Source organism: Mesoplodon bidens (genome assembly GCF_964165515.1).
Source record: "Mesoplodon bidens genome assembly, contig: HAP1_SCAFFOLD_486, whole genome shotgun sequence".
Taxonomy (NCBI): Eukaryota; Metazoa; Chordata; class Mammalia; order Artiodactyla; family Ziphiidae; genus Mesoplodon; species Mesoplodon bidens.
In genome coordinates this window covers 145,732-289,910 of record NW_027671453.1, presented here as the reverse complement: position 1 = coordinate 289,910, position 144,179 = coordinate 145,732, and the positions used below count along the sequence as shown (strand labels likewise).

The following is a 144,179-nucleotide window of genomic DNA, read 5'->3' as shown; positions in this document are numbered from 1 at the left end:
GTTGCCGTGTTTCCTTAGGCTCCTCTTGGGTTTGATAGCTTCTCAGATTTTCCTTGGATGACCTTGACAATTTTGAGTAGTTAGGCTTTTGTAGGATGCCTACTACTAGAATTTGTTTGATGCATTTTTCATGATAATATTGGGATTATGTGTTTTGGGGAGGAAGACCACAGAGTAGAAGGGTTATTTTGTCAGATCACATCAAGTGTACAAAGTATCAATATGCATTATGAATGCTGAGGTGGACCTTGATCACCAGGCTGAGGTAGTGTTTTTCAGGTTTCTCCATTGTAAGATTACTGTTTTCCCTTTTTCATACTGTACTTTTTTGGAAGGAAGTCAATATGCTCAGCTCACAACTAAGGAATAGGGAGTTATGCTTAAGATGGAGTACTACATAAACTATTTGGAATTCCTTTGCACTGGAGATTTATCTATTCTCCTGCGTTTATGTATCCAATTATTTATTTATATCAGAAGAACTCATGGATTTTTATTTTATACTTTGAGTTATAATCGAATTCTACTTTAGTTACTTTGTTCCTCAAATTGCTCTAGTCCTGACCCTTGTGAACTCTTTTCAGTTGGCTCTTGTGCCACTCTGAGGTATCCCCATCCTATATATTTTTTTTTGGAACTTCCTTACTTTCTGACACTATAAGATGGTCTTGTATATAAACCTTTTATATTTACTGCCCCAGTCCTAGAATCAGCTATTTCTTCAAGGATAACTAGGTCTTTTTAGTGGAGAACGGTATTAGACAGCAGGATCTGGGTGTGGGGTGTGCTAATTGCTGCTAGGATGTCATTGCTTCTAGATCTTCTCAGCTGACAGAGCAAAGAGATAATATGTGTGTACATTACCCATGTATATGCACATATCTCTAAGTATCTCTCTACATGACCATGTGTATTAAGGTAATATGAAGCAATATTAAGCTAAACATGAATGTATATTGATGTTTCCAACTTTAATCTGTTACCACATAGATCATCTTAGCCTCATCTCTTGCTTATCTTTAAATTTCAACTCCAGCAAAACACTTGGCTTTTAGAAGTATGAAAATCAAATTGTAGCAACTTTGGGAAGCCACATCATCTAGCAAAATAATTCTTAAAGGGCAAGGTGTATATCATCAAATTTTAATTTACAGTCAGCAGTACTTTTTAACATCAAAAGGCCTCCAGACCTCTGCTTCCAAGAAGATGAAGTAGCCCATTTCTCCCAGGTTCTCCCACTTAAAACTAAAACCCTGAACATAACAACAAACAAACATAGGAAGACTCTGAAAGGTGGAAATGAGAAGGCAGACTTAACTAAGGACTTTGGGACTTGAGGAATGACATGGTGATGAGTCCCCTGTGTTTCCTGTTGCTTCCCATACATCCTGGAGAGGGTATTACAGGACCCCCAATCAATAACCACCAACAGAACAACAGACAAAAAAGCTTCAAAAAAAAACCCTACAAAACCCTGTTCCCCCTAGCCAAAGTATGAGGAAAGGGGTTGCTAAAGACAGAAGACCATTTGGGCAATAATATACACACCACTCGAGCCAAGTGCCAGTGGAATATACACACTACTCGAGCCAAGTGCCAGTGGAATATTGCACCCATCCCCTATGTCCTGTTGTTTCAGTTGGGCCAAGGTAGGATTTGATCTTCCACACCACCCCACTCCTGCCCTCCAGAAGAGCCAGCGCTCTGATTCCCCACCAGGGTTGTTTCAGTGTGGTCCAGTGGTGAGCTGAGCCTCCAACCCTTTCCATGAGCAAACAGACTTTAAAAGGTGGTGCCTGACAGGCTAGTTAACACTGGGCTGCCCTCACACAGTCGTGGGGTCCACTGGTGGGACTTAGCCTCCATCTCTCCCTGACATCAATAAGAATAGGGTGTTACAGATTGGAGGGAGTAGGCACCCCACTAACCCCCAACACATGATGTCAGTGAGACCCACTGGGGTGCTGAATCCCCATAACCATCCTGAGGCAGTAAGACAGAATGAGATGGCACAAGCAGGGCTAATTGGCACTTCTCTTCCTCTTACCCTGGTGTCAGTGGGGCCAGCAGGTACCTGACCCTCTACCCACACCCGGCATCAACAAGAAGGAATGAAGTGGGAGGAAGGACAGCAAACACTTCACTTCTCCCCTCCCCTGGTGTCAAGAAAACTACTGGGGAGATGAACTTCCACTCCTACTAAAAGGCAACACAATGATATTAATGTTCCCACTTTTGGGGGGAAGGTGTCAGAAGGGCCATAGGCTAGCTGAACTTCTACTTGATCTGTCTGCAGTGAGACAATGTAAGTGCCCACTTTTGCTGGGGTATTGTCAGTAGGGCCCAATGGAAATCTGTACGTCACCCCCCAGTCCTCATACTACGCCTCAAATAGGATGACTTCCTTCTAAAAAGTAATAATAAAATTAAATGGGATACAGAGTCATATAATAACTCCCAATGTTTAGAATACAATGGAAAAATACTCATGACACCAAGAACCAGGAAATCACAGAATAAATGAGAAAAGACAATAAACATACACCAACACTGAGATAAAACATCTATTGAAATGATCAGACCAGGATTTTAATAAGCTGTCACTTAAATGCTTCAATTAGCAATTATGCGTTCCTTGACAGAAATGGGAAAAATAGAAAATGTAAACAAAAAACTAGAAGTTAGGGCCTCCCTGGTGGCGCAGTGGTTGAGAGTCCGCCTGCCGATGCAGGGGACACGGGTTCGTGCCCCGGTCCGGGAGGATCCCGCGTGCCGCGGAGCGGCTGGGCCCGTGAGCCATGGCCGCTGAGCCTGCGCGTCCGGAGCCTGTGCTCCGCAACGGGAGAGGCCACAACGGTGAGAGGCCCGCATACCACAAAAAAAAAAAAAAAAAAAAAAAAAAAAAAAAAAACTAGAAGTTATAACAATAAAAACAAATGAGAACAGTAGAACTGAAAAATAAAACCATGAAAAAACTTTGCTCAAGAGTAGAGTGGAGATTACAAAGCATAGAATCATGAACTTAGAAGAGATCAGTACAATGTACCATATGTACAGAGAAAAATAGACTGAGGGGTAGAGATGGGAGAAAGAACAGGATCTCAAGAACGTGTAAACAGTAACAAAAGCACTAACATTCATATCATCAAAGTTCCAGAATGAAAAAAGAGAGCAAGTAGGACTGACAAAGTATTCAAAGAAATCATGACTAAAAAGTTCCCAGTTTTTTAGAAGACATAAACACAAATTCAAGAATCTGAACAAACCCAAAGAGGAAAAACGCAAAGATATCCTTGCCAAGACGCATCATAATTAAACTTCTGAAAAGTGGAGACAAAAAAAATCTCGCAAGTGGACAGGCAGAAACAATGCATCACTTATTGAGAAACACCAATTCCAACGACAGCATATTTCTTGTCTAAAACTCTGGAGTCAGAAGCATTGACATAACATTTTTCAAGTGCTCACAGAAAAGAACGCTCAGCCACAAATTCACACTTTTATCTCCACTTTCCTGTTTGACTTACATTAATGGATTACTAACTCATCTTTCTATATCCGGGACTGCCGTCACCCTTCTCCAAAAATCTAGTCACAGTATTTCCAGAGTGATCGTTCTGAAAATGAAACAAATGTTTCTTATAAAAATACCTGATTGTGTTATGAAACTTGTCTCCCTTCTAAGTTACCAGTTAAAATCCTTCAGTGGATTCCCATCTTTCTGGGAGTAAAATCTCACATCCAAACTCTCTTTGTCCTTTTGGGCTGCTGTAAGATTATACTGCAGGTTGGGTGGCTCATAAACAACAGGCATTTTTTTCTCACAGTTCTGGAGGCTGCAAGTGCAAGAATAGGGTGGCAGTACGGTCAGATGAGGGCCCTCTTGAGTTCCAGACTTCTCACTGCAACCTCACACGGCAGAAGAGCTTCAGGAGCTCTGTGGGGTCTCCTGTGTAAGAGCACTAATACCGTAATCATTTCCCAAAGGCCCCACCTGCTAATACTATCACCTCCGGAAATTAAGATTGCAACGTATACATTTGGAGGGGAACACAAAGACTAGACCGTAGCACTTAGTGTACATGCAGGGACCATTCATGGTCTGGCTTCTACCACCCTCTCCATTGTCTTCTTTTCTTACACTCCAGTGAGCATTTCTTTTTTTTTTTTTTTTTGCGGTACGCGGGCCTCTCACTGTTGGGGCCTCTCCCATTGCGGAGCACAGGCTCCGGACACGCAGGCTCAGCGGCCGTGGCTCACGGGCCCAGCCACTCTGTGGCATGTGGGATCTTCCCAGACCGGGGCACGAACCCGTGTCCCCTGCATCGGCAGGTGGACTCTCAACCACTGCGCCACCAGGGAAGCCCCAGTGAGCATTTCTTATACTGATTATGAATGGAACTCCTTTCTGGACTGATCCTTAACCATTCATTTTCTGGCAAACATGAATTTATCTTCTCTTTTCCTCAAAAATTCACCCTTCTTTCGTGTTACATATCCATTTCAATTGCCTTCTACAGGAAGCCCTACTGATATCCCCCATATACTACTCTCCACAGCGTGCATTAAGGTCTTACCGTGTCCTCCTATAGCACTCTATAATAATTTTTACGGTAACTATGGATTTTCTTATTTGAGTGTCACAATACATTGACTTCTAGGTGGCACGATAATGATTTTAGTAACAGTAACACTGGTGCCTAGTTTAACCCATGGCATACTTTAGGTGTTCAATAAATGTTGGTTGAATTAGTGAATGAATGAATGAATGAATGGTCAGTTTGAAATCTTAATCATGTTACTTTTCAAAAATCTGTTAAAAAGATACCCACATTTTTCCAGACGATTAGGGACTTAGGATCTTCAACTTGATTTAATAGAGGAAATTTTTACTCATACATCATGCTTAAATACCTCAAAGTAAAACCATTAACCCAGGAATTTAAGGTTATCCAGTTGGACTTGCAAGCCAGTAATTAATATCTCCTGCCCCGACTGTATTAGATGGTTTCACTGTTCCACTCATATCTCCCCAGCACTCATCATTCCACTATATGCTGATAGACTCATGCTACCACCTGCAATTATCCACCTTAAGGCAGGCCAGAAATGTACAGGAGTTAATGTATCTGGGTGTAGCTTTCAACCAAGGACAGAGGGGACTGGAAGATAAGTACTTCAAGTTTCTCACCGGTTCTTGGGATAACTCTGAGACATGTTCTGTAGAGTTTCACAGAACTCCCCTGAACTACTGGCAGCAGTTCCCTGCAGGAGTAATTTATTCAGCAATGCACCTCTGTTGTCTTCCTTCCATGCCTCCATTCTCAATTCCCACTCCACTTGTGAGTTTTCTGGAAGCACCACCCAGATGAACAGTTTGCATTCAAATTATTGCCTCAGGTTCTGCTTCTAGGGGAATTCAATTTATAGCCTCCTAACAATCCGGTGCTCCTTACAGAGCCATCACTGGTACAAGTACCAAGGCATGGCACATTATGTATCACTCCTCCTAAATCCTAATATTTTTAAACAGATAGGAAAGAGCATGACCTTGAAGAGAAAAATCGTTTATGAGAATGGCCAATGGATAAAGGGAAGGAGAGACAGTGCCATTTGTTTTCCATTAATGATAGTGTGAAATTTATGGGCAGATGGTCTAACAGGTGTGACTATAATTTGAGGAGCCTGCTCCCTTGGTTACAGAAGACTGCTATTGTTATTATTATGGAGGCACAACCTCATGACTTTATTGCTTCGCTTGATGTAGCCTTTTCCTTTACCCTTAAATCTTTCTACATCACTGAATTGCAGCCAATAGCTTTATTTTCTCCCTATGGCTCCATCACAAAAAAAGACGCACATGTGCACACACACACACACACACACACACAGAGTTTTGTGTATGCCAGTGCTTGAAAAGACAGGCTCATGGTGCATGTATGCAATGGATATTGTACATTACAGGTCTCTGTGAAATAGTCTTCTGCAGGTTCCTATGTTTATTTTATGAATAATTAACTTTAGTAAAGTTAATTTCCTGAAGATCTTGATGAAGACTGAAGAAAGGAAGTAAATTTTAAAGAAAAAGACTTAGAAACTTGCCCTTTTTGCCCTCTCTTTGTATCTTAATGAACAAAGGATAACTGGGCCTTTTTTGAAGTCTTTGCTTGAGTTGAAGACACAAAATGCAACCTGTACTCTTATCATAATATGTACAGTTTATGAGTACACAAACTTATAAACCGTGAATTTCCCTAAAGTTATTATACCATTTAGAAGATGTTTGCTTGGACGTTTACTTAAAACCAAACAATTGAGGTCTATATGTCCAAATAATTTCCTTCTCTCTTGCTGTCTCCATTTCAGTTTCCTGAGTTTCTGGGAAGGCCTGGTTTCCCCAAAGGAACGATTTCTGGTAGAAGTCTGAAGGTCTGACCCAAGAAAAATAATCCAGTATAGCCAATGAACTGAGGACAAGAAGGTTTCCAATCAGGTAGGAACATTTAATCTCTTACATTACAATCACCTTAAGTAAGGTGTGCTGATAGCTGGATATGATTTAACTGCTTGGAAAAAGATGCATATATAACCTACCCCACAAGGAAGCTGGTCTCAATTCCCTTAGTGGTTGTGGTGTTTATCGGAGAGTGCCTTGGGGGAAGATGAATACAATAACAGTATGATGCTTTTTTTTTCATTTTTAGCTCATTGTTGCCAAGTACACATGGTGATCTTGGTGCCTGTGGTTTAATCCCAGGAGGTTAGATATGTGGAACAGCACATTAACCCTTTTTAGTGTTTTCTCCCAAGACAAATCATTTTTATAGGTTGTCTCCATGGTCTTCTAGTTCCTTATCAAAATTAAGCGTCAAGTCTTCTAAGTGAGCAATAGCCCCAGTCAGTGTGCGGAAATCAGCTTGGTTCTTACTGGGGCACATCTTCTTGGTCTTGGCACAAAGTGAGTTCACATAGGGAGTTAGAAGGAGGAGAATGGGGCATGCGAAAGGGGAGTTCTCTGTTCTCATTTACCTATGCATGTTGAACCTCCACTAACAGTTTTATTTTCATTAGCAATTTGTGCTAAAAACCTAGGGTAGGGCTTCCCTGGTGGCGCAGTGGTTGAGAGTCCGCCTGCCGATGCAGGGGACACGGGTTCGTGCCCCGGTCTGGGAAGATCCCATATGCCGTGGAGCAGCTGGGCCCGTGAGCCATGGCCGCTGAGCCTGCGTGTCCGGAGCCTGTGCTCCGCAACAGGAGAGGCCATAACTGTGAGAGGCCCGCGTACCGCAAAAAAAAAAAAAAAAAAAAAAACTTAAGGTAAAGGGAATAATGAAGCTGTCCCATTATATGGCAGGACAAAAGATAGTAGTGACATCAAAATCAGGGCCTATCCATCTCATTTGCAGCTATATACTCAGTGTTTAGCATGGCATTTGACCCCTCATCAGTATTCAATAAGAAGATGCGTGTTGAATGACTTAAGGATGAATTAATGAATGAAAAAAGTTAATATGGTAGAAAATGTGTTTTATCCTTGTATTTTCGTGTGTTGACTTCTGTATTTCAAGACCCAGCACTGTAACTGACACATAGAATATAAGCAATAAAATTTGTTGAAAGAATGAATGAGTCCCCACAATTCTAAGAATAATTTTAAGACCAACACAGACCCCATATCTGCCAAGGTCTATGACAGAAGTATCCAGAGAAGAAAGCCTGATCTCAGCTAGTGGTAGAGCTGACAGAATTTATCTAGTTTTAATAATTTACAGCTCATCCCATTACATTTAGGCATAGTACCTACATGAGCCATACAATTAAATGTTGACTGAAAAAAATGCACAACCTAAAAGTTGAGAATTGTTTTATTTAAAAAAAAAAGAATTATGTTTTATTTGGAGGACATACTGAGGACTTAAGTCAGGAGACAGCCTCTCAGATAGCTCTGAGGGACCGTTCTGAAAAGGTAAGGGAGGGCACAGGATATTTAGGGGGTTTTGCAAAAAAACCCAAAAAAACAGGTAGTTGGAACATCAACATCTAGCTCCCCCAAGGTAGACTGCAGTGTGTTACCCTTTCCTCGGCCTACCTTGGGGCACCCTGAAGGGCCTACGGGTCTGAGTGTGGCCCAGCAAGCCCAGGGGAGCCGGCGGGTCCTCAGAGTTCTTGTCCTGAAACTGGCGCTGACGCGACGGGGCCACGAATCTCTAGACGCTTACTGCCGTTAAACGAATGCAGAACTGCGACTAAGGCCTCAGGGAACCTGCTTCACGCCTGCCCTTCTGGATGGCAAATCAAGACCTTACGTCGAGGCTAGGGCCCACGTTGAGATTCCCCTTAGCTCTAGAGCAGGGCAGGAAGAGCTCCCACCCAGGACCTGGAAGCACCCTCTTTCTTTCGAGAAAACTCTTTTTCTTCTCAGAGCCATGCCTACACGGATGAGCATCCGGGCCACATCAGTGTTTTTCACGTAGCTTCAAGGCCGCATAAATGCAGCTTTCAAGGTGGGAAAACAAGGCCTGTCTCAAACGGCCGACATTTCCAGGTTGACATGGGGCAGAATCTTCAGTGGCTTGTACCAAGCCAAAAAGACCAAGCTTCTCACTGAGTCCTTCCACAATCAACTTTTCTAGGCAGCGTGTTCTTCCTGAGGTGAACTGCCTAAACGAAAGAATGCGCTAGGGCTCCTAGGGTCCTGCGAATCTTCCAAAAGCCTGCAGCGTTACAGTAGACACTGTGCTCTAGATGCACTTGGACCGCAAGCCGACTTTCTCCTTGAGGCAGGTTGACTTCAGGTATGAAGTACTGGGAGGAATTGTAAGCAAAGTGTTTTTCTCAGTATAGCTCCGACTGTGGCAACGGGGCCAGCGATGACAATGAGGCAGACTTCCATGGCCTGCTGCAGCTGCTACAGTCATCTTCCTGAGGCTGCTGGTGAGCTGAGGAAATCTAGCTCCCCCGAGGACGTGTGCAACATGCTGCCGTTCACTCGGCGCACACACGGGTGCTCCGAAGTGTCTCCGTGTCTGAATGTCGCTCCTCAACTGAGGAGAGCCTGGGGGTACTCAGGGCCCTGGCACGGAAACGGGTGCTTTCACGAGGAGTCTAGGAGTCCTGAAAATCTTACTACAGTTCGACTAAAGCAGAACGGCGACTACTGCCTAATGGAAACTGCTGCACGCCTTTCATTCAGCATGCAGTTCAGGGCCTTATTTCGGGGCTGCTGCTCAGTTGAATTTCCCTTTAGCTATAGAGCAGGGAGGATGAGCTCCCAACCAGGAACAGGAAGCACTGTGTTTCTTTCTTTAAAACTCTTTTTTTTCTCAGAGCCATGCCTGCAGGGACTAGAAACACGGCAACAACAGTGTTTTTCAGTTTCTTTCTGGCCGCAAGAATGGAACTTTCAAAATGGGAAAACCAGGCTTTTCGCTATAGACGCCATGTCTAGATTGACACACAGCCTAAATACGTGTGTTTTCTAACAAGTAAAAGAGACACAAGCTACCCACTGTGCCCTAAACTGAATCAACTTTTTAAAGCAGGGTGTTCTGCGGCTAGCGAACTGCCTCAATGAAGGGATGCCTTCGGTCGGCCGAGGGGCCTGTGTATCTTCCAATATCCGGCAGTGTTACACGAAGAACTGTTGTTTAGTTGAAGTTGCAGTGCAAGCTGAATTTCCCCTTGAGGTATGGTGACTTCATGTATGAGGTCCGAGGAAGAATTGCCTTCCTCCCCTTTGAAGTCCCAAACCACTACACCCAACATCTTTGTCTTTAGTTGAAAGTGGTATTTAAGGTGAGGATTTCAGCCATTTGGGAGATTTACTGAGTTCTCCTGGGTCTCTTCCATGTATACATATTATTAAATTTTGTTTGATTTTCTCCTGTTCATCTTAATCTGTCTCATATCAATTTAATTCCTAGACTAACCAGAAAAACCTAGAAGGGTACAGGAAACTTTCTTCCTGCCCAACAGGCATTATAGTGCAGGGCACATTGCCTGCCTTTGAAAGCATCTGAACTTATACACATTGAGAACCCTCTCCTTTCCATGCCCCTTTACCATAGGCATAAAGATTTCTGTGCACATCGAGGCTGAGCAGAACTCCTGAGTCCATCATTGTTTCTCAAGGCAGTCATGAAGACTGTCAGAGAGGAAGAACTTTTCCTCTGCCCTTCTGTAGGCAAAGGGAGTAGGGGGTCCCCAAAGAAAAAGAATCAAATATAACTTTTTGACATAAGAGAAGCCATTTTAAGCCTAAATCATTTGTGATCTCAGCCTGGTCATGATGCTTGCTCTTGAACAGGTCTCAGTAATTAATGATCTTGTGAAATAAAATTGTCCCTTACCATCTGGTTCTATAAGAATGAAGTCACTAGCCACTGTAGTCTCTGACTTTGACAAAAAGTAATCACTTGATCTAAAAGAGAACTGGAAATTTTTCTTTGAGCCAAATTTGAGGATTATAACCTGGGAAGAGCATCTCAGAAAACTCTGAAAACTGTTCTGCCCATTAGAAATCCAGGGAGGTGTATAAGTTTTTTTTTGAGACAGAGGGCTGTACATCAAATGACATTTTATTGAACGTTTACATAATTCAGATCTAAGTGCCATCCTGCTGGTCATGTAACCCCTTACAAGGTCAAGAAGAAATGTTATCTCTTAAGGAGGGAGTTGTCTTGTTGATGTTAGGAGAATGTTGCTCTTTATGGTTGAGCAAGTGTTCCTGCCTATGGGGGAGTTTTGGTCAATGTATAATGCAGATGCACAATGCACAGTGTGGGGAGAGAGGAGACCAAAGGGCAGAGAAGAATTTATGTTTAAATTTCTCTTGTCTTGCCATAAAATATAAATTTTGTTTCACAACCTTCAACACACCCTGAATGGAATTCAGGACAGAGATCAGGAATGAGGCAGTCTATGCTCTGGGAAAACCCGGCAGAACAGGCCTTCAGATAGTTAGATATTTTCAGAAGATTTTTTTTTTTTTTTTGTGGTACGAGGGCCTCTCACTGTTGTGGCCCCTCCCATTGCGGAGCACAGGCTCCGGACGCGCAGGCCCAGCGGCCATGGCTCACGGGCCCAGCTGCTCCACAGCATGTGGGATCTTCCCAGACCGGGGCACGAACCCGTGTCCCCTGCATCGGCAGGCAGACTCTCAACCACTGCGCCACCAGGGAAGCCCCACAGAGAGGATTTTGATCAAATGGGCTTTTCAATGTTCCTCCTGTTCTACCACACCTAGTATTATACTACATTTATCTCTAGTGATAGCTTCTTCCTGGGACAGGCCTCCTGTCTTAAATTATTTTAGGGAATAAGGGGGAAGTTCAAAGGCTCTTCCTGTGTCTTTTGGGCCTTGATTGTTTTCAGCTCAAAATAATCCACATGCCATAGTGGCACATCTTGTGGTGGCCTGCACTTAGACCCATTGGCTCCCACGTGCAAATGAGAACCATGCAATGACTCAGGGAGAGCCCTGAGCACATTATTCAGATAGACACCAACATGATGCAATTTTTCTTCGGTGTGTTCAGTGAGAGAAAGCAATACAATAGGCACTGCCCTTTTACTTTGGGGGAGGTTGAAAGTCCCTTCTTGGAAAGGAAAAATAAGTCCTTTTAGAGCATTTAGAAAACCTAAAACCTGTGACTCAATTTTTTTAAGTGCAGAGTTAATTTTACCCAAATGTGTTTTCTTAAAAATTGCAACCAGTCAAGATCAGTATCTTCAAGGGGTGCACCAGTTGTGATATTTGCTGACTTTACACTGTTCTGAAATTGAGGATACCTTCCCTCTACTCAGTTAATGTTTATTTTTATTAAGTTTTAAAACTGTTTTAAGTAGGAGATCTTTTACTGGAGCCTGCGGTTTGATAATGTTAACCACTGTGACACTGCTCTGTTACCTCACATCAACCAATCAAAGAATGGTGCAGGAGCTGATCACATACCCTGTGATTCCCCTCTCTCACCTGGTATTTAAAAATGCTTTCATGAAACCCATCAGGAAAGGGAGTTCAGGGGTTTTGAGCACTAGCTGACCTGAACTCCCTGCCTGGCACCTGCAGTAAATGCTGCACTTTCCTTTGCCATAACCTGGTGTCAGTAGATTTGCTTTACTGCACATGGGAGAGCAGACCCACGTTTTCTTCATCAGCATATTTATATATATATTATTATATATTGTAGGCAATGGAGATATTTTACTTCTTTCCTATTGTGCTGTTTTATTTTCTAACTGAGTTAACCATGAAAGTCAATTTTTGTTGATAGGAAAGAAAAGGTACAAATTAATTAGCTATAGTTAAAAATTTAAACCTTTCAAAATGCTTGTTATTTATAATGAGATTTATATAACGAGAATTAGGAAATAATTCTGTATTTAAATGGTTAGATTGTGATTGTGGAACATGAAATTGGTAGTCCACAGGACATATACTAAATTTTCACGCTTAGTGATACTATACTTGTACTGCCCATGTCAAGCTAAAATGTTGTTTTTCAACAATCTTTAGCAAACATATCTTAGTTTTATTATTCAGAGGGAATATAGGAGCTCAATTTGTTATAGGGAACTTGAGCATTCCATCAACAGGAATTTGAAGAATACACTAAGAATATCTTCTACATTACATTGGAGTAGTGAATTACTGATAATTATTTAGGGAATTCTTTTGAAAAATATAGTCATCAGGGGCCGATAATTGAATTCTATTGAAATATAGAGATAGATATTAATAAGAATGGAAAATCATATTTTCATTTTATATTGCCCATATCTTCATTTTATTTGTAGTTTTTGAAAGTTTGCAAGAGAAAGATATCAGAATTTATACTTCATTCAGCAGAATCCCTTGGACCAAATGATCACACACTCAGAATACATAAGTGGAGACATTACTGACTGTGGCCCAGGAGACAAGGACAAGACCTAGAAAAGACACAGTAAATAATGGAGGGAAAAAAAGATTGGAATAGACAGGCATTTCTCTTAATGAAAAATGTTAACAGTAGAATCCTTGAGGGAGAATCTTTGAAAACATTGGATTTCTATAACAATAAAAAATTGAGTCCCAAAGTACAATGAGAAATAACAATAATGAATAAATAGGATAAAGAAATTATATGTTAACTGGCATACATTCCAGGAGATTATCAGACTCCTGCAGAAACCAGGGCGTTCTGGCCTTTAATTCCCCTTGGGCAGAACTGCAGCGCCCCTGTCCCCAGCCTTCAGCCATCAACTCCAGGACTACACAGGCAGAGTCCTGGCCCTCAAGTCAGGCTGCCTCACTGACTTGAATGCCCATGGAAAAGGGAACTTTGATCCTGACCTGAGACACAGCCCTCAGATGTTTGTAAGCTGGAAAGTCTGCGTCAGACTTCCTCCTTGCATCTCTCTAGGGTGAACTAGGGAAAACAAGACATCACAAAACCCTTTCCCACAGAAGAAGTCTGGGAAAAAACACATGACGATGTTGGCCTTGGTGCCAGGTGAGGCTGATATAACTAGAGCACACCTTCTCCTGGGTTTGGTACCAGAATCCAGGGCCCTGGTGGGAGGACCTGGGCTCTGCCCTGGGTTGCATGGACACAGACAAGCAAGTATGATCTCAGCAACCTTCAAGGACCCAGATGTAAGAAAGAGGCAATGAAGACACGATGGCTGCTTCAGGGTGGCTTGGTGTCAGCCTAGAACAGCTGGACTTCATAAGGAGTAACACACTGTGGAGGGAAATAATAAAGAATTTATAATAGGAACAGAAAACAGTTTTATTTGAGCCAAGCTGAGGGCTATAATCTAGGAGGCAGCCCCTCAAAAGGCTCTAAGGAACTTCTCCACTGAAGCATGGTAGTCTTATACTTTATCAGAGCAAAGAACATACATCAAACATGACAGGGGTCTATTCCTTAAAGATTTAAAAAGAGACAGATTGAGGACATATCTAGTGAGACAGTAGGATCCTGGTACCTGGGAAAGGAAGCTCGTCTTCGAGAGGGTGTTAACATGGACATCGTAAGAAGGGAGTCATTTCCCCTTATTTTTGAATCAGACATTTCTTTTCCTTAATGGTTAAAGCAGATGTGCTGTGTGTGTTTGACAGGCTCTTTCAGTTCACACAAAGTTTAGACTGAACCATGTATAAGCCTAAATGACTTCCCCATACCTCACTACGTGAAAAATTTCTCCCTCAACACTCTAATTTGGGGCTTGACTAATCTTGGCGATAAACCAGACACATAATACCCTCAGCTCTCTAGGCCTCTCCACCTGCAGATCCTGCTGTCTCCTCCCTCCAGGGCCCAGCACCACAAGAGGCTGTCAGGTGAGGGGTTTGGGACTCAGAGAATTGACTCCCGAAAGTGTTTCTGTTTTCCAAGATAAATAACAATACAGTTTGGATTCTAAAAATCATCCAAATAAGTGAAAAAAAAATGCTAGACCAACAGTGAATCACAGCGTTTTTCATAAGATAAATGAATGTTATATAACGAAAGAGTAAATAGAGCCCAGAGGCTTTAATATGTAGAATTAAAATGGAGTTCAGTAGTGTTTAAAACACATCCAAAGGTCATATTTATGAGCTGCAAGTCCAACTGTATTCCACAAGAATTTAGGCAAATGCATGAAAGATGAGTTATGAGTAAAGCACTATCCCCAAACTGTGGGTGTGGGGAAACTCATCCTAGCACTTTGTGCAGAACTAATACATTGCAACCATATCTGGTTTCAAAATTGATATTTTCTGCAACTAAAAAGGCAGAAATAAGCTAAATAAGCTACCTATCCCCCTCTGTCCTTCAGTTATTAATTAAGACTCCTATTTCTTCCTCTCTTATCTATTTTTTAAATTCCAATTTCAAATGCCAAAATATTCAGCTATTATATATGTTATTGTTCTCTTAATTTAGTCTCTACACAGCCTGAAATTTCTTTTTAATTTCCCTATTATATAATTAGTGTTATATTCATCAATTATGTGATATTTCCAGCAGGTCCTGAGCTTTTATGCTCCAAATGTATGCCCTTCCATACTTTAATGCACATAAATATACTTTATACTTTTACATCAATTTAAAAAGTAATCTGTTGAGTGCAAATTCTGTCTTCAGCATTTTGTTGGGGTCAGCAGTGGGGAGAGAAAATGTAGAAGAAGGAAAAGACATGGCTTATTGTTCTCAAAAGAAGTTACAGAGAAACCTCTGACTTCCTTATCAAAAGGAGGCCCATTTCTTTTTCAATGTCTTTTCTATTGACTTCAAGTCTATCGGGCTTTAAAATTATTTGTGTGTGTGTGCTCATATTCTGACTGTCTCTCCCAGCAGATTGTGAGTTTTGTGAAAGTGAAGCAGGAGATAGATGGGCCCCAGGGTAAGCAGCAGGAGTTCATTCCCTCTAGACAGAAACTCCAAAATATCAATAACAGGACAATCGAGAAAGGAGGCTGTGCCCTGCCCAGATAAGAGATAAAAGACTAGATATTCCTCATTCTCAAGTCAAGGAGACCTTCCCAGCTACACATGTGCAGAAGGGTTCCTTGGAGGTCAAAAAGGGAGAGGGCACCACCCCATAGTAAGTGATGTCAACTACCCATAGGCTTCTTCGCTAGAATCCATCTTGGCTAAGAGATGCACATGAACATGGGAGGACCCTGAGGTATACCAAATATGAACTCAGAACCAGGCAAAGCAAGATGATTGGTCAAAGGAAACCTGGAAGAAATTCCCCATAAAAATGATTCAAACTACCATGCGAGCGCAACTCTCTCTCTGAGCCCGCCCATGTGTCTATCCACATGTATTCTTTGTCCTCCTAATAAACACTTTACTTGTTTCACTACTTTCCATCTCTGTGGAAATTCATTTCTACACAGCAGACAGGCCAGGACCTTGTCACTGGCCACTAGTTCCTAGTGGTCTAGTGGCTAGGATTTAGTGCTTTCACTGCCCCGGCCTGACTTCAATCTCTGGTCAGGAACCAAAATCCTGCTTCAAGCAGCTGCAGGCTGAGGCCACCTGAGATGAAAACAGGGGCAATGTTTGTCTTGTTTTAGGTCATGTCTTGTTAAAAAACAAAATTCAACTGAGTCAATTTGAAAATCTGATTGGCCTTATTTGATGCTTTATGAATTGGGCAGCATCCCATCTAGTAAATAGAAGGGCACTTTGAGAAGTTATACAGAATGGAAGGTTTTTATAGAAAGGAGGGTGGGCGAGAAAGTCATTAGCAAAAGAAAAAAGGTTATTTGGGACCAGTACTATCTTCTCTTTGGAGGGAAGGGAAGCCTTGAGTTTTATCATGCAGATTGCCTCTTCTTCTTGGGTTGGGGGAGATGGAGAGGGCCCCTGTGACAGATTACCACATTGGTGCTGACCAGAAAATTCCAGATTTCAGAATTAAGATAACATTTCTGGTGAAGGTCGAAATTGCAAGTAGGTTAAGTATTAAATATATGCGTGGTGTCGTGGGCTTTAGCACAAATGAAACCATTTTGTGTCAGTGGTTTTCCTCCTTAATAGTCCCTAATGTAGAACTAGCAGAAGCACAACAAAGATTTGTGGAAAAGTAAATGAGTGCCTAACTCAATTGATCAACTGGTGTAAAGAATGTGGCATAAGAATAAAAAGATCTAGAGAGCAGATGAAAGAAGCTTTTGTGTATATTTTTAAAAGGAATGTCTTCTGTGTTTTCAAATTACTGCAAACCTAATCAGCAATGTTGATGTGACTATTAAAAATGATGCTTTTTGAAAGGTTAGGGAAAGGAAAAACAAGAAAAAAATAAGGGTGTTTGGCATTCTGGATGTTGGCTAAATGGCAATTTAATCACTAAGAACATATTTTATTCTATTGTCATGATATATATGTAATATATGTAAACATTTATTTATATGTCATACATAATATATATTTCTTTTTAATCACCCCTATTGGGGTACAATTTACATACAACTAATAGTACTCATGTTAAGTGTATAGCACAGTTAGATGAATTTTGACAAATATATACAGTTGTGTAATCACTACCACAGTCATGCTACAGAAAATTTCCATTACCCAGAAAGTTTCCTTAGGCTCCTTTGTGGTCAATCCTCACCTTCCTACAAAAGTGATATGATGATTTGCTTCCAGTGACTGTAGTTTTCCCATTCTCAAATTTACATAAATAGAATCTAACAGTATGTATTTGGTTCCTGTTTTCTTTCACTCAGCATGTTTTGAGATTCATCCATGTTATGTATATTAATATTTCATTGCCCTTTACTGCGGATGTGAATTACTCATTCACTTGATGATGAACATTTGAGCTGTTTACAGTTTGCAGCCTTAACCTTTATGAAACCACTGGGATTTCCATTAGAATTCTTTAATTTCTTACCCAATTCAACAGTATGATTTGAAAGTTATCAGAAACCTGCACTTGTCAGAAAGTCTTTAGTATGAATCTTCCTGAAGATGAAGCATTTTTGCAAAAGCATCTATGAATGATAAAAAGATTTAAAAAGACACAGTTAAAGATCTGGTTAAAATGCAATTGACAAAAAAAAATTTGTTTACTGCTGTAACATACAAATTTGACATATTCAAATTTTAGAAATTTTATTTAATTTCATATAACTTATAAGAATATCTATATTAATGATATTTAGTATAATCTAAGTGTATAACCTAAGAAGGTTGGAGATACATTTATCTCTAATCAATTGACAGTGCCTCCTATAACATACCAAATAATCCTAATTAGTTTAATATCTCTCTTTGAGATGACTTAGGGGTCCTCTGAAACATCCCAAAGCTATCTAGAGGTCAAACTAACTTTAATTAGGATTCTATCCTTGAGAAGTTTATCCAAAATGTTAAAAAGTTTCAAAACACTTGGTCAAATAGGATTACAGATCACTGTGAAACAATGCTTATCCATTTAACCAAAGTGACAATGAAAGATGTTAAAAGCAAATACAGAAAGTTATAACAGATTATTTAAAAGGTAAAGAAAATTTACAATCTGTAATCAAAAGCAAATCAGTACTCCAAGAAAACTTTTTTCTCTTAACAGAGAGAGAAAAAAATTTCAAGTTTTTGTACCACTTTACTTTTAATCTTAAAATTCATTTACTCAATTAAATTCATTCTAATCTTAGTGAGTCCTGACAACACATAGAATTTCTTTCTAAAGATTACTTTTTCCCCAGAAATCTACAACTTTCTATATTCATATTAACTTGCCCTTTATTTTATTTCCTATTTAGAAATAACCAGCATTAAGACAAAATTACTTCCTTTTTCTTTAACAAAATAAATTTCTATTCTTCATACCTTCTTTTAATGAAAACACACATCCTAATACCCTGTATACTAAAATGTTCTCTTTATTTCTAGTAGCTTTAATTACATATTTAATTAGAATTCTCAAGTCTTAAAAACCTAAATTCCTAGTGAAAATTAAGAAGTAAGCAATTATGAGCTGTTCTTTACATTAGCATTCTGTAGATGGGCAAATTTATAAATAAATGCTATTTATAATTTCTAAAAATATGTGCTTTCTTATGGAAAATGTCTCAGTGTGACAGCAAACATATTTATTAATAGTCTTAAATATCTTTACTTCCTCTGTAAAAGGAAGCCAATGTTTAGTAATTAATATTTCAGTATATTATTTTATTTGGAAATGACCTCGATATTCAATGAATTCTCGTCATTTAGCTTAATTTAGTTAAACTCTAAAATTTCAAGTTACTAAAACTTCCAGAAAAGCTATTTTTAAGTAGACATTCCTAAAACATAATTATTCCCAGAGTTCACCTAAAAACTCTTGTCTCATTTACCTCTGTTTTATTCACTTGTTCTCAAAAATTATGTTTAGATTACCCAAGAAAACTTTATGAGACATTAGACCAAGTCAGCCATTATCCCACATTTAATATTGAATATTTTTCAGATCACATGAATCTGAAATTCATTCAAGTTAGTTTCTTTTATATTTCTGAGAATTTCTATAAGTGCTTAATTTCCTTTAAGTCAATTAAATAGAGCTCATTTACAAACTAACTTTGATAATACCATCCAAAGGAAAAGAGACATATTTGTAATGTACACATGGACATACATACATCCAGACAAACAGAGATCTCACAGTTTTCCTGCCTGAGTTTAAAAAGGACTCTTCTCCCCTTTCTTCCCCCCTCAGTCTCAGGAATTGGCGATGGTATAGACAAGAGTGAGTGAGAGTACATTAGAGCCCAGGGTAGAACATTTACATTTCAAAGGCACAGGGAGAAAAATGTAAGTTCCTCCTAGTAAGATTCGTTTCCTTCTGGTCAGAATAGTGAAGAGATACTTTTAACAAGCCAGCTTTTTCATATGCAAAAACAAGTTTTAGAATGTCAAAAAGTGCCCCATCTGGGTCATTATTCTCCAGAGCCTAAAGAATACTGTGACCACATGATTTTAGAAAAATATCACCTTCTCCTTTTCATGGGTATGAGCCCATGAAACGAAGAGCTAAGAATTTCCCAATTCTGCAAAATACACTGTAGGGAGTATAAGATGAAACAGAGCTCTGATTACCCATTCTCAGTTGCTTATGGCTGGTAATCTTAAAATCTCAAACAAACAAACAAATGTAGTCTCTCAGTGTTGCAAACTCCTCAGCCCAAAAGGGAAAATCCCAAAAATGTTTAGCCACTGACAGACCCAAATGGCTAAGAGAATGAATACCCTGGTATTATCACACACAAGTTCCACTACTTACTAGAGAAATCTCAACCAGCAAAGCATGTGTCTTTTTCCCTTTACCACAGAAATGAAAAGTGCCATGGGCCAATGATGCCTGGTCAGTGGCAAGTGTTCAGGGCCATCTCTGAGACAAAGGTGCTCAAGCAGCTGCTGAGTAGTATCCATGAGCTGCCACTGGTCAGGGGCCAGTGTGCTATGGTTGAGATGCCCACTAGGGATGGTGGCCCCTTCATGGTTGCCAAAATTATTGCCAAACCAAACACAGATTCACTCACCCAATACAGAGCAAAGCCAATCTACTGATACCAGTTGTGGTGAAGGGTTTTATTTGCAGGATGCCAAGCAAGGATAACAAGCAGCTAATGCTCAAAAGACCCAAACTCCCTGAAGACTTTTGGGCAAGTGTTTCTAAAGGCAACATTAGGAGTGAGGGTCTCAGGGTGAATTATCAGTTCATGGACATTCTTTTGATTAGTTGGTGGAGAGGTGACAGGGTGATGTTTTGGGAACCTTAACCATCAGCCTTCTTGTTCCAACCAGTCTGGGACCTACATGATCAGCATGTAGTCAAATCCTCCATCAGGTGGAGAGCCTTAGTGTCTACAAAAAACGCTCAAGTGTCGTGGTCCAAACGTGGGTTGGAAAAGAATTTCCAGACACAAGGCAGAATGTAAAGAAGATAGAATTTATTAGAGGAAAGGGTCTCTGCCAGAACAGCAGGCTGACTTCCTAGTAGTCTGGGGGAGTCGACCCCAAACATGTGCTATTGATCAGTTTTTATAGCCAGAAAACAAAGGAATGGTCCAAGGGGAAAATTTCGTTTACTAATTGGTGGAGGCACATATACTTTCCTTCTGTAGGGTGGCAGTGGGACAGGGAAGATGCCTTTTCTTATTTGGGACAGGTCTCATGGCCCAGCTGGGCTCAGGAATTTCATAACCATCACAACATGGTGGGGAGGGCAATTAAGGGTCTGATAAGGGGTGTAACGCTGACACTTTTTCAGAGAGGGTTGTCCTTTGTCCTTGAAGCACCATTGTCCTTGGAGCACCACATCAAGGATATGTGTCAGACTGTTATCTATATCCCTTGAGGAGAAAGGGATATAAATAACACTGTTTTTCAATCTATTGTTACTTTTCTTGCTTGACTGCTTTTCCTTTGTTTCTGAGTTTTGTCAGTTCTATAATCATTAACTGCTCTTTGGAAATCAAGGGAGGCCTAGGAGACTAAAGCTTTTTTCTACAAACAAGAAGCAGGGAACACTGGGAAGGCCCCACAGGATTCTACTCAGTTTCACAATCATGAATAAAGTTGTTTCTATGAACGTTCATGTACAAATTTTGTGTGGACATATTTTTCTCATTTAAATTCCTAGGGGGTGAAATTAGGGGGTTGTATTAATGCTAAACTGTTTTCGAAAATAGTACATTATTTCACGTTTTCTTCAGGAACGTATGGGACTTCTGGTTGTTCTCCATCCTTACTAACATTTGATGCTATCAATCTTTTTAATTTTAGTCATTCTAGTAGATGTGAAGTTATTTGCATTGTGGTTTTAATTTTTCTTTGATGACTAATAATGCTGAACATTTAAAAAAGTTGCTTATTTACCATTCATGTATCTTCTTTGGTTAAGTGTCTTATTAAATTTTTTGCCCAATTTAAATTGAATTGTTTGTCTACTAAGTAGTGTTTTAGTAAAAGCTGGAGAAGAAGCAAGTTTGGCTGGATTACAGAAAACAAGGGGGAGAGTGGTAGGAATGAGGCCAAGAGAGACATGGGAGAAGGGGAGAACAGATCAAAAAGGACTTTGAGGCCTTGGTGCGAACTTTGGATTTATTGTAATTAAATTGAATTCACTGGATGATTTTGAGTATAGAGTGGCACAATCAGGCTTAAATTTTAAGGGACCACTTTGGCAGCTCTGTGAACAGGCCAGAGGAATGGGAGTAAACACAGGATAGACTAGGAGGTTATTGCAGCAGTCAGAAAGAGAGAAACTGGTTAGTTGCAGTTCTGAATGACCTTTCCCCTCACTCTTGTTCCTGACATTCCAAACTGTATAATTTCAGATGTGGAAGACTGAGAAATTTCCTGGATTTTCTCAACAGAATATTGACTTACTCAAGGCCTTTAAGTGGAACACACTCTACTGAGGGTTGAGAGAAAGCTGACAATAGTGGCTTGCTTAGCTTAACTCAGTGGTTATGGTTGTTAGTTGTGGTTGCAATATTATGGTTGTGTGACTCTTTGGTTAGTATTCACTTTCTCCATCTTGGAATATAAGTTTGATGAGGATGGAAAAATTATCTCTTTTTTTAACTCACCACTGTAGCCTCAGTTTGAGCACAGTGCCTGCCAATTAGCATTTAGTCAATGGGTTTTTTTGTAGGGGAGTGAATGTGTGTATGTGTGAGGGAGAGAGAGAAGAGGGGCAGAAACAGAGAGGGGAAGAGACAGACATAGGGACAGGGGAACAAGTCCATATTGCAAAAGAACAGGACAATATTTTCTGTGAGTAGAATGCTCAGAGCCTGTGTACTGTGTTCTTTTCTACTTTCTCAGGTTAGATTTATCACTTCATAAATTTTCTTTATCTTATCCAAAATGAATCTACATTTTTTTTTCTTATAAGTATAAAGAAAAAGATTTTTTGGGGGGAAATTTTTAATGTCTCACTACAATTCAAGTACCATAGATGTCTCTTTCTATTATTTGTATATCCTGAAAATATACCAGCATTATTGTCTAACACAAAGGAAGCACTAAATAAAACTTTTTCTTTGAAACATTGGTACTATAAATTGTAAGAGACAGGAGCTATGTTTTCACAGCTCTGTTTCTTGAGCACCCAGCCCAATGGTATTGTGGAGATGGAATAACAATCACCATGAGCACAGGTCACTGCTGACATAGGGACTTGCTTTCTCTCTAAACCATTTGACTTTGTTGGTGCCCAGGGCAGGATGCTCCAAAGTATGCCTCAGTGGAATATTACTTTGAATTAAAGTTACTGAAGAAATGACTGATGCAAGAGAGACACACTGACCTTCCTATCTGTCTCCATGAAAGCAGGAAATTAATATCTCATGTGAATGGTGCCCTCCCTGTACCAGGAGGTAGAAAGACATCATTAGCACCAGAGATAGGGAATGCAGGGTCAAGAAGACTGTATAAACCTTGTTACTTCTTTAACTCAAGAAGGTTGGCAGGGACATTTCTTCCTCCTCAACAGCTGACAAGACAACCAGAAGGCTGGCTAAACCCTGCTTCCCACCACAAGACTGCTGCAGCTGAGAGATCCTAGGACACATGACAAAGGCCAGCAGAAGGTAAAATTTCTTATCTCCTCAACTTCCCAGGCCTTTAAGGTCTGGTGGGAGGGAAAGTGCTTAAGAGTCTCCTTTTCTCTATCTCTAAATTTAGATTAGCAGAAGAAAATACTTATGGAGCAAGATCCTTGTGACATAGAAAATCTGGTATTTGGAAATGAGTAATCTCATCTCAGTTTTTCTTAATCCTTTCCTCCCAGAGACAGTCACTGTTTTTCTTTGTCTCTGTCTCCTGAGTCATGTTTCATAAGAAGAAAGAACCATAGGGCAGAAGACAGGCATAGGCCCTATAAGCCTGCTGTTTGAGACAGCCTCACAGACTGGTGAGTTAACAGTTCTCTCCAGTCCAGTGCCTATTAAGACAAACTTTGCTGTCAGTCCTCTGTATAAAAACTGGATGAGATTTTTCCTTCTGTATTTTTCTATGTCCTGAGAGTTTGGCTTTTTGTCCAGTGAGAATATTATCTCTGGTCTCCACCATCTGGATGGTGTATTTACTGGGGTGCATCTGGTAACCCATTGAATTGACTGGGGTTCTGAGACACAAAGTCATAAACAGCACACTCTAGTCTTGTTGTGCCAGCTGTCAGAGGAGTTTGTCCTAAGGGGACCCAGTCCATAAGGGGCCTTTGTTGTTTCAACCTTCATTGCCTTGTTAGTGTTGGAAAAGTCCCATTCCAGTAGCATATGCCTGATGTCACAGATTAGTAGGTTTGGGATCAGAGGTGCCTCAAATTCCCAGGAGAGACCAGGGACACAGTTTGCATTATACCACCCTTACTGCCTGTGCAATGAAGGCCTTTGCTTTCTTAGATTATCCTTGGAAATGAATTTTCACATTATAGGGGCTATATCATCTGTGCCCTCTCCATCTGAAAGTCTGCTTATTTTATCCATGGTAAGGATTTATTCTAAGCCTGAAAAGTTACCTCTGGGTCGTTCCATAAAAAGGCTTACTGATTTGAGTCACTATTTGAAATTAATGTAAGGTCTTACTCCTCAATGGCCAGATGATGGATCCTTTAAATTTGCTGTATTTAAATGATTGCCTTTTTGAGAGCTCTCATCATAAACAGCTGTCATATTGATATTTATGGAAGGATCAAATTGAAAGGAAAAATAATGTATAACAGCTAGCCTTAGGGAATCGTTATTAAGATGAAATAACAGAAATTAGACTTAAAGATCCAACATGAATTCCTCTTTTTAAGAAAAATTTTAAAAATTGCCCCATCTCCTCAGCAATTCCTTAGGCCCTCCTACAAATAATTAGGAAAAGATCAGTTGGAAGCCAATATTCAAGAGCTAATAGAAACAATTATCTTTGTCTTCCAAATCTCTACAAAACCAGAAATGCAACTTAGGAACGAGTCAAGGCCCATTTATCTTCACCAACCCTGAAACCTCTTCCTCTCAAATTCTTGTAGATATTATAAAAGTTGAGGATAATTGGAACAAAATTGTCCTGTACTTAAGAAGAAAAAGTATTTTAAATAATAATTACCCTGAGACTTATGATAATAGAAAAATACACTCCAAAACTCATAGAAGAAAATTTACATTTTTTTCCTCTGTCGCTTAAAGTTATAAATCTTACCATGTCTTTGAAATGTAAACACAGCCACATTGCTTGAGACTGAGCCCAGATTAGCTCAATTGTTAGAACCTGAAACTAAAATTTAAAGAAAAAAAGAAAGAGGTTTTTTTTTTAAACAAAAACCCTCTCTTGCTCAAACTCTAAATGACAGTCTCCTTAAAATTGTTTATCAAGGGCAAGTACACTTAAAGGGCAAGAAGACTTAAAAGTCTTCTCCATAAATAATAAAAGACTGTAGCTATCTGAGTGAGTAAACTTAATTTATTCCAACAAGCAATATAAAAATTCTCAAAAATATAACAAAAACAAATACAAATATTTTTCAAATTCACATGATCTAGGATAATTTTTGGTAAGTAAAATCTAGTTCAGGTTTAGGTTTAATTAATATAGACATATCTTAAGAGTTATCAGCATTAAGTATAATAGCTTTATTCTATGTAGTTTTACTAAAAGTCAAATAAGCTCATGTTATCTCTTTTACAAAATTTCTCAGAAAAAAGTAATAATAATAATAATTTAAGATGATGGCTAACACTATTTTAACATCTTATGAAATTGTCATGAGTAATCTGAGTGATTGTTAAGAACAAATTAATTAAATAGACATAAGATAAGAATTCTTTTAGGTAAACTTTTTTTAGCAATAATTGTTTTTGCTATGTCAACTTAAATAGTTTTCTAAATGTCTTTGATAAATTGTACCCTTAGAGTTTTGCTAAGTTAAATTAAATGAATTGAATGTCTAGATCATTTCCAACTAAGACAAAATACTGAAATATTAATTGCTGAACGAGTCTAAGTTTACCTACTTTTGACCTCTTATTACACACTAAATATGTTTGGTTCTATTAGTAAACATGTCTTGTGCTTCATTAAAAGCTTGTACTATGAAGTAGAATATGTTTCTAGAAATTATGAAATGTATTTATAAGTTTGCCAAGCCACAAAATACTTACACAGTTAATAATTTTAACTTTATCTTTACAAAAAAATTAAAGCTTCAAAGGATTAAGAATTGTAAATAATATATGTGGTTCAAGCTGCTAGGAATTATAAGGAAATTAGAATGTGTTTTGGGGTAAGAAAAAGTGTAAGGTATGGAGATGTTTTTGTTAATGTAAAAACTTTGTTAAGTGATTTTTGTCCTAAAGCCGGTTACTTCTAAATGGGAAAGAGAACAAGGGACAAACCAAAATGGACATAGAAAGTTGTAAGAGGTTTGTTAAAAAGGAATCTTTAGAAAGGAATTTTATGTGTAGTCAGGTCTAAGATTGGAATGAATTTAATAAAGTGATTGATTGAGTTTTAATATCCAATGTAAGCTGGTAGAAAATTAAAATTTGTTTTTTCTCTCTTTTTGCAAAATTTTCTTAATTATTAGTCTGCTCTTAATGAGAAATTGTAAACAAAGACTTTTTTTTTACATTTAATGTAATCTGTCTAGCAAAACAAATATTGTTCATTTTGTCTTTATGAGTCTTTGATAATTTTGAAGAAAAACTGAGTGCTTTCAATATTAAAAGAGCTAAGTCTTTGTACAACTATTTAACTATCTGTATTTACATGTGAATCTTTGTCACTTTGATTAAATTGATAACTAAATATTAATTCACAGTGACATATGATCGTATTTGACAAAGTGTTTTAAAACATTTTTATTTTTGAAAAAGTAGATTTTCCCCCAAACCAAATTCTAAATGAAATCTTATTGACCTGGAAATAACGTTCAGGTTTTCCAGAGGCCCCCTGGAACACCTTAAAAGATTTGTTTTGGGCTTCCCTGGTGGCGCAGTGGTTGAGAGTCCGCCTGCCGATGCAGGGGACACGGGTTCGTGCCCCTGTCCCGGAGGATCCCACATGCCGCGTAGCGGCTGGGCCCGCGAGCCATGGCCGCGGAGCCTGTGTGTCCGGAGCCTGTGCTCCGCAACGGGAGAGGCCACAGCAGTGAGAGGCCCGTGTACAGCAAAAAAAAAAAAAAAAAAAAAAAAAAAAAGATTTGTTTTATCTTATTAGAAAAGAGAGCTATGAAACTCATTAGGCTTATTTGGTATGTTACTTACATGGGAAGCATTGCTAAATAAATGATCATAAACTCTAGGTTATATCATAAGGGTGAATGTTATTAATATAAATGTTCTAGAAAGTATATGAAATTCCTAAAATTGGATATGTCCTAGTATAATGTTATCAGTCATAATTCTAGTTATTATCTTAAATGTTTTGTGTCACAGATAAATTTTCTTGTCAATTCCATTAGAATGAATCAAATTTTTAGTAATGGATATTTGTCTTTTATTACTTAGACGATGGTTTCACTCAGATGCTTTTACAAAAGCTTCCTGAAAATGTGTTTCATGTTCAGAGAAATTCTTGGAAAAGGATCTAACAAGTATTCTAGAGCACAAGTTTCTGATGAATTTCAAATCATTACACTGAACTGAGTAAGAATTTACAAAACCCTAACGGAGAAATTGATGGTTTCATAAAACTTCTAACAAAAGATCAAACAAAACAAGAATTAATTACATGGGACTAAGTAAACTGAAGAAGATGGTTATAATGTTTTATGATTTTAAAAATAAATTTATTTATTTTATTTATCTTTGGTTGCGTTGGGTCTTTGTTGCTGTGTGTGGGCTTTCTCTAGTTGTGGCGAACGGCAGCTACTCTTCGTTGTGGTGCGTGGCCTTCTCATGTTGTGGAGCATGGGCTCTACGTGCATGGGCTTCAGTAGTTGTGGCTCGTGGACTTCAGTAGTTGTGGCTCATGGGCTCTAGAACACAGGCTCAGTAGTTGTGGCGTGTGGGCTTAGTTGCTCTGGGGCTTGTGGGATCTTCCTGGACCATGGCTCGAACCCATGTCCCCTGCACTGGCAGGCAGATTCTTAACCACTGTGCCACCAGGAAAGCCCCATTTTATGATTTCTTTTTCGTAGTACACGGGCCTCTCACTGTTGTGGCCTCTCCTGTTGCGGAGCATAGGCTCTGGACGAGCAGGCTCAGCGGCCATGGCTCACGGGCCCAGCCACTCAGCGGCATGTGGGATCTTCCCGGACCAGGGCACGAACCCGTGTCCCCTGCACCAGCAGGCAGACTCTCAACCACTGCACCACCAGGGAAGCCCTATGATTTTTAAATTTGAAACATTGCTGGTTCTTTTTTTTAAGTTTTGTTTCTCCAAATTTAGGAAAATTTGTTTTTCTCTTTTTTTTTTTTTTTTTTTTGCGGTATGTGGGCCTCTCACTGTTGTGGCCTCTCCTGTTGCGGAGCACAGGCTCCGGACACGCAGGCTCAGCAGCCATGGCTCACAGGCCTAGCCACTCCGCGGCATGTGGGATCTTCCCGGACCGGGGCACGAACCCGTGTCCCCTTCATCAGCAGGTGGACTCTCCACCAGTGCGCCACAAGGGAAGCCCTGTTTTTCTCTCGGAAGCTTAGAGCAATTTGGTAAATTATACCCTTGTAAGCAAAATTGAATCATTTGTCTTTTTCTCCCTACCCGATTCCTCCAGAATTCAGAGGCTTTCAGTGAACATTCTTATTTTCTTGGCAATATAGTTATTTGCATAATTTCAATAAGAATCTGTTCTCCTTATAATAGCACATAATTGCAAACATTGATTATATTACTAAAGTTTTGCCTAGAATGTCATATTTGAGAGAGATATACATAAACTTAGATTTGACCAAACAGCTTTAAGAAACTAAGGTTGACTTCATGGAGCCAATAAAGCCCCTTGGGAAAATAGTGTGGTACCTTGCTTACAGAGTTCCCAGCAGCCTTACTAGCTGAGTAAGGAAGGTCACTTCCTGGCAAATGCAAGAACCTCAGAATATTTGGGGGACATTGAGGAGAAAAATTCCCCCAAATCTATGGATGTCAAATGATTGGCTTGGCTTCTTAGCCTCAAGGGACTATTAAAAGTTTAATCTGGAGATTCCTTATAAAAAGTTCCAGCAAAGCAGATTTAAAAGAGCCTATATGGGAGATTTCCCTCTAACCCTGGAGATATTCTGCATAGACAGTGGTTGACCAGAGGTAAAGCCTGAAGTCCTTCATGAATTTCAATCAAAATTGGACTTTAAGAAGCCAGAACTCCTCACAGTGACATTCAGGAGAGAGGGTAGAGACAAAGATGGCAGAGTAGAAGGACGTGAGCTCACCTCCTCTCATGAAACCACCCAAATCACAACTAACTGCTGAACAACCATCAACAAAAAAGACTTGAACATACAAAAAAGACATTCTACATCCAAAGACAAAGAAGAAGCTACAACTAGATGGTAGGAGGGGTGCTTTCGTGATATAATCAAATCTCATACCTACTGGGTGGGCGACCCAGAAAGTGGAAAATAATCATCATATCACAGAGGTTCTCCCACAGGAGTGAGAGTTCTGAGACCCACGTGAGGCTCCTCAGCCTGGGGACATGGCAATGAGAGGAGGAGATCCCAGAGCATTTGATCTTGAAGGCCAGTGGGACTTGAGGGCAGGAGCTCCACAGGATTGGGGGAAACAGAGACTCCACTTTCGGAGGGTGCACACAAGGTTTCATGTGTACTGGGACCCAGGGCAAAGCAGTAACTCTGTAAAAGCCTGGGTCAGACCTACCTGAGGGTCTTGGAGGGTCTCCTGGGGAGGAAGAAGTTGGCTGTGGCTCACTGTGGGGGCAAGGACACTGGTGGCAGAGGACCCAGGGAATATTTTTTGTTGTGAGCTCTCCTGGAGGTCACCATTTGGGCACTGAGACCCGGCCCCACCCAATAGCCTGCAGTCTCCAGTTCTGGGATGCCTCAGGGCAAACAACCAACAGGGTGGGAACACAGACCCTCCCATGAGCAGACAGGCTGCCTAAAGTTATTCTGATCCCACAGCCGCCTCTAAACACCACTTGACACAGCCCTGCCCACAAGAGGGAGAAGACCCAGCTCCACCCACCAGTGGGCAGGCACCAGTCCCTACCACCAGGAAGACTTCACAAGCTCCTGAACCAACCTCACCCATCAGGGGGCAGGCACCAGAAGTGAGAGGAGCCATGATCCTGCAGCCTGAGGAAAGGAGGCTACAAACACGGAAGGCAGAGAAATGTGTTCCAGATGAAGGAACATCATCAAACTCCAGAAGAACAACTAAGTGGAGTGGAGATAGGCAATCTTCCAGAAAAAGAATTCAGAGTAATGATAGTAAAGATGATACAAGTAACTGGAAAAAGAATGGAGGCACAGACCAAGAACATAGATGAAATTTTTAACAAAGAGCTAGAAGTTTTAAAAAACAGAGATAAACAATAACTGAAATGAAAAATAGCCTACAAGTAATCAACAGCAGAATAAATGAGGCAGAAGAATAAATAAGTGAGCTGGTAGACAGATTGGTGAAAATCACTGCTTTGGAACTGAATAAAGAAAAAAAATGAAAACAAATGAGGACAGTCTAAGAGACCTCTGGGACAACATTAAATGTGCCAACATTCACATTATAGGGGTCCCAGAAGGAGAAGAGAGAGACAGAGGGGCTGAAAAAATATTTGAAGAGATAATAGCCATAAACTTCCCTAACATGGAAAAGGAACAGTCACTCAAGTCCAGGAAGCACCGAGAGTCAAATACAGGACAAACCCAAAGAGGAACATGCCAACACACATGAATCAAATTGACAAAAATTAAAGACAAAGAAAACATTAAAAGCAACAAGAGAGAAACAACAAATAACATACAAGGAAACCCCAGTAAGGTTATCAGCTGATTTTTTCAGCAGAAACTCTGCAGGCCAGAAGGGAGTGGCCCACTATATTTACAGTGATGAAAGGCAAAAACCTACGACCAAAAATACTCTACCCAGCAAGGCTCTTATTCAGACCTGACAGAGAAATCAAAAGCTTTATAGACAAACAAAAGCTAAGAGAATTCAGCACCATCAAACCAGCTTTACAACAAATGCTAAAGGAACTTCTCTAGATGAAAAAGAAAATGCCACAACTAGAAAAAAAGAAAATTATGAATGGGAAAGCTCACCATTAAAGGCAAACATACAGTAAAGGTAGGAAATCATCTACTCACAAATATGATATCAAAACAAGCAATCATGAGAAGAGGAGAGTACAAATGCAGGATATTGGAAATGCATTTGAAATTAAGAGACCAGCAACTTAAAACAACTTTATATATACTCTGCTATATCAAAACCTCATGGGAAATGCAAACCAGATATCTACAATAGATACACAAAGAAAAAGCAACCCAAATGCAACACTAAAGATGGTCATCAAACCACAAGGGAAGAGAACAAAAGAGGAAGGGAAGAAAAAAGAGCTACAAAAACAAACCCAAAACAATGAACAAAATGACAATAAGAACATACATAGTGATAATTACATTAAAAGTAAATAGACTAAATGCTCCAACCAAAAGACATAGACTGGCTGAATAGATACAAAAGCAAGAACCATATATATGCTGCCTACTAGAAACTCACTTTAGATCTAGACACCCACACAGACTGAAAGTGGGAGGGTAAAAGAAAGGTATTCCATACAAATGGAAATCAAAGGAAAGCCAGAGTAGCAATAGTCATATCAGACAAAATAGACTCTAAAATAAAGACTGTAACAAGGACCAAGAAGGACACTGCATAATGATCAAGGAATCAATCCAAGAAGAAGATACAACAATTGTAAATATATATTCACCCAACACAGGAACGCCTCAATATATAAGGCTAATGCTAATAGCCATAAAAGGAGAAATTGACAGTAACACAATAGTATTGGGGGATGTTAACACCCCACTTTCATCAATGGACGGATCATCCAGACAGAAAATCAATATGAAAACACAGGCCTTGAATGACACATTAGACCAGAAGGACTTAATTGATATTTATAGAGCATTCCATCTGAAAGCAGCAGAATACACATTCTTCTCAAGTGCACACGAAACATTCTCCAGGATAGATCACACACTGGGCCACAAAGTGAGCCTTGGTAAATTTAAGAAAATTGAAATCATATGAAGCACCTATTCCAAACACAATGCTATGAGATTAGAAATCAACTACAAGAAAAAAACTGTAAAAAACACAAATACATGGAGGCTAAACAATATGCTATAAGCAACCAATGTATCACTGAAGAAATCAAAGCAAAAATTAAAAATATACCTACAAATGAAAACAAAAACACGAAGATCCAAAACCTATGGGATGCAGCAGAAGCATTTCTAAAAGGGAAGTTTATAGTGATAAAATCTTACCTCAGGAAACAAGAAAAATCTCAAATAAACAACCTAACCTTATAAGTAAAGCAACTAGAGAAAGGAGAACAAACAAAACCCAAATTTAGTAGAAGGAAAGAAATCATATAGATCAGAGCAGAAATAAATGAGAGACAAAGAAAACAGTAGGAAAGATCAATGAAACTAGTAGCTGGTTCTTTGAAAAGATAAAATTGATAAACCATTAGCCAGCATCATCAAGAAAAAAATGGGGAGAGCTCAAATCAATAAAATTAGAAATAAAAAAGAAGTTACAATGGACACCACAGAAATACAAAAGCTCATAAGAGACTACTACAAGAAACTATATGCCTGTAAAATGCACAACCTAGAAGAAATGGACAAATTCTTAGAAAGGTACAAGCTTCGAAGACTGAAGCAGGAAGAAATAGAAAATATGAACAGACAAATCACAAGTACTGAAATTGAAACTGTGATTAAGAAACTCCAACAGGGCATCCCTGGTGGCGCAGTTGTTAAGAAACCACCTGCCAAGGCAGGGGACATGGGTTTGAACCCTGGTCCAGGAAGATCCCACATGTCACAGAGCAACTAAGCCCATGGGTCACAACTACTAAGCCTGCTCTCTAGAGCCCACGAACCACAGCTGCTGAGCCTGCATGCCACAACTACTGAAGCTCACGTGCCTAGATCCCATGCTCTGCAACAAGAGAAGCCACCGCAATGAGAAGCCCATGCACCGCAATGAAGAGTAGCCCCCGCTTGCCACAACTAAAAAAAGAAAGCCTACATACAGCAACAAACACCCAATGCAGCCAAAAATAAAATAAATAAATAAATTTATTTTTAAAAATTTATTTAAAAAAAAGAAACTCCCAACAAACAGAAGTCCAAGATCAGATGGCTTCCCAGGTGAATTCTCTCAAACATTTAGAGAACACTAAACACCTGTTCTTCTGAAACTATTCCATAAAATTTCAGAAGAAGAAATATTCCCAAACTCATCCTATGAGGCCATAATCACCCTGATACCAAAACCAAACAAAGGTACTGCAAAAAAAGAAAAAGAAGTCAATATCACTGATGAACATAGACTCAAAAATCATTTACAAAATACTAGCAAAGTGAATCCAACAACACATTAAAAGGATCAGACACCATGATCAAGTGGGATTCATCCCAAGGATGCAAGGATTTTTCAATATCCACATATCAATCAGTGTGATACACCACATCAATGAATTCAGTAAAGTCACAGAATACAAAATTAATACACAGAAATCTCTTTCATTCCTATACACTAAAAACAAAAGATCAGAAAGAGAAATTATGGAAGGAATCCCATTTACCATCACATCAAAAAGAAAAAAATACCTATGAATAAATCTACCTAAGGAGACAAAAGACCTGTACTCTGAAAACTCTAAGATGCTGATGAAAGAAATCGAAAGTGACACAAACAGATGGAGAGATATACCATGTGCTTGGATTGGAAGAATCAATACTGTCAAAATGACTATACTACTTAAGGCAATCTACAGATTCAATGCAATCCCTGTTAAATTACCAGTGGAATTTTTTTTTTAGACTTTTTTCATGTGGACCATTTTTAAAGTCTTTATTGAATTTGTTACAATATTGCTTCTGTTTTATGCTTTGATTTTTGTTTTTTGTTTTTTGTTTTTTTTTGTTTTTTTTTTTGGTTGCATGGCATGTGGGATCCCAACTCCCTGACCAGGGATCGAAGCCGCATCCTCCTCATTGGAAGGTGAAGTCCCAAACACCGGACCGCCAGGGAAGCCCCCACCAATGGCATTTTTCACAGAACTAGAACAGAAAAATTTAAAATTTGTATAGAAACACAAACCCCCAAATAGCCAAAGCATACTATGAAAGCAAAATGGAGCTGGAGGAATCAGGCTCACTGTCTTCAGACTATATTACAAAGCTACAGTAATCAGTATGGTACTTGCACAAAAACAGAAATATAGATCAATGGAACAGAATAGAGAGCCCAGAAATAAACCCACACAACTATGGTCAATTAATCTATGACAAAGGAGGCAAGAATATACAATGTAGAAAAGACAGTCTCTTCAATAAGTGGTGCTGGGAAAACTGGACAGCTACATGTAAAAAAAATGAAATTAGAACAATTTTCTAACACCACAGACAAAAATAAACTCAAAATGCATTAAAGACCTAAATGTAAGATGGGATATTATAAAACTCTTAGAGGAAAATCCAAGCAGAACACTCTTTCACAGCAGCAATATCTTTTTGGATCCACCTCCTAGAGGAAAGAAAACAAAAACTAAAATAAACAAATGGGACCTAATAAAACTTAAAAGCTTTTGCCCAGCAAAGGAAACCATAAACAAAACAAAAAGACAACCTACAGAATGGGAGAAAATATTTGCAAATGATGGGACTGACAATGGAATAATCTCCAAAGTATACAAATAGCTTATGCAGCTCAATATCAAAAAAGCAAACAACCCAATCAAAAAATGGACAGAAGATCTAAACAGACATTTCTCCAAAGAAGACATACTGATGGGCAAAAAGCACATGAAAATCTGCTCAACATCGCTAATTATTAGAGAAATGCAAATCAAAACTACAATGAGGTATCACCTCACACCAGTCAGAGTAACCATCATCAAAAAGTCTACAAACTGTAGACTACAAAAATGTTGGAGAGGGTGTGGAGAAAAGGAGTCCTCCTACACTGTTGGTGGGAATGTAAATTGATTCAACCACTATGGAGAATATTATGGGATTCCTTAAAAAACTAAAAATAGAACTACCATATGATCCAGCAATCCTACTCTTAGGCATGTATCTGGAGAAAATTATACTTCCAAAAGATACATGCACCCCAGTGTTCAGTGCAGCACTATTCACAATAACCAGGATATGAAAGCAATTTAAATGTCCACTGACAGATGAATGGATAAAGAAGATGTGGAACATATATACAATGGAATATTACTCAGCCATAAAAATGAATGAAATCATGCCATTTGCAGTAACATGAATTGATGTAGAGATTATCATACTAAGTGAAGTAATTCAGAGAAAGACAAATATCATATGATATCACTTATCTGTGGAATCTAAACAAATGATACAATTGAACTTAATTACAAAAGAGAAACAGACTCACAGACTTAAAAAACAAACTTATGGTTACTAAAGGGAAAAGGTATGGGGAGGGATAAATTAGGAGTTTGGATTCACATATACACACTACTATATATAAAATAGATAATCCACAAGACCCTACTGTATAGCAAAGGGAACTCTACTCAATATTCTGTAATAACCTATATGGCAAAAGAATCTGAAAAAGAATGGATATATGTATATGTATAACTGAATCATTTTGCTGTACACCTGAAACTAATTCAACATTGTAAATCAACTATACTTCAATATAAAATAAAAATTAAATTTAAAAAAGAGATTAAAAAAAGAAGTGTCTTCCAATGCAAGGATCAGATCAAAGAACATGAATGGAATATTCCTACTGGGACGATTAGGAGGATAACACATCCTTGGTAGGTGCAGAGCCTGTTCACTTATCCTCTGACTTTCCTTGCCTTTCTCCACTACATCCAATTAAGCAGATAAAAACTTCGAGAAAGCTGCCTCTTCCTTCACCAGTGCCAAGAAGGACAAACTCAAAGAGCCATTTGTCTGTCTGTCTTCCTCTGATGTTGCTTCTTCACGTTTGAGCTATTGGGAGGAGAGAGAGGCAATAAATTCTCTTAATAAAAGCAAAAAATAAAAATAAAAAACAAGCCTATATGGTCAGTCACAATCCTTGCTATACTTATATAAATAAGACCAAGTTTATTGAATCTAGACTTATTTTGCAAACAAATTTGTCTTAATTTGGCTATCTTTGATAGAAATGAGGGTGATTTTAGAGGGAAAAATTATCTTTCAATAGAAACCAAAATACGTATTGTGGATATTAGATTCTAGTGCTATTAATTTTCCTTGAAGTTTTGTTAATTACCTGAAAACTGAACTGTATCCTGAATTTTTCTAGTTTCCTCCACTACCTGACTACAACTCTCCAAACTAGTGTTTCCAAATTTTCTCCCACCCTTTTGACTTGGAATCATTGCAACTAAAACTGCCTTTTTTTCTGAAGTCCTGCAAACTGAAGGTAGTTACCGTTAATATAAACTTCAGAGAAATCTCCACAGCAGCTCATGTTTAGACAATCTTCTTCGTTCCTGTTGCTATATGGACCACTCAGAAAGTTTACCTGAACATCTGATGGACATTCAAACTACAAAAGATGCTTTAACCCTGACATTTAGAGATCTTCTCAACTGTCTACCCTCAGAACTCAAAAACTGATCCGAAATTTGCCTCAATTATTAACCATTGTTTTTTTGTCTCCATAGCAATGCCTCTTATTAAATACCTGATTGCTTGTACAGTAAGCTTAACTTCTACTTGGAAATACTGCTTTGGAAGAGAAAATTAAGGTAAAATGATCATATGGATGGACTCTAATCCAATATGACTTGTATCTTTATAAGGGGGGAATTTTAGAACACAGACTGAGGGGCAACCATGTGAGGACACAGCGAGAAGGTAGCCATCAAAGGAGAGACCTCAAGGAAACTAAACTTGATACTTTGATCTTGGACTTCTAGCCTCTAGAACTATGAGAAAATATATTTTTGTTGTTTAAGCCACCTAGTAGCCAGTGTGGTATTTTGTTATGGCAGCCCTAGCAAACAAATACAATCACTATTAGGGGAAAAAAATCATGTGCTTTGTTATTCCAGTAGAATGATTTTAACACTGATTACTTCTTACCTTGAGATTATAAAAGACAGGGATAAACATTACTGTAGAGTATATATGAGTTGTGTCCTATGAAACAAAGCTAGTTAACAAACACCTCTCAGCTGTAGATGATGCCATGTGTTCATCTGATCAGCAAGAGGACATGAGTGGAAGGGAGAACCTTTTCTGCTTCAGACAAGCAACTTCCTGGGTTACCCTGAGTATGACAAAGAGGGCCATTGCTTGGGGACCAGGTCTCCAAGCAGTCACAACAGGCCTCAGGAACCCACAAGAAAATTGTGAAGGAAGAATATTACTAGCCAGGCCCATATGTATCTTTTCCTCCCATCACTGCTCTTCTGTGAAAAATTCTTCCAAATACATATTTTTGTCCCAAAATATCATGTTGGACGCTCGCTACTAGGAGCAAAATTTTCTAGCATCTCTGTTGGATGAATTTTCACACTTGCAAAATCACTCAGAAAAGAGTTCATCCTCCCAACACCTCCCCTGCACCAGTGTCCCCCTAAACAGCATCTGACCACAATATGAAGGAACTTACCTCCCAGGTAAACAGATGCTTGAATGTGATTTAATTATCTCTGCATCCTCTCCCTGGTCTCCCTGTGAAATCTAGTCACCTCTTTGCATTAAAGCATTTCTGTGAGAAGCCCTGTAAGGTGCTGGATATTCTCAATTCTGTCCTGCTGGTTTCTCTGAAGTGCCTAGAAGCTGTCCTCTCCACACACAAACTATTCTGACAAACTTCATTTGAATGAGTTGGATTTTAATTCTCAATTTGCTTCTGTTCCTAAGCTCTTAAGGCTTTTTTTTTTTTAACAATTCAGAAAAAAACATTAAAAAAAAGACAAGGTTGGGCTTCCCTGGTGGGACAGTGGTTGAGAGTCCGCCTGCCGATGCAGGGGACACGGGTTCGTGCCGCGGTCCGGGAAGATCCCACGTGCCGCAGAGTGGCTGGGCCCATGAGCCATGGCCGCTGAGCCTGTGCGTCCGGAGCCTGTGCTCCGCAACGGGAGAGGCCACAACAGTGAGAGGCCCACGTACCGCAAAAAAAAAAAAAAAAAAGGCAAGGCTACTCGCAGATCTAACATGCTAAGCTTTAACTTAGTACGTTCTTAAGACTGATGTTTTCCAAGGAACAAACTTTCATGTTTCCTGTGCAATAATAAAGGTTTGTTATAAAAGTTAAGTACGAAAAGTGAAAAAAAATAAAAATAGTGGTATCTTCACAGTTGAGTTCTTAACATATTTTCTGATATATGTAAAAAGAGAAAAATTGGCAAAATGAGTACCAACATTTTTAAAAATAATAATTAAGCCTAAATCCCTAGATTTACCAATTTTATAAAATAAGAAAATAACATTTTATAAAATACAATTTTATGAAATATGATTTTATAAAATTTGTTTAGGTAAGTAACAAATGATTTGCCCAAAAAACAGATTTAGCAGGTGGAGTCCAGGGGGCACATTCTACAAAATAAGTTTATTGACACTGTAAAGGGTTACTAGCATAAAATTGTGGTGGGAATAAAAAGGGCAGTGACCTTCCTCCTGAAGTTTAGGAGTGATCCCTGATTTGAGAGATATCTGAGTTGAAGTGGTCATTGGAAACAAATGGTAGAGAGAAATCACAGAGAGCAGACTGTATCAATTCCAGCTTCTGGACTCAGAGAAGGAAGGAAGAGCTTCAGATTTCACTGCAGAGAATGAGGCTGAGAAACTTTAAAATCAGATGCTGTTTCCCAGATCCAGGGGGCCAGCTAATGCACAAAAATGCTTAAAGCCACATAGGTATGTCACCTTTATTTCCTAGAGAAGATGTTAGCATTTTCTAAATCCTCATCTACCATGCCTGGCATGCATTATTTTATAGCTTTCTGGAAGTTTCATCAGCACCACTTGTATATTTGTAGTACGATGTGTCTGTGGAGAGTACAGAATGCAGGTCCGGGGTGGGGGCAACGGACTCTTCTAGCTACCACAGTGAGTGGTGCCCCTGCAAACCTGAGTAAGGAAGACAACTTGCCTTTGGGTGGGTAGTGTTACAATCTGCATGTCTAGGGGCACAAATGTAAAGACCAACCCTGTTCTGGGAATGATTATAATTCTGACTGACCTCAAAGGGGTAATTATGAAACCCCTGGATCATCAGGATCTGGATGTTCCCTACTTTTTCCATGGTGTGATCATGACAGAAAGTGTGGCTGTAGATATCTGGGAACATTTCCAGAAATGTCCTCCTGTAGGAGTTAATTATAAAGTAAATGTGTATAAAACAGAAAATAATATTGAAACCTATCAAGGGGAGTAGATCTTAAGGGTTAATATTGTAGATGGACTACTTTGGAAAAACTCTTTTTCCCTCGGAGTATTAAAAAGTCATCGCATAATTGCCATCTCCACATTTTGTTCTAGAGTGCCTGGTTTATTGATACCAGTGTGAGACCTGTTTTAAATAAAAATCTATTTGTAAAAATCCAGATCTGTAATATGTTCTAAATATCATTAGAGTGTCTTTTAACTATAGATTAAAAATCACTTCATTTTCAACAAAATATTTTGATGTAAACATCAAATGTTTTGAAAACAAAGGGGATCTGTTTTTGTTGTTTTCTCTTTTATCTAATTTTTGTATCCATTTTGTCTGGGCATATTAAATGGTAAAAATATTTATAAGATTTTCAGTAGGTGAATCTTCTTAAAAAGAAAATACTGAAGGCCACAGAGTCTGGGAATATTAATATCTTTTTAATAGATTGATCCCCTTTGATTTCTTATTCTGGAGTAAAAGTACAAGTTTTTCCATGAAAATTAGACACACAAATCATCTGACACAATGTATGGCAGATGGAAAATGATTGATGGGAATTTTGCTTTAATGCACATTGCTCATTGTGATTTTGCCCAGCTTAATGAACTGTGAATTAATAATGAGGAGCAACACATTCAACGTATTATAGTAATAAAGTGCTTTTATGGACATTTTTCATGTTTCCAGACTTTCTTGGCCACCCTGAACAATTTTAACTCAAAGGATTAAAAAATAATCGCTTATTTAACTGTGTTAAAATAGTCAACTTTGAAAAGGATATTTTCCTGTGTGAACTTTTTCCTAATTGATTCCATTTGGTTCGGATCAGTAAAGTTACCTGAGTAAGCTGCACTATTAAAACAAAGTGATCTGATAGAGTATTAGATGACATACGTGACCACAGCCCATTGTTTTCTGATTCAACGACGTAAGGGAGTAAAGTGAAAAATTAATACTTATACATTTGTTAATTAGGAGAATAGAAAAACTAAATTTCTTGTAGAAATAAGCCCAGAGTCCTCGTGTCAGCCCTGCTCCTCTTAAAAGACCGCGACGCTGTAATACCAATGGATAATCTGGGAGACAACCAGCTGTCATTAAAATAGATTTTACCAAGGCAAGGACAATAGGTTGCTTATTAGCAGTGAGAAATCAGTAGTCTTTTAGAAGTGTACCCTTTGGAAAGTGTGAGATATATAATAAATGAAAGCCTTTCATTATTCATTGTTATAAGCCAAATGTAGATTAAATGTAGACTACCTTCAATTCAGATATTCAGGTATCCTTCCCTCAGTAATTTTATGAGGTAACATGTATAATGTCAAGCATAGGCTAAGTCATATATTTTATAATCCTTCAAAAATTTTTAAAGCAATGTGTTAACCCTATAATGAATATAAAATGGATCCTAACTGCATGTCTTAGAAAATGTGCATTTCATAGAATTATTTAAGAATGAAGCCTTAATAGCCCATCTTTTTAAGTATGTTAGCTGAACGTTATGATTGTGTAATATCATTTTAGGGCATTACCACATTTTAAGAAATAAAATAATATTCAGAAGCATAATTTTGCCAGAATGTAAAATTTAAAACCAGAAATTTGACTTGTGAAAAATCCTCACATGATTATTGGCCTGTTAAAAAATAAAGCAAACCCCACAAACCTGATGCAAGCTATTATGTGCAAAATAATGTGCTAGTTACACAGCCCTCTGGGAAGTGAATGTGAGTCCGGATGCTTCTTTCTTGGTTTATTTCATTCCTAGAGTACCTTTGTTGCAGGTTTTTCTTATGTTTCCAAAGGAAACAAGTAAGCCATCTCAAGTTTAAGTTTTGTCCTCAATAAAGTAAAAAATGTGCCAGATACCATTTGACTGGATGATAACTAAAACTGGACAAATATTTTCCCTCACTGGAGACTGACAGTGTTCTAGTTGTGCTTAAAATTTGTGATTCTCCTAAAAAAAAAGGGTACAAATGAAAACTTATGGTTACCAGGAGATAAGGGGGGAAGGATAAATTGGGAGATTGGGATTGACATATACACACTACTATATATAAAATAGATAATAATAACTTACTGTATAGCACAGGGAACTCTACTCAATACTCTGTAATGGCCTATATGGGAAAAGAATCTTTAAAAAAAGTGGACATATGTATATGTATAACTGGCTCACTTTGCTGTACACCTGAAACTAACACAAATTTGTAAATCAACTATACTCCAATAAAAATTTTTAAAAATAAAAAATAGAGTACTACATGCATTTCTAAGAAATAAACATTATTTTCTTCATTCTTCTAAAATAAATAAAAATAAAAAAATGTAATTTGTGATTTTCAAGCTAATGAACACCTAACAATGAAATTTGCAAATCTACATTTGGAATGTATAATTCTTTTGTTCAGAGGCAGTGACATTACAAAAGAACAAAACTTCTCAAACATTTCCCCATTTAGAGTAATGCTGACAGTGAGTGTCTGGTGGATCTCAGAGGGGCACAACTGATGATATATTTATCATGCTGCCAGTTTGCTAAGTGGTTTCCTATTCACTAAGAAAGACTTGTCAATGGATACTGAAGAATAGATGTGAGGTCTCTGTGAGGTCTTTGTGCCAAGTCTCTGTGTGTTGTCTCTGGGTGAGATCTCTGTGTGAAGTCTCTGTATGAGGTCCCTTTGGAAGGTATCTCTGGGAAATCTGTTAAATCTGTGCTAGGTTTCTGTCTGAGGGTCTGTGAAGCAACATGAGGTCCCTGTGTGAGGTCTCAGTATGTGATCTCTGAGAAAGGTGTTTGCGTGAGAAGTCTCTCTTGAGAGGTGTGTCTGTGAAGTCTTTGTGTATTGTCTCTGGGTCTCTCCATTTCTTTTTTTCTTTTGGTCTCTCAATTTCTTGTCTTACTGTACCTTATGGAAGATGGAGCAGCAAGAGAAGGGCAAAGGGACTTGCTTCTTTCTGTTTTCTTGCTGTTCCATCAGCATCACCTGTCTGTGGCACTCTCCCAGCAGGAGCCGAGAGGTCCAAGTCCAGCTTCCCCATATTCCCAGAACTCACTTCTGGGTGCCCCTGAGAGGACCCAGCAGCAGCCAGGCTCAGGTCCCAGCCCTGTCAACTCTTTCCTCTGGGTACCGACCTCTCCCACAAGTCCTGGCTCCACTCTCACTGCTGTGCCCATTCTGGAGGCTGCCTTGGGAATTGGGGCCCAGAGGTAGGGCCTGGCTCCAGGGAGAAACCAGGGGTGTGAGCAGTCCTGTGCTCACTCTGCCCCCTCCACCCCAGGTCACAGCATTTCCACGTGTTGAGGGGCCTGACAGGGATGGGGGATGGGGTCCATTTCTGTTGTCATCTGGATCAGGGGCATCAGCTGGAACAGAAATCTCCACACTGAGAAAGACACCACCTGGAGCTGTGTCCACCATGCGCCCTGCACATGGCAGAAAGCACCAAATCACTCTAGAGAAATTCTTCCTCATCTCCCTGCTTTTCCATATGGATGGGGGTCAGGAGACAAGAAAAGCTGTGCCAGAAGCAGATCAGTGGAACACTCCTGGATTGCACCCGGCCCCATCCACTTTGCACAGGTCACCTCCACACCACCACAAATCCTGTCTGATTGCTTCTTCACCTGCCAGGCTCTGGGGTGATCAAGGACTGGGAGACAGGCAAGGCTTACTACACAATCACAAGCCAGTCCCCACCTCTCCCCTGGAGCAGTCCTTGGGCCATGTGTTTATGTGAAGGTCACCAGACTAGGAGTCACATCCCAAGTTCCCTAGTCCTGGCTTTTACACCTATTGTTAAGTTATCCTTTCTAAAAGTCAAGAGGAGATGATGTGTAAGCTTATTAAATATAGTATTAAGAGATTAACCTTCCCTGATTTGCTTTACTTCTATAAGTTTGACTTTCTGTTTTGACCTAAAGGTGGTTTCTCTAGGTCTGTGATCTTAGAGTTGGAATAGGGTAGAGACCCTGGGGTGGGGCCATGATGAGCTACTGGACCCTTAACTTTTCCTCCCCTTTAGGCCTTTAGATGGTGGTTGTATGTCAGGGGGCTGCTCTTTCAGAACTGCACATTTATGGGAATCTGGTACCACTTTGCCTCCTTCCTTGGATCCAGTGATTTTTCTACACCTACATCCCACCCTAAATTCACAGTGTTTGACCATCAGGTAGTTACTACCCACAGTCACACCCCTATTCCATTCATCCAAAACTCCTTCTCTGGGGTTAACATAGAGTGGAAGGTAGGTGACCCATGAACATAGCCATTCATTTATATGGGACTGGACTCAACACAGCCCTCAGCAGCCTCCCTGATACTCCCCTCACCTACACACACACAGCTGGAAATGCCATCCTTGCTGCTGCTCTAAAGTATAGGAAAAACAGAGGTGGGGGAGGGTGATGCTGTACATTTTATTATGGCTAAGCTAAAAGGGGTTCATAGGGCATATCTCAATCCCAGCCTTCATCAGAGAGAGAAGGAACTCTTAAGAGCAGATGTTGTATATTCCCTACCAAGAGATCCAGGGGCAAGCTTTCTCCTGTTTCTGAACTCAGAGCCCATACTCTATTCCCCCCAAACTTCCATCCACTTGGCTCTGACACTTCCTGGAGACTGAATTGGAATCTCCAGCCCTATCGTGTAAACCTATCCACTACAGTTGCATAAAGTTCAAAGTAGCATAGAAGAAGGAGAAAGATTGGTTGAACCAGATCCTTGGGTGTGGGTTTCATAGGTTTTTCCCGTCTCATTGTTAGAGTAATTTTGGTTTGTGTAATGACAGTATTATAAGGTGCAATGAAGGGACACGAGACAAGGAGCAAGCTTGTGATGCTACTGTCCACCTCCCTCCATGCCCATCCCTTCTAGAAGACAAAGTGCACAGCACAGACAGCAGCCATTACACTATGCTTTTATTAGGAAAAAAAAAAATATATATATATACATGTATTGGGGAACACTAAATATCTTGGATGTGCTAATGAGAAAATCATTTTCTCTACATGGACTGAATTTTTACTTGGAGACATGTTTTCCTACTAAAGGGAAGACTAAAGAAGGATTTTACTGTCGACCAGGCAAGACACCTCCCCAAAGATGACAATGCCTTGGACAGTGTTGATGGCGGGCTGGGGCACCTGGAATCCTTGGCCCATACTGGCAGGTACTAACTAGAAACAAACCCTTCTTGGGGGGCAAGGATGGGAGGCACCTTAGGCCCAGCTGCTCATCTTCGAACCTTACACTTTTCAAACTATGTTGGTGTCTGACTTTCCTTTCCCTCATAGAACAACTCTGGCCCTTGGAGGTGGCTTTATGACTACAGGCTGTATAACCCATCATTCTCCCTTGCTCTGGGTAGGAGGTAAGCCTATGGTAGCAGAAACACCCACATACTGGGACTTGGAATTCCAGTTTGTGTTCATTTAACTTTGTGGCATGAAGTCCATGGTGAATTGCTCTTTTTTCTTCTAGGATCTGTCCAACAGCTGCCATGCGTGCCTGACCCTCAGCAGTCTCACTCTTCAAGATTGATCTGCTTTTGACTGATCCGTGACTCCGGGCAGTGGCTGATATGGGCTTTTTTTTTTGCAGAGCATCTCGACCATTGACTTTTTTCTTGGGGAAAATCCACTTTAAAAATAGCCTCATCCTTTTTCTGAAGAGGCTTTCTGGAGGGCTATGTTTCTTCTCTGGCATGCGCTGGAGACATCTGCTCCCAATAGAGTCCGTTATTCCCCTGACCTGGGCAGGGTGGCGCATACTTCCAGCTTGAGAGGTCCCTAATTCTTTAAACCTTTCTTCATGCTCTCCTGGTTTATGCCCCCTACAGTCCTCTCTTTTGTAAGTAGGGGCAATCATCTTGCTCTGGCTCTTCCATGAGTCTTGGAGTTTTGAAGTTTTGGGCTCCTGCTGCCCTAGGTTGCTCCTTTGGGCTTCCATAAGGCCACTTGGCTCCTGGGAAGCTAACCTGTCTCTGGTGGGGACTCTCTGGGGATGGCACTGAGGCACCTGAGAAGCCAAGTTGTCTGCAGCAGGGAACCTGTGTTTGGGAAAGTCCTGAAGCTGGTTGTCTGACTGTACCTTTACTTTGGAGTTAAACTCACTAGCAACCTCCATGTTAAGGCATGGCTCACCTGGATGTTGGAAAACAGACATTCTAGGTAGTAGGAAACTTTTACTGGCCCCTGGCACCTCTAAACTCCTCATATGTACATTTGTGGTTTGGGATTTTGTCAACACTTTGGTTTCCAAGATAACACGAGACTGTGGTTGAAGAGCAGGAGACTCCTTGGCCTCCACAGCCTCCCTGGCCTCTTCACCTCTCAAAGACTGGGATCCTAAGTTCACCTCCATCACTGTTACCCTATGGCAGGGGTCTCCTGAGGCCTGACCACCACTCTCCTCTCTTGGCTCATTCCTGACCATTGCTGAACTTGGACCTGGCTCTAGGCTGTCCCTCTTGACCCATTCCACAGTCTCACTCTTCCAGGTTCTGCCCACAAGGCTGAGTGTGAGGGACTGAGAAGGTGGCCTGCCCTCCTGTCCAGTCAGAGAAGCCTTTGAGGGCCCATGGCAGTCACCAGATGGAATCGCTCCCAGGGCACTCTGGATTTCCTTACACACAGTTGAGGGGACAAGGAGAGGCCTCTTCAGGGTAGGAACTGACTCTTCTGTTCTCACCTTCTCTCCTGAATGAGCCTGAGGAGGTTTCTCCAGGAACTCAGCAAACTGGACTGTTGAGTGGGACCCAGACACACAGGTAGCTGCAGGGGAAGAGGCAAACTGCAGAACGGTGGAGGGTTGGAACTTTTTCAACTTAAAGACATTTATGGCCTTGAGGACCTTGAGGGGTAGGGTCCACCTGTGCTTTACCCCAAACCGTATAATATGTGCTTCCAGCACCTCTCGAGTGTCTGGATCAAGGAAGGAAACCCTACAGGAGGTGTTCATGCAGGGTTCCCGACCCTTCAAGCAGTGTCTTCCACAGGCTCCAGCAGGCACTGCTTTGCACGCCTCACCAGGAGGGTCTTGACATGAGAGCTGATGAAAGTTGTCCTTGCCAGGAAGCCTCCCCAGGCAGCTGTAGGAGAGCAGATGGGGCCAGGATGGCTGGACAGGACAGGCAGGGGTGGGCACCTGCAGCCCAAGAACCCTCCTCTGCCCCCACACTGACTTCATAAAGCTCCTGCTCTCCCTCACTCTAGGGCCTTAGCCACGCCCTCCCATGGCTCCCCCTCCCAGGGCTGGGGTCACATTATAGGCTCTGGGAGGAAGGACGACCCAGGAGAGAAGGGGAAAGATTCTTTACCTTTGCAGAAGTGAAACCAGGTTGTGAGTCCCCTCCAGTTCTTCCAGGCAATCTCTGCAAGCTGGAAATCAGGAGACTGGGTCATGGTGGTGAAGGCAGAGGCCTAAGAGTCTTTCAGGAGGCTGAGTGCAATGGCCCTTTAAGGGAAATCTTTGGAGGATTAGACTCTGGAGCCCAAGTATCAGTGTCCAAGGCCACATGTCCCTGACAGTGATGGTAAGTCTCACTTGAAAAGGGTTTGTCCTTTGCAAAGTGCTTCCACGTTAATTAGGCTCAGGCTCTGTTTCCTGAGGAATAAGCTCTGCCACTGGCATCCTCAGAGACCGTGAAGCTGGGCCCTCAGGGTTAGGAGAGATGGAAGCTAACTCTCGGGGGCGCGCAGGGCTGAATGGCAAAGGCTTACCTTTCAAAGATCCACTTTTCTTCCTACTCCTGCTCCTCCCCTTCAGCTCTACTTGATGCTGAGAGAGAAGAAAAAATGAGGGGCGAACACCCAACTCTCACTGTCCTCTATCTAGGCAAGCTGTGTTCATGAACAACATGACTTTCTACATTTAACTAAAACTCTGTGGGTTTTCTTCCCCTTTTACTTATTTTTAAAGTGGATAACAATATTTTCAGTTTTTCTTCTTTGAAGCGTGCAAAGGTTTTTTTTTTTTTTTGCGGTACGCGGGCCTCTCACTGCTGTGGCCTCTCCCGTTGCGGAGCACAGGCTCCGGACGCATAGGCCCAACGGCCATGGCTCACAGACCCAGCCGCTCCGTGGCACGTGGGATCTTCCCGGACCGGGGCACGAACCCGCGTCCCCTGCATTGGCAGGGGGACTCTCAACCACTGCACCACCAGGGAAGCCCAAGAAGGATTTTTTAAGTTTTAATCACCATAGATTTCTTCTGTCACTGTTCCTCTGATCAAGAAACACACACATTCTCAGACCTAAATGTCCACGTGAGCTTTGTCAGATAGGATTCTGCTTCCCAAGGCCAGACCTCCACTCCAGCCTCTTCTCTCAGGCTCTCAGGGGCTCAGCCCCAACACAGAGGAAGGTCTCACTTGTGACACCCGCTGTGGGTAGGTGGCTGGTGAACCAGGGCTCAGGGGTCAGCCTTCCTGCAGAGATTGAACTCTTAGTAATCCAGTCCTTGACCATTATTAGTCACTGCATTTGGGACTTGCCCTGGAGCCCTCTACCATACCTGAACTCCTGGTCTACGATCTTAGGCTAGAAATCCTCATGCCCACTCTAACCCCTCTCTGGCCTGGCTTTTCCCTAGAAGGATGATGTTCTATACTTTTCTGAGAGTTCCCATCTCAGGAGTCTCTCTAGGTGGTTTAGAAAAGTGGAAACAAGAATAAGAAAAAAAGAGATAATCTCTGCTGGGATTAAGCCAAAGGTTTCTTACCTTCCTGATGTTTCTATGTTTCCTAGGTGGTGCTAAGAATGGATTACTCTGGAAGCAGGGGAGTAACATTAGGAAGAGCACCAGTCCACACAGGAACCCAAGGATGATATTAATCACCCAGGAAGTTGGGCTGCATCTCAGCCAGATAGCAACAATGTTTTTCGAAGAAAAGAGATTCTCCATCTTCTGAATTGCATTGCTGCCCTCAGGCAACAGAGCACTGGGAGTTCACTTGATGGCAGAACCCCAGGCCTGCATCACAGAGCTGTGGCCTTGTCACAAAGGGCTCCTGAGTGTGGGGGAGGGGCAATAAGAGAAACAGGCTGAATCACTGCCCCGCCTTCCCATCCAGACCCACAGACACCTGCACCCTCCTGGGGCTTCCAGATCCCTCCTTCCAACTACTCTCATCCTGTCAGAGAGACCTTAGCCAATTTTCTGTTCATTGCATCTGGAACCTGGTTCCTTCATCCATTAGAGACCTTTACTTGAGGCCCACCAATTTGATAACTCTTGAACATCTTAAGCTGACCCTGGAAGACTGGCTGTTTCACAGACATTTTTACTCAGGATTTCCTTTGTCCTCAGCTCCAACTTTCCCACATCATGTTTGTGTCTTGTGTAAACCCAGGGATAGAACTTGAATTTCTTTTACACTTATTTAGTTTTGTGAATTGTGAATAGTGTATGTTTTGCCTCATTTTCTATCAGAGGGAACTACACACAAAAATTAAAATAATTTATTTTTCAAAATTCATAAGTATGAAAGAATGATAAATAGTTATGTAATAGGGAAGAACAAATCTGACTCCACATTAGATCTTCTTTACTTTAATCTTTATGCTTTGTTGCCGGAGCTAACTCTGTCCATCCCTGTGACCCAGGCTGGCTCTGCACTTTTTGGAAAACAATGTTGCCTATAGCCTGAAATATACAGGATAGCCTATTGCTAAGGCTCTGACTTTTAAGAGCCCATTCATGGAGATAAAAAGTTGCAGAACAGAGAATAATAATTGTTTTGTTGGAGGTTTACAGGAACACGTGACCTGACCAGGATCTGACCCATCTGGCCAGCTGCTAGAACAAAGGATCCAACACCAAGATATTTGCAACAATTAGCCATGCCCCTCCCTCACCTTGCCTTTAAAAAGGCTTTGCTGAAAGCCTTCAGGAAGTTTGGGGTTTTTCCTGGGCATGAGCCACGTGTCTTCTTGCATGGCACTGTGTAAACCTTTCTCTGCTCCAAATTCTGATGTTTCAGTATTTAGCCTCACTGTGCATCAGGCACACAGACTTGCATCTGGTAACAGTTAAACCTTCAAATGATGTTTTTGTAAGTTTATAGTGTTTATAATTCTGGAGTTAGTAAATCTTTAAACTGCACAAAAACTTTTGGGACACACTGCAAACACGCACACACACACGTACTCATTTTCCTTAACCAATCTAGTACTTTCAAATCCAATAATCCATAATTTTCTACTTAAAAAAAAATCTTTCATATGTTGTCTCAACCCAACTTCTTAGTTTGCAACGATAAGACAGTCCCCACTCTCCAGATAAATTTTGAAATATGTGGTCTTAATCCATTAAGGCTGCTATAACAATATACCATAGACTGGGTAGATTAAAAACAACAGACATTTATTATTACAGTTCTGGAGGCTGGGAAGCCCAAGATCAAGTCACCAGTATGGCCACCTCGTAGTGAGAGCTCTCTTCCTGGTTCACAGCTGGAGCCTTCTCTCTGTATCCTCATATGATGGGAGGAGGCTAGAGATATCTCTGGAGTCTCTTTTATAAGGCACTAATCCCATTCATGAAAGCTCATAAGCACTTTTGCATGGCCCCGCCTCCTATCTTTAAGAGGTAGGATTTCAACATGTAAATTTTGAGAGAACATTAACATTCAGACGTGCACTCATTCTATACCCGGAAGCTAGGAATGGGTTAGGGGAGCCAAGGTCCTGACCCTAACGGGCTGTAGGGTGAAGAGTAGGACTAGGAGTCAAACCCTTGGGGCTGAGCCAGGTCTTGAGCAGCCTCTTCAGATATTCCTAGTGTGTTATGTATGTATTCTCTTTTCTGAGTGTGCCTTGCCTTTCCTGCCCCATCCTCCCAGGCCCCTGAAGCTTCAAGTCCAGCCTGAACCATATAGAAAGGGAGCTTTGAGTCTTACACAAAATTCCCTTATGACACCACTTTCTATCCCTTAGCAGTAACACAAGATTCACTGAAGGATTCACATGGTAAATATGTCTTAATGCCCCATGAGGGCTTTACAATAATGTGTATTCTCTGCTTCTTGGTCATAATTTTATACAGTTTTAGTGGGAACGTGAGCATGTGAGTTTATTTGGCTATATTGCCATGAATGTGCACTTTCACAAACATATCTCCTACATCTACTATTTTTCCTACAGTCTTTTCCTCCCATATGATATTCTCACCTTAATTCAACCTTTTATCAAAATTTAGACTTAGGTCTGTCACCATGTGGACATGCTTTGTAACAAAATAGCTTCAACCGAGGAGGTCAGTGGAAGGCCTGGACCAGCTATCTTGGTTCCATGATAGTAAGCAAAGGATCGCAAACTACCATGTTAAGCTTAAGCACAAAGCAAAGTTTATTTAAGCATAGGTACACTCTCAGAGAGGGAGAGAGAGGAGAGAGAAAGAGCAGGCTGTTTCTGAGAACAGGCTATTTCAGCGAAGTGAAGCAGGCCCAAAGCAAAGTATATCGAAGCAAAGGTACACTCTCAGGGTGGGGGGGGATGGGTGTACTGTTTCTGCAAATTGAAAGCACATTCCTAGAAAGGCTTACGAGTGCTTTTAAGGAGCATTTTGCAGAGAGGTGGGGGTGAGTGACAAGGATCATTATTTGATTGACAGTCCTGAGCTATGTAACAAGCTTTCTGCTGCACATGCTCTCATCCTTGAATCCCCAAGAGATTCCTACTGGGTGGGGTGAGGGGCAAAACCACATGTAATTTATTGTAATTATGGTATAATGAGTTTGGATTTACTGTAGGTTATGCGCCTGTCTGGTCTGGGCATGCACAGCCTGGAGAAGTCCCCTGGTGTTGCTGTGCCTCTCTTTATCAGGATAAGCTGCCCACCACCCGACCATAGTTTCTCCCGTTCTGGGTGGAGTCAAGGGAGGGTCCCCAGGTGGCTGCGTGTGACTCAATTTCTTCTTGTCTTTCCCACCACTGTCACCTCCTTGCTGCTAACGTCTCACTAACTACCTAACAGGTCTTCTTTGCATTCATATTTGCTCTCTAAATTTTCTCTATGACTTTATTTTCAATATGTTTTGTTTGATGGGGTTTTTTTTTGAAATTTAAAAATCTTATGATAACATTTATCTTGATTTATTTAATTATTGTTCTACTGTTATTGATTTCTGCCATCTTATTTTATGCTTTATTTTCTACATTTTCTTTAGTGTTTCTTTTTTCCCCTTCTTTGGCATCTTCCATTTTACAGGTCAAGGGTACTTATGTTTGTTTGACATTTGGGAATTTTTAATATTGTAATGGTTTTATGTCTTGAATTATGTTAATTTTCTCCTCAATTTCTTACCCGTGGATGAAAAATATTCCCTGCCATATCCGTAGACAAAGGATGTTGCAGTCATCAAGTCAGACGTCAAAGCAGGAACCCTCAACTGAGCACCTTGAGGGGATTCGGGATGGAGAAAAACAGGGTACTGATTCTAGAGTTAAGGTGCATCTCAAAGGAATGATTTCACGGAGCCCAGATTCTTTCATCTTCTCATACATAGAAAAGTGCTAAAGTCCTTAACTTGAGATGTCTAGTTTTCTTTAATTAATAGTAATCTTTTGATGTTCTGACTACCTGGTTTTGGTTGACTCCTCCCTTAGGTCTTCTGAGCAGTTCCTCAGAGTGATCTGACGGGCTGTGTTCTGGGCTTAAGTCCTCAGAAAATCTGCCAAATAAAACATAATCCTCCTTTTGGGTTGTGCATATTTTTCAGTCAGCAGTCTTGGCAACCAATGAAGGGGCCCAGAGCAGACTTTTCTTCTTTGCCTGAACTCTATGAGGATCCAGAGTCCTGGCGCCAGCAGAGGCTTCTTGGGCCTGTCCGCTTTCTCAGAGTGTCCAGACGAATTTGGGTGAGTATCTCCTGGTTCTTGGATCTCCAGTTTTGGTTGATGATCCTAAGTTTTATTCAGTGGTGTTAAACTCTTCTCTTGAGTAGTAGGTTATCCTTGAAACTTGGTTTCAAGAAGAAGTACCTGGGTCACCCTCAGTGAAAGACACTGGGAAGATTTTTACTCAGTTTAAACACTGAGAGCTTATCCTCAGTAGAAAAACACTGGGAAGACTTTTGCTCAAGTGGGTTAGCCTCACTTAAAAGACACTGGGAAGATCTTGCCCAGTTTAGACACTGTGTGGTTTATCCTCAGTTGAAAGACTGGGGAGACTTTGCTCAGGTGAAAGACACTGAGTAAAGTTGGACTGGGTAATTAGGTGGAAGACTAACCTGTCTTCCTTGAATTGGCTACTTTAATAGAGTTTGTCAAAATAAAAGTGATCTTCACAAATTGAACTCAGAATGGGGAACTTAGCTTTCAATACAAAAGAAAAAGGAACAACAGATTTCCAGCCTCCAACGGATATCCTGGCCAGGTTTATGTACATACAAAATTTACATTTACAAGTGCTTACTTACTTGGGACTTAAAGAAAATCTTGCCCTAAAAATGACTAAGATAGGACTCTTTTATTGCATATGCAGTTAAGTTAGAAAAAGCTGGCTTGATAAAAACATCTTTTCAGAATTCTGACTTCAAAAAAACAAAAGGCTTTCTAGGGGAAACTTGCATTTCTCTTCCTGTGTCTTTGAAATGTAAGTGTTCTGATATTCTTCAGAGTGTGTGTGTGTGTGTGTGTGTGTGTGTGTGTTTTGAGAACTTGGTCACTACCATCCAAAAGTACTTATATGGTGTACATTTGGCAGCCAGTCAAATAGACTGGGATTCTGAGCAGTCTTTTGTCTGACTGTACGACTCTCAGGGGCTTTTTGCCATCTTAACCTTCATTGTGTCAGCCTGTACAACAAAGACCATTACTTTCTTAAACTACTTTTGGGAGTAAACTTTCTGGATCTTATTTAGACAGCATCCTTTACACTCTTTTGTGGGGAAGCCTCTTGCGTCTTATTGGTTTGAGTCACTATTAAGGTATACCTCATTTATGGGCAGATCATGGATCCTTCAAATTGGAGAAACTTCTAAATTGGTAAATTTTTAGAGAGCTCTCATTATAAACAGCTGTTTCATTGGCTCCTATGGGGGGAAATGTGGGAAATTAGACATATAATGGTTAACCTAAAAACTCCTTTAGTTTCAAACAAACCCAAAAAATTGGTTTGGGAAACCTTATTTGTGGTCTCTGCTTCCCCTAAATGGGTCTTACAGATGCTAATAAAAACATTAGAATAATTATTGTTAATTAGGTTAAGTAACAGGGAAAAAACTGAAGGAAAAGTCTAAAAACTTTTTCCCAACAAGGTGAAAATTTTAAAGGGACTTCTAAATGAATAAGAAATCTTTAGATGGTTATTTTAAAGTGGGATAAATAAAACAGACATTAATGAGATAAATCAAAGATTGGATACAATACTACCTAAGATTGGATGGGCCAAAGGGATCTCCTACTTGTCATCAACATTAAAGGGCCAGACCCAAACAAGTCTGCCCTATTTACCCCAGTTTAAAATAAGTATATTTTATTACATATAAATTTTATACATGTAAAATTACACTGAGATACCTGACCAACAATTACTTGGGGCAAAAGTTAGACCAATTAATCAAGTTAAAAGATTGACAAAAGTGCCTGAGTCCCTTGGCTCAACCACTCTCTGGGGACCCCAGAGTCTTTATAAAAATTGGTATGTTTAAATGGGCATTGTATAAGATAATTACCTCTCTTTTGCCTAATTATATTGTGTGGGATAGACATGTTTCACTGGCAAATTCTTCCCCTGTTTGATATTACAAGACGGCATATGAAGGAAATATTAATTAAACATACTAAAGGAAACCAGTGGGATTACCTGAGCCTATACAATATAAAGTAAAAACTGACAGCTAATATTTAAGGGATAATAAAAATAAAGAATGGAGACTTTACTCTGGGTCTAATCTGTGCACTCAGAAAGAGGGTCTTTGTTGAATGCCTTATGCAAGTTTTGAAGGTATGATAAATTAAACCATAAAGTTCTAGACTATAGAATTCTGAAATTTCAGTCTAGTTGGAAATCTTCTCACTGATACAGAAAAGCAAATTAAAGAAAACGTAGTTGGGCAAATCAATCTTTCAATATTATTTAGGTGACAGGCCAGTTCTTTGGGGAATTAAAAGCAACTGTCTTTGTCTTGCAAATCGGTACAAATCAGAAATGTAAATACAGACCACAATGACCTGAGACTGAGCCTAATTAGCTAAATTAGGTAGAACCTGAAACCAAGGTTAAAAAAGGGGGAAAAGTGGCCTTTTAAAACTCAAACTGCTGATTAGTCAGTCAAGAAGACGGAGGAGTAGGAAGATGTGGAGTTCATATCTCCCCACAAATGCATCAAGAAAACATCTACAATGGAACAATTCTCCCAGAGCGCCTGATAAACACTAGCAGAGGACCTCAGGCACCTGAAAGGACAAGAAAGATCCCCACGTAACCAGGTAGGACGAAAGAAAGAAGAAGGGAAAAGGAAGAGCAGATGAAGTGGGACGTGACCTGTGACCCTGGGCAGGGGAGCGGAGCTGAAGGTGAGAAGAGGTTCCCGCATCTGGGGAAGCAGCGGGGAGAGAAGCTGGGGCAGAAGGAGAAATTTGGTGGCTCAGAGAACAGTGCAGCAGCCAGTCTGTGGCAGGCAGGAGAGAGTGAGGCCTACACAGATGGTCTGGCCACAGCTCTGCATGCCCCAGCCACTGGTGACCACTGGTGCACACGGGGGCTGAGTGTTGGAATGTGGGGTTTGAAGAGCAGACCCAGGAAGGGGAATGATGTTGGCTGTGAGGAGACAGCTCAAGGGGATAGGAGTGAGGAGCTCCACAACAAGGAATGCTCCTGGAGGAAGCCCAGACCAGCATAGAAGCAAAGTGCCACTGCTGAGTGATGCACAAAGGGCGGGGCCCCCATTGCAGCCTCTCTCCTCACACACCGGCCCCTGCCTCCACAGGCACTAGGAAGGGCTCCTGCCAGAGTGGCTCACATGCCCCCAGCCATCATCACCTCAGCACTCTCCTGCTTGGGTGGCCCATTTGCCCAGCTTGCCACCTTGACTCCCTCCTGCCTGACAGGCTCGTACATCCCATAGCCACCCAGCACCCTCTCACCTGGGCAGCCTGCCTGCCCTGATTGCCGCTTCTACATCCTCCTGCCTGACAAGCTCGTGTGCTCCAGCACCCTTGGGAGCAGACGCCAGTGGGTGGCCCACATGCAGAGATGGGGCTGAAACCACAGCTGAGTTCCAGGGAACATGCAACTAAGGAAGAAGAGCTGAAATCTCTCCTCATGGCTGTGCAAATCATGGCATTACACTTCCTCTGATGGCTTCCTAAATTCAGCACTTGGGAACATCCCAATGGACAAGTGCTCCTGCAGCTGAGACAGGTCTGGCTTTAGCAGCTGTGGGTTTTGTGGGCACATACATGCTGGGGTTTGGCCAGGCCAGAGTCTGAGCTGCCTCCATATCTCACATAGTGGGTCCAGGTACATAACTACTGCAGTCCTGGGACCTGACCTCAGTGGATCTGGGCCAGTGGCCTGGTGAAAATGATGCCTGAGTCACCAGGGCCAGTTGCCGGCATAACCATGGTTAAGGTGGGACTGAGAGCAGTACCAACAGCCATGTAGTTTGTAAGCCCACACAATGGGCGAAAGGAGACAAAACAGAGCACACCCACAGGTGAACACCTCCAGAGGAGGAATACTCAATGGCTTCTATCCCAGTGGGAGTGCTCCAGTCCTCCCGACCTCACACCGCAGATCAGAAACACAGCTAAGAAACAGATCTGACGGCCTCTACTCCAACGACTAGGGGTCAGAACCCAACCCTGACAAGGCAGTGACAACCACAGAGGAAAGGGAAATTTCTGCTGAATAAAAATCAAAATTAAGAAAATCAACAGGAAAGATCAAACTTGGAAAATGTTTGCAATATCAATATCTGGCAAAGAACTTACATACAGATTAAAGAATTTTTACACTTCAAATATAAAAAGACAATCCAATGGGAGAAAATGGCAAAAATATATTTATGGATATGTTATATATATAAATGTAAAGTATATGTATCTATGAATATATGTCTATTGGCTATTTGCATGTCTTCCTTTTATTTTTAAGTGCCTAATTATATTTTTTATATGTATACACACTATTACATATAAAATAGATAACTAATAAGAACCTACTGTATAGCACAGGGAACTCTATTCAGTACTCTGTAATGACCTATATGGGAACAGAAACTAAAAAAGAGTGGATATATGTATAGTATAACAGACTCACTTTGCTGTACAGCAGAAACTAACACAACATTGTAAATCAACTATACTCCAATAAAAATTAATTAAAATATTTACATATATTGTATACAACATATATATTAAGTATATATAATTTATATATATTTAGAGATTGCTCCATCAAAGACGTATAAATTATAATTATAATGAGATACCACTACATACCACTATAATGTCTAAAATTTAAAAAACTGTTAATGTCAAGTTTTGGTGTGGACCTAGAGAAACATGAATACATTGTTAATGGGCTTGTAGCATGAAAGCTTTAAAGTTAAATATACATTTACATATGACCAAGCAATTACCTAATAGTTCATACTTATCCAAGAGATATGAAGTCTTATGTCACACAAATTTGTTCACAAAAATGTGTAACACCATTATTCATAATAGGTAAAACTGGATATGACCAAAATATCCAAGATTTTTTTTTAAACATCTTTATTGGAGTATAATTGCTTTACAATGGTGTGTTAGTTTCTGCTTTATAACAAAGTGAATCAGTTATACATATACATATGTTCCCATATCTCTTCCCTCTTGCATCTCCCTCCCTCCCACCCTCCCTATCCCACCCCTCTAGGTGGTCACAAAGCACCGAGCTGATTTCCCTGTGCTATGCGGCTGCTTCCCACTAGCTATCTATTTTACGTTTGGTAGTGTATATATGTCCATGCCACTCTCTCAGTTTGTCGCAGCTTCCCCTTCCCCCTCCCCATATCCTCAAGTCCATTCTCTAGTAGGTCTGTGTCTTTATTCCCGTCTTACCCCTAGGTTCTTCATGACCTTTTTTTTTTCTTCTTAGATTCCATATATATGTGTTAGCATACGGTATTTGTTTTTCTCTTTCTGACTTACTTCACTCTGTATGACAGACTCTAGGTCCATCCACCTCACTACAAATACATCAATTTCGTTTCTCTTTATGGCTGAGTAATATTCCATTGTATATATGTGCCAAATCTTCTTTATCCATTCATCCGATGATGGACACTTATGTTGCTTCCATGTCCTGGCTATTGTAAATAGAGCTGCAGTGAACATTTTGGTACATGACTCTTTGAATTATGGTTTTCTCAGGGTATAGGCCCAGTACTGGGATTGTGGGGTCGTATGGTAGTTCTATTTTTAGTTTTTCAAGGAACCTCCATACAGTTCTCCATGGTGGCTGTATCAATTTACATTCCCACCAACAGTGCAATAGGGTTCCCTTTTCTCCACACCCTCTCCAGCATCTATATGGTACTGGCACAAAAACAGAAATATAGATCAATGGAACAGGATAGAAAGCCCAGAGATAACCCCACACACATATGGTCACCTTATCTTTGATAAAGGAGGCAAGAATATACAGTGGAGAAAAGACAGCCTCTTCAATAAGTGGTGCTGGGAAAACTGGACAGGTACATGTAAAAGTATGAAATTAGAACACTCCCTGACACCATACACAAAAATAAACTCTAAATAGATTAAAGTCCTAAATGTAAAGCCAGACACTATCAAACTCCTAGAGAAAACATAGGCAGAACACTCTATGACATAAATCACAGAAAGATCCTTTTGGACCCACCTCCTAGAGAAATGGAAATGAAAACAAAAATAAACAAATGGGATCTCATGAAACTTAAAAACTTTTGCACAGCAAAGGAAACCATAAACAAGACGAAAAGACAACCCTCAGAATGGGAGAAAATATTTGCAAATGAAGCAACTGACAAAGGGTTTATCTCCCAAATTTAGAAGCAGCTCATGCAGCTCAATATCAAAGAAACAAACAACCCAATCTAAAAATGGACAAAAGACCTAAATAGACATTTCTCCAAAGAAGATATACAGACTGCCAACAAACACATGAAAGGATGCTCAACATCACTAATCATTAGAGAAATGCAAATCAAAACTACACTGAGGTATCACCTCACACCGGTCAGAATGGCCATCATCAGAAAATCTCCAACAAGATTTATATGGGTGAACCAGTTTGGTATATCCATACAATGTCATATCATACAGCAGTAGAAGGATAGAATTATGAGGAATGCAACAAGGATGACTCTCAGAAACGCTATGCTGAGAAAAAAGCTAGACACACAAGAGTATGTACTTTATGTTTCTGTTTATATGACTTTCTAGAAAAGGAAAAATGAATCTATGGTGACAGAAAACATATCAGCAGTTGCCTGTATCAAAGATGGAGTAGAGAGTGACTGCAAAGAGGAAAGGGAAAACTGCAAAGGGGGGTAATAGGAAAATTGTCTACCTTGATGGAAACAGAGTTACAAAATATTTAAATTTGTCAAAATTCATTAAAGTGTACATTCAAGTTAGTATATTTTTATATTATACCACAATATATTTCTTTTAATAAAAATAATTATGAAGAGTAGGTAAGTGGGCAAAGGACCTGAACGCCAGCTTTAGCTATGTTAGAGCTGTAAAATCAAAAAAAGATCAAGTTGCCCCTAATTTAAAAACCAAGAAAATGCATAGAAGTTGAGGAATAGAGATTTTAACTTATTTTAAGAGTGAGTTTTCTAACAATTAGAGCTTCCTAAAAATGAAATAAACTTATTTTGAGTTGCAATTTCTTTCTCAGTGAGGACACTCAAGTACAAGATGACGATCATTTTTCAGGTATGTTGTAGAAGTGCCTTAGAGATTGAAATTTGCATTAACCAATACTTAAGATGATTCAATAACATCAGAAAATATGCTATATTTATATATGCTCTTTTATGGTAGAGTTCTGTCTATAATGTTTTCTAAAATATCCTTTGAATTAATATTTCCATAGTAGTCTCCAGTGCTGCAAATATAGGCCAGAAAGTTAGATCTGTGCACAGTCTATTTTTTAAGAAGCTTGTAATCTGGAAGAGAAGATAGACAAAAATGTTGTAGCAAAATGCAGTAAGTTTCATAAGAGATATCCTCATGCTCTTATACGACATGGAAGCAGTGTCACATTCTTAATATGTCATCTTTTTCTGAAATACTTCAGTATTAATTTCTAACAATGATAATAATTAATTAAGGCATGAATTATTTACGGAGAGATACTAGTTATTCCTAAAATATTTGGAGATTGTTTTAACATGAAGATATTTCTTAGAATACCTCCAGTAAAGTTCCAAAACGTGTCTTTCAAAGCCTAAATGTGTTTGTACAAGCCTGAAAACTCAAGGAAAAATGTGAATGTTGCTGATTATCCACCATTTAAAGTTTTCTAGGCTTTGGCATTTTTCTGTAAGTATAAATAATTGACTATGAACTATGCAGAGAGTTGTTTTACCTGAATTTCTTTGAGATCCATCAGATGTGGCCATTAAAATGAGCCAATCTCCTCCATTACAACTACTCACTGTGCAGGCTTCTAGTCAAGCATTGGTGGAGATAGCGCAGCTCAATTTAAATTTAAAATTCAAGGTAATGTAACTAAACAAGTTAGTCCTATCCTTTTCCCCTTACTTTCCCTTAGAGAGTTTTTGAAGTTAGGGATTTGTAAAATGAAAATATTAAACCAAATTTAATAGCAAAATGTCATTGATATCATTAGTGAAACCAAGCCCAGTTTCCATTTACCCCAAAGTATAAATCGCCTATCTGAGAAGCAGTTCAAATTTAAGTCATGTCAGATTGGTGGTCTTTCTGAGTTTCAGTTTGGAGCTCTTATTTGAAGTCATTGTTTCATTCAAGAGCATCTCAATATCAATAGCAGGTTTTCTACTTCAGCAAAAGCCTTGATGTACATCAGTGCCATTGGGTCCAGAGGATAGCCTCTTTGTACGTTTTTTTCTCCCAGTCTCACTGCAATGTTAAAGTCACTGATATCACAGAGCACATTTCTAATCCTAACTATATGCCCTAATTTTGGCAGAAATCCACTCCTCCACTTTTATGCAATGTATTAACAACCAGAAATTTAATTGTATTTGTTGAGACTGTAATATCAACGTGAAGCATTCCTTTTTTTTTTTTTTTTTCTTTTTTTTGTGGTATGCGGGCCTCTCACTGTTGTGGCCTCTCCCGTTGCGGAGCACAGGCTCCGGACGCGCAGGCCCAGCGGCCACGGCTCACGGGCCCAGCCGCTCCGCGGCATATGGGATCCTCCCAGACCGGGGCACGAACCCGTATCCCCTGCATCGGCAGGCGGACTCTCAACCACTGCGCCACCAGGGAGGCCCAAGCATTCCTTTTTTGAAGCTCAAATTCTTAATACTTGCTTTCCCCTTTGCAAGAAATACTTACTCCTTTACTCCCTTGTCCCCTTAGGCTACCTACGTCATACATCAGTTAAGAAGACATTTCACAAGGGATGCCTTTCCTCATCCTTCCAGGTGAGAAAGGCTCCCTGTTCCATGGCTCATAGTACCCTGTCTATATTTACTACAATTAGTAATTATTCTTTAGACTGCAGGCTCTAAGAAATATGGACAATGCTTGCTTTTCCACACCTTGTATTACCAGCACCTAATGCAGTGCCTGGGACATAGTAGAAGTTCTATAAATATGTAATGATTGATGAATGAATGAATGAATGAATGTGTTAGTAACAAGATAAATGCATAAATCGTATTTGTAAAGCACAATACAAAGTAATTTCATAATATTCACCCACTTATTTGTACCTTTATACCCTTCTCTTCATTTATATATCTTAGAATTACTTTTAATTTTATCAGCAGGGATACAGGATTAAATGATGAAATTTTGATGAAATGTGTTAGAAATATTTGTGAGTGAGTAAGCACTATGCCATGGTGAGAGAGAGAAAAAAAAAAGCTATTGCTATATTCTTGACTCAAGTCATACTCAATATTATTTGTTACATATTATATTACACACACAAATGCATTCTCACTGGCATGGTATCACCTACATTATTATAAATTCCATTTCCTTCCCAATCCCTTTAAAGCCCATATCTGACCCTTAGACTTATTAAATTGCATTGTTTTAAACCACTTCTCCAATTTGTCAAGGTCATATTATGGTCATGTTGAATTTTGATCTTGACAAAGTATTCATCAGTCTTATCAACTAAAGAGAACTGTAAATTACTAAATCCACATGCTTTTCTATCATCCTAGACTTGATGAAAATACTAAATAGCCTCTGGCCCAGGATTGACCTCTACATATAAAACTTCTGTCCACTTTGGTTGAGAAGGAACTATAAGTGAGTTTAATTGTTCTACCTACTTTGTTTCCAATAAATAGGTCTCTGGTGCTGATCTCTTTTTATAAATTTGTGAATGAATTCAATTAGTAACATTTTTTATAATATTAATATTTAATGTCTGATTTCAAGTCGTGGATGAAAAAATGCTAACATCAATGAAAACTACTACTTGCCCAAATAGATTAATAATAGTAAGAACAGTTAAAGTAGATTTTAAATCTACTGTCATGTTTATTTACTTTCCTGAATTGTTCCCACTGTGCCACTTCCTTACTTTCTGAATATGACAGGTCCATGCATGACGTCCTCCTCTAGATGCTGTGCCATTAAGAAATCTCACTGATTATAATAGGTGATCATCTATGATGGATAATAAGATAAATATGCTTGTGCATTTTCAATCACAAATCCATGTCTTGCACAATGAAATGATTTTACTTGTTGCTTGATCACGGGGACTTCTTCCTCTGAATAAATAAGACTTGACTTTGCCTCTTTATGCAGTCATCTGTTCACAGTTCTGCCTCTCTCCAGTAGACTGTGTCTCCTTAAAGACAAATGAATATTCATTCATCTTTGATCCCCATTGCTTAGCATGCATAGTAATTGTTCAACAAATATTTGTTTAATAAGTTAAACACCAATATGCCGTGAAGTAGGAAAATCTGGAGATGTGAGTGGTCAAGATGGGGGGTGTGATTAAAGGACCCCTCTGAATTCTAAGAACAACATACTTAGGAGGGAATGCATGAGTAATCAACGGGGCTGACTACTTGACAACTAGCATGTATTCAACTTTCAAATTCTATATTATAAGCATCCCTGAGTGTAATTTGAAATGGATAGACAGGAATTTTTATTTTATTTTTTCTAATGAGGAAGCAGTGTAGGTCTCTATTCTCATGGCCTCTGTTGCTTCCTATGAATATTTCTCCAATATCTTGACATAATCATTTTCAGGAAGCCAAGAGAGTCCAAAAGAAAATGATAAACAACAGAAATTGCTTTCATTTTCTAGTGTTTGGAAAAACATAAAAATAGGTTTAAGTTTTTCAAACATACTTAGATTTCATGAGATTTTACTTGGTTTATAATCAATATGATAAGATGCATCTATATGTATATAGAATCGTCATTCATTTTAAATTGCAAATAATGTGTATCCCCATGGCTGATTTGCAAACTGTCAATAATAAGAACCAAGCTTATGTCCTCCTAAGTCTTTTGTAGCCCCATTTTAACACATTTTCTGAAAGTTATTTCACTTCAACCACTCTAGAGATTTTCTAAAAAAACAATAGATGACTTTTTAAAATTTTCATTTCAAAATGAAAATATTAAAATATGCTACAAATTGGTGCAATAATGGAAGCTACAACTTACCATGTAAGTTTGTTTGTAATTGAGCAAAATATGTTCCAATAATTTTTGCACTGTATTTGCCTTTCTCTCTGTAATTACTAACCCTTTTTCTTTCACTATGGAATGTGAATGTTGATTTCTCATCTTCAAATTTGCCTTTAAATACATTTCTACCCCTATTTTTCTTCCATCTGGAAGCTAAGTTTTCAAGAGAAAATTTGTTTCCACAAATATTGAATGTCTTCATATTAGGAATAATTCTAATGCAACTACTTTGTATTTGGAAATGTGCCACTGTGTTTAGGAAGGCTAAACACATACTTTTGGGTAAGTTCAAGAAAGATTACTCCAATGATTCAACCAAATATATTTCAAGCATATTGATAAGAAATTTCAAACTAATTGTGTGTGATAGCCATCAATTAAAGATGTAAAATGAATGCCTGCTATTTTAAAACATAATTAAGCCAAGGAAAAGCTATGCATAACTAGCATGTTCCGTAAAGATAATTGGCTCACTAACTAAATTCTAACAGCCCATTCACATTTCTAGATTTTAATTGAAGAATGGATGGAAATAGTAAGGTGAGCTCATTGCCCAATACACATAAGCATGTGACAATTTTAATTTCTGCAGAGATGCCCATATCGTATGAAATCTTATTAATATTGTGATGGAATACAGTGAATCATGCTGTGAAAGAAGCACATATTTGACTGTTGTACATGTGTTCACACACACGCACACACACAAACACACAGATACACACACATTTCTTTTCTCTCCTCTCTATTCTCATTTCAGTCCCATTTTTCCTTTTCTTAGGTAACTGGTATCATGAATTTAATATAAATACTTTGAATCCATGCTTGAAGTTTTTACTATATGCAAATGAATCCATGAAAAATACATGATTGCTTTGAGTTTTAAAAATTTGTATACATGTCATCATGCCAAACATGTAATCTTGAAAATCATTTATCATGTATATAATTAATTATTTCGAGTGAAGTATTGCATTGCATCTTAAAAATAGTTTATATATGTCTTTTGTAAGCAGCAAAAACTGGAATTTTTGAATTTATTTTTATTGTCTCTGTGATCAAATGTATTGTGATTATTGATCTATTTCTCCTTTATTTTTCCATGTTTTATCCCTCCCGGTACTAACTTCGTTTAAACACATTTTTCATTCTCTTTTTATGGTCTACCTTTTTATGAATCATATATGAAGTATTCATTTTTAGTGTTTTCTGAAAAATTTGACATATATTTCTAACTTTAAAAAGTCTAAAACTAATTATCTCATCTTCCTCCTAAGCGGTTCATGGACCCCTCAAATTTTAAATCTGATCTCCAGTATTTCAGTATATTATCTAGTGTTTTAGTTTGACTTTGTATATACCCCCATTGGCTATTATTTTTTACACTCAACCGTTATTCAGATTCATTCCAACATTACAAATTTCTTTGCTGGTCACTGTTCAGTGCACCTTCCTACTTCTTTTTATGCTTATTTTCTTTCTTACTGAAGGACATTCTTTGTACAATGGTCTCCAATCTTGCCTAAAACACATGAGAATTATGTGAGAACTTTTTAAAGCTCCCATTATTGAAACACCGCCTAGATCACTTTGGTTAAAAAAAAAAAATCTCAAAGTATTGGCTTTAGGCATCAGAATATTTTTTAATGCCTTCAGACAATTCCAATAGCTGCTGCTACTGCTTTAATCATTTTTTGTTGTTGTTGTTACAGTTTGTGGGTGGTAATTCCTCTTTGTCTATGAATGAAAATTTCTTTACTTCTTGTTCTTGAGTAGTTTTTTAAAATGAGGTGTAGAGGTGTAGAATTTTAATTTGGACAGCTATATGTCTTCAGTACTTTGAAGATATTATTCTATTGTTTTCCAGCATCTACCTGTTTTCTGATAAGACAACGGCATCTACCTGTTTTCTGATAAGACAACGAATATTTAAAGCCAGCCCTCAAAAACAAGGCTTATTATTTCCAGGGCCCCCTTGAATTTCTTGGTTTCAACTCCTCCTCACTATTCTAATGTTGAATTTGTTTTTTCCCCTTAAATCCTGAGACTGGGGATCCTCCCCCTTTTTTGTAAGCTTGTTCATTTGCTTTTTATGTGTTCCTACATGTAAAAGCAACATATAAAAGAAAACACAAGTATAACAAACTGTGTGTTCAGATTGGAAGAAAGGATTCTCAATATCAGTTCAGCCTATCGTATTGACTGAAAGCATTTACCTTGTTTCTTTTACAACTAACTTGAATATTATGAGTGTTACATCTAATATACAGTACTCTTCACCCTTCTTGGAATGTCTATGCTCAATAAGGACATTAGTTGATTTGTCACTAATATTGCTTTCCCTACATGTGACCTCATTCAGAGTTCTATCCTGTCCCATATACATAGCATAATCTTATATTTTGTATCTAACTGGCATCAGTTTTCCGGTTTTTTTTTCGATTTACTTCTAAGCTTTACTTTTAGCAGGACTGTACTGAAACACTCTTACACCTTAATAGATCTAATTGTCTGGACTTAAAATAATAGATTTCTCTATCACAGGGGAATTTGTCTTTACAGATACTGATTTCTGTTCTCTGCACATGTTTTCATGTTATATGCCCAGTGTAATATGAAGCGAGTTAATTTATTGTGTTACATATAGTAAAGAATCCAGCAGAATAATGTTATTTAGGTTTTTTTTCATTATTTCTATGAATAACAACAACATCAACAATAATAGTAATAGAAAAGATAATTTTTACCTATAGCAAGTGTCAGTTTTTTCTTAAATGCAGTAGAAGGCCCTTCACACTCTATTTGTCAGCTTGGCTTCAGGTTTTCATTTTGTTGGCTAGAAGACAGATAAAGGGGATTATGGACAGAACTGAGCCTGGTTTCTGCTAATCTCCGACTTGAATTCTTTCAAGGGTTGCAAAATATGATTCAAGTATTTCACAGGCCTTTATAACCTTTGTCATCTGTCTGGTATATGTGCCATCATGGGTGGATTTGGAACTGACATTTTATATCTCTGATCTCAACTGTATAAATATTTGTTTAGACTGACTATCAACATAGAACACAGACATTCTCTTCTGATGTATGGATGATACAATAGTCCTTAACTGGGCCCCTAAGGATGGGGCAGGCACAAACTAACAGAGGGCAATGAGGCAAATTTACAATGAACTCAGATTTTATATTTTCCTTTAGGTAAAAGAGTGGTTGCTTCTATACCAAAAAACTATTTCTTATAATTTGGGTTACATTAAAAATATCTCATATATACAGCCATTTATCTGAATCTATAATAGTGACTTGGTTTTCTCAAATACATTATATATGGAGTCCTTTAGACTGGAATTAAATTAATCATGGTTGTATTTTTTTTCTATTGACTTCCCAGCTATTTACCCCTAGGAAAACTCTCTTAAATAATCAAGAGAAATATTTTAGGCAACATTATGTAAATCATCACCCTTATTAGATGAATTAATATTCTTGAAGTTACAGCTCATTTCATGGAAATCAGATTAACCTGGTGTTATGGGCATTGTCATTTATCAGTAAGTTATTTGTTAATATGCTCAGTATGTGCCATAAAATATGTAACTTTAATAAGAGAATGGATCACCTCAAATAATTTAGCAAATCTTGAAAATGATAAGGATTAAAATTGTGGATGTATAAAGGACACAGAAGCTTGGAGAACTTTAAAACCATCTATTTCTATCCTGTTTCTCTCAGACAAGGAAATGAAGGCTGACACTTTAGCATGGTTTGGAAATCCTTCTAAAAATTATCTGACTTTCTCTTAGAATTAACAAGTAATTTAAAGTTTTAAGAACTGCAGAACTGATCACATGAATTACCATAATTTAGTCAAGAATTTTTTTGAATATCCACCTTTTGACAAACATTGTACATATATGTACCAGGCTGTAGAGATGAATAAAATCATCCTTAGTCTCAAATAACTGAAAGAAAAATCCCCCAATATTAGTGAATACTGAGGAATTAAGGATGCTGCTATGAGAAAATTTTTATAATGTGAAATTTATTAAGTTAAATAAAATATTTTGCTTTTGAGATTAGAATGCCTTGTTTTTGTTCTAATGATACTGATGATAGTGGTTGTATTTTGCAGAAGTTTTATGGGAGCAAATTAAAAACTTGGTAATGTGATATAAATTTGGTCCCCCAAGGCGATTTTTATTGTGATTTCTATTGGTGTTGTTAATGAGAGAAATTTCTGTGAGCTATTAGAAAAGAACATGTGGATATCAATATCTAATCAAAAAGAAGGACAAAATAATGGATAATTAGAGAATATATATAACCAGTAAATTAAAAATATACTCACATGTTAAGGAAGCACAGTGGTGGAAGTTTTGCTCATCATAAAGCTTTAACAGTGAGTAGAAGTTATCTTGGTGTCTTGGGTGTGGGAAGATATGCTAACAACCAGTGATAGATCCGTTGTAAAATTTGGAACTGTTTCTTTGGTATTTAATTTCACTTAAGACCTGTGCTTCTGGACAGGATGGAGTAATAGGAACTGGATTTACTCTCCTGGCTTAAACTGCTAAAAGTAAAATATATATATATATTAAACAATAATTTTAGACATTGAACAACAAACAGCACAAGACAACGGTTGTATAAAGCTGTTAATTATAATGATAACCCATAAAAACCAGTGGCATAATGTTTTGTGTAATACAGTTAAATGTTGGTGTTTGAACAAGTCCCTGGTCACCTGTAAAAAATAAAGGTGGATTCTCTTTTCATATTTATTAACAAAATGAATTTCATAGGGATACAGTATTTAAATATGTTAAAATACTACAGTTACTAGAAAAAAACATTTTTGTTTTATTTAATAAAAGTTAATTAAAAATTTTTTTTAATATTTGTATGTGTTGCATTTATTGCTTTAAGATTATACAAATATGTTTTGATATAATTTAATACATGCAGCGTCAACTAGAGTATTCAATACACAGAGTATTCAATGGGTATAGCCTTAGTAGTGGGACCAAATTAGCCCTAGACTAAATTGTTTCAGTTGCAATCTAATAAGGCTTACAAGGAAGCCTCAAAATGATCAAACTATTTCTTAACTACCTCTTTGAGCAAAGTTACAAATATTTTAAAAAATACAAAAACGCCCTGCAACCAGTAAAGTAAAATTCACAATATCTGACATGCAATCTAGAATTACCAGGGATGCAAAGACAAAGGAAAATATAACCCATAACAAGGAGAAAAATTAATTAATGAAAAGACACTGAAAAATGGTACAATCAGTAAACAAAGACATTCAAACAGTTATTATAACTAATTTTCATAGGTTCAAAAAGGTTAAATAGACATATAGAGGATATAAAAATAACCCAAATTGAGTTCCTAGAGATGAAAAATATAGTTTCTGAGATGAAAAATAAACTGGATGGGATTAAAAGAGATGAGGCAATGCAGAAGCAAAGATTGACCTCCCTGCAAAAGCAAAATTTTGTTATTATAATCTGTCCCACTGAGTAGTCCAAATATAAAGTCTGAAATGAAAAATGCCAGCTTGGTCACCTTTTTTCATTTCGAATTTGCTTTACCCTTGCTTTACCCTTTCAAAAATAATTAAAGTATAAAATTATGAAAATTGTATTCAATGGTATTAATATTAAGCATCTATCCATCTTATGGATTGCCCTGCATAATGCAAATATCTAAAATCTAAATATTATGTGTATATATACATATATGTATATATATCTCACTAGCAGAATGAAAAGAAGATATGAAAGTACACCACAAGTTGTGGAGGAATATAGTAAAGGAAAGTAAAATAGTATTTTTGTTTTTAGATATAGTTGCTCTACGCAGTGGAAAAATGATATACGGATTAGCATATTTTATTTTCTGAGAAGCATGAATCAATTTAAAAGGCGAATGGGCAGATGAATTTAAAGAATGATTAATTTAAATACATTATCAGTCTTCAATTTTTCTGTTACTGACAACATCCCCTTTAAGATTTTCAAAATGCTGAAAGGTGGGATTCCAAGATTTTTAGTTGCTATAGAAGCAATTATTAGCAAATCCTTTCTTCTAATCTCATTACAGAAAATACTGCTCTTTGTGCCCAGAGAACTCCCATTAGAACAGATAGCTAGTGGGAAGCAGCCACATAGCACAGGGAGATCAGCTGGGTGCTTTGTGACCACCTAGAGGGGTGGGATAGGGAGGGTGGGAGGGAGGGAGACGCAAGAGGGAAGTGATATGGGAACATGTGTATATGTATAACTGATTCACTTTGTTATAAAGCAGAAACTAACACACTATTGTAAAGCAATTATACTCCAATAAAGATGTTAAGAAAAAAAAAAAAAAGGAACTGCATTTCGGAGCAGCTCAGAACATAGGGTGTAGCAGTCTGGAGCTATCCCACATTTCCTGTGTCTTATTAAATATTGTGTATATGTGCTATGTATTTATATCTCCATCTAAATATACATCTATATCTCCTAAAATACTGTCTCACATATAATGAAGGCACAGTTTCCAGATAGTTGTTCTGGTAGTCATTAGACAAAATATAGTCTCATTTATTTAAAAAATGTGAAATGAGAGAAATGTATGAAAAACTTGATCCATCTTCTGACTGAATTTGTGTTATTAGTACCTTCAGAAGAGGAAATAACTAATTTATTGTAAATTATTTTATTCCTCATTTATTAGAGAGGAAATTTATAAACTGAATCTGTTAGGGCTTAAAGGGTTTTTTTCCAGAAGATAATATCTGTGGTTCTCACCCTACACTGAGCAGTATATCACTAGTGAACAATCTGACAAATATGTACATTATTAAGTTATTTTATTTTAACCTGGCTTTTTAATACTATCATCTGATATACATCATATTAATTGACACTGCAATTTCTTCCTTGATTTGTATATTTTTTCTACAAACACTTTGCATTCCATCTTCCACGTATCTTATTTACTCAACCATGTGATGGTCTTCATCTTCAGACATCTTGCTGTCTGAGCTGTTCAACCCTGTGACAGTAAAAGCACACTCACTAGGGACTAGGAGTTTGAGAAGGACTTAGAAAATTGTTTGACACCTGAAAAAAATGGCTCCAGAATATGAAAAAAAATCTGCAAAATTGAGATCAAAACTTGTGTAATTAATATTTTCAACTAATATTACTACAACAGCAATGTTACTCAGCTTTCATATAGTTATCTATAAATTATATTGGATATGTGACTTGGGCACATATTAATGCATTTGATAACATTTAGGGTAAAGCTTCTAAAAGGGCAATTGCCTAGGACTGAGGAAGGTTTAAAAATGGCCCTGCACAGAATGAACTAGAAGTGACTTGAATGGGAGGCTGAGGCAGAGATGCTGGACCCAGAGAGTTACAGAGCAGGCGTACATTGGAGAGAGCTTTCCTATATAGGAGAGCCAAGAATTTGTTACTTATTGAGTGGGGAGCATGAAGGTAGTGGACCCTATAATGAGAATCCTAGGATTGCTCCTAGATTTCTAACTTGGATAAATGACAGGACGGTACTCGTTGGTGAATACTAAAGGAACAGCAACAGCAGCAAAAGTCTAAGAATGGAACTTTAACATATCACAATGCCACCTTTAAAGTAAATTTGGCATTCTTCTTTTTGAATGAATGAAAATGCATTAATTAAAGACATACACGTTCACACACCTGCTAATATCTGCTCTTCTGCAATCATGTGTTTTCTGTATAGTGTCTAAATATCTATTCCAGTTGAAGTAGTGCTTAAACACTGCAATATGCCTCTTTTCAGCCAAAAAGAAAAACTGTCTATGACTGCTTCAACATATTTTAAATATATGTATAATCATTGCCAACTTATCTGCTTTGCACATACTCGTTTCCTATACAATATTTAATATCTCCCTTTATTGAAAATGTCATTGCTCAGTATTATGATTATTTTTCATTTTTATTATATGTCTGAATGTTAGAATTATTGATTAATCTCTTTATGAATGGAATGATCTCAGCACAATGTTAAATACTCTTCTTCTCTACCATTATTATATGTTATTTTAACGATTTTCCATACAGTTACTTCAAATGGGATTTTCAGATTTTTCAGGCTTTTTGAAGTCAGTAGGATAGGCTCCACTGAGTAAAAGAAATGCTGAAGAACAATATGAATTAAACAAAATTAAGTAGTTAAGAAAGCACTAATCTAGTCATTGAGAAATATATAATATTTACATAGTATGTATATATAAATCAATAGTTTCAAAATGAGATAATCTATTGAACAAAATATCTTAAAATGAGAATGAAAAGATGTTGTAAAATCTCTATATGATTAAAGTACAAAAATTTTTATAAGCTTGGAATATAAATAATAAGTGCATTTTTGTCTGGGAGACAAGTTGTTATCTGGGAAACCTCAAGACATTTTGTAGATTATCGAAATCACTTTACTATCAATCTTGAGCATTTCTCCTATCAACTCTATAATTAATATTGGAAATTAGCATAATGACTATTTCACTATCAGGAACATTGAAGAAACTAAAGTGCTAAACATTGGTTTTAACAAAAAACAATTCATCTGAAGAAGATGTTACAATGAACTGAGGAATTAAAAGATCTCAAAGTAGAGAAATTTCACTGACTGCAGTATAAACAACTTGAGGGTAGAGAGTGTTTGTTTTTCCTGTTTGCCCTCCAAATTTGGAAATAGTGTTATATGCACGGTGCAGGGTAATAAGCAAATATTTAACAAATGAAAAGTACTGAATTCGTTACCTTGTGGTACAAATTAGGATTTCTTTTGTACTGTAACAAGAAGATTTTAACTTCAGCATTATGAATTATTAATGTCTTTATCTGATTCCCAGTTCTGTGTCAACCAAACTTATTTGAGTGATAATTAGAGGACTTCATGTTTATCCTATCTTCTAGGATTTCACTTTTGCATATCTGTTAATTCATAATTTTGACATTTTTATAGCACAACCAAAGACTATAAAAACACATCGAGCAAGCACTTGCCAAAGAACTCTAAATAAAACAGGTCTCAGATATGAAATTAGAGCCATGCTTGGTTATATTTCTAAGTGCTTCATCTAAAGAGAGACGTGCAACACTGCTGCATGAATTAATCACCTAGGGTGACTTTTAAACCTACCAACAGCTGGCCCCTCTATCATATCTGATTTTATTCAATAGTCTAAGTGATAATAATTTTTTGATCAAGAACTTTATTTTACTGGTTGTAAAGGTGCGTGCATGCACGCGCACACAATCCCCAGTGCTTTTAAAAATTGTGGGACAGAATTAATCATAACTATTGAGTTTAAATGTCATTTATCAACTTATTAAAGTGCAAGCATGCAGGGAAAATAAGCTAAAGACAAGACTTTCGTTTTTCAATTTATTTTTAAAAAGTCTTGTAGAAATCTTTATGAAATTAACACAAAATGGTGGTACCAAAAATCTTTTGGCTTTGTTTATTCCCTAGTCTGTGGCAATGTAAACAGTGGAAGTTAACCCGGAATTTAAGTTAAGGAAAGCTATATTGTATTAAGTTTAGCCAAACATTGTCTAACTTGCCATCATATTTTTTCAAATAAATAAAATTTCTATTCTCTTCCCTCTCTCCTCATCTCCCTTAAGGTATGTCAACTCTAACCCCGACCCCCCCATACATACACCTTGTTGCCTCCGACATTATCTCCTCTACTAGACGCCCTTTTGTACTTATTGCTACACAATAGTTCAACAATAAAATGTGATAAATGCAGGCAAAGGTGTTTCAAGAAAGAAGGTAAATGTCCTTACACATTTTCAACATAGAAACAGAATTTTTCAAAAATGAGTTACAAAACAGCAAAATTAAAAAAAAATAGTTATAAAGTTTGCAGATAATGTTGTCATCCCTCTTAAAAGAAGAGGGATAAGGCACAGAAGAAATGTAGTGTTGAGGACAATGAAAATAAGCAGTTATTGCAATCTATTTATGCTGCATTTGATGGATTTAGAAGACAGAGGCTTGAGTGCTGTCGTTATTACTTGTTTGCCATTTGATGGTGGGCAAAATATTTAATTTCATTGGGTTTCTCTTTCTATGCCTCTAAAATGTGGATTCCCAGGTTAAGAAAATATTTCAAATCTTTTCCAGGTCTAAAAGTCACAGACCTTAGTGTACCCTTTATAAAGGCCACATTTTCACAAAAAATAGCATTCTTGTAAAACACCTTTATAGAAAGAAAAAGCTATATTTAGAAGGTTCACTCAGTGTCCAAGGTTTTCTGAAGTCGTACTGCTGTTTATAACCAGGTGTAGGCCAGTAGGACAACACATTTGCTTTAATAACTGTCCAGATTTCTTGGAGTTAAAGATAAGTTTTTCATTGTTCTAAGTGTTGACCTAAGAAATTATTGAAAGTAAGAATTGTTCTAATTTACTTCTTGAATTGCCCAGTTCTTACATGGCCTGACATGAAAGGTGATTTAAAAGATTGCATTTAAGTTTGGACATATAGCCTTCATCCTGCTGTTTCATCACAGACCTCTTACAAGATAAACATGTGCAACCATTTTGAGTTTCTGAATGGGAGTGCTCCTTATAGTATTTTCCCCTTATAAATTTCTTGCCAACTTACTCCAATTTGAATGCAGGTAGAAATTTATAAATTTCTCCAAGAACTTATTTTTATTTTTATGAATCTTTCTGATTTTGTGTTAATACCGAGGACTTTATCAAATTCATAGACATTTGATAGAATAAAAAGCAAAAGCATAATTAGGAAAAATCCAAAAACCTCAAAGAGAAAATAAGATGCTATGTTGTTAGTAACAGAAATTAGCACAAATAGACTGAAAAACTGACCACCATTGTAAACTGAGCTTTTAACTATGGGAGTCGCCAGGAAAAGGAGGGTTACCTGACTCAGGGGTCTTCTCCTCTTTCTTTGCCTTCTTTTAACGATCTAGAAAATTAAAGAAAGATTGAAATGACAATAAAAATAATTTATTTCCCAAACCATTTGAGAGTAGTTGCCAACACAATGCAATGTCTCCTCCAAATCCTCTAGTATTTCCTACAAACATATATCCAAATATAATCATGAAAATCAGGAAATTAACACTGACACATGACCACAGAGCTACTAATCCTCAGACCCCTTTCAAGTTTTGTCAATTATCCCCATCATGTCCTTCATAATAAAAGGATCAGCCCAGTGTCACATGTTGCATTTAGCTGTCCTGTCTCTTTAGTTTTTTAATCTGGAAAATTTTCTCAGGCTTCCCTTGAATTTCATGAACTAGAAAATTTTAAAGAATATGGATCAGTTATTTTGTAGGACTTAGCTGTTTGTATTTGTCTCATGATTATTCAGGATATGTGTCGTTGGCAGGAATAACACAGTGGTGAAGCTCTGCTCTTCTCACTGCTTCCTATCAAACAATTTCGGCAAACTTTTAACTTGTAACCTTACTGGAATATTATGTTACTCTTTTGATTAAGGTGTATCACCCAGTCTTCTCCATTGTAAAGTTATTTTTTTCTCCTTCATTATTAATAATTTTTGTGGTAAGGCACTTTGTAATTATGTAAATATCCTGTTCCTCATCAAACATAATTTATTCAATTTAATTATTTAAATCAGTATGAACTCATAGACTCCTATTTTATTCAATTGACTATAATACGTTTCTACCATTATTTATTTTGAGGCTTAGATTGTTCAAGATTTGTCCAGTGGAAACCCCTTCAGTTTGGCTTCTATATCCTTTGATGTTTCCCAATTATTCTGTGATATCTCCCTTCTTTTTTTTTTTAACATCTTTATTGGAGTATAATTGCTTTACAATGGTGTGTTAGTTTCTGCTTTATAACAAAGTGAAGCAGTTATACATGTATCCTCATACCTCTTCCCTCTTGCATCGCTCTCCTTCCCACCCTCCCAATCCCACCCCTCTAGGTCACAAAGCACCGAACTGATCTCCCTGTGCTATGTGGCTTCTTCCCACTAGCTATCTATTTTACGTTTGGTAGTGTATATATGTCCATGCCACTTTCTCACTTTGTCACAGCTTACCCTTCCCCCTGCCCATATCCTCAAGTCCATTCTCTAGTAGGTCTGTGTCTTTATTCTTGTCTTACCCTTAGGTTCTTCATGACAATTTTTTGTTTTTAGATTCCATATATATGTGTTAGCATACGGTATTTGTCTTTCTCTTTCTGACTTACTTCACTCTGTATGACAGACTCTAGGTCCATCCACCTCACTACAAATAACTCAATTTCGTTTCTTTTTATGGCTGATCCCTTACTTCTTGAAACAATAATATGTTCTAGGGTCATCTTATATTTTCCCTGTAGTGGTTCTAGAATCAGCCATTTCTCCAAAGAGCTTTTGTTCCTTCAGTTGGAGAGCTGTATTTAGAAACCAAGATCTGGACACTAGGTGTATTCATTGCTCTTGGGAAGTAGTGGTCCCAGGTACTCTCAATAGGCAGAGCTAGGGGATTTAGGTACATATATACATACACACATATGAAAACACATATTCATAACCACTTACACATATTCACAAACACATTCATAAACATATGCAAACATATTGTCTATGTTTATTTCTATAATGTCTCTGTATTGAAAATCATGTGTTCACATTAACATCCTCCATTCCCTTTCAACACCCTTTCATTCTAGTTTTTGCCCTTTTCATATTTTAACTCCCTCCACAGATATTAAAATAACACTGATTACCATATCCTTAATATCCTTACTTATTTGATCAATCTTCCTGTATTTAAGTAAATTCTTGTAGCTGCCACTTTCCCATCCACACATTTTCTCCACCTGGCACGGGTTATGACTATCTGTACAGAGTGGTTGCCAAGGCCACTTCCTCACGTGGATGCCCTTTCACACGAATCAGACTTCAGCAGTCAACTCCAGGCTCCCTTATGCAGACATCCTCTCCCCTTTCTCAGACTCTGAGACCCAATGCCAAGTCATGTGGTTCCTTGAATGCCCACCTACCCCATGTTGACAAAGGTTATTTTACCTCACTTAATGGACTAATTTGTTCAAGAAGGGAAGGGATCACAACACTATAAAGCAATTATACTCCAATAAAGATATAAAAAAAAGAAGGGAAGGGACAAGGAAGGGGATGAAGGGAGGTGGACAGGGATGGACAGGTATCTTTTTTTTCTAAACAATATTTGAAGAGGTCCTTCATTTAGAAGTTACAAAGACATTATGAAGTATCAGCTGAAGAACTGAAACAACGACATATATTTACACATCTATATCCCTACATCTATGACACACAATGTACACCTAATTTTATAGCAACCAAAATATAATTTAACGAAACTTATGATGCTTAGCCATACACTTTAATACTCAGCAACTTAAAAAAATATGCAGTGCCATTTGGCTGTTAACTATCAGTCCATTTATATGAATGGATTTGTAAAACTCCTAGCCAAGAGTGCTTGGGATAGCGTCTCTACTGGTCCTACTGGATCCTCTTCTTCTTTTGTCACTCTTTTCGGTCATTTGTTGATTCTCCATTGTATCTCATTGGTGACTTGCATGACCTTTGCTAATCATATCTGGGCAAATACCCCAGCTTGGTGTCTCTCAAAGGGCTGACTGAAAACCATCTGCAACAGAATCAACTGTGGTACTAGATAAAATTCAGGTCCACAGGCCCTGTTCTGATTTCCTGCTCAGAAGCTCTTTAGAGAGTAATGAGTATTTGGAAAATACCTTAGCTAATTCTCACACATTAACACTGAAACCATGGTGTAGTTTGCATGTCTACAATTCCTCAAAGTTCACGGTTTAAAACACATAGGTCTCACCAACTACAGTTCTTTTATTTTAGCTTCATCAATTCACATTTGTTATTTAACCAACTTGGAAATCGCTAGATGTGTGATAGCCGCCAAAGTAAAATTTATCTATCTTCTGCAAAAATGTCTTCTACCAAATATCTCTACAAAATGAAATGTAAATACCTTCTAAGATCTTGCTTGGAGGAATCTTACAGATTTTTAAAATCTTCCAGGTTGTAGGGAATAGCAAGTGCAAAGGCGCTGATGTTGGGAAAGCCACTGCAGAAAGAAAATCTGGATATGTGTGTGAGAGAATAGTAGTAGTAAACGAGCTTGGAGAGTAGGGCAGAAGAAATACTGAATAAAGCATGTAGGACACGTAAGAAGTTTAATTTTTATTCTAAAGTGATGGGAACGGGTTTTGCAAAATAATGTGATATGATTTATGGGTTTTTTTATTATTCTGGCTATTGTATTGCTTATAGACTATAAGGATTGGGGCAAGAGGGGAAGAAGCAAGGAGGTTGTGGAAGAGGCTACCTATTGCATTAGATGAGGCAAGCAATGATGGCTTGGAGTAAGTAAAGATGGCAAGAGTAAGGTGAGAGGTAGGTGGATTCAGGATGTATTTTCAAGTTAGACTGGCAAGAATTTCTGATGGACTGGACATAGGAATTGTGGGAAAGTGAGAGTTTAAGGATGAATCTAACATTTTTGGCCTGAGCAACTGGATGAGTTATGGAGCCAGGAAAAACTGGAGTGCAATGGATGGATCAAAGCAAAATATTTAGTTTTATTTGCTAAGTTTGAAATGTCTATTATGCATAGATTGGAGATGTTTAGTGGGAAATTGGAATTAGGAGTCTGGAGGTTAGGTGAGTGGTTAGGGCTAGAAGTATGAATTGGGGAGTCATAAGTCATCTTCCCATTAAAGTAATGGGACTAGGTTAAAACTCATGAGTAGTTAAGGTAGATGGAGAGTGAAGGGGGCCAGGAATGAGCCTTAGGGCATTCTAACAGACTTTGAGGGATGGGAGGCATCACCAAGGGAGACTTCCAAGGAATGGTGAGTGAGGAGGGGAGAAATCTAGGAGAGGATGGTGTCCTGGTAGCCAGTGAAACAAAATATTCATTCTGGAAATTATGAAGTTCATTTTCCAAAGTTTCTTGAATTGATGATCATTTGAAACTTGGTATTTTAAAAAGAGCTTTAGCAAACAGAAAAGAGAATAATTTTCTATCATGAGTGATTGATTGCAGTAGCATGGGGAATGGAAAAGTTGTGAAAAGGGAATCAAGAATTTATGTAAAAGACAACTTTAAACAAAAGTCTTCATTTAAAAAACAAGTACACAATATTTAGACATTATATTTTGTCTTTGTGTCAACAGCAGCTACAGCATGCTGTAAGTGAAAGATGAAGGATTACAGTTGAATAGCAAATCAGGGAAAAAGGTGAAATAGTTGAATTCTTTGTAGATTTTTAATAGATTTCAAACCTCTATTGGTTTTGAATAACGTCATATTTCAAACATAATTTTCTAAATAATCATAACAATTTTAGAATCAGAATAAAACTTATACAAGCCTTATTTAAATGCACATATAGTTCATTTTTATGGGTAAAACTAGGACTCTAGTCTTCTGATTACCAGTACTATTTCTTATTGCAACACACTGTTTAAATGTATAGATGATTGAAAAAAAGAGCATACCAGTGATCTCTTAAATGGTTTACAAAATATTAAGTAATTAAAATTAGGGGAAATAAAGCTCATGAGGGTTAAATTACAGGAAGAGTTTAAAGGGGGCAAAGAAGTAGGAGATGTATTTCCACATGGATAAATATGATATTTTAGGAGAAAATGACCCAAACTGCATTTATAAGGTCATGATACTAGCTAAATGAAATAAAGACAACCATCATGTGAATAACATATAATTTTGATGGTGAATTTTGAATATGGAGACTGATACAGATTAACATCTGATTATAATAAAAACCAGATAGGCAGGGTAACAAGGTCTTCTTCATCCAATCACAGCTTATCAGGAATAAGGGAACCTCTTGTGCCATTTTAGGACAATGAACTTGCTACAAAGTGAACACTTGACACAAGAAATAGCTTAGAAACATAAATATGATTCAAGAAATTCATGGATGGTGAAAGCTATGTTGGATTATTTCAAAAAGTTAGGGATGACTAGGTTAAGTAACTTCTCTTTTTAATAACAGAATAACTGTCACATGAAAGATCTCACTATGCCATTGACAAAGATAAAATCCCGGGACGCCATGGCTTCACAGTCTAATAGTCTAGAGATACAATGTCCAGTATAGTGTCCATTAGTCACAAGTGGCTATTAAATACTTGAAATGTGGGCAAGTTTGACTTAGGAACTTAAATTTTAATTTTATTGAACTTACATTTAAAAATTTAAAAACATATGTGACTAATGGCTATAGTTTTTGACAGCACTAAGAACATTTCCATTATCATGGAAAGTTCTATTGACCAGAGCTGACCCATAACATTTTTATTTAATTTTACATTTATTCCTCTTTGCTAAGAAAATCCTCTCTCTTACTAAAAAACAATATTAGCAAGATGGCTAGATATAAGCTCAAGATGCAAAAGTCTATTGGATTTCTATAATCCAGGAACAAAGAGAGAGCTTAAAAATTATTTAAAATGGAAAAAAAACTATCTAGGAATAAATCTAAATAAAAATGTGCAAGACATTTATGGAGAAAATAAAACCTTATTGAAAGATATTAAAGAAGTCTTAAATAAATGGAGAGGTACATCTTGTTTATGGAGAGAAAAGACTCATCATAATGATGTAAAATTTTCCCCAACTTAATTTATATAATCAATACAATTACAATAAAAATACTTAATAGAGGTTTTACAGGATTTCCAATTCTGAAATTTATGTGAATGCTTAAGAACAGCTCAGACACACCTAAAAAATCCATTCATTCCAAAATGGTCCTGGAAAACTTAATTATTCATAAGAAAACAAAGAAATTGGATAATACAGACAAGTCGATTGTAAGTGAATTAATGGCTTGAATATAAAACAAAGATACACTAGAACTTTCAGAAGAAAATATACTATATCTGGGTAGCATTAAACTAGGGAAGGACATTTTAAGTAGAACAAAAAGACACTAAGCTAAAAGATAAATTTGATTTCATTAAAATTGAGAGCCGCTATTTATCACAAGACAACATTGAAAAAGTGAGAAGGCATGAAGTAACTTATTTGTGTCATATATAGCTGACCAAGGATTATTTGCTTGTATTTAAAAAACAATAGAAATAAGTAAGAAAAAGATAAACAGTAGAAAAATGGACAAAAGATATTCTCTGGACTTTCATAGAATAGGAAACATAGGCAACTATTAAACAAATGAAAGGATTCTCAACCTATCGGTAATTAGGGAAATACAAATACAAATTGTTATGGACTGAATTGTGTTCCCTAAAATTGGTATGTTGATGCCCCATCTCCCAATGTGGCTGTTTGGAGACAGGGACTTTAAAAACATAATTATGGTTAAATGAGGTCATAATGGTGGGGCCCTAACTGATATGACTGGTGTCCTTGTAAGAAGAGGAAGAGATACGAGGGATGTATACACACAGAGAAAAGGCCATGTGAGGACATAGCAAGAAAGCAGTGGTCACCTGCAAGTCAAGGAAAGAGGCCTCAGGAGGACCCAAAACTGCCAACATCTTGATCCTGGACTTCCAGCCTCCAGAACTGTGAGAAGATAAATCTCGTTTTTTAACCCACTGAATCTGAGGTATTTTGCTAGGACAACCTGAGCAGACTAATACAAGGAACAAAAGACTAGAATGGCCATTCTAACTGGTGAAGCTATAGAGCAAAAGGGCTGAAAATTGATTCCATATCTTTGGAAAACATTTTGACGTTATTTTTTAAAGTTGAATATTTGAATTCCCTACAACTCAGCAATTCTACTCTTAGTATGTCTACTCTTTTACTTATGTTAAATCTTGCACATGTCTACCAGGAAACATTAAAATAAATGTTCATGGAAGTACTGTCCGTAATAGGCCCAAAACAACCCAAATATCATTAATAGAATAATAAAGACATTTTCTTGTATTTATACAATAAAATATTATACAGTAGTACAAATGAATGAACACTAGTTAAAGTAAAGTGGGTGAACCTTAGAAATATAATGTTGAGTAAAAAAAGCAAGCACAGAAGACTAAAGTATGATATCAATTTTATTAATCTCAATAATAAGCAAAATCAGACAAAAATTATGTGGATGTTGAACATAAAGCCAAGATCAGAGTGATTTCTTGGGTGAAAGCAGGAAGGTGGGATCAGGATAGAGAACAGAGAGAAGACTCAGCAGTTTTGATTGTAGTTCTTAGTTTCGGTGGTGTGTTTGCAGGTGTTTTTTATTATTTATCATAACTTACATACAATTAAATATATTCTTTTATATATTATCTAATAATATTTAAAAAATCAAAATCCATTGTATACCAAAGATAACCCTTAGACATTAATTATAGCGAGTCCACTTTGAAACAACATACATAGTTACTCATAAATCTTCTGTAGTTGAAAGCTTTTAGCTATGAAATTCTTCCCCCTTCATATGAGGACCTTATGTTCCATAATGAAGGAAAATTGTTCCTACTTTGGGACAATTTGCCTTCTTTATTTAAGTGATAGTAGTCCTTTGGCTGCCTAGAAATTTTAAAAACAACCGATAACTACATCTACTGCCTGCAAGAGAATAAAGGAAAAGGAGCATAGGAGGCAATCTCATACATTATTGATAAACACATACAAAGACAATATTGGTACAGAGCTATTTCTCCATATAGCAACTCTGAATTTTATTAATAAATACATATATGTATATATATCAAACATTAATAAAAGAATAAAATTATCCAATATGAGTACATTTGCTCTTTTTTTGCAATTAGTTCCAGGATTCTATTTTAGATTATTACTTCATATCTGCGAGAGTTGGGTGTGTGTTTGTGTGTTTGGTTTTGTGGAAGTTGCATTGTGCTAAATTTTACATTTCTTTCTTGAATTAAATGGCTTTTGTTATCCCTTGGGAATACTGAAGATAGCAACAGCAGATTACTACCTACCGGTGGAAAAGTATAAACAGCAATTTTAGCTGCTAGTGATTCTGAAATTGCCCTTAACTTTGCCCTTCTAAAAATGCTCCAAGAATTACGTTTTGCAAATCCACAGATTTACTATCCATATTCAAGTCATTTACGTGGACAAAGAATGTAGCCTGCGGTATCAGAAACAAAGGATGTTACAGCCATCAAGCCATCAGCACCCTGAGGGGATTCAGGATGGAGAAAACAGGATACTGGCCCTAGATAATTAAAGTGCATATCAAGGGAAAGATTTCCATGAGACCAGATTCCTGCATCTCACCATATATAGGAAAGTGCTAAATTTATTAACTTAACTTAGTTTCTTTAATTAACAGTAATCTTTTGATGTTCCAACTACCTGGGTTTTTTTTTGCAACAACCCCTAAATATCCTGTGCCCTCCCTTACCTTTTCAGAAGGGTCCCTCAGAGCTATCTGAGAGGCTGTCTCCTGATTTAAGTCCTCAGTATGTCCTCCAAATAAAACATAATTCTCAACTTTCAGGTTGTGCATTTTTTTTCAGTCAACATTTAATTGTATGGCTCACGTAGGTACTATGCCTAGATGTAATGGGATGAGCTGTAAATTATTAAAACTAGATAAATTCTGTCAGCTCTACCACTAGCTGAGATCCAGGCTTTCATCTCTGGATACTTCTGTCATAGACCTTGGCAGATATGGGGTCTGTGTTGGTCTTAAAATTATTCTTAGAATTGTGGGGACTCATTCATTCTTTCAACAAAATTTTATTGATTATATGCTATGTGTCACGTACAGTTCTGGGTCTTGGAATATAGAAGTCAACACACGAAAATACAAGGATAAAACACATTTTCTACCATATTAACTTTCTTCATTCATTAATTCATCCTTAAGTCATTCAACACGCATCTTCTTATTGAATACTGATGAGGGGTCAAATGCCATGCTAAACACTGAGTATATAGCTGCAAATGAGATGGATAGGCCCTGATTTTGATGTCACTACTATCTTTTGTCCTGCCATATAATGGGACAGCTTCATTATTCCCTTTACCCTAAGTTTTTATCACAAATTGCTAATGAAAATAAAACTGTTAGTGGAGTTTCAACATGCATAGGTAAATGAGAACAGAGAACTCCCCTTTCGCATGCCCCATTCTCCTCCTTCTAACTCCCTATGTGAACTCACTTTGTGCCAAGACCAAGAAGATGTGCCCCAATAAGAACTAAGCTGATTTCCTCACACTGACTGGGGCTTTGCTCACTTAGAAGACTTGATGCTTAATTTTGATAAGGAACTAGAAGACCATGGAGACAACCTATAAAAATGATTTGTCTTGGGAGAAAATACTAAAAAGGGTTAATGTGCTGTTCCACATGTCTAGCCTCCTGGGATTAAACCACAGGCACCAAGATCACCAAGTGTACGTGGCAACAATGAGCTAAAAATGAAAAAACAAAGCATCATACTGTTATTGTATTCGTCTTCCCCCAAGGCACTCTCTGATAAACACCACAACCTCTAAGGGAATTGAGACCAGCTTCCTTGTGAGGTAGGTTATATATGCATCTTTTTCCAAGAAGTTAAATCATATCCAGCTATCAGCACACTTTACTTAAGGTGATTGTAATGTATGAGATTAAATGTTCCTACCTGATTGGAAACTTTCTTGTCCTCAATTCATTGGCTATACTGGATTATTTTTCTTGGGTCAGACCTTCAGACTTCTACCAGAAATCGTTCCTTTGGGGAAACAAGGCCTTCCCAGAAACTCAGGAAACTGAAATGGAAACAGCAAGAGAGAAGGAAATTATTTGGACATATAGACCTCAATTGTTTGGTTTTAAGTAAACGTCCAAGCAAACATCTTCTAAATGGTATAATAACTTTAGGGAAATTCACGGTTTCTAAGTTTGTGTACTCATGAACTGAACATATTATAAGAGTACAGGTTGCATTTTGTGTCTTCAACTCAAGCAAAGACTTCAAAAAAGGCCCAGTTATCCTTTGTTCATTAAGATACAAAGAGAGGGCAAAAAGGGCAAGTTTCTAAGTCTTTTTCTTTAAAATTTACTTCCTTTCTTCAGTCTTCATCAAGATCTTCAGGAAATTAACTTTACTAAAGTTAATTATTCATAAAATAAACATAGGAACCTGCAGAAGACTATTTCACAGAGACCTGTAATGTACAATATCCATTGCATACATGCACCATGAGCTTGTCTTTTCAAGCACTGGCATACACAAAACTCTGTGTGTGTGTGTGTGTGTGTGTGTGTGCACATGTGTGTCTTTTTTGTGATGGAGCCATAGGGAGAAAATAAAGCTATTGGCTGCAATTCAGTGATGTAGAAAGATTTAAGGGTAAAGGAAAAGGCTACATCAAGTGAAGCAATAAAGTCATGAGGTTGTGCCTCCATAATAATAACAATAGCAGTCTTCTGTAACCAAGGGAGCAGGCTCCTCAAATTATAGTCACACCTGTTAGACCATCTGCCCATAAATTTCACACTATCATTAATGGAAAACAAATGGCACTGTCTCTCCTTCCCTTTATCCATTGGCTATTCTCATATAAATTATTTTTCTCTTCAAGGTCACGCTCTTTTCTATCTGTTTAAAAATATTAGGATTTAGGAGGAGTGATACAAATGTGCCATGCCTTGGTACTTGTACCAGTGATGGCTCTGTAAGGAGCACTGGATTGGTAGGAGGCTATAAATTGAATTCCCCTAGAAGCAGAACCTGAGGCAATAATTTGAATGTAAACTGTTCATCTGGGAGGTGCTTCCAGAAAACTCAGAAGTGGAGCGGGAATTGAGAATGGAGGCATGGAAGGAAGACAACAGAGGTGCATTGCTGAATAAATTACTCCTGCAGGGAACTGCTGCCAGTACTTCAGGGGAGTTCTGTGAAACTCTACAGAACATGTCTCAGAGTTATCCCAAGAATCGGTGAGAAACTTGAAGTACTTATCTTCCAGTCCCCTCTGTCCTTGGTTGAAAGCTACACCCAGATACATTAACTCCTGTACATTTCTGGCCTGCCTTAAGGTGGATAATTGCAGGTGGTAGCATGAGTCTATCAGCATATAGTGGAATGATGAGTGCTGGGGAGATATGAGTGGAACAGTGAAACCATCTAATACAGTCGGGGCAGGAGATATTAATTACTGGCTTGCAAGTCCAACTGGATAACCTTAAATTCCTGGGTTAATGGTTTTACTTTGAGGTATTTAAGCATGATGTATGAGTAAAAATTTCCTCTATTAAATCAAGTTGAAGATCCTAAGTCCCTAATCGTCTGGAAAAATGTGGGTATCTTTTTAACAGATTTTTGAAAAGTAACATGATTAAGATTTCAAACTGACCATTCATTCATTCATTCATTCACTAATTCAACCAACATTTATTGAACACCTAAAGTATGCCATGGGTTAAACTAGGCACCAGTGTTACTGTTACTAAAATCATTATCGTGCCACCTAGAAGTCAATGTATTGTGACACTCAAATAAGAAAATCCATAGTTACCGTAAAAATTATTATAGAGTGCTATAGGAGGACACGGTAAGACCTTAATGCATGCTGTGGAGAGTAGTATATGGGGGATATCAGTAGGGCTTCCTGTAGAAGGCAATTGAAATGGATATGTAACACGAAAGAAGGGTGAATTTTTGAGGAAAAGAGAAGATAAATTCATGTTTGCCAGAAAATGAATGGTTAAGGATCAGTCCAGAAAGGAGTTCCATTCATAATCAGTATAAGAAATGCTCACTGGGGCTTCCCTGGTGGCGCAGTGGTTGAGAGTCCGCCTGCCGATGCAGGGGACACGGGTTTGTGCCCCGGTCTGGGAAGATCCCACATGCCACAGAGCGGCTGGGCCCGTGAGCCACGGCCGCTGAGCCTGCGTGTCCGGAGCCTGTGCTCCGCAACGGGAGAGGCCCCAACAGTGAGAGGCCCGCGTACCGCAAAAAAAAAAAAAAAAGAAATGCTCACTGGAGTGTAAGAAAAGAAGACAATGGAGAGGGTGGTAGAAGCCAGACCATGAATGGTCCCTGCATGTACACTAAGTGCTACGGTCTAGTCTTTGTGTTCCCCTCCAAATGTATACGTTGCAATCTTAATTTCCGGAGGTGATAGTATTAGTAGGTGGGGCCTTTGGGAAATGATTACGGTATTAGTGCTCTTACACAGGAGACCCCACAGAGCTCCTGAAGCTCTTCTGCCGTGTGAGGTTGCAGTGAGAAGTCTGGAACTCAAGAGGGCCCTCATCTGACCGTACTGCCACCCTATTCTTGCACTTGCAGCCTCCAGAACTGTGAGAAAAAAATGCCTGTTGTTTATGAGCCACCCAACCTGCAGTATAATCTTACAGCAGCCCAAAAGGACAAAGAGAGTTTGGATGTGAGATTTTACTCCCAGAAAGATGGGAATCCACTGAAGGATTTTAACTGGTAACTTAGAAGAGAGACAAGTTTCATAACACAATCAGGTATTTTTATAAGAAACATTTGTTTCATTTTCAGAACGATCACTCTGGAAATACTGTGACTAGATTTTTGGAGAAGGGTGACGGCAGTCCCGGATATAGAAAGATGAGTTAGTAGTCCATTAATGTAAGTCAAACAGGAAAGTGGAGATAAAAGTGTGAATTTGTGGCTGAGCGTTCTTTTCTGTGAGCACTTGAAAAATGTTATGTCAATGCTTCTGACTCCAGAGTTTTAGACAAGAAATATGCTGTCGTTGGAATTGGTGTTTCTCAATAAGTGATGCATTGTTTCTGCCTGTCCACTTGCGAGATTTTTTTTGTCTCCACTTTTCAGAAGTTTAATTATGATGCGTCTTGGCAAGGATATCTTTGCGTTTTTCCTCTTTGGGTTTGTTCGGATTCTTGAATTTGTGTTTATGTCTTCTAAAAAACTGGGAACTTTTTAGTCATGATTTCTTTGAATACTTTGTCAGTCCTACTTGCTCTCTTTTTCCATTCTGGAACTTTGATGATATGAACGTTAGTGCTTTTGTTACTATTTACACGTTCTTGAGATCCTGTTCTTTCTCCCATCTCTACCCCTCAGTCTATTTTTCTCTGTACATATGGTACACTGTACTGATCTCTTCTAAGTTCATGATTCTATGCTTTGTAATCTCCACTCTACTCTTGAGCAAAGTTTTTTCATTGTTGTATTTTTCAGTTCTACTGTTCTCATTTGTTTTTATTGTTATAACTTCGTCTTTTGTTTACATTTTCTATTTTTCCCATTTCTGTCAAGGAACGCATAATTGCTAATTGAAGCATTTAAGTGACAGCTTATTTAAAATCCTTGTCTGATCATATCAATAGACGTTTTATCTCAGTGTTGGTGTATGTTTATTGTCTTTTCTCATTTATTCTGTGATTTCCTGGTTCTTGGTGTCATGAGTATTTTTCCATTGTATTCTAAACATTGGGAGTTATTATATGACTCTGTATCCCATTTAATTTTATTATTACTTTTTAGATGGAAGTCATCCTATTTGAGGCGTAGTATGAGGACTGGGGGGTGACGTACAGATTTCCATTGGGCCCTACTGACAATACCCCAGCAAAAGTGGGCACTTACATTGTCTCACTGCAGACAGATCAAGTAGAAGTTCAGCTAGCCTATGGCCCTTCTGACACCTTCCCCCCAAAAGTGGGAACATTAATATCATTGTGTTGCCTTTTAGTAGGAGTGGAAGTTCATCTCCCCAGTAGTTTTCTTGACACCAGGGGAGGGGAGAAGTGAACTGTTTGCTGTCCTTCCTCCCGCTTCATTCCTTCTTGTTGATGCCGGGTGTGGGTAGATGGTCAGCTACCTGCTGGCCCCACTGACACCAGGGTAAGAGGAAGAGAAGTGCCAACTAGCCCTGCTTGTGCCATCTCATTCTGTCTTACTGCCTCAGGACGGTTATGGGGATTCAGCACCCCAGTGGGTCTCACTGACATCATGTGTTGGGGGTTAGTGGGGTGCCTACTCCCTCCAATCTGTAACACCCTATTCTTATTGATGTCAGGGAGAGATGAATGCTAAGTCCCACCAGTGGACCCCACGACTGTGTGAGGGCAGCCCAGTGTTAACTAGCCTGTCAGGCACCACCTTTTAAAGTCTGTTTGCTCATGGAAAGGGTTGGAAGCTCAGCTCACCACTGGACCACACTGAAACAACCCTGGTGGGGAATCAGAGCGCTGGCTCTTCTGGAAGGCAGGAGTGGGGTGGTGTGGAAGATCAAATCCTACCTTGGCCCAACTGAAACAACAGGACGTAGGGGATGGGTGCAATATTCCACTGGCACTTGGCTCGAGTAGTGTGTATATTCCACTGGCACTTGGCTCGAGTGGTGTGTATATTATTGCCCAAATGGTCTTCTGTCTTTAGCAACCCCTTTCCTCATACTTTGGCTAGGGGGAACAGGGTTTTGTAGGGGTTTTTTTGAAGCTTTTTTGTCTGTTGTTCTGTTGGTGGTTATTGATTGGGGGTCCTGTAATACCCTCTCCAGGATGTATGGGAAGCAACAGGAAACACAGGGGACTCATCACCATGTCATTCCTCAAGTCCCAAAGTCCTTAGTTAAGTCTGCCTTCTCATTTCCACCTTTCAGAGTCTTCCTATGTTTGTTTGTTGTTATGTTCAGGGTTTTAGTTTTAAGTGGGAGAACCTGGGAGAAATGGGCTACTTCATCTTCTTGGAAGCAGAGGTCTGGAGGCCTTTTGATGTTAAAAAGTACTGCTGACTGTAAATTAAAATTTGATGATATACACCTTGCCCTTTAAGAATTATTTTGCTAGATGATGTGGCTTCCCAAAGTTGCTACAATTTGATTTTCATACTTCTAAAAGCCAAGTGTTTTGCTGGAGTTGAAATTTAAAGATAAGCAAGAGATGAGGCTAAGATGATCTATGTGGTAACAGATTAAAGTTGGAAACATCAATATACATTCATGTTTAGCTTAATATTGCTTCATATTACCTTAATACACATGGTCATGTAGAGAGATACTTACAGATATGTGCATATACATGGGTAATGTGCACACATATTATCTCTTTGCTCTGTCAGCTGAGAAGATCTAGAAGCAATGACATCCTAGCAGCAATTAGCACACCCCACACCCAGATCCTGCTGTCTAATACCGTTCTCCACTAAAAAGACCTAGTTATCCTTGAAGAAATAGCTGATTCTAGGACTGGGGCAGTAAATATACAAGATTTATATGCAAGACCATCTTATAGTGTCAGAAAGTAAGGAAGTTCCAAAAAAAATATAGGATGGGGATACCTCAGAGTGGCACAAGAGCCAACTGAAAAGAGTTCACAAGGGTCAGGACTAGAGCAATTTGAGGAACAAAGTAACTAAAGTAGAATTCGATTATAACCCAAAGTATAAAATAAAAATCCATGAGTTCTTCTGATATAAATAAATAATTGGATACATAAACGCAGGAGAATAGATAAATCTCCAGTGCAAAGGAATTCCAAATAGTTTATGTAGTACTCCATCTGAAGCATAACTCCCTATTCCTTAGTTGTGGGCTGAGCATATTGACTTCCTTCCAAACAAGTACAGTATGAAAAAGGGAAAACAGTAATCTTACGATGGAGAAACCTGAAAAACACTACCTCAGCCTGGTGATCAAGGTCCACCTCAGCATTCATAATGCATATTGATACTTTGTACACTTGATGTGATCTGACAAAATAACCCTTCTACTCTGTGGTCTTCCTCCCCAAAACACATAATCCCAATATTATCATGAAAAATGCATCAAACAAATGCTAGTAGTAGGCATCCTACAAAAACCTAACGACTCAAAATTGTCAAGGTCATCCAAGGAAAATCTGAGAAGCTATCAAACCCAAGAGGAGCCTAAGGAAACACGGCAACTAAATGTAATGTGATGTTTTGGATGAAATCCTGGAATAGAAAAAGGACATTAGGTAAAAACTAAGGAACTGGACTAATGGATGGGCTATAGTAAATGATAATGTATCAATATTTGTTAATTGATTGTAACAATGTAACATACTAATGTAAGTGGATCATCATAGAGGGAAATGGGTATAGTGTATATGGAAACACTTTATACTATCTTCTCAATTTTTCTGTACAATTAAAACACTTCTAAAAAATAAAGTCTATAAAAACGGCTGTGTTTTCTTGTTTTATGATTATGTGCCTGTATTTCCTAATAAATACGTAAATTTGATTAACCTTCCTTGATACTGATATTACAGAAAATACTAAGTAACTCTGAAAGAATTTGTAACTCCAATGCAACAAGCAATAATTCTTGGTATAAACGTTTTGGAAGAACCCACTGAATAAATCAAAGCAAATTGTCTTTAAAGGCTGAATTTCTTTTCAGTGTTTAATCTTTTATATGATTAATGCATACCACAAGCATGATTTTGTTTCAAAGAGCAGAAAATGTTGATTGTAGGCAATGTCTAAAGTACAGTGAAATATTAATGCCTGATGCTATAACAACTTTAATGTATTTGATGTTTTCAAAATGATGAATTGTTTTTTCAGTTGATAAAGTATTCACTTTTATACATTTCCTACCCACCTTTTCCCAAAACACCCACAAGGAAATGATACTATCATCTGATATTAGGTTCATCAATTTAAATTGGAGTTTTTGGTAGCTGTGGTTGCCAATGGTACTGGAATGTGTGATACTTTTACAGATCCTATCCATGGCAAAATCTGATCTTCACAAGGTAAATCACAGTAGGTGCCTAAAGCCAAATGACATATAGCTTTGTAGCTAGATTACCAAGCATTTTACTTAGAGGCACAATAGGATGTAGAAAAGGCCATTTCTCTTTCTGTCTTTTTCTGCTCAAAGATCACTCACCATCTTCCTTTTTATCAGCCATTTCAGAAGTTTTCCACAAATTTAGACTATATAATGTCACTTAATGTGAATGTAGCTCAACATTCTGTTTTAGTACAGCTAATCTCACATTATTTTATTGGTGCTAAATATGTTAATCATCAGCAAATTTTTGTACTTAACTTTTTTTTTTTGATGTGGACCACTTTTTAAAGTCTTTATTGAATTTGTTACAATACTGCTTCTGTTTTATGTTTTGGATTTTTGGCTGTGAGGCATGTGGGACCATAGCTCCCCGACTAGAGATTGAACCCACACTCACTGCATTGGAAGGCGAAGTCTTAACCACTGGACCGCCAGGGAAGTCCCTGTACTTAACTTTTAAAAATAATTAAAATAAGCTATTCAACACATTTCCCCTTAAAAAAAAAAAAGTAATTCTCCTTAGGCTGGCCCTGGGCACATACGTGACTTTGCCATTTTTTCCATGGACTATTTTCTTATCTGTTCAACTGTGTCACATCTGTTCTACCTTCTCAAAAAGAAACATTTAAAAATTCATCTACGCACGCATGCATTCACACATTTATTAAATAAATCGATTGAACACCTACATACAGCACAGAAAAAAAGGCAGAAAACTAATCTGGGTTGCACAGAAAGTAATGAACTCAGTTACAATTTTTGGTGAACACAGGTGTTACTCAATCTACTGGAAATTACATTTCATTATGGGGACTCACAGACTCAAGGAAAATCAAGACCTAAATAATAATAAAGTAATAAAAGCACTAGCCATTTACTGAGTGCCTGCTTGTACCTGACTCTGAAACTCTAAAATCATTATGGATGTTTTGAGCATTGTCGGATATAATTGTAATCTCCATTTTACAGATGAAAATAACAAGGTTAAGAGATATTAGGTTACTTGCCTAAAGTGAGGTGGCCCAGAAACTACAGAACTAGAAATTGAACCTTAGACTTCATAATGCCAAAGTCTGTGCTTTTAATCACAATGTGTGTGTGTGTGTGTATGAGAGAGAGAGAGAGAGAGAGAGAGAGAGAGAGAGAGAGAATGTGTTTAATAGAGAACTTCTGAGAAATGGCAAGAAAACTGCCAGGTATCCATAAAACAATAATTTAGGAGATTCCTACTATACAAGTAATTGTTAATCATATGGCTGAACTAAGGATCTCTCACTTTTGAACCAAGAAATCAAAAGCTTCCAGAAGTTGAGTCTAAATTTTACACTTACATAAGATACTTCATACAGAATGCTAAAGTATAATAACTAAAGAGCTCTGAAAATACTGGAAGCATTCATATTAGTATGATTTCATAATGTGGATAATAGAGGATTTAAGAAATTGGCAGAGGCAACTGCAGACTCATTTGTTATCATTTCTGTAAATAAAATGAGAAAAACGAAAAAAGAATGGCTGGTAATTTTAGGTAGTTTGCTTAATCTCCATACTAGGAAAGACTAAGCAAAAAAAAAAAAAAAATTCTCAAAATCTTATTTTTTGAAAGTACCTACAAGTGTATATGGTCTTTTTATACCAAAAAACTTGGAATTATGAACTGTCAAATAAGTCTAATCTTCTCTGATGATAAAATTGCTGACTTTATTTGAAACTATGAAATGAAAAATGAGGTAATAATCAGAAATTCTTAAGAAAAGGAGTAGAAAAAATATAATTATAAGAGTTATGTTAAAAAATATTTTGAAACAAACATAAAATCCCCATTACTGGTACAGAGCTTTTAAAACTTTACTTTGGTTTTAAGTTTTAATAAATATGTTTACATAATTACTGTCATAAGGAAGACACAAATTTAGGTCAGCTTTCTTCATTCTTTCTTTATTAAGCATTATTCTATTTTGCTCCATCATCTTGTAATTATAATATAGTAACTGTGTAATTTTCTACTAAGTGGATATAATTTCCTAAACTGTTTTCCTACTGTTAACAATTAAAGGTGTTTCCAATTTTTTGTTATTACAAATGACATAACAATGAGCATCTTTATATAATAATTTTCTGGATTATAAATTATTTATTGGCATAAGCTTCCAGAATTAGAATTAATGTGTAAAAAGCTATTAACATTTTTATCTTGCTAGACATTGCCAAATTACTTGTCAAAAGATGGAACCAAATTATATTGCAAGAAACTTTGCCAACAGAAGACATTATATATAATTTTCGATTTTGCTAAATTAATAAGTTGGAAACCTATGTTCCATTTCTTTGAATTCTTTGATAACAGAGTGCCACTGGAGGCTGGGAGGGCAGCCATGTCCGGGAAGGCTCCCCAGAGTTGGAGCGGGGAAGTGGAAAAAGCTTAAAAAAATACTAATTGTATTTTCCCTCGATTGTTATCTCTCACTCTTTTCTGCCTCTGTGTAACTTATATCCAGGTAGCTGGAGAAAAATCATGTGGCAGGGCAAATTGGTATTCCAATAAATTAATAATCACCAACTTCAAATGGATTTTCAAGACTGGAAATACTGCTCTGACTTACAGTACGTTCTTTCTAATTCTCCTTAAGGACTATTTTTTGAGAAGCTTTACCTGCCCTCCTCAAATGTCCCTCCATCCTCTCTACTTCCTTCATTCTGAGCTGGTGAGGTGCTTCACAGCTCATTAAGAACTCAGAAGTCAGTAAATAGTCCACTGCCAAATCCATTAATTCATTAGCATTTGCGCTGATCTTTGTATTCCCTTTTACTACACGAGTGAAAGTTAAAAGGCCATGTGCGCTACAGATAGCATTTCATTTTCTCTCATCTTCTCAAGTACTTCACAGCACTGCATTTTCTACAACCCATCTACTCCTTATGAATGATTCTTGCCAAAATTCAACCTCATTCTAGACTAGTAACTCCAACTTAAAATGTTAAAAACTATACGTGTAACATGAAAGCCTCCCTCCTCCCCTAATCCCTGCATATCTTCTTTAGCCAATTCCTGTCTGAACTTTTCAAAATTGTTATCTTCATATACTGTTTCCATGTCCTCACGTCCCATTTACTCTAGAATTTACATCCATCTGACTTCTCTCACCGTAAGCTCTTTGCCCACTGTCCTGAAATTTTACTTATGAAGGTCACCAGCGATCTCCATGTCAGTATAGCCAATGAATAGTTTTTGTCCTATTTCTAGGCTTTTTCCTTCTTTACAAGAGAAAAAGAAAAACAAAAACCGTTTTTTTTCTTCTATGCTTTTACACTCTCATCATCTTCTGTCTTGGTATATTTTACTGGCTTTCTGTATTTAATCAGATTTCTAATATTCTATTAGTTTCCTTTATCTTCAGTGGAATAAACCAGTATATGAAGGATTATTCTCAACAGTTAGTTCTCATAATAACAGTACTAGTAACAGCAGTCAATACTCTATAAAGCTTATCATGTGCCAGACACTATTCTAAGACACTGTGTAAATACATATATATATACACACACACATATATATATATATATATATGAGGTTTTCCTCCTCATAGGCCTATGAAATCAGCCTATTATTATACCCATGTTACAAATGAGAAAACTGAGGCAATGAAAGGCCAAGGTCACATGATCAGTACTTGGTGGAGCCCCACCTAAGTTAATGCTGGGTTAATGCTGGACAAGTTAAATAATGTCTCACAGATTGGCCTTAAATGTGAGCAACATTTAATTAATGACTTGTGAAGTATCAGGAAAAAATGGAACATTTTAAATTGAATGGGAACTACTAAGTCATGTATCAGTAACTAAGAATAATTCTTATTGAATGAAATTATTTTTCATTATTCTTTTGAAAGAAGAATATTCTTGTGTTAGTGTTTTACAGTTTTCTTCCATTCACATATTTATTCATTTATTAGACACACATTTCCTACACACCTTCTATGTGCCAGTGTCTGCTGCAAGCCTTGGAAGATTCAGTGGTGAGCAAAAAATTACAAAGTCCTTGCTCTTAAGCAAATGTCCAGTGGTGGAGGAAGACAGAGTCAACATGTAAATAAATTTTGTACAGCGACAGAAATACGACTGGACAATGGGACGGAGAGGCAGTGAGGAGGCAGGTCTCTTTGGTCAAGATAGTAGTGGTGGCGTTTGAACCGAGGCCTTAGTGATCAGAGGGAAATTGGTCTGGGTAGAAGGATTAGCCAATCTAAAGCTGGGAGAGCAAGAAGTAGAGCTTGTTGCATCTGAGGGACTGAAAAAGATAACTGTGCCTCGAACCCCATGAAGGTCAGGGAAAGATGTAGTAAGTGACCAGACCACATGGTCCCTGTGAGCCTGGCTAAGTAGTTGAAATTTTAATCTCTTTACAATAGACAGCCTTTAGAGGTTAGAAGCAGTGCAATAATAGCATCTGATTTGTACTTTTTAAAAGACTACTTTGACTGTTGAGTGTCCTACAAAAGCAAACTACTTGTGTCTCTATGAAGTGCAGATAGTAAATTTTAAAAAGCCCAATGAGCTCATAAGTAGTTGGTTTACTAACTGTAATCATTTCTCTTAACTAGACTTCATTAATATAAGCTTGGTGACCTTGGGGTCCTGGGGCATATTAGATTAGGGAAACCCAACTATTTTCAAATAGTGATTTGAAAAATTCTCGAAATTGTTGGGGTTCAGGAAGATTATTTTATTGCTGGGCCTGGATGGGAAGTTTAGAATAAGAAAAGAAAGTATGATGGCTGGCTTCCATCTATTCTCCCTTTCTGTGGGAGAAATGATGGTGGGGTGACTACTTTGCTGTTGACCCAATGCTTAAATTTCAGAGCTCGTTCAATCCAGTAAATATTTGCTGAACAACTATTATATGTTAGGCACCTTGCTGAACCTGGGAATATAGAGAATAATTAATAATAAAAGCAGGTATTCCTAATAAGAGACAGGCACTGTGCTAATGCTTAACATGCACCATCTCAAGTTAGATTAATTTACACACTGACCATATAGGGTAGATGCATTTATTATACCATTTTCCGGGTGAGAAATCTAATCCGTTTAAGGGGCTTAAGTTACTTCTCCAAGGTTACACAGCTAGTTAGGGGCATAGGCAGTATTTGGACTCAGGTCTGGTATCAGCACCAATTCTCTTAGCCATTATGCTCTATAAGGACCTTACTCGAGAAGTTCAGGATTATCCATATATGGGTACAACCAACCCTAAGACCATCTGGCAAAACTGGCTGCTTGAGAAGTCCTGGATTTATGTAAGATGCTCTTGCAATGGAGAAGATCGTGAAGGAGGGTCCCCAAAACACACTCTCTATACTAAGGGGTAACAAGAGAGAATTAGCCTACAGCAGTATGATACTGAGGACCAAGAAACAGTGTTTCTCTCTTTTGTGAATAGTTATTAAATTATTTCTACTTCAAAATATCAGAAAGAAATCACAGTACTATGGACAGTTTGTGGAGCCACCCTATCTTAGCGTGAATCCTGGCAGGTGTAGAGTTCATAGTATGACTCTGGTACCTAAGTGTAGTTAAGTAAGCTTTCATTTTTCTTTAGCCTTAAAGCAAAGTAGCTTTCTGATAGGTATAATTTAGGAAAGTCTTCAAAGAAAATATTTGAAGTCCACTATCTCAGAGAAAAGCAATTTTGCAAAAGATCTATCAGCAAAAGCAAGGCCAAACACACTAATTATTTAGTGAGACTTGTATTGTTATATCATTGCTCATGTTGTTTCTTTATGCATTTACCTGGAAGAAGGTTTTTAATGTTCAACAATTCTCAAAGAGATAAAGACCCACACTGATGTGTCAGAAGGAGCTTTGCCCCGGAATTAGATCAGTTTAGGTTTGGCTACTTACTAGAATTAGGTAACATTCTTAATCTTTCTGAGCCTGTTTCCTATCTGCAAATAGGGATAACACTATCTATTACAGAGGGATGGGGTTAAATTAAATGACACATGTAAATGAAATATATCCTTCCAGACTAACATACCTAGTAAATGTTAAGTGATCTGCAAATATTCTGCTTTCTTGAAATGGATGAAACCTGTTATCATGTTCTTAACCAATGGTCTAAATATCAAGACAATATTTAGTTAAAAGTTATATTTGGGGGCTTCCCTGGTGGCGCAGTGGTTGAGAGTCCGCCTGCCGATGCAGGGGACACGCGTTCGTGCCCCGGTCCAGGAAGATCCCACATGCCGCGGAGCGGCTGGGCCCGTGAGCCATGGCTGCTGGGCCTGCGTGTCCAGAGCCTGTGCTCCGCAACGGGAGAGGCCACAACAGTGAGAGGTCCGCATATCGCAAAAAAAAAAAAAAAAAGTTATATTTGTTCTTTCACTGTCCATCTGCATTTTAACATATTCTAACATATTCTCCTTGATCAATTGTGTCAATATTAGTAACATTTGTCATTTAAGCTATTACTGTTCATATGTTTAAAATATTTCAACATGATATAAGTCATTACTCAAAGGGATGCCTAGCTGGCTTTGTCAAAGATTTATTTGAAGTAAAAATAAAAGACACAATTTTCATTTTTACCTAGTTTTATTGAACAGTGTATTCATTAACTGTATGAACTTTCTGGCCAACCCAATACAGTAGCCAAGACATGGAAACATCCTCAGTGTTTTTTTGTGGATGAATGGATGAAGACAATGGGGTGCATACAACCTACTATTATTCAGCCATGATAAAGAAGGAAATCTGGCTATTTGTCACCACATGGGTGGATTTAGGAGGCATTATGCTAAATGAAATGTCAGACAGAGAAAGATAAATACTTTAGGATCTCATATGTGAAATCTAAAATACTGAACTCATGATAGAAAGGATGGAATGATGGTTGCCAGAGCTGGGGGTTGGAGGTGAGGAAAATGAGTGAAGATGATCAAAAGATAAAAACTTCTAGTTATAAGATAAGTGAGTAATGGTGATGTCATGTACAGCTTGGTCACTACAGTTAACAATACCGTATTTTACGTTTGAATGTTTCTAAGAGAGTAGATCTTGAAAGTTCTCATCACAAAAATAAAATTTGTAATTATGTGAATTAAGGTTAACTAAACTTACTGTGGTTGTCATTTCACACTATATATATATATATATATATATATATATATCAATCATCACATTGTACACCTTGGACAGATAGAATATTATATATCAATTCAATCTCAATAAAACTGGAAAAATCTCATTTATATTTTAGCATAAATATATCAAATTGGGTTTCTTGACAAGATTAATAATAACTATAGATAAAAGGAAGTAAGATATTGTTGTTGCTGTTGTTTGCTTTTCCAGAGTGCAAAACACTAAAAAGGGGGGAGGTGAGTATGGGCTTGCAAATGCTGCTTCATAGGCCCTGATGCTGTGATACAGACATTTAGTCCAGATCTGAAAGAGAACTTGAGTCATTTCAACCAATCTGCAAAACAGTCGTGTTCAAACGTGAAGAGATGAAGAGATATCAGTAAATTCTTTTTCACACTGCAAGAAATCTGCCTTCAGCTTTCAGCAAAACCTCAGTTTTGGGGTTATGAGGGTAACAGTTCTTAAGCAAGCAGTACAATGCTTCCACCAGTGCTTTCTCCCTACGATGAATAAGTTTTCAGTCTCCCCACCAGTGCTCATCCCTTCTCCCCTTAATGTCTTGGCCAAAATTCAACCATCAGCCCAGAAAACTCTTTCCCAGTTTCATTGCCTGTACGTGACCACGTTATTTCAATCACCTTGGCAACATTTATATTACCTACTTCCTAAGGTAGGTATTATATATATGAGATTTTAAATAAAAGAATGCCTGTAAAGTACTTAATGGTCAACTCCTAGCACAATATGAATATTCCATAACTGCTGACAAGCATTATTATTATATCATTTACATTAAAACTGATCTGTACTTTCTTTCACACACCCATGTTCTTTGTCCCCAACTGGGGTAAAGGAAATAAATGAACATTTATTGATTATCTACAGTAAGAGTATAGAATGCAGTGTAGGCTACAGAATTAGGGGTGTTCAAGACTGAAACTGACCTGGATTTGAATTCCAGACCTCTCACTTACTTAGACTTTACGACGCCTCAGTTCCCTTACTGATAATTAGAGATAATAGACATTTCAGGCACCACGGTAAGGATTAAAAATATTATAATGTTTGGATCCAGAAAGGGCATTCATTACCTCATTTAATGTACACTGTTAGATAATCTGATTGAGTTTTGAGAATCTGATAACGGCTCTGCATCCTTTTGCTAAAAATAATTAGATAGGTAGATAACTATTCATAGCATTTTGCATAGAATTCCAGGGCTTTGCTAATACGAAAATCAATCAAAGGCTTTAGTTGGCACAAAGAACTCAGAGAAATTGTTATGGGGCAAGAATTAGAATTCTTCTTGAAATACAGACTATCATCCTGGAGAAGAAAGGACAACATTTTAATGTGGTTAAATTTGGGTCAAAACTATGCACTTCCTTAATGGTGTTTCTACCAGCTCTTGATTTGACTGGGATTGAAATTTCTGACATTACTGTCCCCATCACAGACTTGAAAACCTGGCAGACAATCAAGTGCAACCTACAGTTAAAGGTCGCTCATCTAAAAAAATGGGTATGTTACTACCATTCTGACAAGAGCGTTATGAAGATTAAGAAGAAGCACAAATAAACTCTCCTAACACCTGACAGCCAAGTAATACATCTTTCAGCTCTTTCAATTCTTTTTCCTGCTTACCTGACTTATTTCCTTCCCTGCTCTGAGTTCTCACTGTGTTTCATGTCCCACAATGCTGAAGTCATTGTAATGCTTTTACTCAGGAATCTCATTTAACATTTAGCATAGTAAATAAGAAAGCCTAAGAAGTGACTGAGGTAAACTGTCATTATTGCATCATTCTGATAACCTGATTTGTCCAGAAATGTAACTATGTGATTCTCCTTTACTTCCAGTTGCTCACCATTCATGGGCACAAATTGAGTGTATATCAGATATATTAAATTCCTGGAAAATTATCTGTGGTGTGATTTGGGGTTCTATTTGTGTACTACAGCTTTCCTAAAACTAAACTATTATCATTTCTACCCCTCTTCTGTCTGAAAATCCTCAAAACATAAGTTCTAATTAATAGTTATACTAGTTGGCATTATAGTCATTCTTTTTTGCTTTTTCTCTGATTGTAAGTCTCTTCTGACTCTTAAGTCAATCAAATGGGTTCTCTACATTTGAGGAAGCTCAAAGAGGAAAATAGGATGAGTAGGGTAAGAAGACATTCACACATAGAATTAGTGGAAGCCTTACCAGTAACAAAACTAGTGAAATTAGAGCTAATTAATTAGCAGCCAGGAAAATTTCATTATGTGTTGTCATTAACTGGTCAACTAGGGTAACTAGGCTTACACACAATAGAAAGAAAGAGTAGAAAATCTATTGTTTCTGCCAGCTTCTCCTGCTCGTTATCAGCTCAATTTTCTCCTAGTTTATGAAACAATAACAGTTTGGTATTAGAATTTAAGTGCCATCAATATAAGATATGGAGATATGTGAAGCCTACTCCACTTTCTTTGTAAACTAGTACTATAGCATCATAAATTCCACATTAGAATGATTCAGTTGAAAGACAAAATTCATGCAGAGTACACTATTTGTTTAAACTTCAAAAAAATCAAAAAAGATTGCTATATCTTGTTAGATATGTTATGATCCCAAAGATATGTTATGAATCCCAAAGCCAGCCAGGCTATCCCTCTGCATTTCTTTGTCCTAACACAGGCTTTTGTCCACCAGCATCCCCCTCGGCCCCTATACAGAAGAGAACACCGTCTGTTCATCAAGAGCCCCACGCCGCAGACACACGGCGCGGAGTTAGAGCTCAACGATGAAGCTGGAGGAGAGGCAGGGATCTCCCAGTTGTGTCCGGCCTGGTGGGATTTTAGAGAAGCTATTTCTTTAGGAAGCGTCCCTTTCTTCAGACAGACTGGGGCATTTCCAGTGGCTGGCCACAGTGCCCCGAAAAGGTGGACTCAGATGGACTTGGGCATCAAGGAAGGTTCTGTGCGGGGCTCACAGGCTGTTCTTCCGTGTTTCGAACATACAAATCAAGTTGGGGGCAGGCCACCACTAGTGCAGGGCCGACCAGAAGGCACGTTCAACAAAGTTTCCCCTCCCTAACCCCTGCAGCCCCTTCTAACAAAAGGAAGACCAAAAGGAAGATGTCCAGGGAAGCCTCATCTAAAAGGTGGAGGAGCAACATTCCTCGGTGCAAGTGTCCTGGCCGTGGCTGCAGTGGGAGGACCACACCATGCCACCCCCTGGCTGGGTGTCATGATGAAATTTGGACATTATACCAGAAGCCAAAGGGTCACTCCACCAAACCCTTAAGAAAAGGATGAGGGACGAAGCATGTGTGCCCTCGAAGCCCCAATCTTCTGGTGCTCCAGTCTTCAAAACTTACACAAGCTGCCTCTTACATGTCTCCTTTAGTTGTCACCTTGGGACAAGGACCTCTGAGCACCTGACTGAGGAAACAGAAAGGCCGCTGCCACAATCATCCTACTGAGCCCTCTCCCCTCCCCTCAAAAAGGGCCAGCAGCCCCCTTCCCTTGAAAGGGCTTTTCTTTAGAAAGGGCGGCCTGGACTTAGCATGAGAGGGGAATGCAGTTTAGAGACACCTGGGACCACGGGGTGCTTTCAAAGCCTCTCCCCGCCCTTCCAGGTCTTGTCTGGTGGGGTTTTCAATATTAACGCCGCACAGATAAATAACACCCAGTGTCAGGATGAAGTGTTCTTACGTGCACAGGGTCAGATGGAGGGTTGAGGCCCCGAGCGTGGTCCAGTGTCACGGGAGTGGGGGCGGGGCGGGGGGCTGGCCGTGAAGAAACAAGAGGAGGAGGGGCAAGGCTCAGTACTGGATCCTGCTGACTACACACACCCACACACACCCACACACACACTTATAATCTTTAGCTGCCCCATGAACTTTTTGTGAACTGTTTAAAACTGGAGGTCTGTTGAACAAACAGCGGCGCCACTGCCAGCCATAATTTCATTGCAACGAGCTAAAGACTCTTAACTCTTCAGGTTCCAGGCCAAAGATGGACCTGAGCGGAAAGGGCCAAGGAGCCGGGGGCCCTGCCTGGTGTGAGGCCCTTCTCCAGAATGACAGCCCAAATCCTGGGCAGGAACACCCTCATCCTGGGCAAAGGCCGTACTGCGTACACCCCACCATCACTGAGAAACGGGCCCACCCCCCATCTCTCTGGGATGTAGAACTAACTAAGGGGATCTTGGGCACAAGGGACACACAGATAGGGTCAGAGACACCGCCACGCTCACCCCATTCCTCTTCTAGAAGCGGCTATTGAAATAGTTGGGGGTCTTTCTTACTTTCTTCTTCTTCTTTTTTTAACCTCCAAGGAAAAGTTCTTCAAAAGTGACTTCCCTCACCCTTGGCTGTGGGTCATGCTGCAGGGGGCAAATGACGTGATTTAGATGACAGACAGAGCAGGCGCTTTGCTGCTGTATATAAGAGGCTCATCTGCCCTTATTTCTCAACGACCCCCCCCCCTTTTCTTCCACAGGTGGGTGATGCTTCTGGAAGTGCCAAGATGTGTGAAGTCCATGAAAAGCACTTTACAAGCACCAACCTGTTTCCAGTGGGAGCTGCTAAGCTACACCTTGGCTCTGGGTTTTAACCCTTTTTTCCAGCAGTGGAGAGAAGGGGGCAAGGATGTGGGATAGGGATGAAGAGGGAAGGTGGCCAAGAGAAGGGGTCAGCCGGGGAGACGGAGGAGGGTCTGGTTTCTGAAGAACAGACCAGGAATTGTGGTGGCTGCCCGCTGAACACCCAGTTCTGGGAGAGACCCGGCTTGCAAAACGCAGACTCGCCGCGTGGTCTCCGGCTTTCGGTCTGGCCCTAGGGGCAAGCACAGGAGAGCTTGAGTCTCCCTCGACAGACTTGGGCAGTCATCTGGTCCGGGAGCCAAGAGTTATGATTAGCATCCGAGCTTGGCCTGGACGCTGGGGAGAAGAGCCTGATTGGCAGAAAGAGGTCAGAGGGACCAAGATTAGGAGCTGTCCCCCCAACCTCGGCATCCCTGAGTGAGGGCACCTTGGCCCTCTGTGAAAAGACACGAGGGGGCACACGGGTCCCCAGCTGTACCCACCACCGTTCTGCCGATTCCTGCTATGAAGACACCATTATGGAATGAGGAGAAGGAGAGAACGTTTGTTTTGTTTTTTTTCTTTAAAGGCGACTTCCCTTGGCAGGCAACAAACAGATTGCAAAGGAAGGAGCAGTGGCCGTGAGAGGCTGGCGTGAGCGCAGGGAGGAAGGCAGCACCAGGCCACTCCTGCCACCTCTCCTTTCTCTCCACCCCAGCTCCTCCTGGCACCGGGCCACTTTCCACTGCCTCCGCCCTTGAGGCGCTGATGGATTGGTTCAAGTCTGCACAGCACGCTTGTCAAGTGACAGCGACGGAATGGGAAGCAGCGCCACCAAACCATCCCAACTCCACTCCAATACTAACGGTGCCCCTTCCTAGGGCCTCACTCTCTAGGCACCCCATGCCGCATCAGGCACTTATCCAGTTAGTGACCAAGAACACCTGGACGGGTTTTGGGGAGCTTCTGGCTCAGAAGGCCGGGCAGACGGCAGGGCTCCCAGCCAGCATGCCATGTGCCACGGCCCTCCGTAGGCTGGGGACCTCTTCGGGGAAGGGGTGTCTCTCACTGCACGGGCATGGCTGGTTCTCTGTGGAGGACACGCGCGCGCGCGTGCGCAGTCACCACAGCCTCCCAGCTCCCACTCTCATCCATGGCGTGTCTCTGGGCAGGTGGCCGGACCTCTTCAACTTTGGCCCCCTCATCTGTAAATCTTTGGCACCGTGTTTTCCAGAGGATTAAACTGCACTATGGACTTGAGTTCTGCCTGGCAATAGCTGGTGCAGGCCACATCTAACCCATTAAACAGCATCTGACTCCACTAAACATTCTACGTAACAAACAAACCCCAGAATGGCTATATAGTTTCCTTGCGGCAGAGGGAAGGCTGAGGCAGGGACACAGAGGGGGCCAGGGAGGGGTGATCTTCTGCAGAGTGTGTGGCTTTCATGGAAGCCCCAAACTGATGGCACGGGAGCCCTTCCTGGGACTGCTCCAAGCGCAGACTGAGTCACAGACAGGCACTTCTCTACTGGCGTCAAGGAAGGGAGGGATGAAGAAGTTCCTATTTTAGCATTGGGGGCCGCGAGGAGGTGGGAGATGAGAAAAAGCGGTCCAGGGTGTGCAGCGTTGGGGCAAGTCCTCCTGGGATGTTTTCCCCAGTATGTGTAGCAGTGGGGAGAGGGGAACCCCAAGGATGCCCCCAGGTCGGGGGGAGGGTCGCAGGCTTCCTGGGGTGTGGCTGAAGGAGGTCGCCCGACTGGGTCCTGCAGCCGGGCATGGGTGCTGGGGGGGAGTGGGGGGTGGGAGGAGTGATCCAGCCTGTCCAGGCGCTGTCTCTTGGCACACTCCAAGTCATGGCTGTCGCCGCCTCCAGAGGCGTCCCCACTCACGACCCAAGTTTTGCATTAGTAACACAGCTGCGGAGCAGGAGTGCGGGTGTGACGGGGTGGGGGACGGGAAACTCACGTGGCTGGCCCTGACCTTTTGAGCAACCAGAACCTTCCCTGCCTCCTCCCAGGGCGCCAGGATAGCGCCGCGAGCCACTCGGGTCAGTCGGGAGTGAACTTGGCCGGCAGCGGCGGCGGCGAGTGGGGGAAGGGCGCCCCCTCCCCCGCCTCAGCCCTGAGCACGGATTGGTCGGCAACAAAGGGATTTTCTCTCCCACCACACACACCCGCGCTGCCGCAGGCTCCTCGCCCCTCCTCCGCCAGGTCCCCGCGCGGGGCCGACCCCGCACACGCACCCCCCGCCCGACCTTCCAGGACCCCCGGATCTCTCGGCTAGCCCGACCCCAGCTCACCCCGCCCGCGCGCTCCTCTGGGCTCCCCCTTCCCAGGCGCCTGCCGCTGAATCTCTGACAAAAAGCAACTTTGGGTGGGCGCACGGAGAACCCAGGATGTGCGGCGGCGCGCCCCAGGGGAGTGGGCACTGACTGGAGACCGCTCCAGCCCATCGTCCTGCGCTCCCTTCGGCCAGTCTGGAGTGTTCTCTCCGTGGACGCCTCCCCCACCTTCCCCGATTCAAAGATGCAAGCCAGGTGTAGCCAACTGTAAAAGGGGGCTCGGGGGCTTGGGGAGGGGGGCACCAGCAAGGATCGACCGGGAGAGCCGCTGCCAAACCGGGGCTGCCCGCCACACACCCCCTTCCCCCAAAACAGAGCCGTGGCCCCCCGTCAGTTCTTGGACCAACCTCAGACACTTCCCCTTCCCCCTTCCAACCCGCCCCCCCCCACGCCAGGCCTCGGCTTTTTGTTCCTTTCACTTTCTTTCACGGTTGTGCCACACACAACCACGCGTGTATGCAAGAGGGGGCCCCATTTGGAAGCTGGTGTCCCTCAACAGGAGGCAGCAGCCCAGGACAGGAAACCTCGGTTGAATGCAATTAATCGACCTTACTCCACTCCTCCCCGCCCACCCACCCTCCACACCCCCCCGGGTCTGGTCCCTACAGGCTGGGATCCCACTTGGAGTCTACACAACCTGGAAACAAATCCAGAATAAACGATCCATAGACCACGACTCTAGAGGGGGTGTCACTGCACTGCAGCCTCCATCAGGGCTTTGTAGAAATAAAGTGAACTCACTGCAAACTCCTCCCCCCACAAGGAACGCTATACCAGAAAGCTATTAACGACAGCTATCATTAGTACACACAGGAAGCACAAAGGAACTTTTTACGAATGAAAGATGCATAAAACACAGGGTCCTGTGATCTGCACCCGGCTTCCCTGCTGATTGTGTGCAGCCTGGGAGTCCTGGGAAGGCTGGGGGTGAGGGTCAGAGGAGGACGGGGGCGCCCACTTTCTTTACGAGGAACAATAGGAACCCCACGTCTGTTCATCTTGGAACCCGGAACACCCCCAAACAAAGCTGTGGGAAAACTGCGGTAGACGTGGGGGCCCGTGAATTTTTCTAGCTGTTCAGAGCTTAATTACTCCTCCTTGATCCGTGGGACCAGACACGACACCACCAAGGTTAAAATGCCCCAAACAACGCCGAGCAGATGTGAGCGAGCTGGCAGACGCGCAAATGAGGCCTGCCTCGGAGCACGATAACAAGAGACTAATACGTTGCATATCGTTGAAAGAAAATTACTTTTCTCTGATTTGCGTTTGCTTCGGGGGAAAAAAAAGCCAACCAGAGTCCCTCTTCACAAGCACGAGTCTTATCCTGGAAATGCAGCCCGGCTGCATTAAGAGAGCTGGAAGGAGGGAAAGACTGCCAGCGCTTTGGCGTTGCAGGCTTGTTTATCTTTCCCCTTTTCCTCCAAGGCGAAACTCGTTTTGCAAGCAACATTCCTACAGAAAATGGCACACGTCATAAAAAGAGACCAGTTTACAGAACTGGCACCGAAGTTCATGTATCATTCCAGAAGCATCTCCCAGCTCCCCACTAGGGAACCCAACTAGATGTAGAAGTCCACATTATAACCCAGAGAGTAGATCTGGGGGCAGGGTGGGGCGGAGGTGGACCCATAATTTGCAGATATCCTGCAAGCTGTACACTCAGGGGCCGAAGTCACACAGAAGGGCAGGATATAGAGTTAAGTCAGCTCTAAATGATCCTCCAAAGCCCGGGGGCCAGGGCTGCGGAAGCCTTCAACCTTGAGGTTGGGGGGAGTGGTGTTTACACCCAGCTTGCCCCAGGACAGCCCAGGGGCAGGCCCATCTTCTGGACCATCCTGAGCCCCGCCAGCTTGGACCGGCCCAGCGGGGTATTGCTGCCACCCACCAACTGTTCTCCCTCCCACCCTGGCGCCTCCCCGCAGTGCCTGGCAGAGGACCAGGAACTCAGAGAAGGCCGGGCTCTGGGCATTTAGTTGATTAAGTCACAGAGTGGGTGGCGCTGTGGGCAGACCTCAAGACAGCACCGTTGGTCCTGCAGCTGAAAGGCAAGCGCGCTCTTAAAAACCGGGAAGGCAAAGGGAGGCGGGTGATCAAAAGCCGACTTGCACCCCTCCCCACCCCCATTCACCCCCCTTCGGGTCCTGAACCTACACACTTGTGTTTCCAATCCAGGAAACAGGGCCGAGGGCATAGAACACAGCGGCCGCCCGTCTCTTGAACTTGTCTGAATAACAGGGCCATTTCAGAGGAAGAACAACGGCCTTCAGAGCCTCTGCAATTTCCAGAAAGCCTTCAGTTAATAATACATTCTTTCCAACAGGCTTGCTTTAGGGCGGAAAGTTATTTTCCCAAATCTTAACAACCCGGTCACAAGCCACTGAGGCCCCAGGTCAACAGATCCCGGCCAAACCCCTCCAGACAGTTGACACTCATGACCCCGCAGGCCCTCTCCTGCCACCTCTGCCTAACAAGTTCCCTAAACCACAACACACCAACCAGCGCGCACGTCCACCACGATCCCAGGAGCCAGAAAGATGCATGTCGCGGGGTGCGGGGGGGGCGGGTGCCGCCGCCCAGGGCTCTCTCGCAGCGCATCCGAGGGCTCCCGGGCCAGCAAGGGGCGGCCACCTCTGCAGCTCTCCGCGGGCCTGCATAGTGCGCGCTTTGTGTGAGCGCCGAGGAGGCACAGCGCTGCTCGTGCACCAACAGCTGTCACATTATTTGCACTCGCTGTAAACAGCCTTCACATTCCCCCCTTACCACACAGTTAAAGCCAGACTAACAATCCAGTTAGAGATCAAACCAACAACAGCAGCATTGTGTCTGCCTTCGCACCAAGCCCAGCAGCTGGCAGGTTTCTCCGGAACAAGAGACCCCCCTCCCCCCACCCCTCCAGGCTCCAGCCAAGGCTAGCCGAGGCAGCAATGCGTGTGTCGCTGCTGATTGTTAAAGCAAGAGAACACAGCCATTTCGCGCAGAGTTCTGTGCGGTTCATCAGCTCTCCCAGAGTTTCCTCCTCCCAGGCCCCCTCCCCCATTTCCTCAGCTGGGAATAAAGGTTGTTCAGACTCCCAGGGTCGGTTTCTCTGCTCAGCAAAGTGTGGGTCGGCCTGCCCCGGCCAGGCCTGGGGTCCTGCAGCCCTCTCTACCGTGGTCCCAGAGGCTAGGCAGCCCGGCACTTTCTGCAGCCCAAAGCCTCGTGCGTTTCGGAAAACCGTCCAACTCCCTGAATCCTTCCTGGTCGCCCCACTGACCAAAATGTCTCCTTTTATGATTTTTGGTTAAGTCGAACATTTCCATAATCGTCATTATTAGCGCAAATTACATGCCTGATCGGTCCTTAAATAGATTTTAATTAAATAATCATACAAGGCTCATTTTATGACTTAAGAAAGGCATTAGTTTTCGTTATAAACTTTCCACCAGGATATAGAATAATGATAGCAGACAAATACTTATTCTTTGAAAAGCACCAATAACTGATGGGCAGAGTGTTGGGAAAGAAGACCCTGCTTCACACCTTCTGGAATCCAAGTGGAGACTAGACAGACCACATCTGCACAACTTTCCTCCGGAAAAGGGAGAGGGGATTTCTTCCTCCAAAGCATTACTTTTGTCTTCTCTTTGGGGCCAGGAGAAAGGAACCCCAAATGTTCCTTTTCCTTGCCCATCTGAAGAGATCTCTCCAGCTTAGAAGTCTCTTCTAGAGACCACTCCTCGCCACCCCCATCTGTTTTCCACCCCTCAGTCTGCTGAGAGCCGTGGTGGAAAGCAGGCAGGCTGTGCTTGTTAAATGCTGTGTAAAATGCTGTTAATAAAATAATAAATACAAAGGATGGAGGCTGCTGGTTCCATGGGTGTTTTGACTGGAAATGCCTTGGCACTTGTCATGTGTTTATGGGAGGGCAGACAACTCTAGGATTTACATAGTTTGGACATCTCTGTACTTCATTTATTCTTTCCTAGTTGACGTAGGCCTAGAGCTATTTCAAGTTTGCATTTGTACAGAACTGTTAAATGCCTAAGAGTTTCTCCAATTAAACCAAGTTTTAAATCAGACCCAAGGCTGGAACGTACTCTCGGGCTCGCCCCACTCCACCCCTCTGCCTCTGTGGCTGGAGAAAACAAACAGACACTCAACAACGATCCCCTGTCCTTGCTCTCCCCACCTTCACCACCCCCACCCCCGGGGGGGGCACCTAGGGCAAAGGTTAAGGTGTCTTCAGATTACAGGCAAGGCCCTGGCTACACACACTGGAAAGCACTGCAGTTGGGCGCATCCTGCGCATACTCGAACCTCTAAAATAGTGAGCTAAGATGGGGGGAAAACTGCTGGCCTGGTAAAACCCACTGTTCACAAAACAATGTCAGCAAAGGCTGAAAGGCATTCTTTAGAGAGGTACCAGGGACTCATGCCTACTGAAGCTCTTTCAGCACAAAGGCTTTTAGGGGAAGAAGGGAAAAGGGGGATGGGGTGGGGGAGGAGAGAAAGGGAGCGCTCCTGTTTCAGAGCAGGCATCCCCAGAGAGTCAAGAACCAAGTGTAGCTTCAATCAAACGCTGACTTCCCCTCTGGGAGTCTAGTAGGAAACCTGATCACAGTAGCTCACTACCGGCCTGGATCCATACAGGTCTGGTTTTCTTCTCATGCTAGTAATTTTTTTAAATACATATCGATAGAAAAGAAGCAATCCCTGACAGACTTTTATTGAAAACCACACTGAGACCTCATAACATCCAGACTTAATCCCTATCAGACAAACCACAGCACCTCTGGCCCCTGCAGTGGGCCAGACCCTTTCACCTCTTCCCACCAGGTCTCTCCCCTCCAGCCGCTGCTGTTCCCTCTCCCCGAAAGAATGACGGGAGGACTTGCCAAAGAGCACCTAGATACCGGTTCTGGAATCAATTCCTAACCATATAAATGATCCCACTTAGGGGGAGAAAAAAAAAATCCCAGCCTTTTCATATGGATTCCTTTAAAGCCCAGAATGCAAAGAACTGTAACAAAGGGAAAGAGGAACCCACGGAGGCAGACCTGGAGGAATAGCCTCAGGAATACCCTTGGAGGGGAGCTTAACCTGCAGGTTGGCCCCCAGACACTGGCCTACGCAGGTCTTGCGGCGGGGGGGGGGGGGCTCGGGCATCTCAGGGGCAGCAGGGGATGGAGAAGCAACCTATAGGAATCTGACCAGTCATTCAAAGCAATTACTAATCCTCCGGGCCTACTATGTGCCAAGTATTCTTCGATCCTAAAGGTGGAAAATTATTCCCAGTCTTACAAATGAAGAAACTTACTGAGGCTCAGAGGCCATAAATAACCTGCCCCCAAGGTCACACAGCTAGTAAAAATGGGCCACGGTCAAACTCAGTCCTGGAGTTGAGGAGAGGAGCCAATTATTGGTCAAATTGTGCCATCCAGAATCCACAAGAAGTTCGGAAGCCTTCCTTGGCCCTTGTACTCCAATACAGAGTAAAAGGATAGCACTTAACACCTATGAAATTCGGTCCACAAGGAGCCCGCACCCTAGTTTCTCCTACACCCAGAAATCTCTTGGTCCATGTGAAGTCTTTCGAAATTTCTGCCAACATCCTACCCATCTCCCTACACTGGAACACCCTGGTGTGAGGCCAGGGGTTCCCAACAAGGCTCCACTTTCCCCTCCTCCAGGAGCCCAGAACAGGCAGTGGGAGGTGGGTGCTACTCTTAGGTCTCTATAAAAAGTGCTGACACCTGGAACTAGAAGAAGGCTTGCCACATAAAGCAATAAATCAAATTATCTAGACAGAGCAAAAGCCCTTTGGAAAGACTGCCTACATCTACCTTTCCTAGGACTTGAATGAAAAACTCAGGGACCAAAGTGGGCTGGGGAGGCAACTGAGGGGGAAGCGGCTTGCAAGATGCTGGACCCTCCTGGACTCCTGGGGGTCCCCCCAAAAAGCCAAGTCCCGAGACAAGCCGGAGGTTGGGGTTATCTCTCCTCTCCCCAACTTCTCATCCCAGCAGCACAGGGTCAGCGCTCAACATCCCCTCCCCACCCCATCTTCAATTTCCTGGTCTGCCCCGGGCTTTCAGAAGCTCCGGGAACCATCCACACCCGATGCCACAGACGCCACAGGCTCCACGACCGAGGGCCGTCTCCAGCTCAGCTCGGTGGGAAGGGGAACGGGCAGGAGCGCCGGACACTCAGCCGCCCCTGCGGCTTCCCGGCCCCGGGCGGGTGGCTCCTCCAGTGGCCGAGGCTCCGGATGTGTGAAATGGCTCCAGGAGCGCCTGGGGCAGGCCAGGGCCTCCGCAGCGGGAGGGACCGAGGCGATGGCGGAGCCGGGTCCTCACCCCTCTAGTCAGCCAAACACGCCCCGGCGGCCCGGCAGCCCCTGGCTCGCAGCCAGTGGCTTTCTCTCTTTTTTAAACTTTCCGGCCTTGGCCATCACCACCGATTGGGACAGGATTTCCAGCCCCCGCCTTCCCGCCTCCACACCCTCCGTGCAGGCCCTTCCAACCTCCAGGGAGGTGACCCCCGCCCCCGGGCACCGTGAGTCCCTGGCCCCGGCAGACCCTCCCCCGCCCCCGCCACTTGGGCCACCTGGAGCGAGCCGCTTCCCAAAGCGATCGGCGTGCGGCCGAGTCTGGGGCTGCTGCTGCGTCCGGGGAGGAACTCCCGCAGCCTCCAAAGGTCCAGGCCTGCCCGCAGCGGCATGCAGAACCGCCCCCTACTCTCGCTCTCTTCGAAAGACCAGACGCGGGGGGAGGGGGGGCGGGGGAAGTTTAAGGCCTGTCTTTAAAAAAAAATTTAACTCTTCAGATGCAAGAATTTGGGTGCTCTTGGCACGGTTATGAGCGCTCGGGTAGAACAATAGAAATGGGGGGTGCCGGAAATGGTGCAGGAAGACCCCTATAACCCTATAAACCTCTCCTCCCCCCTCGCAGTTACTATTAGCATTAAAAGATCCCAGTGCCTTCAATGCAATAGTGCCTGTTTATAACTTTTCCCTGCTGGGTCCCCATACCCTATACAAGCCCCCTCCTCACGTTTTGAAATCACCAGGGCAAAGATCGCTCCCAAATCTGTGACCTCCCGGAGCTCTTGGGCCTCTCACCTGCTCTTGCCCCTGGCACCCTGACCTGACTCACCCTCTTCCCCCCAGTAGTTCCTCTGGTTTGCACCTAGACAAGAAATTTAGTTTCATTTAGCTTCCGGTCTTTAATTTTAGCAGGTCTCCTTTTTGCATGCAAATCAATATGGCAATTACCATCTAAAAGCTCGCCCAGCCCCGGGTCAATGTAAATTGATCATTGTCCGCCTTCCACAAAATAACACCGGGAGTCTGTGATGCATAATGAGATTATACTGGAAACTGTCTTTTAGATCAAATTCTATTTTATGCTGTCAGGATCTTCTCCTAGCGGACTTCCCCGCTAGTCTAATCACGGGGCGCCAGAGCCCATGGGTGCTGAGGGGCGATGGCTGGCCGGGGAGACATGGTTCTAAGAAATAACAAAGTGCGGGGACGCGCCCCCCCCCATTTCCAACACCCTCGACTAGGGGCCGGCGGAAATGAGCCTGCGCTGGGAAAGGGGGCCTTCTACAGAAACGTTGCGGGGGGGGAAAGTTCGTTGGTTAATTCCCATCCAACAGAAAGTCAGCTATCCCTTCCGGAGGAACACATGGGGGGCAACCAGCGAAAGCCGTCGGGCCGGGCTGGAGGTTGGGAGACGTCCACGGCCAAGTGCTCGGGGCACAGGCGGCTTGGCTGCCACGGGGGTGGCCTGAGAAGACCTTCCACTCCTGCCCCGGCTGCTTCTCAAGCCAGCGCCACCATCTAGGCCCCGGCAGCGCAGCCAGCCTTGCAAACAGACGGAATCCTGCCGGCCGTACACTCGGGCGAGGCAGCCCGGTCGGGCCGGGCTCCTCCAGCCAGGAGAAGGTCCTCCCGCCCCCGCGCGGCCCCCGGGGCACGGGTGTGACCCTGGAGCTTAACAAAGGGCCTTCAGAGCTCCTCGGGCGGGCGGGGGAGCGGTGGGGCCAGCGGGGAGAGGGGCGGTACGGCGGCCCAAGTGAGGCCCCCCGCCCCGCCGGGCTGGGTCTGCCGGGCCCGCCGCCCTCGAGGAAACCACCGAGGTGGCATTGCCGGGGCTGCTGGGCACTCCCGAGGACCGTCCTGGGGTTCGGGCGGCTCGGAGGCCGGCGAGCCTCCTGCCCAGCCCCGCGGGCCCGGCTGTCATGCCCGACCCAGCGCGGGCTCCACCCGAGTGCGGTCTTCCCAATAAAAGCTGGAATTCCCGGCTGGGCTCAGACAAAGAGGGACCGTGGCAAATCGACGCCGCGGGCAAATCAAACCCAAGCCGAGTTTACGCGCGCGTCTGGGGTCACAGAGGCGCCTGCTAATCCTCCCTACGCTGGCCGTCCCCGCACGGTCTCCTCAAGGGGGGAAAAAAAAGGGAAAGAAAGCATACCTCCCCCCTTGATTCCGCCCAGAGGCCGAGCTTCGCACTTCTTTCGGTTCAGTCTCTCTCAGTTCACTAGGCCCTGCGCCACCTTAGCAAACAGGGCTTAGAGGAGCGCAACATCCCTTGCTTCCGACCCAGAATGCAAAGCTACTCCTCTTTTTCCTCCACCATCCATCCTCTCAGGGTCCAGAACTCAAAAATCTTTCAGAAATCCTCCTACCTGCTCAAGACATACTCTCTTCCCCACTCTAGATGCGAAGAAACTATAACCAGAAGCAATCTTAGTAACCAAGGGCCATCCACCCTTAGCTAGGCACCGTCGCCCTCAGTTTCCCTCTAGCCGAAGACACAGTATTTCCCAGTGAATGAGTGTGCGAATGTGGTCGTGTGGCCCACACTTCCGTGCCCTGCTCTGTCTCACCGGGCAGGAAAATCTTCATCAGGCATTGAGGAGTTTTTGTCATTCAGCCTGTGTATCTAAGCATGGATGTATGCATGTGAATGCTTTTTGTGTTTCCAAGTGACCCTCTTCACACCTTTAAATGGGCTTTTGTCTCTCGAAGGAACTTACAGAAATTCTGCTCCAGTTTCCAGCTCAACAAACTCTGGGATTTTCTCCTAGAATCTCGCTCTAGGTCTCAGTATTTGCATACCCATGTTTACATTCCTCGCGGCCAGTTCTTTCTCTCTTCTGTATCTCTTGTTCCATGTGGGCACCAGAGCCCAAGTGTCTTGATTTGTCTCAGCACATGTCATTCAGGCGCACATCTTAATCTGTGCATTCCTGTCTAATACGTACACCTCCCCACGACTTACATTCTTGCTTTGCCTATAATGGGGCTCGTTCCCAGACCAATATGGGTTTGCAGTTTAATGTAACTAGAGGATCCCCTAAGACTCCAAACCCTAAAAGGAAGAGGAGGGGGAAGGAGAGAGGAGTGTGACTAATGATTCATTTCTCTATAGGGTAACCCACCCACCAATTTCTACCTCAGGGAAAGAACGAGACCAATGCCTGCGGAGTTGTATTAAATTTTTAGACCCATTCAATGTTGACCCCATGGATGTGTATACAAATGATCGATCTTGTACACATCACTGTCCAACTCCTGTTTGGAGGCTGCCTCCCTGCACATATCTTATTTGAACTCTCCACAAGTTCATGGTTAAAAGTGTTTTTATTTACATAGACAACTCAAGGACCCCTTTGCTCTCTCCGACGCATACCTGTATGCACTGGCCAGGCATTTCAGGCTTGGGTCTTTGGTAGGCAACACTCTCGGTCAGAGGCCCCACTGACTAAAGCTCTGAGCAGACCTTCACATACTGGGCCGCTAGGAACGGTAAGGTCTAACCTCTGCATCTCCCCAACTCAGTTCCTTAAGTGAGGGTGCCCACCGTGTGTGTTCACACCTTCCCCATTGAGAAGTATCGGGTCAAATTAGATCACCTAGCAGCTGCGTTTGGTTCGTCGAAGAATCGAGCCCAATGTACCAGGATGTGAGACTGCATACACAGAAGAGAAAGGAAAACCCTAAGCCCAGACTCCCGCCTCCTCTCCCCAGGGGGCTACTTTGCCTCCAGGAATTTCTACTACACTCCCCACCCCCACTCTCCCTATCGTCTTTAAAGGGTTAAGAGAAACCCTCGCAGCCTTCCCTCCACCCTGGTCGCTGGGCCCGAAGGCTCGCTCGCTCACGGGAGTCTGCCGCCGCCTCCGCGGCCCGCCCCCCGCTTCCCGTCCTTCAGCCGGGAGGGAGCCTGCATGCCTGTCTAGACCCATCTATCACAGGCACACCAACAACACCCGCGAGAGCGCGGAGACCCTACCCAGGACCCCCTGCCCGCACGGTTCCCGGCGGACAGAACGCTGGAGCGTGACCGCGCCTGCAGGGTCGGGGTGGGACTCTACGGGCTCGGGCTGCCCCGAGCGCACAGCGGGTCTGCCCCGGCCCCGGCCCACAGCGCTCCCGCCAGCCCGGCTGCCGGGGCACAGTCACAGCTCTGTGCGCTGGGCAGTCCTATTTTTATCTTGTCTAATCCCAAACTGGGCGGGGAGCACAGGCGTCGTGCTTAGAGAACAAGAGATAGGCGAGGGAGGCGGGGAGGAGCAGCCAGGCAGCGACGCGAGCGGGAGCGAGTTAAAGACACAGTCGAGGCGACCGAGAGCAGGAAGAAAGAGCGGGCTGTGCGGGCCTCGAGGCGCCGCACGCAACGCGCCGCCCGGCCAAGTTACACTCGCCTCCCGGTCGCCCCTCGCCGCCCATCCCTCCCCACTTCCCAGAGGCGCTCTCCGCAGCCCGGGCCGCGGGGCCCCGGCCTCTGTGGGAGGCACAGGCCCGGCCGGCCCTGCAAAGGGCTGGAGAGAATCGCTAATGAGCTGTGCGGCCCATTGATCCGGAGAACACTTCCTAATTAACTCTCAGTCACCTACTGGTGACAGCGCCTCAAAGGACAGCGCTGGGGCCGTCCGAGCCCCAACCCCGACCTGCCCGCGGAGCGCCTGGCGCCCGAACCCCGCGCGCGCGCCCCCCCCCTCCACTACCCCAGGCAATCCCGGTGAGTGGCGGCGTAAACCCGCACACTAAAGGCCAGCCTCGGGTTAAACCTGGACGGCATATTAATCACCGCCATCTCCCCCCTTCCTCCTCGCGGTGAAATCATGCCCAAAATAAACACGGGAACCAACACTGCAAAGCCCAGACCAGATAACAGGTCGGGGGTGGAGTGGGAAGGGTCGAGAAGCAAATGTATTTTCCAAGTGTCCACGTACAGGAGTCTCGGAGGCCGACAATTAAAATGACCTCCACACAAGCAATTCTGTTGGCCAAACCGAATCCAACACCTCGTAAGGATTGATTTCGGCCCGCGGTGTCCGTTTCCAGTGCCACAGGAAGTGTCAGATGGCTACAAATACCCAAGTCTGTCTGCGTTCACCACCCACCACCTTCTGGGGTGGGCCATTTCCTCCTCGTTTTTATTCCCAAGTCATTTTAAGGATTTTTCTCCAGAGACTACCCCTAGAATCAAATACCACTACCCCTCCTCTGGCCTTCTCTCAAAAAAGAAACAAACAAACAAAAAAACCCAGCTAAAACCCTGAGCTGTCTACTCTAGACACAAGAGGCTGTACGAATACCTATTTGAAGCGCGCTGGTTTCTTTTTTTAAGGTTTGTGTTTAAATACACATAACCCTCCCCCCTCCTTCGCTCTTCCATCCCCGCAACCCCCCAACCCTTTAGACGCCGGCGGCGCGCGCCCTCGTGCGCGCGGGCACTCACAGCCTCTGGCTGGAGATCGCGGACTTTCTGGAAAAGATTCATTAACTGCAAATTAAGCCTCGCCCCGGCTTCGGCCTACACGCGGCCAGGCTCAGCCGTCTCAGGGACCCGGGGACGTGCCCACTCGAGAGTGCAGGCGGCGGGAAGCCCGTCGGGACCACGCGTGCCTCGAGCCGCCCTACTCCGCACACGGCGCCCCGGGGCTTGCTTGGTCAACAGCAGGAGCACGTCGCCGCCGCCCCGAGCCCCCTAGTTGGCGGAGGCTCTGCAGCGCAGCCGCCCACCTGCTCCGAGCGCGGGCCCCGCGGCGCAGCGGCGCCTCGCTCTCCCCGCCTCGGCCGAGGATCGCGCCCGGGTGCGCAAGTTCCTCTTCGCCCTCAGCCTCTGCGCCGCACGCCCTCCGAGTGGGACCAACTTCCTCCGGCCGCAGACTCGCACACGCCCTACAGGGCTTTCCACCAGACTCCACGCTACCCAGAGGAGGACCCAGGTCTCGCCCCCGCGCCCGCCGCCGCCCCCGCCCCCGCACGATCTACCCCAACCCCTGGGGGTAGATCTTAAACTTAAAACCAACCCCACGACGTCGCGGGGAAGGTGCGGGTGGACCAGGGTGGCAGATTAAAATTTTTAAAGAACATTTACAAAACAAAGCGTCTGACCTGACTGGCTGGTGGGCGGGCGGGCCTTGTCGGAACCCCTCGCTCTGCTCGATTTCCTAGTATTTTTTTTTAAATCCATGTGATTCACGCTTTGGAGCAATCCAAAACAAAAAACAAAAAACCGGGATTCCCCTCCCGAGTCGCGCGGCAGCGGCGGCAGGTCGAGCTCGGCTCGGCCCGGGGCGCCCGCCACACACACCCTCGCGCACGCACACGCCGTCTTTCCACGAGCAAGAACGAGCTGCCCCCGGAGAGGTGAGACGAGGCAGCGGCGGCTGGAGGTTTTTACAGTTCTTTCCCGAGTCGAAAAAGAAAGCAGACGGGAACCCGCCGCCCTCCCCTTCCTGCTAGCGAGCTAACGCCGAGCCGAGCTTCCCAGCTTCCAGCCCAGCTCACCCCCCCGCCCGACTCGCGGCACTCAGCGACGACCGCGCTCCCGCGCACACAGACACACACTGCCTGCAAACTTCCAATCCGCGAACTCCCTGCTCTCCTCTCAGCCCCCAGCGGGGCGGCAGCCCCCCCACCCCCGCCGCGCCCCTCCCTCCCCGAAGCCCACGCCGGGCCGCTTAGGTTGGCTGCATTTTTAATAACTTACAGCTAGGAAATAAAAACGAAAGCGAGCAAAGCAGCCAAAGTGAAGCGCGAGGCACAAGCTTCGAGGGGTACGCCAGAGAGTCAGAGGAGCCACCCGCCGCTAGTCTGGGCCCCGAGGGAGGGGGCCGACTGCAGCCCGCCGCACGCACGCCCGCCAGCCCGCGCGGCCTCCGCGGGGAAAGGTGTTCCGGGCACTGACCTGAAATCCCCAGCCGGGGAGTAAGCAGGGAGCCTGCGATCCGGCGCTTTGAAGTTTTCCCCGGAGCAGAGTCGAGGTGGCGAGGAGGAGCGACGGGAGGTGGGGTGGGTGGGGAGAGGTGTGCGGGGTTGGAGGAAAGTGGGGTGGCGACGTTGGCGATGGGAGAAGGGGCCGGGCCGGGGAAGCGCGGCGAACAGCAAAGTTTGCCGTCCCCCGCTGCCCGCAACCCGCTCGCGGCGCCGCGCTCGCTCGCCTCCCTCGCCGTCTGCTGCCAGCCGGCTGCCCTCGGGGTCGGCCACGCCGAGGGGTGGGCTCTGGGCCGGGTGGGGGCGGGGGCGGGCTCAAAGCCTCCGGGCAGGTGGCGACAGCCCCGCGCGATCCTCCGGGCTCCGGCGGCTGGGCCGGGCTCAGCAGCTCTCGCGTCGCCGCTGCTGCCGCCCGCGCTCGGGCAGGAGCCCCAGCGCCATGCTGACGATTAGCCGCGAGCGCCCGCTCGGGCTGGGTGTGTATGTGTGTGTGAGTGTGTTGGCCAAGTCTTCCCTGCGCGGCGACAGCGCGGCTTGGGCTCACCGCCCGGCAGCTCGCGGGCTCCCCCTCCGCCGCCGCTGCCGCCTCGCTCCCGCTCTCGGTCGCGGTCTGGGCTCCGGCGCGTCTTCCCCGCTGCCGCCGAGCTCGGTCCGCGTTCAGCAAGGAGCGTAGCTCTGCCTCCCCTCGCCGCTGGGAGCCCAGGCTCCGTCTGCCGCCGCACGCCGCGATCCCAACGCGTCCCCCCTCCCTGGTTCCCTCCTCTTCCTCCTCCCCCTCCCTCCGCCCTCTCGCCCGCCCGCCCGGCCTCCCTCCCTCCCAGCAGCCGCCTCCCCTCCCCCCGCAGGCGCAGCGCTCGGGCGACAGCCAGCCGCCCACCCGCCGCCGCCTACTCCAGCTGTCGCAAGTTTGAGCTCCCCCAGCCTCCGCTCAGCCTCCGCTCAGCCTCCGCTCACCCTCCGTTGCAGCGCCTGGGCGGTGGGGTGTCGGAGCGGTGATTCCCCAAAAAGGTTTGCCCGAGTTTCCCCAGCCGATTCCCGGCGCGTTTCGCCTATCTGGGTTCGAACCCCAGACCACTTGGGTGGCGTCCCCCTCGCCCCTTGTCCTCCCCTCCCCAGCTTGGACCGAGTTTCCTTCCTCCTTTCCATACTTCCTTTCTATTTCCTTTTTTTTCTTTTAGATTCACTTTAGAAGAAATTTTACATCTTCTTAAAACATAGTTCCTTTAGCTTTCTCTTTTATAGGCTAAATCGTCAACATTCAATTTTCTTCATCATTTATATTCGCCAATAAAATACTACTTTTTATGGATTCTCATTTATAGCTCTTTGTGTTATACAGAGTTAGATATTATTAACATATCTTATTTTACATGATTAGAGTATGAGAAAGAGGAGAACAAAAAGAAAAAAAATGTGTGATGTGATGTGTGTATGTGGGAGGGGGGAGATTTATCACACACACATACACACAAACATATTCATATCAAAATAAGGAAGAAGTACTCATAACTATTACAGCCTGCGTTTCTCCAGCTGATCACATGATCATAGCTGGTATGTATAACAAGCTTCTTCCACTACCATCCTGTACACCCTATACCCTCAGCAAGCACTCCTGTTGGTCATAGATTCTTGCCTGCTAAACTTACCCAAACCTTTATTCCTGAAGGAACTGGACCATAGCAGCCCAACCTGAATTATGATAGTTTTCCACTGACTTTAATCATAGGAAATGAAAGTATTAAAAGGCACCCTGGAGGATCTTTTGCATTCCATACAGACCCTCCTTTACCCACATTATTTGGTAGCAACCCAATTTCATCTTGATAGAAGGATCTCTCCAACTAGTGCAGAAACCCCAGTCTTTGCCTGTTAATTCAGAAGTCCCATCTGGCTAGGTCAAACTCTCAACTTCTATTTCAATGAAAGTATTGTCAGGTTCCCTGGCAGAAGCATTATTTTCCTTGGTACTAAGATCTCACTGGACTTAACATCATGGAGATGAGAAGCAAATATTTTGCTAGTGGATCACTTGCAGTGATAGTGGAGGAGCCTCTCCCATTTTCCTCCCTTGATTCCCTGACCCAGGAACTCTGACTGTGGGAGATATAGCACTATATGTGAAGGAATGGTGATCATACAGAACACTCTGGAGATATCACCTCAGCCCTGAAAGGTATTGCCATCTAGCTGGCACCATAACTGAGTCTCCCTTAGACCATTCCACCATTACATCTGTGGCTCTGTAAGGAAAACCATGGTTAGACTAATTAATTCCATGAGAATGGACCCATTGCCACATAACTATATCTCTGTATTTAAGCTGCAGGATATCAATGAGAGAGTATGAACGAATTAATAGAAAATGACTATCATGCAAAGACAAACAAGGGACTTTGTATCTCTTCTGAGGAAGGGATTCATCTGTTTTCAGTTGGACCTGGGATATTTGTACCATGTTAGGTGGAAGCACGACTTGGCTGTTTTCAATATTTGGAGATGAATACAGTTTAAGGAGATTTGCATGGGTTGACAAGGGGTGAGCTATGGTGGCCTTTTGATGTGGCCACTTGGCTAGGCCTTACCACACTTTCCAGCATTCCTTTTCTGTATGTCTCTGGGTAGGGTGGGATATAGCAGAGTTTCTTACAGGGGACTGGAGGGGAAGTGAAGCAGCAGTCATTTTATGTCCTCACTGGTCTGCTGGCTCATCTCATTGGTGAGAGACAGTGGCCAGGCCTGCCATTGCCCACCTTCCACTGGGCCTTCCTTCAGCTTCTTCTACTCTGGGACCAGTGTGGGTATTTAGTTCCATGAGGAAGGGGCTTGACTTCTGCAGGAAAACTACACAGTCAAGGTCAGAGGCAATAAGGGCTCACATAGGTTTCATTCTGTTTTCGTGGCCTCTAGCTTTTTTTTTTTTTTTTGGTGTATGGGTTCCGGATTGTTGCTACTTTACTTTACATCCATATTCTCTCCCTCGTGGCCTACTTTGTGACCCCCAAGCTCCAGGATCAGACACAGTCCTAAGAATTCAGCCTTACACAATTGTCTAGGTCAGACTGTTGCCTGTGTCTGATACTGGAGCTTGGAGTCCACAGGACAGGAAGTCAGGGAGAGAAGACAGACAGATGGGCCTCATTTCTTAGTAGTTCTGCTTCTTCTGGGGGACCTATACTGAAATATTCCCTTTGTATTCTGGAAACGAATATTAAGACATTCTTTCTTAGAAATATAGAAGAAAGAAATATGATGTCATTAACTTATCCTTAACTTTCCTAAAGATCCAGAATTATGCTGTGCCTTTTTCTTTGAAAGTCAGAAGTAGCATAACACCCTAAATGTTACTTATTTGCTAGCAATACTTAACAGAGAAAAAGAGGGATAACTTTGCAGTCAGGAGAAAGACAAACGGCTTGGAAAAGACACAAAATAATTGTCAGCTCCTGAAAAAGTCTTTTTTAAAAACGTTTTTCTCTTTTTAAAACGGTAATAACTTCCCACCACAGAGAGGTGCTCTCACACTTACTTCTCCAATATTTGCAAAGCATTCAAGTCCTAAAATGTGCCAACATTTTTCAAACACAGGATTAAAAATAGAGTATTTTTGTTTAAAAATAATTATATGCCATAACATGGAAACAAATAATTCTGTAGTCTTTGGAAAACAATGGTTTGCCTGTGGATAAAGTCACCCTCCCGCCCTACCCTCAGCCATCATGTCAAAGGAACAATAACCTCCTAATGTGTTAAGTTCTCCATGCATTGTGTTTTAAAACAATGCTTTATGAGCACACCATTGGTGAGCTTTCGGCATTATCTCAGTATATGGTACATCTACAGAAATTTTTTATTTATACTCCTGTCCTTTTTTTTTTCCTAAGGTACTTGAAACATTTTGCTTTGTAGTAATTTTTACTTATTTATGTTAAATAATATCATCTTTTGTAAGCCGCTGGTGATTTTGCCTGAAAGGCTGACTGTTGATAAGAAACATTCTTCTCCTTTTATTTGGCTGAGTATTTTGTAACAGAGGAAACATGACACTGTGGTCAGGCATCAGGCTTCAGAGAAAACTACTAACTTCAAAGTCTAGCTCTGCTCCCAGCCTGCTCTGCAACCAACAGCATGCCTTAACCTCTCTGTGCCTTATTTCTTTTCATTGGAAAAACTAAGATGATAACAAAATATCTACTTCCAAGATTTGTTTTGTAGATTAAATAAGCTAGTTCATGTAAAGTCCTTCACATAGCACCTGGCAAATGCTCAATAGATATTACCCATAATAATATTGTCTTCTGTGCTTGCCAATAAACTATGAAACTATATGGATCTAAAGGACAAGGCTTATAATTAACCAAAAAGAAGGAGTAAAGACCTTAGTTAATAAAAGTAAAATAATGTATCTTTTAAATATAGAGATATTGCTTCTACACAGAAATATTGCTAAAATAATAAATGTCAGACAAATAGATGCACATAACTGTTTTATAACTAGCAGCTGGATCCTTAACTCTCTATAACTTTGAAATGGAGCTGCAAAGTACAATGCATTTCCCTCAGTAGTTTCTCCAGATTCCCTTTGAATTTGTGCAGGGTCGATTGATACATACAAGCACTATTTGATAAAACATATTTTTCAAAAAGTGAGAACAGCACGTAATTACCTCTACATGATATTTCTTTGGTAATTGCAGATAAATTGGTAAAAATATTTCAATTAGGCAAGCAGACTATTGATTGCAACTTACTAGGCTGTAAGAAAAAGTGATTTTTCTCTCAAGTTTTAATATAAGTACTTACTTGTTTTATTTACAACAAATACAAACCTTCTCATTTCAGCAGCTCAAAGTCTTCATGGAAAAATCACATGATTACTAATCCTCAAGACTGACTCTCTGTATTTTTTGCAAGTTTTCGCCTACTTATTATGTTCCTGCTGGGAAGTTCCTAAAAATTACATTTCCTATAACTGGGAGTATTACTAGTTCTTTCTATCAATCTATTTTTAAAGTGCAGAACCTTCAGAACGTTCTGAATATATTCTTTTTAGAAAGGAAAACAAGAAGGTCACAGATTCTTCTTTTTCCTTTAATATTTCTCAACCACACACTCACACACACATTCCCTTTATATCTTACAAATTCATGAGAAAGCTCATTCTGTTTGCAATTTTAATTTTTGCTTTTGTTGACATGCAGTCTTCCTTAATGGAACTTGATTATCCTTTTATACGGAAGGTAAGCTATGTACTATATTCATTTTAATTGAGGATGCACTGTTTGGAGATTACATCATCTGGTTATTTACATTTTTCCTTTCTTCCTTGAGTTGATCTCAAAGGAAACATGTGTGCATTTATAGTTCATGTATTACTGATAGCTATCCTGAGTATAACAGCATTTATACTCAGCTCTAGTTATAACTTGTTTCACCCAACCAAAACCACACTTTTCTACTGATTATAAGGTGTTAAATTCATCACAGATATCAAAGCGAGAGAGTACAGTGAGACTCAGTAAGCTTATGGAGGGGAGCTGGGGGTTTTATACTTAACTGAGGGAAACTTGATCATTGATGACACTGGTTTATGACAACGTCAGGATGGCATTAGGCAGCTCTGACGTGATAACTCCAGGGCACAATTTTTCACCTATTGGGAGGTAGTGTGAACATCTGAGCAGCTTAGCCAGTCAACTGTGTCTCCCTACAGCCATCATTCTTCCTCGAAAATCTAATGATTCTCTTAGTTCCATGGCAGAATCAGGTCACTCTAGGTAGTTCTATGTTATGTGAACAAAAGAATCACTGAGGATAGTAAAAACTAATTTTAATTTATCAAGGATCATACGTTAAGTATAATATTTTATAAATCATTTATTTTACTCTAAAATTAGTTGACAATTTTTTCCCCATAATTTGATTGGCACATTTGATAATTTGCACAGAAATGTACATGATAAGTGAACATAATGATGTTAAATAGTGGAAGATTGGAGCTGATGCAAAAAGAAAAGGTAATTAAATATATAGAAATTATAACATTATTCAAATTCCTACCCAATCTGCAATCTTTTCTCCAATTATATTTTTTCTGGAATATAGTCTTTTAAGCCAAAAGCACTTAGAATGGTCATTTTAGAGATTATGAGAGAGGAATTATAGCCCAGAGAAAACCTACATGCAATAGGTAGCTAGGGGCAGGCTTATTGAATGACATTATTCAGCCAACAAGTTGATACATCATCTTAAATCTGAAATTTTGAACAACTGCAGATAAAATGTCCTAAAACATACGAGGCAGGATGGTGTCTTCAGTTTCCCTCACTTACTTTATCTTTCTTTCCTTTTCTCACTCTTACAGGAAGAGAATCTCCCTTTAACTCATTATGGTTATGCTATAAAAGACTGAGTGATAAAAAAATAAGTTTATTTCAAAGGTGCCTCACTCTGAATCATCTGAATGACAGGAATCATTATACTGAAGAATGGGACTCACTGAGAGCATATATAAAGGAGCCTTATTTTTATCCTCCACTGTCCATTCCCCCTGTGCTGTGAGACTTGTTTTGCCTTTGCTTCCTTGGGTGAAAAGCAGTGCACATCCCATACCTGCCATGGTCACTTTCAGATAACAAGAATCCACCAGTAACTTCCAGTTCCACACACAGTCTCAGTTCAATAATTATTTTGTTCAATCCACTGTATTAATTTCAACATTATGAATTTCATTTAAAGTTGAAATTCCACCCATCCCCCATCAAGGGAGAAGTTTTCAATCCACACCAGTTGTTGGAGCGTGGCATGAAAGCTCTTACTAGATTAATAATGTTGTGTGTGCCTGGTAGATGCTTAAAGCTGACACTTTCTCTTATGGTGCGTGGGTTCTTCCGAGCCCACTGCCCCATCACTGGGAATTTCTCACACGTGGTTCCCTTTAGGGTTACCAAGAGCAACTCTATTCTGGATGGTTAGTTTTAGCCATTGCCTATATCTTGTCCTATGCAAACAGCCTACCCAATCCATTGCCAGGAAACCCTATAGAAATTTAGGTCTTATAATGTCAGTAATTTATTTAAAAATAACTCATCATCACATGTGTGACATTTATGGAATACATATTTGTATTATACCCTCTAGGTATTTGGTTGACACTTGAAATACTTTAATCAGGAATATTCACCCTAAGGGTAGTGAGTCAGCATTTGAAAATTAGGAACTTTCGATTTCTACTGAGAGAAATAAGGAACCCCTGGAAAAATCATAAAGAGGTAGATTTCAACTAAAAACGATTGAACTATCATTGCCTCAATCTGCAACAGAGGACTTGTTAAACAGCCTAAGGGAATTTACAAATATGTACGTATTTGCTAAACGGGTAGTGGTTGAGATATGTTTATTGACTAGCAAATTTGTACAGATACTTGGCCTTTGGACAAGTTCTAGAGAACTCAAGGTGTAACATTTTCCCAAGTGGGGGTTTTAGCCCAGGTGTTTATTCCTTCGGTGCCACCATGATATGAAGGAATCTGTCATCGTACTAGAGGAAAAGGTACTAAATGTAGAACTGAATACCGATGAACTTATGGGATATAGGACTGAATATGGCTGCAACAGTACAGCTCAGGACTGTCTGGGGTCTATTTGCCAATTCATTTTTCTATGAGTGATAGAATTTGGTCTAAGCCTTGCTTTCACTGTAACATCTCACCTGGTTGTGCGATTTTGAGAGAGGATAAGTACAGCGCTCATGTTGCTCTAATCATTGGAAGCCTCTAGCCTCCAGAGTGGCAGCGTGAAGAAACTGTCAGAAGGCTGATTTCAACTCAGACACCTCTGTCCTTGATCTGACCTAATACCACCTAGCTATCCAGTCTTTTGTTCCTTAGGAGGATATGAGTCAGACAAGAATACACTGTGCGCCTCAAGCTCAAGGGGGGGCCATGGTAAGCTATCTGAGTGGTCTTCTTAAACTTGTTATTTTTTCACATTATATGAAGAGGGAAGTACCTTCCACTTTGTTTCCTTGAGGACTGCGATTGGGACTCACAGCACTTCAAGAACTCTCCCTTAAAATCTTCTCTTAATCTCTAAATCCTGACACTTTTGTTGTCTCTATGTAGTTGAGAAGCTTTAGATTTAAAAAAAAAAAAAAGTTTGCTCTTTACTCCATTTCAAATAGTCGAATCACAATTCAACTTGGGATGTGGGAACAACTGGCATTTATTGTGCTACAGTCTCAGTCTGAGAAGGAAATAGTTCGATTTTGTTATCCTACTATGCATAATAAAATGTAACTTCTAGAAAAATATTTTCAGGTAAGTTTTTTTATTTTTTATTTTTTTATTTTTTTGCGGTACGCGGGCCTCTCACTGCTGTGGCCTCTCCCGTTGCGGAGCACAGGCTCCAGACGCGCAGGCTCAGCGGCCATGGCTCACGGGACCAGCCGCTCTGCGGCATGTGGGATCTTCCCGGACTGGGGCACGAACCCGTGTCCCCTGCATCGGCAGGTGGACTCCCAACCACTGCGCCACCAGGGAAGCCCTCAGGTAAGCTTTTTTTGATATTTCATCACATAATCTGTAGTGAACCAATAATTTTCAGGCTACCACTGGGCTATTTGCTACAGTAAAACAGTGATTTAATCTAGTAAACCAATTGATTATGCGAAAGTATAACTTAAAAATTATCTTACTTATACAAATATAAATGTAACTAAAAATTATTTCATTGTTGGGGGGGGCAGAGAGATAGTAGAGCTGGTTCAAAGAACATTTTAAGGCATTTATAAATAGTGGAATAAGAAATAATAAAAATAATACCATGAAAGACATGACACTAATTAAAATTCTCTGGGGCAATAAAATCATAAATTTGGGTTTATGTTGTTTTTTTTTCTTTTCTTTTTTGCTGGTGAGAAACCTGTAAACTAAGACGTGGCTTTACAGTGGTGTCTGGGCACTAATCAAATAGTAAAGAGCTAAATCTAACTCAAGTACATTTTCCTGGAGAATTACATAATCTTTGGGTGATTCTTTTAAGCAATGCCCCTGCATGACATTGAAAGGACATACCACATTCCCTTTGTCTTATTTGCAAATTGTGGATAATTTTTCCTAATAAAGGACAATATATGCCTCCTGATGTGATTATGTAAGCACTTTAACTGTTTTAGATAATTAAATGAGAAAATAATGATGGCCACTATGTATAACATGGTATAAAATACATATTTCATATTCCTCAATTTCTTTGGATCTCACTAACAACAATAAATTTGGAATAACTGGTTTTTAAGGTCATATCTGACACCAAGAGCCATTCGTTTATTTTTCTAACTGCTTGAACTGTTAGCAACTTTCAACACTGTGGCCTTTCTTTTCAAACAATCTCTTCTTGGTTTCACTGACAGCTCTTCATCCTGCTTTCTATCCTAAGTATCTGGTTATGTTCATCTTTGTACTCTTCTCAGCACTATTTATAGTGTTTTCTCATATTCTTCTTTGCTGGGGATCTACCTCTTCTTCGCTAAAATCCTACCTCTTCTCCTGAGCTGTTACATGTCGGAGCAATTAAGACCTGGTCTGAGACCCCATTTTTTTTTCACTCTGCATTCTCTGTCCTGGTAATCTAATCCACGTTTACTGCTGTAAATGTCATCTCTAGAAAAATAGGCTCCAAATTAGTAGCTCTAGTGAGAACCAGACATCACCAAAAGTTGCTTAATCAGTATCTACATATGGATAAATAAAAGCCAACTCGAAGTCAGCCAGTCCTAAACCAAACTCATCTCTCTCTTTTGCTGTTTTTTTTCTTCACTATTTTCATTTTAATGAACAACCCCATAGTAAATCCAGTTGAATAAGACAGTAACATAGGCATTGTCCTTAATGCTTGTCCTTAATCCTCTCTTCTGTATATAATTCACATTGGGATCTTTCAAGTTTACTCTCTAAATCTGTCTCAAAGGCATTCATATTTTTCAACATCAGTACCACTTTCACTCTAAGCCAAAAACCACCATTTCTTGCTTAGACTAATACTGATTCTATCTAAATAGTTTCACTAACGTGTACCTTTTGCTCTCCACCCAGTTCTCCACACTACAAAAAGAATAGCCATTTTAGAAATCACATATGTTCAGGTTATCCTTTAAAACCCTACAGTGGATTCCTATTTCTCTTAGGAGGAAGGGAAAAAGAAATCCTTCATTTGCCACACAAGTCTTGCACGATCTTTCACCCAGCTGTGTGAGCGGGTGTAGTGTAGTTGTTATAGACAAGAGTTGTGGAGCTACACTGCCTGGGTTCAAACCTAAACACCTTCACACTTTAACCGGCTGAACTATACAAGATGTTTCCCTCTCTGAGCCTCAGTTCTCAGAGAAGTTATTACTTGTACCTACTTCATATAATCATTTAAAAACTCGAATAAGCTAACACAGATCAAGTACTTTGAGCAGTGGCTTTCACTCAATTAGACATGAATTTACCATAGTTTAGTATTACTTTTCTTTCTCATTTCATGATTATCTCACACTCAATCTCTGTAGTTTTTTAATTTGCTTTAGTGCTGAAAACCCATGCTCAGTGCCCCCTCTCCCTTTCATTTGTACCTGCTACCTCCTCTACTTGGAATGTTCTTTCCCCCCCCCCCTTACCTCTGGGGGCCTTGACATTTATGGTGATTCCCCTTAACCCTGGCCCCGCTTCTCCAAGTCGTACCTTCATTACATTATCTTCTTTGAACCAAGTGAGTTGAATTTTCTTTCCTGCCAGAAGCCTGACTGATGCAGAAGCTCTGCCCGTTGTAGACACTTAGGATTTACGCTGGTGGAGACTCATCTTCACACACATGCATCTAAGATCCTTATGGCACAGGGAGAGGGTATAAATATTAATTCACTAGGTCTTACATCTCCTTCCTGCAATTGACTTCTGCTCATGTTTAACTGGTCAAGCTATATCATATTTCCACATCACTCTTCAAATGGAGCAGAAAAGTACAGTGTTACCATTTTCTTGGAGAAGAAGGGGAACTAGAACACATATTACCCTGTTATGACTACAAAGCAAAGCATAAGTAAGGGCATTAGAATGTGAAAGTACATAGACTGTTGGAGGTTGTTGATCTAGTGTGAGATGAGCTTGACACATATTCTAGGATTCGATGGAAACACCTGTGAGGTCAGCTCAGTGAGGACTCTACGTGTCATGCAAAATTTGTGTGGTGTCCTTTTCTTAGAATTGAAAAGGAGACATAGGAAAAGAAATCTGGGAAGGAGAAGACAGGAGCATATCTATATTTTGGAATATCATAATTTAATCATTCTATCCTGCTCGTAGCTTCTTTAACTAAGGGAGATTATATAAACTGTTTTTAGATAAATTTGAAATATCCTGAGCTCATTATTTCAGCATCTGGAATGTAGAGTCAACCAAGATAACAAATTGTATGATTTCTCTATTAGGCAGAGGCTTCTACAGCATGAATCAAGGAAATTAGAAGGATCAAGTTACTAGTTTATTAAATTAGCACTGACATTATCACAGTCTCAGAGGAAAAAATATAACAAGATTGTTTGCAATAGAAAACGTTTTGTAAAATAGCCCTTAATCAGAATAGTCATTTGGAAATATTCTAGCAAAAACGTATATGTAAAGCAGCACTGCACCTCAGACTTGAAATTTTCCAAATAATTAATAGCAAGTAAAAATTTTAGGGCTTCCCTGGTGGCGCAGTGGTTGAGAGTCCGCCTGCCGATGCAGGGGACACGGGTTCGTGCCCCGGTCTGGGAAGATCCCACATGCCGCGGAGCGGTTGGGCCCGTGAGCCATGGCCGTTGGGCCTGCGCGTCCGGAGCCTGTGCTCCGCAACGGGAGAGGCCACAATAGTGAGAGGCCCGCATACAGCAAAAAAAAAAAAAAAAAAAAAATTTTATATAAATCCATGGAAATAAAATTGGAGTGGCCAAAACATTACTGAAGAATTCTGAGATAAGGACAGTAAATTCATGAAGCACGAATAAAATGACATAAATACCTCTATGTTCTGAATGTAATTTAATTATTGACTCTCACATACATAGCTAGAGTATCATCAATCACCATAGATAATATTTTTTTCTGAGCCATCAAAGCTAATTATAGTCAGAAATCTCACTCACTGAGACTAAACATTACACTACATTAAAAATCAATCTATTATGTGATGTCAGGAAGTTCTGTTGAGTGTAGTGATTTTTTATGAGCCTCAAAATTCTATGTTAATTACCTGAATATTTTACATAGATGTCTCAAATAGTCCTTGTAAGTAATAAAAACAGTGGTGATTTGTATTTCACCATTGCTAAGATAATTTTCAAATTAGAATATTGACAGAGGGGAATAAACCGAAATACAATAGGAAAATGCAAGAAAAAGGCAGAAGTAGAACTAAATGAACCACCTTTTCACTGAGGGCTTCTTCACTTTTCCCTAAAATATGTCCCACTGATTCTAAGGTTGTGTCTACACTATGCTAAAAGATATTTTAAGTTTCCAATAATTGAGTCTTCCCAAGTACTTGTATGAATCAATTCAAATCTGATACTTCATGTTCAAAGAATTTTAGAGACAAAAATTCTTAGGAGATTGGAGATTATGTAATTCATTATAAACACGGAAGCTGGAAAATAGGGTAAGTAGAAAGGTTTCACCATGAGTGGCATAGTTAGACTCTGTGTTTCCCAACTAGTTAAGAGAAATATTTTTACCAAATCACAAATAAACAGTGAATGCTTACAATTATATTTATAACTAAAATAATTTCTCTCCACTTAAAACAGTAGTGTATCTATTCAACTAATGATATTGCAGCAACTGGACATTCTCATGCAAGAAAATGAATATAGACACAAAACTTACACCCTTAACGAAACAACCCAAAGTAGATCATAGACCTAAATATGAAATGCAAAACCATTAAACTTCTAGAATACGAATAGGAGAAAACCAAGATGACCTTGGTTATGGCGATGGCTTTTTAGATACAGCACCAAAGGCACAATCCATGGACTTCATTAAAATTAAATTTTTTGCAAAATTGTTGTTTCTGACAACACTAAACATATTCTTACCATTAAATCCTGCAATTGCACTGCTTGGTATTTATCCAAAAGAGATGAAAATGTATGTCCACACAAAAACCTGCACACAGATGTTTATAGTAACTTTATTCATAATAGCTAAAATTTGAAAGCAGCCAAGATGTCCTTCAGTAGGTGACTAGATAAATAAACTGTGGTATATCTAAACAATGGAATATTGTTCAGCACTAAAGGGAAATAAGCTATCAAGCCATAAAAAGACATGCATTTTAAGACATTTAAAAAAATTAAAATAACTACTGGGTATACAGAAAAATACCTAAAATGAAAAAGGGTCTTTTATTTTCATACAGTAATAATGAAGTAAGAATTTTAGTTTAAGATCAGTTATACATTTAAAAGCCTTTACATTTTCCAAAAGAAATTAATGTATTCCTATTGAACATTTTGTTAAAAATGCCACAGACAAGACTATGAGACTCTCTAAGTATTACTTCTATCATCTTACTAAAATCAGTAAAAATAAGTTTGCGTTAACACATTCCAGCTTCCTCTCTCTAGAAATAGAATGAGAAAAAAAGCAATAATAATAAGAGACAGTAGCTTCAAATCTTTTTAAAAAGTTATTCCCAACTGCACATCCATTATCAGTCATAGAAAATGTAGGGCTGCGGTAGAAGTCATGGTTTCCAGCACTCTGAAAAGCACATTATTTTAAAGATGGATCAATATAAAAGAAGAAAAATACTCAAATCATCTGAAGATGATGTAGTATTAAAAAGCTTTGGGGGAAAATGAGGCTGCAATTTGAACAAAATTATCTACTTACAAAGAAAGGAGGACATGAGTTATTGTCTAAGAGTTACCATAAAGACACTAAAAAGAAAAGAAATACACACACACACACACACACACACACACATAATCCTTATATAACTAGTAACTTAAAATTAACAAATAATATGTCTTCGATTTACTTGTGATGAATAAACCTCACTTGAATTAACAGAGGAAAGCATTTAAACATAAGAAACAGAAAAAGAGTTTCAACAGTTTTAAAATATACCTAGTTTATGTTGTAAAGAAACGCTATTGACAACAAAATGCTCCTAAAAGGAACTTTGGTAATAGAGTCCAGTTGAAAACCACTGTCTATTTACAAGGTAGACTTGGGGTGCTGCACTGAACAGTGTGCCCCCAAACTTCATGTCCGTGCAGGATCTGTGAATGTGACCTTGTTTGCAAGGGTCTTTGCAGATGTGATTAGTTAAGATGAGGTCATACTGAATTAGCATGGGCCCTAAGTCTAATGGCTGGTGTCTTTATAAGAAGAGGGAAATTTGAACACAGAGATACAGACACAAACAGAGGTAAATAGGCCGTGTGATGTCAGAGGCAGTGACTGGAGTGATACAGATAGAAATGCCAAGAATTGTCAGCAACAACCAGAAGCTGGGAGAGAGGCGTAGAACAGATTGTCCCTAGAGCCTTCGGAAGAAGCATGGCTCTGCTGACACCTTGATTTCGGACTTCTAGGCTCCAGACCATGAGGGAATACAATTTCTGTCATTTGTGGCATTTTTTTACAGCCACCTTAGAAATTAATATACTTGGTAAAAATTCAACCCAACAGTCATTTTTATTTTGATATATATCACGAAACTAAACCCTAACTAATGCGTTTCCCATTTTGCCTCCATCTCTGATTTTTTTTAAGCTAGCAAGTATTTGTTTCTTGCTTATACCTTCAAAATAAAAGTTATGATTTTGATGACATGATAGCTAAAATCTTTACTCATTATTCTGGTCCATATACATTTATTCATGACATCAAAATTCATTTATTGAGCATCTAATATATATTTTATTCTAAATCTCATCTTTGATTTCTCTAGTAGTCCAAACCTTCTCATTTGTGATAGAGTTTCAAAAATCACTTGGCTAAATGGATAATTTATTGAGTGTCCAAAGTATTTTCTTGAGTTAATAATTTTCAAAAATTGTATTACTCCACTTCAGAAGAGAATGACAGGGCTTTTCAAGAAATTATCATTTATTATATAGAAAAGATTCCAAGTATTCTTCTGGATCACCTGCCGGTTCAGTTTCTAGTTGCAAAAAGGCACCACATGACATACTTAGCCACAGTCTTGGATGATTGCTGTTGGCATCAGGAAATTTCTGCTCACTAGGACCTATGGACCTGTGATTATTGCTACTACTTATCAACACCATCCTCTTAGAAAATTATCACCTTAGAAATATTTCGACTATCATGAATACTACTGTACAAGTACTAATTCTGCGAGTATTGATTGCTGTAAAAATGTAGCAAATGATCTGGAAATGATCTACCAGTCACAATCTGGACAATCACAAATCTAATTACAGAGTGCAACATTGAAAATATACTAGAGGAAAGGTATGGAACCCTGCAGAACACATTACTAACGTGTATAACTTTGTTGTAAGAGATGGGGATGCTATTTGTATTTTACATATATATATATATATATATATAGTCTATATTTTCAGACTTATTACAATGAACATGTGGTTCTTTTGCCATTTAAAACATAGATTTAAGAAATTGGAAAAGTTCTTTTTCAAAGAGAAGTTGTTCTTTTTAATCCTATGATTGCAGGCAAGTTTTCTATATTAAAGTCTTGAGAATTGCTTTTCTTCAGGAAATCTGTCTTTGCCTTCAACTGATGGGATGAATCCCACCCAGGCTATGGAGGATAAACTGCTTTACTCAAAGTCTCCTGATTTAGATGTTAAACACATCTTTAAGTAGACATTCACAGCAAGATCTAGATTATTGTTTGACTAAACAGTTGAGCACTATATCCTAGAAGGCTGACATATACAATTAACTGTCATGTTGAATTTCTAATCAGGAGAGTGGCAAGATGAGTCCTGTGTTTCAGAAGATATCTTTGGAGAATGGAAGGACATCGGAAAGAGAGCACGGATGAAGGTGGACATGTCACTAGGAGGAGGATGAATGAATAAAGATCAGAGATGATAGAGATAAACTGGGTTGTTCTTGTTTTGGTGGAGAGGACTATGTGGATGGTTTGAAGGATGAAAAGCAGTAAGATTAACAAGGGTTGGTAAATGATTGTATATTGGATGTAGGGGAAAAAAAGGAAGACATAAAACTCTACCATCCTCCCATAATTAATTGGATTTTAAAATAGAAGCTTTACCATTCTTTCACTTTAAAGCAAAGACAACCTATTGCTAATTCCCACTTATAATTATCTCCCAGAACTCTTAATCTGCAGTATTCATCCTCTTCTGAATAACATTCTTCTGAAGACTATTTTAGTTAATTTATTTCTCTTGGTTGTTATTTTTTTTATAACCAGGCTTCAGTTACTTGTGAGGTAAAATTTAAAATTGGCAGTGAGTTCCAGACGAGTTATACAGGGCTTTGTAGCTCTGAAAGCCTTTCACATATATAAAACAGTAAAATATTCCTTTGTTACGAGGATATGACCCAGTTAAGTTTTACAAGTGATGCTTAGTGTAAGAAAAGTATAATACTCCAACATATTCCAAACAGGACAGGTAACTTTGGTAACATAGACAATGTAATAACTTGACAAGAAATAAGGGAAAAGTGATGAAAAGGACAGCTCGCTTTTTGTAAATAATTTCTTTTTCTCTAAAGAAAAATTAAAATAATACTTCTGACATGTCATTTTCTTGTTCTTATTACCAATCTCTTTAATAATTACTAAAAGAGAATTTTCATTCCCTGTCAGGCAAAATATAATTTAGCATCAGAATGATTCCACCTCCTCAGCATCATTAGGCTACTTGATAGAGGATGTGATTAATGCCTGTGTAGAATCATTAACTGCAGGAGGCCTATTCCAAACAGTAGGAACAGAATCCTGTTCACTCGTAGATAGAACTGTGATAATGTGCTTTTCATCTAGGAGTGGTGTGTGGATACTTAGAAATATGATTTCACTTGATCTAGAATAATATGGGATAACTCTCTGAGTTCAAAATGCTATTAGGTCAGCTAATACTGCAACCTGTAGTCACCTTATAGGAAATATATATTTGTCAATAATATTACTTATTAAAACAATTATGATGAATGAAGCAAAAATTTAAAAAATATATATATAAAGCTAACTTCTTGAATGTAACTATGGTTATGGTAAAGAAGTGTTTTCACAATTTATTCATGTTTCCAGACCAGAGAATTATAGTTTTGTTTTAAAAACTGTAACCATGCTAAAATTGTAGGAATAATACATCTTACATCTATTTAATATTAAACGGAGGTAAAGATATCTCTAAGAAGGTTAAAAATGAAGATTTAACCTATTCATAAAGACATATCAGGAGGTGAACAATTCAGTTCAGATAGTCGGTTCTTTTCTTTTACAAATATTCTAAGAATTGACATGAAACTTCTTTAGACATCTAAATAATTTATTTAAGAACATTTCCTATTTGGTGTTCAGTATGGCGAAAAGACTGCAATTTTAAAACTGTAAGGTAAATGAACCCTGTGAATTGAATCCTGATAAACTAGTGTGGTTCTTCATCATACACTCCTAAATAGGAAAGCACAATATTTAAGGCTTAGGATTATTACTCAGGTTTAAATAAGCAATTACTGTCCACTCGGTTAGTCAAAGTCATTTAAAATCAAATAACACAATGGCAAATAGGAGTCTGTTGTAGGCAAAAATTGTTTTATCGTACAAAAACATTTGACATATATATTTAATATTACAGTGAGCTTGTGGAATGGCTGTTTTAATTCCCATTTTATGACGGAGTAAAATTTGACAGGTAAGGCATCCCAATTAATATTACACAGCTCAGTGTGAAGACAAAGAAAACCTAAATCCAGGGTATTTTTTTCCAAATTTCATTTACTTCATATTAAGAAGAAATTTCAGTAAGGTTGACTTTACATCAACAAATACTCGAGGCATTTTTAGACCAAATTGTACTTGCAGGAGAAGAGATAGGACAGAGTCAGTGGCTTCCAACAGGGGAGACAGAGAGTTCAGTGAAAAATAAAATGTAAAACTTACCATTAACAGGGAAAAAAGAAAAAAATGTGAGAACTAGCTATAGAAATACTCTGATTGCTTGTGACTTTTGAAGTTAGACTTTAATTCAATAATTACAGGCTCATTTGAACAATTCTAATATTTAATATCCTATTTTAAATAAAATTTGTGATATTAAATAACTCCATTCTTTGATAAGCATCTGAAATTACTCTATAGGGACTGATTTGCTAATATGGATGTTAGTATCATCAGAGTTTGATATATTTTGGGTTTCACCATCTTGTCCTTTCTGTTTTCCAGAATTTCCACTCTTCACCAGAATGGCTATGGTTACTGAAAAGTATTTTCAGGCAATTTATAAAAATCTTGTGAAGAGTTTTTAGGTGTTATATTTGGAGAAATGATTTTCACATAGTCATAATGGTAGTAAAATCCCTGTTCATTGAACTGGTTCTACAGAAATTCTTTGATATTACTTTTCTAAAACTGTCACACTTTGGGGAGAAAATTGGGGAGTTGCTGTTACATCTGATTATTTGGAGACTAGATGTTGCTGTTAATACTGTGTTGCCAGAGTGAAATATCTATTCTCTCTCTCCATAATTAGCTTTAAAAATGTTAGATATTTGGATATAATATCTAGGGCAGGGCATCTGATAACGTGAGCCTAAGTTCGGTGCAACTGTCTACCTCCAGGTGGGTGCTAAGAAATTAAGTATCTGAAATATTTGTCTCTCAACAAGCCCTGGATAGTGGGACATTTTCATGCATCTAAGTAGTAGTTCCTGTGATGGGCGTCTACAAAATTATCAGTTTTCTCTTGCTACACAGGAATAATAAGGTTTTGTTCATTTAAATGCCCAATTAAAAATTATACAAAGTAAGACCAAACTCTGTTCCAAAACAAGAATTTGTGTTTTTTTTTTATTAGAAGATAAATATGTTGATTATAGAAAGTTTGAGAAATGCAGAAAATTATTTTAAAATGCAGAAATAAAAGCTACCAGATATTCAGGTTGATGTAATCTAATCACATGGGCTCTTTAAAAGCAAGGAGTTTCCTTTGGCTGGTAACAGAAGGAGAAATCAAAGAGATTGGAAGTGTGAGAAAATTTTGGCATGAGAGGATATTCCATTGTCAGCTTTTCAGATGCAAGAGGTAAGATGGGAAGGACCTGAGCGCTGGTCCTATGAGCAGAGAGGAACCCTCAGCCAACAGCCTGCAGCAGAATGAGGACCTCAGGCTGTAGGAAACGAACAGCAAGGAATTGGATTTTGTTAAAAACCCAACTGAATTTGGAATCAGATACCTGCCCCCAACCCACAGATCCTCCACATAAGATGCTGGCCTGGTTCACACCTTCATTGTGGCCTTTTGAATCCCATAGAAAAGAAAACAGTTAAGTCCACCTAGACTTCTGACCTGTGGAGCATCAGATATTGAATAGGTGTTGTTATAAGCTGTTAAATTGGTGGTAATTTGTTATAGAGAAATAAATAGGAAATTAGCACAGGAGACTTCCTCTATTCAATGGTTCTCAAACTTTAACATCTCAGAATCACCTGTCTAACTTGTTAAAATACAGATTGCTGGGGCTTCCCTGGTGGCGCAGTGGTTGAGAGTACGTCTGCCGATGCAGGGGAGACGGGTTCGTGCCCCGGTCTGGGAGGATCCCACATGCCGCTGAGCGGCTGGGCCTGTGAGCCATGGCTGCTGAGCCTGCGCGTCCGGAGCCTGTGCTCCGCAACAGGAGAGGCCACAGCAGTGTGAGACCCGCGTACCGCAAAAAAACAAACAAACAAACCAACAAAAAACAGATTGCTGGGTTCTGTATCCTGAGTCTCTAATTCCATAGGTTTGAGGCAGGACCTGAGAAATTCCCTTTCCATTAAGTTCCCAGTGATGTTGATGCTGCTTATCTGGGGACCACATTTCGAGAACTATTGCTTTACTATAATACTCTTTGCCTCAGTTCACACCTCTCGGAAACTCCTTCCTAAGGAAAGAAAAATAACTTACCTGGTTGCAGAAACTGGTAGAAGGAATTGACCTTTCTAAAGCCGTTCTCTGCTCTCAGTCCTGTGGCTCTGCCAGCCTGCAGACTGGGAACATTCTGGTCTGCTCATGGCCTTGAAGTCGGCTGTTTGCCGTTGTGAGAAGTGGTCGGTGATTTCCCAGGACTGCCAGTGACTCCGTGAGCAAGTCTAATTCTGAGAGAATGATGCGGAAGCCCGTTGGGACTCCTTATCTTCACCACATCCTCCAATCCTGTTTTTGAGTAATAACACTGATATTTAGTTTACTACTGTGTTTATCTCAGTGTGTTTGGGCTTCGGTAAGCCTATATGATATTATTTTTTGGCCCCATGAAATCTCAACAAACTATAGAATAATTGGAACTCATTTTAGCAGCCTGCAGCTCACTTCAGTTGCCAAGAACTACTCTTTCCCTAGTCAGAAGAGAGAGAACTTTTCGGCCAGTAGTCAGTTTGGAAGACAAGCAACTTTGTGAGGCAAACTCGGTAAAGCTGTGGATTTTATCAGCTGCCTCTAAACAGGCCAAGCTAATTCACTGCTTTATACCACAACCAATCAATCACACTTATTCAAAGGTCAAACCAACCTTACATATTCATAGCAAAATTAAGGCCCTAGAATCTTCTATTGTAAATCTGATAACCATCTGAAGGAAAACTCATTATATGGGGTATAAAAGACCCAACATTTATTTCCCCAGCCTTTTGTCCAGCAACACCATCTTTCCTCCTAGAGAGATGGAAACAAAGTGAAACTTACATATACTGAATATTCACAATATATGGCTCTGATGTTTATTATCAGGACATTTATTTCTATTTCCATTTTACAATGAGGATCAGAAAGTGAAATAAGTTTCCTAACATCATACATCCTGAAGTGGGGTGACCTGGGGCTCAAACATATGGTATGTTTGATTCCAAAGCTCATGCTATTTCTACTCTGCCACTTTACCGATAAAGAATGCTGTTTTAAAGCAATGTAGGTTATTGTGGTGGGAAAAAATGGACTTCCTAGATATACTCCTCTAGCTGAGGCCAAGTTAAAAGAAAAAGGACAATTTTACATAAAATGCTTACCAGATGTTTTTGAAAAAACATATTTCAAATATTTTAATGATGCACGTTTATAAATCACACTGTAAGTCTCATATCCTCTGTCTTTAAATAGATTCCTATAGGAAAAATTACTAAGAATGATTTGTCATGTCATACATTATTTAATGACAGTCAGTTCATGTTATTTTTTTATTACAAAGACATTTAAAATGTGGAAATAAAAAACGATGGAAAAGGTAATATAAATCCACTATTAATATCATATGGGCAAAAATAATGATATTTATTGTAACCTAACACTTCCTAACTGTCAAGCTGATTTTCCAGTTCTTTTGGCTATTTCCATCATAGATTTCCTGTGTCACATTTGAGAAAATTAATATAATAGTATAATAGGATTCATAAAGTCTGTTTCTGGCTCCAGAAACACACTGCATACATTTTCTAGTTGTCTGACTCCAGGAAAGTAATCCATTTTATATTTCTTTGCTCAATATGAAGTGGAAAATAGTACTTGCCCACATGAAAAGTTTGTTGTGAGAATCAAATTTATTGATTGAATAGTATATCAGTCAGATGATTATTTAATTAAAAAAATTATTTGATGTCAACCATGGGCCAGGCATTGTGCTGGTCCCAGGCGCTACAAAGAGAGATATGATCATCATTCTTAAGTGAGACACAAATACGCACAGATACACAAGTCTTACTTTGGGATATGCACAGACTATTATGAGAGTCAATAAAGACCATCTCGCCCAGCCTGGGGATGTTAAGTAAAGTTTTCTGGAGTAACTCTTGAATTAAATTTTGATTATTGAATAAAATTTAAGGAGGGAAAAATCCAAAGAAAAAACATAGCAAGATATATGGGAAACTTATAAGCATTTTACTGTTGTATCATGAAATGTGAGAAAGGAAACAGTGTTCAGTGTGGCACAAACAATAGGAATAACTTGAAATTATTCTTACAATACCTACCAAAGCTTTTAAAGTTACACTTTTAACCCAATATATTATCGTAGACAAAACTAGGAAATAATCAGAACTGTGGACAAAGATAGGTGCAAAGGTTTTTATATAAAAATTGTAATAAAATTTGGACAGATGCACTTAGAGTACAGGACACTAGTATTATGGTGATAATGAAATCTTTTCAAAGAATGTTTAGTGAATTGGAAAGTGCTCACAATCATTATATTATTATATCATATATACTATATATTATAATAACATTATATATTAATTATATTATTATAATGTTAATACTAAGACGTAGACATCAGATTATCTACATGTAAGAGGATGCCAATTTTTAATTTTATATATATATGCTTATTTATGGGTAGTGAAATTCTCATAAAGGGATGCATCTAAATGTTCACTGTTTTGCCTGGCAGAATAAATTTTTATGAGTAAGCAAAATACTAACATATGCTGGGCATCTATACAGATGTGTTTTACGTCTAGTACATGAGATTGCAGATATTTAAATTTTCTCCTGGTTTCCTGTCAAAACTTCTATATTTATAAGAAAATTTCAGAGTTAAAAATCAAGAATAAAAGTATCATTAAAGAAAATTTAGATTAATGGATATAACGTGAGTAAGACTGCCTGAATATAAGCTATGAGTACAAATAAGAAATAGCTGATTAGTTTGGGGGACTTAATTTAAGTCTAATGAGTTTAAAAACGTCTAGATTATTAGGTTAATACTATGGCAACACAAAAGTGATGCAAACGGGCTTCCCTGGTGGCGCAGTGGTTGAGAATCTGCCTGCTAATGCAGGGGACACGGGTTCGAGCCCTGGTCTGGGAGGATCCCACATGCCGCGGAGCAACTAGGCCCGTGAGCCACAACTACTGAGCCTGCGCATCTGGAACCTGTGCTCCGCAACAAGAGAGGCTGAGATAGAGAGAGGCCCATGCACCGCGATGAAGAGTGGCCCCCGTTTGCCACAACTAGAGAAAGCCCTCACACAGAAACGGAGACCCAACACAGCGAAAATAAATTAATTAATTAATAAACTCCTACGCCCAACATCTTTTGTAAAAAAAAAAAAAAAGTGATGTAAACTAGGAGTGCCTATCGTGTATTGTAGTAAACCCTTACTTAATGCAACCCTAAATATTTAGGCATTTCATATAAAAATAAGAAATTGCTATTCTAAAGTTTGCACATATTAAAATACTATATTTAGGGTAGAGATAAATGAGTGAAATAAAATTCTTTTCAGGCCATTACTCAAAGACACAGTGACTGGTCAAATCGCTCAAAGCATGTTTATTCAATGAAAAAATGAATGAATAAATGAATGAATGATTGACTTGGGGAACATAGTCTTTTGCTAACGATTACAGTGGTATAATAATTTAGGACTTGATTTAAAAGTTATTTGCGTTTACCAATTATTGTCTTCTCGTAACTAGTTGATATCCATGATCAATCAGCTTGGCTAAATTCAGCTCATGGCAAGCATAAAATCATTTGTAGTTATCAATATCAAGTCCATTCCAGTTTTATCTATTAGCATCAAAGCCATAATACCCATCACAAACAAAACAAAACAAAACAAAAACAAATAGAAAATTTGAGATGGAAAGAAAAAGCAAAAACAAAAAAAAATCAAAACTGAAGTAAAAAAAGAAATACTAAACTAATGTAACACTGTTATCCAATTAGCTGACTCTATATTTTAATACTTACAGCATATAGCATCAATTATAGAAAATATATAAGGTATAGGACACTAGCTGATAGTTAAAGTTTAGTGTTTTAAACAGTAAGGGAAATTGCTGTAATGGTGTAAAGTTTGTGCACTAGTGGACTAAATAAAAAATTATTCAGGAACAGCCAAGCTTAGGACCTTATTGAATTGAACAGATCTGGGATTTGCTACAGTTTTCAAACTATAATATTCACTTCCATAAAAGAAAAGCTGTTTTCACATGGAAAATCAAGAGAGGCTCCAAGGAAAAGTCGTGTGTATCACAGACAGTTTTTGATAAATATTGGCTCTTCTCTCCTGTCATCCCTATCACCATGTCCACAGGTTTACAGTCAAAAATATAATTTCAGGCAAAGAAGGAAAACATGGCTATGATGACCCACTAATCCTCTAGAAGTACAACTTCTCAAACTATTTTGAGGCTGTTTCCTACACAGGCTGGAAAAGTCACAGTGAGAGAGTGAGACAACCATAAAAGTCAGAGGAGGGAAGAAAATATGATGTAAATCACTTTAGAAAACCCCGAGACCAACGGTGACAAACTCTGACCAACATGATCTTAAAAATAGAAGCTGACGATAATAAACTGGGACGTGTTGCTAATGCAGTCAAGAACAAAACCAAAGAGAATGAATGAGAGGATTTCAAGAGCCAGGAATTTTTACTTCCATTTTCTACTCTCAAGTGGGGAATAGCAGGTCTATTTGCAAAATGTGTGATGCCCATAAATTTCAAAAGAACTACTTTTGACCCATTTTCAATACCTAGAAAAGCATTAAGTTATGTTTTTTTTAATGACACTTCTAGAAAAACAGAAAACATCGAGATTTGTTGTTCTGTTTTAAATTCTGCTTAAAATAAACTTTAAGCAGTTTGCTATTACATTGTAAGTTAGTTAATTTCGTTATTTTGCTATTTTCCTTTCACTAGATGAATTTCTATAATCTCTGGATTTTCTTTTTCCTACTAATAACTCAACTTGCAATCATTAACTGGCTATGTATTTTCTTTTTTCTTTTTCTTTTTTATTTTTACCATCTTTATTGGAGTATAATTGCTTTACAATGGTGAGTTAGTTTCTGCTTTATAACAAAGTGAATCAGTTATACATATACTCATATCCCCATATCCCTTCCCTCTGGCGTCTCCCTCCCTCCCACCCTCCCTATCCCACCCCTCTAGGTGGTCACAAAGCACCAAGCTGATCTCCCTGTGCTATGCAGCTGCTTCCTACTAGCTATCTATTTTACATTTGGTAGTGTATATATGTCCATGCCGCTCTCTCATGTTGTCCCAGCTTACCCTTCCCCCTCCCCGTGTCCTCAAGTCCATTCTCTAGTAGGTCTGTGTCTTTATTCCCGTCTTGCCCCTAGGTTCTTCATGACCAGTTTTTTTGTTTGTTTGTTTTTTAGATTCTATATATATGTGTTAGCATACGATATTTGTTTTTCTCTTTCTGACTTACTTCACTCTGTATGACAGACTCTAGGTCCATCCACCTCATTGCAAATAACTCAATTTCATTTCTTCTTACAGCTGAGTAATATTCCATTGTATATATGTGCCACATCTTTATCCATTCATCTGTTGATGGACACTAGGTGGTATTTTCTTTTTTAAAAAAATCATGAAAATCTGTGATACTTGGAGATGGCAGTGCTCAAACTCCATGGGTAATAATTCTGTTTTTATTGTTTGGATTCTACAGTAACTGGTCTATTTAAATTATTACAATTTATTATAAAAGTGTGGTTTCATCAAAAGCTATGCAGAAACATTCTGGTATATTTTTATAATTTACCTTACATGGACTTTAATTCAAGGAGGATCATGATTTATTAAAGACAGGTCAACAACACAGTACTACATCTTCAGGGCTACAGAATTATGAATCTGAGAACTGCTGTGTGTATCACTAAAAATTATTTTAGAGAGAGTTCTAAGAGGTTAATGATGTTTCTCCCTTTCTATCCTCACTTCTGAATGGATTCTGTTGATCTTAAGTTTTATACTAGTTGCAAACATGGGATGTTTTCAAAGCTCAAAGGATAAGGTATATAATTCTACAGTGAGCTGTAAAAATGTAGGAGAGAAGGATTTGGCAGTGAAGACGTTTAACCTTGTCTTGAGACGAGTCTTGAGAAATAAGGAGGGATTCTCTGGAGGGACATTCATTTTATGATACAACTATTAGACATATA

The 144,179-nt window shown here is 40.3% G+C and overlaps 2 protein-coding genes and 2 long non-coding RNA genes across 6 annotated transcripts; 1 reads left to right on the top strand and 3 right to left on the bottom strand.

The window, feature by feature from the left end:
- Positions 1-21,421: 21,421 nt before the first annotated feature.
- LOC308611331 lies at positions 21,422-52,178 on the top strand. The gene is made up of 3 exons (XR_014014847.1): positions 21,422-23,074; positions 36,331-36,414; positions 51,783-52,178. It is a non-coding gene; the product is annotated as an uncharacterized lncRNA (long non-coding RNA).
- Positions 42,865-48,452, bottom strand: LOC308611329 (spermatogenesis-associated protein 31A6-like; the record flags this gene model as incomplete). The annotated part of the gene is made up of 5 exons (XM_081260155.1): positions 47,783-48,452; positions 46,783-46,840; positions 46,380-46,440; positions 44,240-46,151; positions 42,865-42,873 (listed from the first exon to the last, which is right to left on the bottom strand). The coding sequence occupies exons 1-5, from the start codon at positions 47,963-47,965 to the stop codon at positions 42,865-42,867; spliced, it is 2,223 nt and encodes a 740-aa protein (XP_081116281.1). The 5' UTR covers positions 47,966-48,452.
- Positions 52,179-59,850: 7,672 nt separating the features above from the next.
- On the bottom strand, positions 59,851-82,605 carry LOC308611330. 3 transcript variants are annotated; one of them, XR_014014846.1, is made up of 5 exons: positions 76,976-76,990; positions 73,879-73,923; positions 67,280-67,501; positions 65,679-65,767; positions 59,851-62,071 (listed from the first exon to the last, which is right to left on the bottom strand). It is a non-coding gene; the product is annotated as an uncharacterized lncRNA (long non-coding RNA). The 3 variants fall into 3 exon arrangements; XR_014014844.1 differs by lacking the exons at positions 73,879-73,923; positions 76,976-76,990 and adding an exon at positions 82,383-82,605; XR_014014845.1 differs by lacking the exons at positions 73,879-73,923; positions 76,976-76,990 and adding an exon at positions 82,383-82,397 and having other exon boundaries at positions 67,280-67,498.
- Positions 82,606-83,651: 1,046 nt separating this feature from the next.
- On the bottom strand, positions 83,652-117,268 carry LOC308611327 (uncharacterized protein; the record flags this gene model as incomplete). Its single annotated transcript, XM_081260153.1, has 3 exons — positions 83,652-83,737; positions 116,531-117,062; positions 117,173-117,268. 2 exons carry the CDS (start codon positions 117,266-117,268, stop codon positions 116,709-116,711), a joined length of 450 nt encoding a protein of 149 aa, XP_081116279.1. The 3' UTR covers positions 83,652-83,737; positions 116,531-116,708.
- Positions 117,269-144,179: the final 26,911 nt, after the last annotated feature.